Below are 139,489 nucleotides of genomic sequence, written 5' to 3' on the forward strand. Positions count from 1 at the left end.
CATCCTAGCTAATAGCCATTTATGGACTTAGCCACCATGAATTTATCCAGTCCCCTTTTAAACATTGTTATAGTCCTAGCCTTCACAACCTCCTCAGGTAAGGAGTTCCACAAATTGACTGTGCGCTGCATGAAGAAGAACTTCCTTTTATTTGTTTAAAACCTGCTGCCTATTAATTTCATTTGGTGACCCCTAGTTCTTGTATTATGGGAATAAGTAAATAACTTTTCCTTATCCACTTTCTCAACATCACTCATGATTTTATATACCTCTATCATGTCCCCCCTTAGTATTCTCTTTTCCAAGCTGAAGAGTCCTAGCCTCTTTAATCTTTCCTCATATGGGACCCTCTCTAAACCCCTAATCATTTTAGTTGCCCTTTTCTGAACCTTTTTTAGTGCTAGAATATCTTTTTTGAGGTGAGGAGACCACATCTGTACACAGTATTCGAGATGTGGGCATACCATGGATTTATATAAGGGCAATAATATATTCTCAGTCTTATTCTCTATCCCCTTTTTAATGATTCCTAACATCCTGTTTGCTTTTTTGACCGCCTCTGCACACTGTGTGGACATCTTCAGAGAACTATCCACGATGACGCCAAGATCTTTTTCCTGACTCGTTGTAGCTAAATTAGCCCCCATCATGTTGTATGTATAGTTGGGGTTATTTTTTCCAATGTGCATTACTTTACATTTATCCACATTAAATTTCATTTGCCATTTTGTTGCCCAATCACTTAGTTTTGTGAGATCTTTTTGAAGTTCTTCACAATCTGCTTTGGTCTTAACTATCTTGAGCAGTTTAGTATCATCTGCAAACTTTGCCACCTCACTGTTTACCCCTTTCTCCAGATCATTTATGAATAAATTGAATAGGATTGGTCCGAGGACTGACCCTTGGGGAACACCACTAGTTACCCCTCTCCATTCTGAGAATTTACCATTAATTCCTACCCTTTGTTCCCTGTCCATTAACCAGTTCTCAATCCATGAAAGGACCTTCCCTTTTTATCCCATGACAGCTTAATTTACGTAAGAGCCTTTGGTGAGGGACCTTGTCAAAGGCTTTCTGGAAATCTAAGTACACTATGTCCACCGGATCCCCCTTGTCCACATGTTTGTTGACCCCTTCAAAGAACTCTAATAGATTAGTAAGACACGATTTCCCTTTACAGAAACCATGTTGACTATTGCTCAACAGTTTATGTTTTTCTATGTGTCTGACAATTTTATTCTTTACTATTGTTTCAACTAATTTGCCCGGTACCGACGTTAGACTTACTGGTCTGTAATTGCCGGGATCACCCCTAGAGCCCTTTTTAAATATTGGCGTTACATTAGCTAACTTCCAGTCATTGGGTACCGAAGCCGATTTAAAGGACAGGTTACAAACCTTAGTTAATAGTTCCGCAACTTCACATTTGAGTTCTTTCAGAACTCTTGGGTGAATGCCTTCTGGTCCCGGTGACTTGTTAATGTTGAGTTTATCAATTAATTCCAAAACCTCCTCTAGTGACACTTCAATCTGTGACAGTTCCTCAGATTTGTCACCTACAAAAGCCAGCTCAGGTTTGGGAATCTCCCTAACATCCTCAGCCGTGAAGACTGAAGCAAAGAATCCATTTAGTTTCTCCGCAATGACTTTATCGTCTTTAAGCGCTCCTTTTGTATTTTGATCATCAAGGGGCCCCACTGGTTGTTTAGCAGGCTTCCTGCTTCTGATGTACTTAAAAAACATTTTGTTATTACCTTTGGAGCTTTTGGCTAGCTGTTCTTCAAACTCCTCTTTGACTTTTGTTATTACACTCTTGCACTTAAGTTGGCAGTGTTTGTGTTCCTTTCTATTTGCCTCACTAGGATTTGACTTCCACTTTTTAAAGGAAGTCTTTTTATCTCTCACTGCTTCTTTTACATGGTTGTTAAGCCACGGTGGCTCTTTTTTAGTTCTTTTACTGTTTTTCTTAATTTGGGGTATACATTGAAGTTGGGCCTCTATTATGGTGTCTTTAAAAAGGGCCCATGCAACTTGCAGGGATTTCACTTTAGTCACTGTACCTTTTAACTTTTGTCTAACTAACCCCCTCATTTTTGTATAGTTCCCCCTTTTGAAATTTAATGCCACAGTGTTGGGCAGTTGAGGTGTTCTGCCCACCACAGGGATGTTGAATGCTATTGTATTATGGTCACTATTTCCAAGCGGTCCTGCTATAAGTTACCTCTTGGACCAGCTCCTGCGCTCCACTCAGGATTAAATCTAGAGTTGCCTCTCCCCTTGTGGGTTCCCGTACCAGCTGCTCCATGAAGCAGTCATTTAAAGTATCGAGAAATTTTATCTCTGCATTTCGTCCTGAAGTGAAATGTTCTCAGTCAATATGGGGATAATTGAAATCCCCCACTATTATTGGGTTCTTAATTTTGATAGCCTCTCTTATTTCCCTTAGCATTTCATCATCACTATTACTGTCCTGGTCAGGTGGTCGATAATAGATCCCTAATGTTATATTTTTACTAGAGCATGAAATTTCTATCCATAGAGACTCTATGGAACATGTGGATTCGCTTAAGATTTTTACTTCATTTGAATCTACACTTTCTTTCACATATAGTGCCACTCCTCCCCCTGCACGACCTGTTCTGTCCTTCCGATATATTTTGTACCCCGGAATGATTGTGTCCCATTGATTGCTCTCAGTCCACCAGGTTTCTGTGATGCCTATTATATCTATATCCTCCTTTATCACAAGGCACTCTAGTTCACCCATCTTATTATTTAGACTTCTGGCATTTGTGTACAAACACTTTAAAAACGTGTCCCTGTTTATTAGCCTGCCTTTTTCTGATGTGCCAGATTCTTTTTTATGTGACTGTTTATCATCTGATCCGGCCCTTACATTATACTTCTCATTCCTCTGCTCCTGACTATAACCTGGAGATTCTCTATCATCAGACTCTCCCCTAAGAGAAGTCTGTGTCCGATCCACACGCTCCTCTGCAGCAGTCGGCTTTCCCCCATCTCCTAGTTTAAAAACTGCTCTACAACCTTTTTAATGTTTACATTAAAACATAAAAATGTTTACATTAAAATGTTTACATTAAAACATAAATTAAAACATAAAAATGTTTACAACCTTTTTAATGATTACAGCCATGTTTAATGTTTAATGTTTTCATGTACTTTTATTAAAGTGACAGTGACAGTCTGATTACTTAGAGCCACCTTAAGGCCCAGCATTTCTAATCTTGATTCTTTGTGCACCTTGCCCCTGTTGTTGCTCCACAGGGCACTGCCTGTTTCCTTTTTATTTGTACTGCAGCTCTTGGCTGCCCCTTATTACATCCATGACTTTGGTCTTTATTTAAAAACATATTAAACAGAGTGCGCAGCGGCACAGCCCACTAGCTGCAAGGACGTGCCAGCATCCACATGGAACATGCGCGTAGGAAGCCACGTAGGCCCTCTGCGCTGCCGGGTGGCAGCAGGAGCCCCCAGCCTGTTTTAAATCTGCCAGGGGCAGCAGGCGGGGCCGGAGGACAAGCAGGAGGAGTGTGCGGGGGCGGGGGAGCAGGCGGGAAACTTTGCTGGAGCCAGGCCTCTGGGCCACGAATAGTCCTGGTGCCCAGGCACGACAGACCCATAGAACTCTCCGCCCATGTCAGAATACCATACATCCTTCACTCACACATCAAACAGTAAATATGGCAGCGATTACAGCCATAAAACATGTATTCTTCTAAGAACAATCATTAACACAATCAGCAAAGGATACACTCAGAACAATTTCTTCTTACTAATTCAAAGCTAGCAAAGTGGAGTATAAAGGAAAATAAGCAAAATGGAGCACAATTTACTCGAGACAATTTCTCCCCATTTGGTTTTGGCCGAGAACAGGAGCCCACTAACAAGCCGATGCTGGCCTCAGACGCATCCACACTTCCCCTGTCCCTGGGGAGGCCCCATTAGCTGACAGAGGGCAAGTCATGGCATAATTATTAGCTCCTGTTTGCCCAGGGCTCTAGTGATGTGAGGGTGGCAGGGCACTGGGCGACACTGGGGAACTATGCTCAGGGTGACAGTATGTTGGGCTGGTTCCTGGGGCGGGTGATGTGGTTGAAAGGGGAGGGTCTGCACGCTCCTGGGCAGGGGTCTGGGTGAACCACCCTAGCAATGCCAGGGCCCTGGGAAGAACAGACACTTGCCCTCTCCCTCTGAAGGATGGGCCCTTCTTGGAAGAGCAGCTCAGTCCTGGGCCCTGGCTGCTTTGTGCTGCTGGGCTGCCCTGACAAGGTATGTGTGCACCTGTATGTGCACCAACACACACACCTATACACACATGCACACACTCACATCCACATGCACGCACACTCCGATCTGCACACTCGCATACATTCACACCTGCCTGCACACACACCCGCGTGCACACACAGCACACTCACACCTGCCTGCACACACTCACAGCTATATGTACACATCAGCACACTCATGCCTGCTTGCACACACAGCTGCACACACACACTAGCACAGTCATACCTGCATGTGTACGGGGAGACTTTGGCAATCCAGTAAAGTATCTGAAACCACTATTACTTATTGCTAACAGTAGCCATGTCAGCAGGGCGTACTGAACCACTATTGCTTGTTGCTAAAAGAAGCCAAGTCAGAAGGTCATAAATTGGTCATGCAGCAGCCTCAGTATAACCAAGGTAGGAGAGGAGGAGGGGGTTTTGGCTGCCACAGACAGGGCAGCTTCAGTGCACATCCTTCCTGCTAAGAATGTTGAAATATGTATTTTAGAAAAACAGGAAGTCTGTCTATATGTGCCTCTGGGAATGTTTGTCAGGACCCCAAGCATAGGCGCTGACTTCTGCTCCCGCCGGTGGGTGCTCGACCCTCTCTGCCCCCTGCCCCACCCCCACTCCACCCCTTTCATGAGGCCCCGCTCCCTCCCACCCCAACTCCACCCCCTCCCTGCCCCAAATCCCTGCCCCAGCCCCAGGGCCACCCAGAGGATTCAGGGGGCCTGGGGCAAAGCGGGGAAGCTGCTTGTACTCACCCGGCAGCGGTCCGGGTCTTCGGTGACATTTCATCGACCGGGGCGCAGGGGCCCTTCAGTCGCTCCGGGTCTTCGGCAGCACTGAAGGGCCCCCCACTGCTGAAATGCCACCGAAGACCCGGAGCGACTGAAGGGCCCCCCCCCACCGAAATGCCACCGAAGACCCGGACTACCGCCGGGCCAGTGCTCGCAGGGCATTTCGGGGCGGGGGGCCCTTCAGTCGCTCCGGATCTTCGGAAGCACTGAAGGGCCCCCACGGAGTTGGTGCCTATGGCCCCAAGTCATGGATACTCTGAAGAAAAAAAAACATATCTGGTTAAATTGATGATCAGAAGGAAACCTCTTGCTTGACCTTTAAAAACTGCTTGCTTGGCAAGTTTTCTTTAAGGGATATGTCATTGTGTTACTAATGTATAAAAAAGGTGGAAAAGTTTGAGGTGGGGGGACGTCTCAGAAGGGGCTTTTCAGGGACTCTCCCTCTGGACGCATCTTGGGGTCCCCACTGGCAGACGGAAGTTTGGCCAGCAGAAGCCTGTCACGGTGCCACTCAAATAGGGTGACCAGACAGCAAATGTGAAAAATGAGGACAGGGGGTTGGGGGGTAATAGGAGCCTATATAAGAAAAAGCCCCAAATATTAGGACTGTCCCTATAAAATCGGGACATCCGGTCACCCTACACTCGAAGGCCACACTCAGCTTTGGTAATTATCGAGGGTTGGGGCTGTTTTACTAACTTTACTACAAACATGTGTAAGTGCTTGAGACTAAGTAAAGTTTAGCTTTAAGTGAAAGCACTCTTCTGTTGTCCTGTTTGTGCCAGCCATCTATCCATCGGACGGCTGTGTCTCCCCTGATTTATTTCGTGACACCTCCTCACACAGAGTAAAAGTTACCAAAAGCTTTGAGTTAAAAGAACCCCAGGTAACACATGCACACACTCACAGCTGTGCACACACATCAGCACACTCGCACATGCACACTCACCCACAGCTAGCGGTCATGTACTCTGTCTCGCTGACCCAGCCCATCTGAGTGTGCAGTGCTCTTTCTGGGAAAGGTGGCTCTGAGGTTTCATTCCTAGCTGGGAAATCCCAGCAGCGAGTGGCTCTGTGTGGTGGTATGTACCTCAGCCATTTCCTCAGAAACAGCTCCATGGGAGAGCAAGGCTAGTTCCAGTTCTCAGCCCAGCCAGCAGGAAATGCTGGGTTTGCAATGTAGTTACTGGCTGGCTGGAGCCCGATCCAACAGAGAGGAGAGGAAGCACCCTTAGACCAGGAGCTTCATCACCGGGACTGCAAACCCCACAAGCTCTTGAGCTGGGGTTAGAGCAAGGGGGGCAGAGAACAGGTTGTGCCAGGATCCTGCTTCCTGTCCAGGCCTGACCCCGCCTCAGGCTGGTGGGGTTTTTCTGCATTCAGCTCAGAGCCCTGCCTCGGCCACAGGCTTCCATCCAGGCGTCTTGCCCCATTGCTCGCTCAGGGGCCCCTGGCCAGAGCGTCCCAGAGGCCAGGCACTGCCGGGGGAGGGCAGGGTTACATTTCCCTCCAGAATGAGTTTTCAAACAGTGGCGCTGGAACACTTTTACTAGTGGGGGAGCTGAAAGCCAGCCCCCTCACCGCTGTCTGCACCCCACCCCCACCCCCGGAGCGGGGCCGTGTCTACGGGAGGGGGCACCTGGACAAGAGTAAGGGGGCCGAGGCTGGGGGTGGGTGCAGGGCCCTCAGCCAGGATCCCAGGCATGGGGCCGGCAGCCGGGAGCCCAGGCGCAGGGCCAGGAGTGCAGCCCTGGGTATGGGCAGGGCAGGCTCCAGGCACCAGCCCAGCAAGCAGCTGCTTGAGGTGGCCAACGGTGAGGGGCGGCACGTCCAGGTCTTCGGCGGCAATTCAGCAGTGGGTCCCTCACTCCCTCTCGAAGCGAAGGACCAGCCGCTGAATTGCTGCCAAAGACTGAAGCAGCGGTGGTAGAGCTGCAGGTCGCGATCGCAGCTTCTTTTTTTTTTTTTTTTTTTTTGCTGCTTGGGGCGGCCCCTGGAGCCAGCCCTGGGTATGGGGTGGCAGCCAGGACCCCGCATGTGGAGCTGGGAGCAGAGCCCTGGGCTTGGGACTGGCAGCTGGGACACTGCACTGGGGGCCAGAAGCAGAGCCCCAGGTGTGGGGCTGGGAGCCTGCATGTGGGGCCAGGAGCAGAGCCCCACGTAACACCCGGGGGTGCTGGAGAACCCCCCGCACCCTTAGTTCCCACGCCTATGTTTTCAAAGAAACAAAAGATTTTGGGGGGGGGGGGTTCCTTCAAAATGTTGTTGTTTTTCAACAATTGCAATGAACATTTTTGACTCAAACAGAAAATGCAAGTTTGGTTTTTCAGTTTTTGGGGGTCTTTTGTCCCTGTTTTTTTGGGGGTGGGGTGGGGGGAGGGGATATTCGCCATTGAGGAGAAGAATGACTCAAAACCTGGCAAAGAATTGATGATTTGGGCCTTGGTTCATTTCATCAAAAATTCCAGGAAAAAAGCCCAGTAAAACCCGACATTTTTTATATTGTTTCTGCACTTAGGAAGGAAGAATCCCATGCACTGCTACAGGCTGGGGACCAACTGGCTAAGCAGCAATTCTGCAGAAAAGGACCTGGGGATTACAGTGGACGAGACGCTGAATATGAGTCAGCAGTGTGCCCTTGCTGCCAAGAAGGCCAACGGCATATCAGGCTGCATTAGTAGGAGCATTGCCAGCAGATCGAAGGAAGTGATTATTCCCCTCTCTTTGGCACTGGTGAGGCCAGACCTGGACTATTGCGTCCAGTTTTGGTTCCCCCACTACAGAAGGGATGTGGATAAATTGGAGAGAGTCCAGCGGAGAGCAACAAAAATTGTTAAGGGGCTGTGGCACATGACTTCTGAGGGAGCTGGGGTTATTTAGTGTGCAGAAGAGAAGAGTGAAGGGGAATTTGATAGCAGCCTTCGACTACCAGAAGGGGGGTCCTAAAGAGGATGGAGCTTGGCTGTTCTCAGTGGTGGCAGATGACAGAACAAGGAGCAATGGTCTCAAGTTGCAGTGGGGGAGGTCTAGGTTGGATATTAGGAAACACTATTTCACTAGGAGGGTGGTGAAGCACTGGAATGGGTTACCTAGGGAGGTGGTGGAATCTCCATCCTTAGAGGTTTTTAAGGCCCAGCTTGACAAAGCCCTGGCTGGGATGATTTAGTTGGGGTTGGTCCTGCTTTGAGCAGGGGGGTTGGACTAGATGACCTCCTGAGGTCTCTTCCAACCCTAATATTCTATGATTCTATGAATGGTGGCTTGGCTGCCCTGTATCCCAATGCCTAGAGCAATGGTTAAAGCCTGCAGCATCGTTTCTGGCCCGGAGCTGAGGATGCTGCCCCTGAGCAGAGGAATCTGGAAGAGCTGCCCTGGTGAGCTCCCACACAGCATTGGCCAAGCCTAGTCTGATACGGCCCAGCTGGGACCTTCGCCCTAGCACTTAGCACACCGGCTGTTGACAGGGGTCTGTCTGGTGGTGTGTACGCTGCTGCTCAGTGCTCTCCAATCAGCTGCTCAACAGGGAGAGGTTGGGATCTCTGCTCCCTGCTGAACCACTGATTGGTGGCCAGCTGGCAGTAGTCTCCATGCAGCTGTGACACTTCAGCCTGGGTGGCTGGGGATACCTGGGCTCCCTCGGGCCTTGGCCTGAAGGAACGTGCTGGGGGATAACAGAAGAGGGGCATGAATGAGGGGAGGCGGGTTAGGGGCATCGTCCTGCCAACCACAGCTTACAAAAGACAAGCCAAGGTGGTGGGGCATCAGCAGGTGAGAGGGTGCCCGTGCGCTGGGCTGGTGCCCCCGATGCAGGCAGCTGTCCCAGCCCAGCCTTTCAGGACTGCTTTTTGCCTTCTTCGTTTGAAGCCTTGCTGTTCTCGGGGAGGGGGGCAGTCAGTCATCCCACTGAGGACAGGCCAAGAGGAGGCACAGACTGCAAGCAGACCTCGTGGGGAGGCCCAGACTACAGCCAGCTGCGACTGCTGGGCAGGCGGGAGCTGCCTGTGAAAGGTGAGTGCACTGAAAATGTGTGGGACCACACAGAATCACCGGCTGTGTGCCATCTGGGTGCGTTTGTGCCCCACACCCAGCCTGTCTAAACCCTGAAGGGCAGGCTGGCTGCATGTTGGCAACTAGTCTGTGCCAGCCGGGAGGACAATGCGCTCCTGTTCTTTAGGGGTGAGATTGTCCAGGGGAGGAGCTGTTCCTGCTGACATAAGGTGTTGTGTGACTAGCGAGGCAAGGGTGTATCTAGCTGCATGGCTATTGTGCCTTTGTTGTTTGTGCATTGCAGAGCCCGGGCCCATTCTGGGCAGACTGTGACACACACTCTGTGCTCTCCCTTAGATGGACTTGACATTGGTTCTTTCTTGCTCGTTCTCTTGGTCTGAGCTAAAGTCTGGTCCCAGTAAAGGGCTGTGGCTGCTGCTGTGTGTGGAATCACTCCCTGGGGAGCAGGCTGTGGGCTCCAGGTCTGACACGGCCAGGGCACCATGCGTGCCCCAGCTGAGTTCTCTCTAGCCAGTGCTGGGTGAGGGTAATGGCTCTGCCCCCGCCTTGGGCTTCCCACCCTCATCCGGGCGGATTGGGGAGGGCAGGAGGCTGTGAAGGGGCAGATCGGGGCGGGCTGGAGGAGGCAGGAAGCGGCGAAGGGGTGGAGCGGGGCGGGCAGGAGGGGGCAGGAGGTGGTGTAGGGGTGGATCGGGGTGGGCAGGAGGAGGCAGGAGGCGGCGAAGGGGTGGATTGGGGCCAGGGGCGGCTCTAGACATTTCGCCGCCCCAAGCACGGCGGCATGCCGCAGGGGGCGCTCTGCCACTCGCCGGTCCCGTGGCTCCGGTGGACCTCCCGCAGGCGTGCCTACGGAGGGTCCGCTGGTCCCGCAGCTCCACCGAAGCCGCAGAACCAGCGGACCCTCCGCAGGCATGCCGCCGAAGGCTGGCTGCGTGCCGCCTTCCCGGCGACCGGCAGAGCGCCCCCCGCGGCATGCTGCCCCAAGCATGCACTTGGCGTGCTGGGGCCTGGAGCCGCCCCTGATTGGGGCAGGCTGGAGCTGGCAGATCAGGGTGGGCAGGAGGTGGTGAAGGGGCAGATCGAGGTAGGCTGGAGGGGGTGGATCAGGGCAGGCAGGAGGCGGCGAAGGGGTGGATCAGGGTGGAGAAGGGGCGGATCTGGGCGGGCTGGAGGGGGCAGGGGGCAGAGAAGGGGAGGATTGGGGCGGGCAGGAGGCAGTGAAGGGGCAGATCCGGGCGGGCTGGAGGGGGCAGGAGGAGGCAAAGAGGCGGATTGGGGCGGGCAGGAGGGGTCAGGGGGCGGTGAAGGGGCGGATCGGGGCCGGCTGGAGGCAGCGAAGGGGCGGATTGGGGCGGGCTGGAGGAGGCAGGAGGTGGTGAAGGGGCGGATCAGGGCGGGCTGGAGGGGGCGAAGGGACGGATCGGGGCGGGCAGGGGGAGGCAGGGGGCCGTGAAGGGGCGGGTCCGGGCGGCCAGGAGGCGGTGAAGAGGCGGATCGGGGCGGGTCCGGGCGGGCAGGAGGAGGTGGCTCCGGGAGGCGGGGCGGGGCGGGGCGCTGCTGAGCTCAGCGCGCTGCGGGATGGAGGCCGCCGCCGAGGCCCGACCCCGGGTGCTGGTGGTGGGCGCGGGGCTCGCCGGGCTCGGCGCTGCGCAGCGGCTCTCCAGCTCTCGAGCCTTCCCCCACCTGCGCTTGCTGGAGTCCACGGGCCGGGCCGGGGGCCGCGTCTGCTCCCAGCGATTCGGTACCGGCCGGGCCCCGCGGGGAACTAGGCCCCGACCCCGCCGGGCTGGGGCAGTGTCCGGGGCTGTGCCGGGGTGCGGCGTCCCTGGGCCAGGCTGGGTGGGTCTGGGGCAGTGCCCCTGTGGCGTACAGCTGCCTCTTGCCCTGCGTCCCAGCACCTGTCATTGGGTGGTGGATCATGACTAGTGAGAACAACCACCCTGGGCGCTTCTTAACCCTCCCGCGTGAGGGCCCAAGTTGGTGTCCACCTGTTAGAGACCAGAATGAGACCTATTGTGGGGTTGGGGAACTGTGCCAGGCTGGGGATGGCATCCCTGGAGCTGGCGAGCTGTGCCAGGCCGGGTGGGTCTGTGCCAGGCTTGGGGGTGGCATCCCTGGGGCTAGGGAGCTGTGCCAGGCAGGGTAGGAGTGTGCCAGGCTTGGAGGTGGCATCCCTGGGGCTGGTGAGCTGTGCCAGACCGGGTGGGTCTGTGCCAGGCTTGGGGGTGGCATCCCTGAGGCTAGGGAGCTGTGCCAGGCAGGGTAGGTATTTGCCAGGCTTGGGGTGGCATCTCTGGAGCTGGGGAGCTGTGCCAGGCTGGGTGTGTCCATGCCAGGCTCTGGGATGGGGGGTTGGGAAGCTGTGCCAGGCTGGGGGCAGCAGGCTGTGTGTGTGTGTGCCAGGTTGGGGGGCAATAGGCTGGGTGGGTCTGAGGGGTGTGTGTGTGTGTGTGTGTGCGTGCACGCGCCAGGCTCAGGGACAGTGTCCCTGTGGCATACAGCTGCCTCTTGCTCTGCATCCTAGCATCTGTCATTGGGTGGGTGAGGGGATTCACCCTGTGGCTCTTTGACACCCATCTCTGCCTTTGAGTGGTTTGTGGGTGAGTGATTCCTCCCGATCATGACTAGTGAGAACAAACACTCTGGGGGCTTCTTAACCCTCCTACTTGAGGACCCAAGCTGGTGTCTACCTGTTAGAGACCAGGATGAGACCTATTGTGGGGTTGGGGAACTGTGCCAGGCTGGGGGGCAGCAGGCTGGGTGTGTCTGTGCCAGACTGGGGGGGGCAGTGTCCCTGGGGCTGGGGGAGCTGTGCCAGGCTGGGTGTGTCTGTGCCAGGCTCTGGGGCAGGGAGTTAGGGAGTTGTGCCAGGCTGGGGGCAGCAGTGTGTGTGTGCGCGCGCGCCAGGTTGGGGGGCAACAGGCTGTGTGGATCTGTGCCAGGCTCTGAGGTGGCGTCTCTGAGGCAGGAGGGTGGGGAGCTGTGCCAGGCTGGGGGCAGCAGGCTGGGCGAGTCTGTGCCAGTGCTGTGTAATGTTTCCCCTGCCTCCTAGGGAGTGAAGTGGTGGAGATGGGCGCACACTGGATCCATGGACCCTCCAAGGAGAACCCTGTCTTCCAGTTGGCATCTGACTATGGGCTGCTGGACGAGGAAGCCATGTCCGAGGAGAACCAGCAGATCGAGGTGGGGGGCCACCCCCTCCTGCCCGCGGTGTTCTACTCCAGCGCGGGGCGAGTCCTGAGCCCAGAGCTGGTGGAGGGGGTGAGGAACCTGTTCTCCACCCTGCTGGACCAGACGCGTGAGTTCCTGCACATGCCGCAGGTCTCTGTGCCCAGTGTGGGCGAGTATCTGCGGAAGGAGATTGCCCAGCAGGTGAAGGAGTGGACGGATGACGACGAAACCAAGTGGCTGAAGCTGGCCATCCTCAACACGTACTTCAAACTGGAGTGCTGCGTGAGTGGGACCCACAGCATGGATGACGTGGCGCTGGGGCCCTTTGGGGAGTACGCCATGCTCCCCGGCCTGGACTGCACCTTCCCTGGGTGAGTGGGGCAAGCTGGGGCCGGCTGCGCTTTCTCAGCGCTTGCAGGCTTTGAGAGCAACCTGGCGCAGCGTCTGCCCATCCGAAGTAGAGTCCCGCAGAGTGGGAGAGACCAGCTCCCGCTTCCAGGCTCTACAAACAGCCCAGCCTCTGCTTTTAAAAATGGCCCTGCAGAGCAAAGGACTGACTCTTAGCCCTCCGCCCGCAGCGCAGGGAGCATGCTGTCCCAGCTGGGCCCCCGAGCCTGGAGCTGGCGAGGGGAAGGTGGGCTGAGCTTTCTCCCATGGACGGCAGTGGGAAAGGCTCTTGCAGGTGTTGCACTGGGCCCAGTATTACAGGGGCTGCGTCCCTGTTTAGGAGGAGCTGAGAGCTCTTTCCCGAGCCAGAGGGGAACAGGGAATGCAGGCAGGGGAGTGTTTCCATAGGGCTATGTCCACAGACAGCTGGGAGCACGGCCCTGGCTGCTCAAGAAGCAGCGACCTTGTCGCAGTGTTGTTTGTGTCGCTGTCCCAGAGGGCAGCTTGTGCTGTGGCTTGCCGAGCCGAGGGACACGGGCTCAGTGCCGCTCGGCAGGCAGGAGTGGCCTCTGGTGTGTCCAGGGCGGGCTGGTGTTACCCTGCACTGCCAGATGCTTGGCTTGTCCCCTATGTCTGTGCAAAGCGGTAATGCCACTACTGGCTCACTGGGTGGCAGGGTGCGGAGCCCAATGTGTCAGCCTTGGGGCAGGGGCTCTTGTGGTGGTGCCATTTTGGGGAACACTGGCCGTAAAAGGAGGCCCCCCATACCCCTAGAAAGTTGTGGAAATGCTCATGCGTTGTCTCCCGCTGGTGTGCGTGTGCCTGTCTGTGTGTCTGTCTCCCCCACTCCTCTGCTTACCTCTCCGGGTATTTCTCTGGTCTGCCCTGCACAGAGGGAGCCCAGCAGTCATTCAGTTGCCCACGTGCTGGGGCACCCCAGTAGTCCAGGGCAGCTCCAGCAGCAAGGAAGGCTGTGAGGGGGTGTCAGGCTCCCCTAGGGAGCAGAGAGGGGGTGATTTAAAGCCCACTCTGCTGCCCCTCTCTCCTAAACCTGGTCTGAGGCACTGGGGCTGCTCTGGGCCTTTCCCTGTGGGGAGGCAGCTGAACTTGCGTGTGGGTCTGTCTCAGCTTGGGGAGGAGGCCAGTGGCCCCCAGCGAGCCCTGGGCTGATGTGCTGGCGCTGGGCGCTTCCTCTCCCACAGCGGCTATGGAGGCCTGCCAGACTGCATGCTGACCTCGCTGCCCAAGGAGAGCGTGCTGTTCCACAAGCCAGTGACGGCGGTTCGCTGGGGCGGCTCCTACCGGGAGGAGAGCCAAGAGGGGCGGACGTTCCCAGTCCAGGTGGAGTGTGAGGACGGCGAGAGGTTCCTGGCGGATCACGTCATCATCACGGTGCCTCTAGGTGAACCGCTTCGCGCCCCACCTTGCTCCCGAGCGCCTCGCTCCCATCTGTTCCCGCTGTGGCTCCTCTCTGGTGAACCAGATGCTGCCCCATGGGTTGGCTTGGCCGGGCCCTGCCCTGCCTGGGCTCACTGGCTTGTCTTCTGCCCACGGGAAGGGCAGCTCTGCCCTGATGCCCCAGCTGTGGCATTGTCCCTCCTTCCAAACCGAGCCCTGGTGAAACCTCTTCGCGGGGTGTTTCGCCAGGGAGGAAGGAGCTCTGATGATAACCCAGCTTCCCCTCTCCCACCAAGGGGTCTGTGCAAGAGAAACCAAATCGAACTGCATTGTAAAACAAGAACACAAGCTGGCTTCGATCAGTCCGACAGACCCCGTTCCCCTCGCTCAGCTGTCCCCTGGGCTGCGCTTTGCTAGATCTGCTGGCCCCAGAGAGTCTCAGGGCAGAGAAGACCCAAACCTCCAGTGTCAAAACCCAGGAGGAGAAAGCCCCTTGGGTGGTATCTCTGTACTTCCTGAAGAAGTTGAGGGGCCCACGCCCAGCTGAGCAGAGAGCACAGGCTGGGCAGTACCAGAGGGCATTCTGGCACCCACGCCCGGAGGGAGTGGCAGGATAAATGGGGGCAGCCCTTGTGCACACTGAGGGAAAGGCTTTGTAGCCGGTCAGACCTGGAAGGCTTCCCATGGGGAGGGCTGGCCGGGAAGGGCACCCAGATCCCTGCCCTGATGCTGGGCGAACCCGATCAGTAATCCCCTAGCTGGTTCCCGCAGGGGGCGGATGTGGGAACTCCCCCACCCCAGAGACCCAGTGTGCAGGGCCCCTGTGGGCAGAGATGTGGCTGCATGTCTCACCAAGGGCCCTGAAGTCAGCCTCGCTTTTGGAGGCCCCTTGATGAATTGTCCATCTTGGCCCACGGGTTCCTATCATCCAGGCCTGCCCCTTGGCGGATGATTGCAGACACCAGCAGTGGGTGGCAGTGGCCGCAGCAATGTGACAATGAGGTGCCCGTGGACCCAGCGCTTGGGCACATGTTGTGCCTGCTGCTTCAGCACCAGGGTGGATTTGATTTAAATCAAATCACTAGTCAGGAAGATTCGATTTAATCATGGATTTCTACATAAAAGTGCATTCTTCTTGGTTGTTACCAACCTGAAGATCCCGCATGTTCAGACATGTTCCTTTCATCATCTTCACTGCAGCTTCTTCCTGAGAAGGAACACTTCTCATGATGATGTTTCATTCGGGTGACCAGGCCTTGCATTTCTTTGTTGCACTGTTTGCCTTTTGCACACGCCTGTCTTACTCACAGGTAGAGGAACTTCATTAAAATATTCCCAAACTGGGTCTCTTTTATGGCCTGCTGCCATTATAGGTTTTCCCTTCTAGTGAGAGAATGGTATGGTAGATCTCAAATCAATGAAGGCTACACTCAGAAAGACCTCAAGACTTCTGGAATATGCTGCTCAAACAGTTTCACTTTTGTTTCTGCTGCCTGTCTCTCCCTTCTCACATTTATCTCCAGATTTCTTCTCCTTGTCCAGATCTATTCAGCCCCCAACAATCTTCTATTCACTGAACTTTCTGAAACTTTGCACTTTTAGAGAGAGGTAAAGGATTGACTCTGTGTACACAAATTTATATATATAAAACATTTTTGCTCTTAACAAGCATGGTATCTCTGGAGGCACAAATCCACAGTTTGAGAACTGCAAAACTAAGCATCTCTGAGGGTATCTTCTAGACTGAGCACTGAGTCCCATTGGGTAGATAGAAAGATTAACCTAATTAATCGATACAGAAGCCCCTGAAACCCCATAAGATTGGGTCCGTAATCCATGAACTATTGGAACTCATTTACAAAACTTTTCTTAAACATTACATAGATATATTGTCTCATACTATAGAATTAGAATTTATAATCCTTATTCCATGATGAGAGATCTTTGATCAATAATGTATCTTAATTAAAACTAACTTTAGATAGGTTTTTTTCCTCAAAAAGCATTTTATCAAAGAAATCTGATTTAAATTTAAAAAATCAGATTTTTTTGTTTTGTTTTATGTTTTTAAATCATTGATTTTTATCCACCCTGTTCAGCACCCACCAAACATGTGACTCTGGGCTGTGCCAGCCATGCCCGCCCTCGCCAGCTCCGTCCTGCTGTAGCAGGGGCGCTGACAGCCCCACAGGGGCAACTGGGCAGCGCAGGATGGAGTTCTCCCAGCCAACAGCCGACAACCGGAACTGACTCCCAGGAGCAATTGGGTGGGTGTGGAATTTGGCCAGGTCCCTCTGCCCTGACCTGGTCTCCCTGCAGCAACTGCACGCTCAAGCTGTGGATGAGGCTGAGACCTTGGTGCCGGGTGGCATCCATGCCATGATCAGTTATGCAGAGGCCTGGGTGGTTAATGACGAAGGACCGCGGGCTATTGCAGCCATGCATCCAGAGCAAACAATGCTTGTGTCTTTTATAAAGAGCCAAGACTTGGAGGGTGCTGGGATGGCTGGTAAGGCTGCTAGGAGGCGTGTATGGGTCAGTCTGCTCTCTGTAGCAGAGACCAAAGTGAAGGGCTAGCTCCCCTTTTGCAGTATATCTCAGTGTGCCAGTGCCCAGGTGAGGTGGAGCCCATCCAACGGGCTGGGAGGCAGCTCTGCGAAGGGCACCGTGAGGGGCAGGATCGCTTGCTGTGGCTGCTGCAGCAGTGCCAGGGACAGCAGCAGTTTAACTTTCTCTGACCAAGCCCAGGAATCGACCCTGCTGCCACGCTGGGTATAATCTCAGCGGGGACAGATGCTTGTCAGCCAGGATGTGCCACCTTGCCACATACAAGGGGAACAGAAACCCCAGCAGGCTTGGGAAGGTCAGGGGGCGGAGCGCATGCCGCTCAGCAAGGGAGCAGGGCTGCCCAAAGGGGAGGGCAAGTGGGGCAATTTGCCCTGGGCCCTGCGGGGGCTCCCACAAGAATATAGTATTCTATAGTATTGCAACTTTTTTTTTATGGAAGGGGCCCCCGAAATTGCTTTGCCCCAGGCCCCTGAATCCTCTGGGCGGCCCTGCAAGGGAGAGACACAATGAGTTGTCAGCCCTGCTGAGCAGCCCTTGGCAAGGATGCATTAACTTTTTCTACAGAACCTATGGATTTCAGAAGAACTGTTAGTGTAAGGTACATTGAAAAAGATTGAAGTCGCTTCAAGAATCCACTGCATTTTGAGCCAAATTCATCTGAAGAGTGACTAAATTCATCCAGGCAGTTCATCATGGCCTCTAAGTTGTTGAGCAGTGATTTAATGCTGCTGATTCTTAGTGCCCATCTTGTTGGGCACAGTGGTCGTAAAGAAGGCTCCCCTTCACTCTGAAACTCTCTGAATGCTATCATACGCTTTGATGACTCCCTGAGGGCATTGATGAGATCTTTCACCATTGAAAACATATCACAACATTCTGGAATATTATGCAGGGCATCCTGCGTGGCAAGGTTAAGGGAATGTGCAGCACAGTGCATAAATTCCACTCTCGGCTCTCGATCCTTCACTCTGGCTTGGACCCCACTAAATTTACTGGACACATGACTGGCTCATCCATTACAATGGCGTAAAACTTAGAAGCCTTTATCTTTTGCACAATTTGTCTTAGCACCATCATTGCCATTGTTTCGATTATTTTGTTAAAAACCTCATGTGACAGCCACTTGTATTTTGGGCGACTAGGCCACTGTCTCAGTTCCTCTGAATCTGTACTGCATAGCAACAAGGGCTGCATCAAATTTGAATCACTCTCATTATGTCTACGTAATGCTATGCCTTGTTGAGCTAGGTACTGAACACTGTTAAAAATGTTGTATAGTGCATTCCTAGCTGATTGTGGTTCTTCTCTGTAACTGGCTGACATCAGTGCAGAAATATATACCTGCGATTGCAGAGCAGCATACTTCATTACCACTTCCTTGTGACAGGAGGATTTTTTGTGTGATGTAAAACCACAGAATGCGTATGTCCAGTCTTGGAATCCAGATTAAATGTTGATTCGGCCTTCATAGAAAATATAAAGATCTTCTTTTCAGAACAGTTTTTGCAGACTGATCAAAAAGTGCCACAAGATTACAAGGGCCAATTTAGAAGTGGAAAGTCAGAAGCAGCACTTGCCTGCTTCAATACATTATATTTTGTTGTACGCTTATACAACCAATTATATACTTTACTTTAAAGAGTATAAAATAATCGAGTATCGTGCTAAACACGATCATACCCCAAACTGACCACTAAATTGAAGTTGCGTGTTTTTCCCCGCAGGCACTCAAACAGTATACGGATGCCTTTCAAATGAAGCGGGATTAGGGCTATATTTGTAGGAGATGCAGCGGTGCAGAATGGGTGAATTCATGACACTGACTTTCAACCTTCTGCTTAGACGATGATGAAAATGACACGGGTCTCCATCACAGTCCCACGTCATTGTCATCATTGTGTATGCAGACTGTTGGAAGACTGCGCGTCGCAAAAGCACCTTGATAATTTAGCCTGTTTTCACGACACAGGGTTGCGCTACCTTAAGAAATAAGGTTAAGCTTGCCCTTCAAGTTGATGCTCAGTGGACAATTGTGAACAGACCTATTATTCACATCAAAATGTATGTAAAATATAAGCCCAAACATTGGTGGAGCTTGGCCCACATTCCTGAATAGTGGTGGAGCATGGGCACCACAGGCCCATATAACTCGCCGCCTATGTTCGTAGGGTTCCTTAAAGAACATCATGAGACCTTTATCGACCCTCCGCTGCCTCCCCGGAAAGCAGACGCCATTAGACAGCTGGGCTTCGGGACGAACAACAAGATCTTCCTGGAGTTTGAGCAGCCGTTCTGGCCACCGGACTGCCAGCTGATCGAGGTTGTCTGGGAGGACGAGTCTCCTCTGGTTGAGGCTGGGACCGACCTGCAGGCCAGCTGGTTCAGAAAACTTATCGTCTTCTTGGTCCTCCAGCCGCCGGAACGGTATGTGGGGGCCTGAGTTGAGGCGTGGTAACTGGCTTCTGCGGGTGCTCTGGGTTAGAACAGACAGTACAGTTCAGCTCACGAGTGTGCCACCCACCAGTCCCACGCTTCCCTGTCATTCAGGGGACTGGTTCATGGCAGTGTTGTGGCCTTTTCTCACTGGAGCCATCCAGCACACCCTACCCACTCAGCCCCTTGAGAACTGTCGGTACCCAGCTAAGTGGGCAGGATGCCAGGGAATACAGGGCAATGAATGTTACTGACCGGGCCTTGCAGAATTGATTTGTCCACTCCAGTTTATGTAAAACCCTTGGTTCTTGTCCTTGTAGCAGCACAGAAAATTTTCTGAGTGTGGGCCAAGTATAACTGGTTCAGTGTTGCCCTCCTGAGTCTGCCGACAGGCAGCTCCAGTGCTGCTCAGAGCTCTGCCAAGCAGCCGCAGAGTGCAACTGTGACCCTAAGAGCCTCTAACACCTACTGGCATAGGTTACGCTGTCTCCCATCAGACCTTCCAACTCACTCCACCCACCCCTCCATTGTCATGGTATTTATCTAAAGGGTTCTGTCACCCCTGAAAGTGTGAAACCAGATCTCTTGCCACCCTGAGTCTGCCCTGCTCCCAGCAGAGGCCTGGCCCACAGCTATTTCCTACCTGTACCAGTGACTCACTGCACCTGGGAGTTTTGGGTCACAGCACCTGCCAGCTGTGCCTCAGTTTCCCTGCTGGCTGAAGTGCTGGCCTGCAGCTTTCCTAACATTGCCAGATTCCCACCATTCCCAGCAGCCATCTTTGCTTTCAGCGGAGTTGTGGCTCTCAGTTGTTTACCTAGCTGTACCAGGGTCCCCCCGTGCCTAGCAGATCCTTTCTCTGGAATGAAGCTGCTCACCTGTCTTTTCTTAGGTATGGGCACATCCTCTGTGGCTTTATTGCTGGGAAGGAATCTGAGTACATGGAGACCCTCAGTGATGCTGCAGTTCTTACGGCCTTAACTGATGTCATCCGTAGACTGACAGGTAACCCCCCCCTACTGGCCCACATGTGAACTCTTCAGTTCATTGGCCTGAGCTTTCAAAGGGACTGGTGATGTTGGGGCCTCGCTGCCTGGGGCCTCAGCTTGACATCCCTTAAAGGGACCTGCTTTTCAGCAAGTGCTGAGCACCCTCCCTCTGGAAATCAGGCCTCGCCCTGGTGCCTCCAGCTGAGGCCCCCAAAAGCACTATCCCCTTTTGAAAATGGAGGCCATGAACCAGAAGCCAAGGGCTCCACGCCGTCAGAGTCCCACTGTAGGAAGCGAGCCACCCAACACGCAGGGGAGAGCTCGCCTGGGGTGACAGCAGCTGTTGAGATTCCAGCTTTGCTGCGTTAGTTGAAGTGCAAGGGCCCGCATTTGGTTCGCAGAGCTGACTGCAAAGGCAGGCACCTGTAGGATGTGGAACAGTGAGCTGGGCTCTTCGGCCATGTCCTGGTTTGTAAATGATGCGTAAGCAGGTGGCATTATCCCCCTCCTCGTCTGCTAGCACAGCCCCTACATGCTGGGTGGGATCCCAAATTACCCCTTCCTGCCTGGCCCCTTATTGTTCACTTTGAAGCCCTGTTATAATCCTGAACTGGAGCTAATGTGAGTCACCTGGTCTGGTTGCTAGGGTGAGTCGCAGACCAGCTCTGCATGTCTGTGCAGAGTTCTAGCGCCTGACGCCTTATGAATGCTGCTTGTGCTCTGAGATGCAGGCCCCCTTGCCGGGTGTTCAGCTGCTGTGTTTGTGGTTCAGGGAACCCTCACCTCGCCCCGCCGAAGAAGGTGATGCGATCTCAGTGGCACAGCGCTCCCTACACCAGGGGCTCCTACAGTTACGTGGCCGTTGGCAGTTCAGGAGATGACATTGACGCACTGGCTCAACCCCTTCCCGAGGATGCAGCTGACCCCCGGGTAATGGCTTTGCTTTCACACCTGGGTACGGTAGCAAAGGAGTGCAGTGTTCCGTCTGCACGGCCTGTGGGGTGAACAGCTGCAGTTGCCGTGGGGGGCTGGAGATGGGAATTAGCTGCCTTTGTTTGATTGTGACAGTCCTGTCTGATGTCTGTCTTCTCCCCACCATCTCCTGCTCCTCCCTCTGGTCTGACTGTCAGGGCCTAGCTGGGTCATTGTCCCCCTCTGCTGGGGGATGGAGCGTTTCTCCCTGGTTGGCTGGCATAGCACAGGGCATTGGAACAGGCTTTGCCGCCATGGGGAAATCCTCCCCCCCTTGCACTAGTGCAGCCGGAGCTCTGGCAGAGCTAACGAGGGGATGGATGCCACACCAGACGCTGGCATCTGTCAACTCTGAGCAGGGCTAGATGTGCTTATGGCAAAAATGCCCAATCCCTGGCTGCAGCACAGCACCAGAATGACAGCTACAGCATTGGTGTATGTGCCAAGGGAAATGGGGAGGGCAGCTTGGCATTGAAATACCCAGGGAATCCACTGCTTAATAAAGCCCCATTCATCAAGAGCTAAACTAGAAGGATGTGGGATCTGGGCCTCCCCCAGCCATAATGAAACTACAGGGCATGGGTATATCGCAGCAAAGCCCTTATGAATGGCTCAACAAAATGCCCTAGGCACCATGACCCTGGGCAGGTCACTGGGACGTTTGCTGTCCTCAGCATGGGAAGTTCTATGGGAGGTGTGGTATACGTAGTGCAGTGCATGCACAAAGCTGTGGCTGCAGTGGGGATCACCCTGGTAGTCCCCCACTCCGGTTCTGTGTGCGTCACACGTCCTGTGGGAAGCTGGACGATTATCCCTGAACAGGGCATGCAGCTGCCTTTCCGCATGAGTCCAAGAACAGTGTGATTAACCCTGCAAGTGCTGTGCTCACGCCTGCTTCTGCTCTTCCCACTGCAGCCGCTGCAGGTTCTCTTTGCTGGAGAAGCCACGCACCGGACTTTCTACTCCACTACGCATGGGGCCCTTCTGTCGGGCTGGCGGGAAGCCGACCGTCTGCTCAGCCTGTATGACACGTCTGAATCCCACCAGCACAAGCCTCGGCTCTGATGCCACTTGCTCGCTTCTCCTTGCTGCTGGGCTTCTGGTTTCCAGCTCATTACTCAACCTCCGATTCCTTCTGTCCCTTGCCGTTGCCAAGGGAAAGGGGTTAGTTTGTCTCTAGCTGGTGTGCCCACTCTTTGTGGCTTGTCTCTCTGATGTCCCTGCAATCAGACTAAAGGCAGGGTGGCTGTAGGCTTGAACCCAGCACTGGGAGCTGCAGCACCCACACGGACGAGGGGGACTGGGGAATTGAAACGCCACCTAACTATGCAATGGAGTGCTGTCAGTAGTAACAAGTAAATCTCTATCATTAGGGCTTTGCGGTTGCAGCTTGTCTTCTCTGCCTGCTCCTGAGAGGAACATAGTAGCCAGGATGCTCCTGAGACAGGTGGTGTAAATGTGTGACCCAATCCCTGAACACTCCTGAGACAGCCACTGTAAACTTGTGACCCACATGCCAGATCCCAAGCCCTGAACACTCCTGAGAGAGGCGGTGTAAATGTGTGACCCGCAAGCCCCACTGAAAACAATGGGCCAGAATCCCATTCTCTCCAGCGGGATATTCCCATCGCTAGGGTGGGAAGTCGGCCCATGGAAGGGCTGTGTGAAAACTGCTAGCTGAATTTCCCCCGTTGTCCTCTCCAAGGCAAAAAAGTGTGGATCCTTGCCTGGCTGAGGGGGAGTGTCAGTGTCCCAAAGGCCTGGCAGCCCCATATTCAGTATGGCTCTGCACCCAAGGTGTGGGGAGAGTAGAGCTGAATGCTATGCTCCTCAGCCTGCCCCACAGACACCAGCAGCGAGTCCAGGTAATACAGCCCAAGGGAAACCTAGGGGCAGCCACGTCTCCTGAGCCATAGTGCGAGTTCTCTGTTGTCTAGGAGTTCGTCCACCCCGTCCCTTGACTGCAGACAGGAGGGAGAGGAGCTCTTGTTGCTGGTGCTCAAAGGCCTGAAAAGTGCTGCTACTGCTCCTGCTCCTGCTCAAAGCAGAGCAGCTCCTGGGGCCTGAGCATCCCCCTCCCCTTGCCAGCAGGAGACACCAGCACCAATCTTACACATGTCCTGGAGTGTGAAAGCACAGTCTGGCCTCAGCTTGTCTGCTCCCTGGAAAAGATTAGTACCAGGTTGAACTTCCTCTGAACTCAGCTGGCCTGTTATCCACTCAACCTGCCCTGATTTAAGCCACATACAAGCCAGAGGCCATGGAGATGAGCTGCGGGAGCCAAGACAACAGCAGATGAGGCTGTGGGGTACTCAGGCAGTGCTGCAAGGGTGGGAATGGCAGGACTAGTGATGATGCCAAGGTTATGGAGTGAAGGGTGGAGTTAGCAGGGGCAGACATGCAGCGGTGGGTGGAGGCTCTTCTCACCCTGGAGATCTGGTGTCCAGTGGCTTCAGTTTACTTATCAGAAGAGACATGGAAAGGGCAGTTTCTACCTATAGCCATTGGGACCCCCACAGCAATGTGACGGTGTAAGACGGGACTAGAAACACCACCCCCCAGCACTCTGCTGAGCTGGAGGAGTCACCCCAGCCCTGGGAGGAGACAGGTGGATTTGGCACCAAAGCCCAAGTTGTTGACAAGAATCGCAATGTAGGGTGCATGGGGGGGGGGGCAGAACTGAACTACAGGAGCGGGTAGGGGCTCATTTTCTAGAGGGCCAGGCTGCTGGCAGGAAGATCCTCCAGCACTGAGAGATAGCAGGGAAAGGAGGAGATTGTAGGTGTGAGGAGAGGGGAAGCAAATCCATTGGAATAATATAGGACAAAAGGAGGGAGCCAATTCCTTGCCCTTCCAGGAGGGAGGCCTGATCTGGACACTTGGCAAAGGGAAGGAGGGAGGGTCTGAAATTAGCGTGGGGTGATGGTAAGGAAAGAAGCAGCCAGCTTTGATGTGGGATATTCTCCTGTCTAAAATGACACCAGGAACAATTCCATTCCACTGCCATCACCTTGCTCTTGAGCCAGAAACCCCAATGCCCTTCTGGCCCCCTCCCAGGGCACCGCCAGCTGGTCACACTGAACTGCCAGCTGCTGTGCAACCTCCCAAGGAGGACAGACTCATCAGAGCATCTGCTACAAGAAGCTGCCCAAGCAGTAAATCACTGCAGAGGAGTGCCCCATCTACCATGCTATTAGGACCAAGGTTCAGCCTGCTGCGAAGAGAGCCTCTGTGGCCAGCAGCCAAGCTGCTGTGCAGGTAGACTGCACCTCTTGGTGCTGGAACACAGTGGACCTGGAGAGGCTGTCGCCTGTAACTTAGAAATGAGCTCAAGCAATGCCAGACAGGCTCTGGCCATCCACAATGAGGGTGGTCCCACCACTCCTCCCTCCTTTATCTCTGAGAAGGGATGAGGTATCAACAGCACCACTTAGCCTCCTCCCAGTGGCCTTGGAACCACACAGAGTTGCATATTTCGGGCAAGTACTCTGAACCCCAGCCCTAATTCTTAGAAAACTATAATGCATTGCCATTCTGTCAGTTGAATACAGTGCAACCTTCCCCTCCCTCTGCCCAGCAGGAAGATAGAGACTTCTTACACCAGAGGTTCTCAAACTGGGGGTGCAGAATGTATTCTGGGGGCCATGAGACGCTTTAGGGGAAAAAAATTCACTTTACACATTTAGAGCTGGGCAGTTGCAGAGCAGTGACTGCGGGGCAGCACTCAGAGTTGGGGGGGGGGGGTAACTATAGCCACAAAGAAGGGAGGTGTGATCAAGTAAGTTTGAGAACCATTTACACTGCTATTTTCAGACCTATTGCACAAGTTCAGATCTGACATGCACTTAAACCCTCGTAGACCAAGTCTGGTTAGATCTGAACACATGGAGCCCAGTGCTGCTCCCAGCTAAGCCACTGCAAACCCAAAGAAACCCTACTGCAATGAAGTGGTGAGCCATGTTCCAACACTGTGGCAATTCCCCATCATGTGAGAGTCTATGTATTTGTGCTGGCTGGAGGAATCTTACCGCATTCTGCTGTGCATAGGCATGCTTTTCTGCATTCCCTGTGTACATGGCATTGGCAACATTGAAGGAGGTCTGCATGCTGGTTATTTCATTCTTTTCACACTTCTAGCAACAGGACAAATGTTGCCTAAAGGCAATTATTTTACTCGGCACTTTAGGAAGTGAGCAGCAAAAATGATGGTAGAGGCAGCCCCAACTAAGGCTATACAATGGTTCTGCTTTCACACTTTGCAGTCACTCACAGCTCTGCAAACCTCACAGTTTGGGCTCCTGCTATTCACACTTGCTTTCTGGCAAGTATTTTTAAAAAAAATTTAGTTGCCTTTGAGTATTAGAGCGGTGGGAGAGGGAACGTACTCACCATTTTTTAAAAAAACCTGGCCTTATGTGTTGAACAACTCTGTAGCTCAATTGGTGGGGTGGGAGTTGGAAGGTGAATTTTGGGAAGGCAATATCTTTTGCTGGTGTGATAAACTCAGGACAGACAGTTGCAAGGTGGGGGGAGGAGTCAGTCCCAGAGGGTTAAAAGGCCCTCCTCCTTATCAACTGGGAGGCAACTACAGGTCAACCAGGTTCAGCTGAGAAAGGGTTACCAAGGTAGCAAATTAGGATCAGCTGATTCCAACTTGAAGCTGCCTGAGACCTTTTTAAACCCCTTCCTGGGAGGGAGGGGAAAAAGCAGAGAGAGAAGGAGCCTGGCTGCCAGGAGTGTTGAAGCAGCAAGCCTCCCCAGGAGGAGCGGCAGGACGCTCTCCTACAAGGCAGGGTAAAAAATACTTTAACTAAGACTAATGGGAAGACAGGGGACAGACTTCCCCTGAGTTCTAAGGGGGACTGCATTACCCAAGCCGGTCTCACCAGAGCTAAAAACAGCAGAGGCTGGGGAGACTGAGACGGGACTTTGCCACACTGGGGAGAAGCAAAAAGTGGATTTGATTCTGAAAATGGCAAGCTGTGCAGTCAGCAGACTGTGTGTACATGCTCTGTTAGTGTATAAAGCACAAGAAGGCAGGACACGTGTGCATGGGGGAGAGCGGGGATATGGCCCCTGGGGAAGGAAAGTTTCTGTGGGTGAGGGGAGTAAAGCCCCGTGGTTATGACAGGTGTCGCTGTCCATGTGACTTGAGGATATCAGCACGAAGGCTGGTCAAACTGGGAGCCTAGTAGCCAGAGAGAAGAGCAGGACTGGAGCAGCTTTGAACCTAGCTCTTTATTCAAAGCATCAGATGCAGCAGTACGCAGGATGTCATCTTCAAGGGGGGCAGTAACACAGGTGCTCCTGGAGCTACTGGGGATGACAACATGGAGTCCATCTCCGTCACTGGGTGCCTGGCGCAGCGGGGTCTGGGACTTGCCTTCCAGATGCTGTGGAGCTGGACAGCTCTAGTACCAGTTGGTGCAAGCGATTTGGTATCGCACATCATCCAGCGGTAGCATGGGCGTTTCCTCAGCTGGCATGGGGGGCACTATTTCAGATGGAGTGGGGGGAGCTACCCTGGCAGGGGAGCTTTTTCCTGGCACAGGTGCTGATGCCAGGGCAGGGGGCGCCACGGGGGGGGCTGCCCTGGGAGGGGGGCTTGTGCCTGGCCCAGGGGGCGCTGCCCTGGCGGGGGGAGCTGCGGGGGGCGCTGCCCCAGCAGGGGGGGACGTGCCCGACAGGCCAGGGGATGAGTCCGTGCTCCTTGTGCCACAGCCCGGCTGCCCCTCACACCGCGGTTCTGCCATGGCTGCCTGCGGAGAGGGAGAGACGGGCGTGAGTCATGGGCGCAGCGGTCAGTACCCCCCCCCCCCCGGCCCAGCCCCCTCACGCCGCCCCAGGTACCAACCAGCCCGCCGAGCCCCCCCAAGCCCCGGGCACGGAACTGCAGCTCCCGCGCCCCCGTCTCGCCTTAGGCCGCCTCTGGCGCCACACGCGCAGCCACCGCCGCCCCGCCCCGCCCCCAACAAAGCCCCGCCCCAACTCCCTACGTCACAAAGCCCCGCCCCTAATGGAGTCACCCCACAGCGCGGGCCGGCAGGGCCCGGAGTTCGGGCAGGGGCAGCCTTGTTGCCAGGCGATGAGGGACCCTCCCCCCTGTAGAATGGTGGTTGGGACGCTGCTCTGGCCGTGACCTTTTGGCTCCTCCCGTTATTCCCGGCCCGGCCGAGTGGTCTGGGGGCGGGGCCTGTGAGCGGCCGGAACCGGAAGCTGGCCGGGCGGGGAGTGTTGCGGAGGGCGCGCTCCGGGTCGCTCCCCTGGCTGCTGGTGGGTTCCGGCGGCGGGATGCGGCTGGCGGCGGGCGCGCTGCGGGCCTGGCGGCAGCGCTTCGATTTCGGCGGCCGGGATGTGGCCGCCTGGTTCCCCGGGCACATGGCCAAAGGTGGGGCCTGGGCCCCGGCGCTTTGCGCGAGGGTGGCTCCGGCCGGCTCAGAGATTTGCCAGGGGAATAATCTAACCGGCCGGGCTATGGGCCGCGGGGCCGGAGATTCGCGTGTTCTCCCCGCGCCCGGGGGCCGGGCAGTGTCTGTGCCCGCTACGGAGCCGGCCGCGCTCCACCCCCGGCACGTGCACGCGGGAGCCCGTCCCACCCCCGGCACGTGCACGCGCCCCAGCGCGGGAGAGACCCGCTGGGAGCGGCCTGTGTGTGGCGCTCTCCGGACGCCGGGTGATGCTCCCCGGGGCTGGGTGCGCCGCGTCGGGGGGACCAGGTTTGCTGCCCTGTCAGTCCCGACTCCCGCAATATTTGGGGTCCGCTGGGCGTCCCGGCTCCTGCAGGCGCCTTATGGCCAGGCAGCCTCGGGTCCGGCCTGGCGGGTATCTCTGCCCAGGGCCTGGTGCGAGCTGCGGGCGGGGCTGAGCCAGTCCCTTCCCCTGGCGGCCAGGCTTGGTGGGCACAGCTGACCTGGCTCCACTTTGGCAGGCCTGCGGCAGATGAAGGAGTCGCTGCGGAAGGTGGACTGCCTCATCGAGGTGCACGATGCCCGAATATCCTTCAGGGGCCCGAGCAACACAGCAGAGCCCTGCCCCCTTGCACAGCTCCATGTGTAACCCCTGGGCTGCTGCGTCCTTCCAAAGCCAGTACGTGGAGCCCACAGGGCTGTGCGTGGCCCTCTGGTCCCTACTGCTTCCCTCCCTGGCTGGGGTCTTGCTGTGGTGCGGTGTGCTGACGGGGCTGCGGGAACCTGCCTTGTGGGAGGTGAGAGTTTATCTCCGATGGAGCAGGGTTCTGCGGGCTGGACCCTTCCCTGTCACTGCGGGTATCTCAGTTCTTTGGCTTCCTTAACGGTAGCACATTCCATTCTCAGGCCGGAACCCGGCCTTCCAGGAGTCCCTGGGAATCAGACCTCACCTGCTTGTACTGAACAAAATGGACCTGGCTGATCTGACTCACAAAGCAGTAAGAACCCAGTTTAAAGTCTTTCTCTTCCCACTCTTCACAACCATTTTCCTGTTTAATTTGCTGATGCAGCTTCTCCGAGTAATCTAGAGTAAACGTTGGGGCTAAGGCCAGGTCTACATTATAAACGTACAGTGGTATAACTATGTGGCTATGGGATGTGAAAAATCCATACCCCTGAGCAACACAGTCATACCAACCTAATCCCCTGTGTACGCAGCGCTGTGGCGACAGGAAGGCTTTTCCTGTTCTTATAGCCAGTGCGCCTCACAGCAGTGGATTAGTTAACACTGATGGGAGAAGCTCTTCTGTTTGCATAGTAGCGTCTTCACTGAAGCGCTGCAGTTTTTTAAGTATAGACCTGCCCTGATGGTACTAACCACATGGTATCTCCAAGCAGGGCAGCAGGTTTTCTGGAGTGACCATAGGCAATGCCCATCAGTTACAAGGAGCCTTGTGCAGTCGTATTTCCTGTTATCGCAGGAGAATTGGGGTTTCCACTCAGAGCGTGGTCAGGTCTGGCCCCTGGTGGGGGAGGCCCTGGCATCAGCCCCCGGGTCCACAGATCCTCTAGTGGATCCGTTGTATTAATGCAGATGGGATCTGTGGGCCAAATGTGTTAACAGAACCTAGTCACTGTCCCAACATTAAACCGTGTTAAACAAGGTTCAGAGTTTGGTATACAGAGGCCTTAGCCTGCTTAGTGATATGGCAAACACACCATGAAACAGTCTTTTGTTAAAGATCCAGAAGAAAAGAGAAGTAGTTGAAGTGTTTGAAACGGGGAGGTATTTAAGTGAGGCCTTCAGTTCATCAACATCCCTTGTTCCCTCTTCCGTTAGTCCTCCATCTCCAGCGCTAGGGTGCGGATACAGGATGCGGCCAGCAGTCAATCGAGTTGGCACTAAGGAGATCCAACACCCCCGACTGTCAAATAGGCAATGTCTTTACAGGGTCTAAGCCAGCTGCAGCTCTTTTTGAGACTGTCCAGCTAGGGGCCCCCAGCGAAAGGCTCCCCCTGGACAGCTTCACCCAGCTGGCAGTAATCCCCACTGGTGATACCTGGCTGTTTGGTGACCTGTGCAGGGCACCCTTGCTGGTGGCTTGATCTGCCACTAGCTCTGTGTTTGAACCATCCCTTCACACACTGTCTTCTTGTTGGCAGTCTAGCAGTCAGGCTCAGTCCAGAGAGCTGTCCTCTGGGCCAGGATGGAGGCACCACAGGGCTGGGGTCCTTGTGTGGTGGAGGCAGCAGAGCTGCTGCTGCTGTTGTCATATACTACTTGGCTGAACGAGCCTGGATTCAGCCTGCCGTCTCCATTATAGGTAGCATTGCCATGTAACACTCCCTGATCCTCACCACATCCCTGTGAGCTCTGGTGGGTTGGCTGAGTGTTGTCATCCTCGTTCTATAGATAGGGAAAGGGAGGCACAGGAAGGGGGGGGGGGGCTAGACTCTGGGCCTCCCACAGGAGCCTGTCTGCCTTTCTGAGCTGGTCAGCAGTCAGACTTTCCAGACAGATAGTGGGGAGTGGAACAGATATTTGTGTTTTAGCATTGTGCCTTCTCTGTGAAGGGTAACTCAGCTGATGGCTACAGCACACTTCACCCCAGTTCAATCCAGCCTGAGCAACCTTGCCATGGTTTGGACAAGGGGGCACCAGGGGCTGCATTCTCTGACATGGAAATCTCTCATTTCTTGCTAGAAAATTCTGGAGCGCTTGGAGCAGGAAGGGCTCAAAAACATCCTCTTCACAAACTGCGTAAAAGATGAAAATGTCAAGAAGGTAACAGCCCCTGTCTCTTCTAACAGCAATTCCTTACGGCGTGTGTCTGTTCTGCAATGTGACTGCTTGGAGCTGAGGGCAAGCCGTGCTGCACTCGGCTCTTCAGCGCCCTGGGCACCTCGGTGAGATCAGGTCCCATTAGTGACTGCAGTACGTTTTTACTACAGGATTCCACTTTAGCTAATGCCGCCTCGGGATTGTTGACTTCAGATCTAAGAGCCCAGCTTGAACCTCTAAGCCCCGGGGAGCTTGTGGCGCTGGCAGTTAGAAAGAGCATCTCTTTACTCGTACATTGAGTGCACTTTCTCCCGGGCTTGCTGAGAGACCACATGGGAGCACTGCCTGCTGGCATCCGTACAATGTGCCTTTCTGAGCAGTGCCCCAGTGGCAGGCATGGCCGTTGTGGTACACTCAGAAGTAGGATCTGAGCACTCGTGCCAGGGACATCGGGGTCAAGCTTTGATTATTTTAAACATTGTTAAAGTAACCCTAATGCTCATGCAGCCACAAATGTGGCCAAGCGCTTCTCTCAGACCTGCAGGGGAGTCCTCAGCTCCCAGATTCTGCCCTGCAGTGGGAGATCTGTGCATGGAGAATGAGCTCGGTATCAGTTGACATCCACCCTGCAGAGGGCAGAGGAGAGTCTTGCCTTTCATGTGGACCAAAACCACCAGTGTGAACATTCCCAGTCTCCTCTGCTTTGCCTGCATTAAAGCTGTGCATTAGTTGTACTCTGAACACAGCTGGAAGTGAAAGCTGGCTAGGAAGGACTCACGCCACCGTGGCTCTTCATTTGGAAGCAGTTGCCAAACTGTGTTAAAGTACAGGCTAGCGGCAGAGAAGTCCCTGGCTTTCCCACTAGCTGGTGTGTTGCAGCCGGAGGCGTGCCTGTCCCTCCAGTGAGGTCTGCCTGGCTGCTCGTAGCAGCACTGTGCTTGCCAAGGAGTCTAACTACAGGGTACTACCCACTTGGGACAAGCCACCAGTGCTTTCCTTAGCATCTGTCTTTGTATTGCCCTGCAGGTCATCCCTCTCATCACGGATCTGGTCAGCAACAGCCAGCGCTACCAGAGAGTTGAGGTCAGCTAATGGGCCAGAGTGAGAATGGGGCAAGTGTGCGAGTGAGACTCCCACACTGCTGCCCGGTTCCCCACATGAGCAAAGGGCTTGTCCAGCTGGATGCACTGATCGGTGTGTAGATGGTGCCCAAAGAGGTCCTGGTTCTCAGAGTGCTGAGAGCCCTCTGTCCCCACTGGAGCCAGCGGGAGATACAGTGCTCTGGTGGCTGCAGGGCCCCCAGCATGCTCTCAGCTCCTGGGGCTGGGTCTTGCTCCTGGTTACACTAGCATCAGTGCAGAGCAGCTGACTCCAGTGAAGTGAATCTGGTTTTCCACGGTTTGAGTGGGAGAAGAGTCTGGCTTCTCTGTTCAGATGGAAACATTCCACTGGTGGCCTGGACTTCCAGCTGGTCTCTCCCTGACAGTGCTGAAGCCAGAAGTTTAATGAACTGTGCCGGGCTCCATTCCCCGGCAAGTCTGGCTTATGGCTTCCTTGTTTCCATGCAGATCCAAATGAATCTATCTTGACACATCCACACTCCTGTTAGCTCTGCCCTGCCTGGTGTGTGTGTGGGGGGGGGGGGGCAGCTGAGTGGGACAGGGAGCCTGGCACAGTGCCGGCTGGCGGATCTGGGGCCTGGCTGGGTGGGATGGGGAGCCTGGTGCGGTGCTACCTGGCATTGCTGCCAAGGGAGGGAGTGGCTCATCAATCTCCCTTCCTATTGTTCCAGAACATGGAGTACTGCATCATGGTGATCGGAGTGCCCAACGTGGGGAAATCCTCCCTTATCAACTCCATGCGGAGGCTGCACCTCAAAAAGGGTACTGCCTGGTGTGCCTTCCCATTGTGCCCCGTGGCTCGGGGAGAGCACTCCCTGCCTGTGGGTCACAAATCCCTGGAGGGCTGGGGGCTTTGAGGTGGCCTTGGGGCAGGTTCATCAGACCTCTTAGTGGTTCAACTCTCTCCTGCAGGGAACTGGCTCCCCTAGCTGCTGAATTGGCACTGCAGGCTGCGTCTTTTCCCTGGCTGTTCAGTGACCCAAGCTGAGCAGGGCTGGGTTCAGCCAGTGTTTAGCTAGGAGGACCCGGAGGCAGCAGGGGAGTTGGGCCTTTGTTCCCCTCTCTGCAGCTGCTCTGCTGTTGCTGTGATGTTCGGTGAGGGATGCAGAGGGGCTGGCAGAGCTCACTTAGGAGCAGTGAGAGAGAAACTGGGGGGCTCTCTGGGGAACAGGCGCTGGCTGAACGGGGCATCAGTCCCATGAGGCACACCAATCAGAGCGATGGCTGGGAGATCTCTTGGATATGCACAGGGCCCACTCCTGCACCGTGAGGCCAGTGGCAAAGCTCTGTCAGTGCCCTGGGAGCTGGCCAGGCCAGAGTGAGCCTTCCTTCTCCAGCTGACTGGGCCTCTCCTTTTCCTGAAGGGAAAGCGTCCCGTGTGGGTGGCGAGCCAGGGATCACCAAGGCCGTGCTTACCAGAATCCAGGTACTGTCCTCGGGAGCTGTGCCCCTGAGCACGGCCGGCCGGAGTGCTGTGCTGGCCATGGACAGAGCGTGTGTGTGCTTTCATTGTATAGCTAATGTGTGCACAGCGCGAGGGGCTGCGTGAGGCAAGTAGCCGTTCAGTTGAAATGGTGAGAAGGTGGCTGGGTTAAGAGACCCCTGGGACAACACAGCATTGGTAGCTTCCAAAATAACACTAGGGTGCTGCCTGGTTGTGTGCTCCAGGCAAGGCCTCCCCGTGGCTCTATAGGGATAGAATATGGGGCTGGGAGCTGGGCCCCCAGGCCTAGCTTGAGGGGACTGCTTCGCCAGGTCCCCAGGACTGCAGTGAGGTGCATGCCAGGATCTGTAGTCTCTGCAAACTGCACTGCTGGTAAAGGTCACCTGTAAAGGAAGTGACCCTGGATGGCACCAGCCCAGTGTGGTTCTTTGTGGGTGACTCATGTAGGAGGGGGCTGGGCTCTGCCCCACTTTGTGCTTTGCTTTGGCCCTTGGGCTGCTGGCAGGTTGCTCGAGGGACCCTCTGGGGCGGAGCTGGGGTGCCCGGTTGTACTGCGCCGTTTCCAGTGCCAGTGTTCGTGCTCCACATTGTCTCTGCCCTGGGCTGGTGGATCACAGAGTTGTCACACGCCATTCCCAAGTCGGCTGGTGGGGGGAATTGGCTTCGAAGTGCCAGCGTCCCCCCGGTTTGTGCTGGCGCTGCTCAGGGTGCTGCTTTGGGCTCTGCTCTCTGACCCGCACAGCCTCGTAACAAGCCTACCTCTGCCTGTCTAGGTCTCCGAGAGGCCCCTTATGTATCTGCTGGACACGCCTGGAGTGCTGGCTCCGAGAATAGAGAGCGTGGAGGCGGGCATGAAGCTGGCCCTGTGTGGTGAGAAGGGCTTTGGAGCTGCAGCTGCTTCTGGCCAGGGGCTGTCCTCACTTGGCTCTGCTGGGGCTGAGATGGGAAGCCCCGGAGCTCATGATCGTGGGCACAGTGTGGGGGAGGGGGGCACGCTCCACCCAGGCAGCAGGGCTTTGTGGAGGCAGCATGGGCCGTGCCTTGAGACATGTTGTTATTGGGCGCTTGGGGCAGAGCCACTGCCTGTCCCTCTACTCTTAGGAGCCCAGCTCGGGCCAGGCTGCTGCTCCCAGCTGTCTTGGGGGGGGCGGGGGGGCAGGGCATCACTCAGCGCATGTGCTGCAGCCCAGCTGTCTGCCCTGCCCCTCTCCCCGGCCTGGCCACACTGGCTGTGAGCTGCACCTGGTGACCATCCAGGAGATCAGCTGCTGGGGCTCTCGCCCCGGGGTGGGGGTGGCACTGCGGGCTCTAGAGCTCAGTAGGAACAGCCCATCTCCCCACCCCGGGAAGCTCCTTACTAGGCCAGTGGCCATCTCCATACTGTGCCCGGCACTGGGCTGGAGCCTGGCTGTGCCCAGGGTGGCCCCTGGGGAGCAGCGCCTCAGAGGTGCCCTGTGCACACATTCTCAGGCTGGCCAAGCTGGCCCTAGAGCGGGCGGCTGGAGCCCTGTGGGAGGCACAGCTCCCAGGCCAGTGCGGACAGAGCTGTCTCTTGCCCTCTGCCCTGCATGGCTGGCACTCAGGCTATGCTCTGTGTCTCATAGGGGCCATCCGGGACCACCTGGTGGGTGAGGGCATCATGGCCGACTACCTGCTGTACACCCTGAACAAGCAGCAGCAGTTCAGGTGAGCACTTCCTGAGGACCTGGCTGTTGTGAGGTGGGGCTGGCTGGGCTCATACATTGAGACCCCAGGGGCTTCCCTGGTCTTGGGGGCTGGCTCCTGCCCATGTCTCCCCAGTGCCACCCCTCAGCTCTTGCTTGGAGTCTGCTCTTGTGCATGCCGTTGGCAGGGAAGCTCCTGCAGCGGGGACGCTCCTTGCCAGAGCGGAGGGTCTATCCGCTCCTGATGTGAGCCTAGCTGGCGGTGCCCCCACATTGAGCTGCCACAAGGGGCTGTAGGAGGTGGAATGGTGCCCAGCACATGTCGTATGCAGAGTGTTACGTCACGCTGCATGACTTTGAGGGCCAACCTGAGGGCAGACTGTGAAAAGCAGGGTGACACCCCACGCTGGTTGCATTGTCTATAATTAGATTGCAGTAACAAGTGGGCCCCTGAATAACTAGATCAGTCTCACCATGGAGTCACAGACAGTCCCCTTGGGCTCTCCGGTCTGTCTTGCCACCCAGGCAAGCTGGACTTAGTGAGGGCTGGTTGCTCTGCACCAAAGATCACACAAGATTTGGGTTGCTGCTAGTCCCGTTTGTACCTCAGATCTCACACCAAAGACAACACTTGAAGCCAAGCCTATGGTAAACTAACTAATGATGTATTAACTAGGAAAAGAAATGAGAGTGCTCTTATGGTTAAAGCAGGCAACCGTATAGACACACATGATGTGTGTCTATGGTCTTTAAAGGTGATGGAGCTGTAGCAATCTGTCAGCACAGAATGTCTTTTAGGGCTAATCCAGGTTGACCCTGGGGGGTCTCTGCTTCTGTTTTGTGGCTCCAGCCATGGGAGAGTCAAACAAGATGTTAGCTATTTTTATTTCCTTTGTAGCCTCTTCATGGGTGTGAAGGGACAGTTAACACAGTCTTTGTATTGTGATGTTTATGTGTGAAAGTTTATGCCCAAATAAATGTGTTAGTCCAGGGGTCCCCAACCCCCGGTCCGCGGCCCGATACCGGTCCGCGGCCTCTTACAAACCGGGCCGCGAACCGACCCAGTGGACCTCCCGCAGGCGTGCCTGCGGGAGGTCTACCCGAGCCGCGGGACGAGCGCTCCCTCCGCAGTCATGCCTGCGGGAGGTCCGCTGCTCCCGGGGCTCCGGTTGAGCTGCCGCAGGCATGACTGCGGACGGTTCGCTGGTCGCGCGGCTCAGCTGGACCGCCCGCCGGCACGCCTGCGGGAGGTCCACCGGCTCCAGTTGAGCTGCCGCAGGCATGCCTGCGGGCGGTCCAGCTGAGCCGCGCGACCAGCGAACCGTCCGCAGTCATGCCTGCGGCAGCTCAACCAGAGCCGGTGGACCTCCCGCAGGCACGCCTGCGGGCGGTCCAGCTGAGCCGCGGGACGAGCGCTCCCTCCACAGGCATGACCGGTCCCTGGTCCTGAAAAGGTTGGGGACCCCTGTGTTAGTCTGTATCAGCACAAAGAACTAGTGACTAACACGGCTACCCCTCTGAAACCTGTCTCTTTGCTAGTGAAGGCTCCCACCTGGAAAGGGCAGGTATCAGCCCTGCTGCCCCATGCCAGAGCAGCGAGGTGTTCACTGCCTGAGGCCCCCCGTAGCCAGCAGTCCTCGTAGAGTGGCAGCTGGGGACACCACACAGGTAGGGATGTGCAAAAATCCCTGCCGTCCCCAGGAGGTGGCAGTAGAGCTGCTTGGGTGACTGATGGGGCCAAAAGGAGCCAGGAAGGACCTGGGACCTGTCTTCTGTGTGGCGGGCTGGTCAGCTGGGGCGTGGAGGGTGCTGGCCCTACCCCAGAGCAGGCACTGCATGCTGTGTAGCCACGCCATCCCTCTGCACACTCCAGAGCACCCTGAGCACTGAAGTGCTCTGCCCTGTGCCCTAGCCTGGCTGGTGCTTCTGCCCCTGCCCTGTGGTGCTAACCCACTTTCACTGCCCTGGCACAGCTACGTGGAGCGCTATGGGCTGGGCGAGCCCAGCGACGACATCGAGAGCGTGCTCAAGCGGGTGGCACTGAAACTGGGCAAGACACACAAAGTGAAGGTGCTCACAGGGACAGGTGAGTGCCCCTGCGGGCCTGGGACCCCATGGGGGGGGATGGGTGAGAGCTAGCTGGGGGGGTTCATGCCAGGCGGAGAGCCTGTGGGGAGGTGGGTAAGTGCTGTGCCCATGCCACCTGGAGATTCCAAGGCTGGAGGGGAGGACGAGGGAGCTGGGTGGGAGAGAAGGGGAATGCCCCACCCACTGCTTGCTGCAGGTTCTGGGGGAGCACCCCGGCCTAAAGGCGCGCAGGGTAGGGGCGCCCCAGCTACTGCCGACTGCAGACCCTCTGTTCAGCGTGATTGCCTGAAGAGGCATGGCCAGGGCGTGGGGCTGGCACCAGGAAGGGCAGTAGGGGCTGGCAGGTGTTGCCCGTTGGGGCAATGGAGGCTGGTGACTGGTGAGGGGAGGGAGGATCTCTGAGCCCTGGTGTGTTGTGGGGGAGCCTCTTGTGTCGGTTTGCATGGAACCAGGGCCATGCAGTGCCCAGGGACCAGCCGGGGCTAGCTCCTCTCCCCCCTCTCCCAGCCTGCATTTGGGGCTGTGTCTGTGCAGCCATGGACTCTGGAGCCCATCCAGAGGTGCTGGGCTGGGCCATGAGCTCCCCCCTCACCTACAGCCTTTGCCTTCTCTTGCAGGGGACGTGAACGTGATCGCGCCTGACTACCCTGCAGCCGCCTATGAGCTCCTGCGCACCTTCCGCAAGGGGGAGCTGGGCCAGGTGCTGCTGGACTGAGCCCTGCCCAGCCCCCACGCCTGGCTCGAGCTCAGCTGCCACCCTCTTGCCCAGGCTGATCATGGCATGGAGGTGGCTCATGGGCAAAGCAGGATGTGGTGGGCCCAGGCTGTTTCCCTCCTCCTGCCCCATGCACACGCAGCTCTGGGGTCAGTATGGCTGTGGCCAGGAGAGCAGCCCTCATGTGGGTCTGTATTTGGCTTCCCAGCCAGGGCCAGGGCCCCTGTCATCACTTGAGTGGGCTCTGTCTGCCCATCATCCCAAGGGTGACGTGCTGTGAACAGACCCGAGCCCAGGGACTCCCCCATCCTCTGTTGGGGGTTCTTGGAAAGGCAGGGCCCTGAACTGCCCCCCTGCGTAGGTTCATGCTCCTTTGGGCTATTGCCCCGGTGGGCAGAGCCAGCCTCTGTGTCTCCTGGAAGAGCAGAGCAGCCCTGCCAGGGACCCCTTCAACAAGACGTGCTTCCGCTGTCCCACAGCATGGACCAAAGGGCTCCAGCTGTGTGCGGGCAAACCCTCGTCTGCTCTGTCACTGCCACAGCTGTCAGCCCACTGGTCTGTAGTGGCCAGCAAGCCCCAGTGCTGGGCCTGGATCGTGAGGGCAGGTGCAGCGTGTGGTGGCAGCTTCATTTAAAATAAAAACTGGGGCACATGTAGTGAAATCCAAGCCCTATGCTGCTAGGATTTAATGGTCATTAAATTCAGTTCCATCCTGTCACCACGTTGGTATTTATTAACACAGCACTGTGTCGCTGGTGTTCTCGGGGGCTGGCACTGGGGGCAAGCGTGTGAGCTGGATGTTTGTGCTGCAGTGTTCTGTGGGGGGAGCTAAGTGTTGTGATGTCTTTAGGTTTCAGATACAACCCAAGGGGCAGCAGCAACTCCCCTCTCTCAGAGCGAGGCGCTCAGGCTCTGCACACGCAGGCAGCGTCGCCGTGTCGATCACACTCGGCAGCTCCCCCTCAGAGCGAGGCGCTCAGGCTCTGCACACGCAGGCAGCGTCGCCGTGTCGATCACACTCGGCAGCTCCCCCTCAGAGCGAGGCGCTCAGGCTCTGCACATGCAGGCAGCGTCGCCGTGTCGATCACACTCAGGGCAGCTCCCCCTCAGAGCGAGGTGCTCAGGCTCTGCACACACAGGCAGCATCACCATATCAGTCACTCAGGGTAGCCCCCCCGAGCAATGGGCTCAGGCAGTGTCACTGTGTCTCACATTCAGGTCACACTTTCATGGTCCTCTTTGCAGGCCCCAGTGGGAGTGATGGAAGCTGAGACTGTGAACATGATTCTGAGGTAAGGGCTGGATCCCACAGGGGCAGGGTTCATGCCTCCCTGCAGACATAGGACAGCTGTTAGCTCTGGCAGAGAGCAAGTTCCCTGCTGAGCCCCTGATGGCCCTGTTGTAGTGGGCAGTGGTCTGAGTGTAGTGACATTTGCCCCTGCACTTGGGTGGGTAGAGCAAGGACAGAGGGGAGTGCAGCACTGCTCATGCTGCCCCACAGGAGCTGGCTGCTTCTCCTGCCCAGCTGCCACTAGGCCCCTTAGGGAGTGAAGTAGCTGGGCCCAGCTGAGCCTCCTCCATATGGGGCTGAGTCTGCTGGGGCAGGGTACCACACAGGAGTCCTCGCAGACCAGACCCTGCTTGATCACCGCATCTGTCAACCTCCCCGAGGTGGGAATCTGTAGTAGGAGAGAGCTCCTAAATCCAGATCTACACTAGTTCCAAGGCTACACTAGTTCCAAGGGCTGGAGGCAGTGACTGGGCAAACTGGCTGGAAGTAAGGGATACACTTTTAACAGTGAGGCCGCGTAATGCACGGAATAGCTGACCAGGCACTTGGGGGATTCTCTGCCACATTGAGTCTTAACTCAAGATGGGATAGGGGCCGGTGGCAGCAATCATGGGGTGGGCTCTCTGCCTGTGCTCTGCAGGAGATCAGATTGAATGATCCCATCTGGCCTTAACCTCTCTGATCTGACCTCCCAGTGAGAATGCAGGGCTGAACTGCTGCCTGCTCCCAGAGCGCTGGGGGAGCAGTGGGGGAAGGTGCTGCAGGCCATACATGACCAATGAGCAGGAGTGGGAGAACCCATGGCCGGGGTGTGTCCCTGAGGCCTGCCCGTGGACAGTGAGCAATAGGCTGGAGGCAGCCATCCAAGCTTCCCTTGGTGCTGGCTGGGGCAGCCGTGCCTGGGTGGGGGGATAGTGTGTGCTCCATGGGATATGGACTGTGCTTCCCCCTGCACTCACAGCTCCCACTCTGCTTCAGCAAGGCAGCCTGGCTGAGCAGCCTCCCCATCCCCCTGGACACACAGCGATTGCACCCAGAGTGTAGGCATAAGCCCAGAGCCTCCCCAAGCGTTATTCCTGCAAAGCCATGGCAGTGGTGGAGAGTGATGGGATGAGAAGCCTCCAGCACTTCAGGGAAAGGTCCCATGCCAAGTGCAGGGGGGGCAGCCCTTGTACCCCAGGGCTGGAAGAGAGGGTGTCTGCAAGATGCCCCTGCCCTCTCTCTGATGCCAGGAGCAGGCACCACTCTGGCATGTCCCTCCCCAGCTCCCAGTAAGTCAGACTCTCCTCTAGACTTTATTTCCACGTCACCGTGAACACATGTATAAAACCATTACAAACAAGGAACATTAAAAACAGGTGAGTGCAAGAACGTGCAGCCCCCTGCTTGCTGGGTGGGCTGGCATCGGGCCTGACAAAGAGGCTGGGGCAGGGCTCTGCATGGGGAGGAGGTGTAACTACACTGTTTGCATGCACATACAGCGAGCTGGCCGCTCGCAGGGGCTGTCTAGACACAGTGCCCGAAGCCCAGCCTGCCATGCAGGGCGTGGGGGGATCCCCACCAGTCCTTGGGCACTGAGGAGCAGCTCAGTGCCAATCTACCTCCTGCACCCTGCCTCTGGCTGCTGGAGGGTTAAGTGGGGGTGGGGGGGAATTTGGTCCAAAATGTAGAGGGCATTTAAAAAAAAAAAAAAGCCCAGAACCCCTGTTCCCCAAGTGCAGTGATTCCATGAACAGCCCCTCAGGGGCCAGAGCTTGTGCCTCTGCCAATGCCAGGCAGCACACCCCGTGGCGTGGGGGGAAGCCAAGCTCTTTGATGGACGGCTGAGGGTGAGCCTGATGGGTGGGAAACATGGAGCCCCCTCCCCTGGCCTGTGCAGAGCAGGGGGATCTGCCCCCCTGCAGGCTGGAGCCTCCCAGATGTTGGGGCAAGCACTCTCCCCCCACCCCCTGTGGAAAAGCTGCAAGGACTGAGACTGTATTAACTCTCCTGGCTGTGCTGGGAAAGGCCCCCAGGCTGCTAGGTGGAGCTGGAGCCAGAGCAGGGCCTGTAACTCGAGCTGGCCTCCAACCAATCTGGATCCCTCCGTGGATCTACCTGTTTCCTGCCCTCTTTACCCCCCCAGTGGAACTGAGGGCAGTTTCCCCATCATCTCCTCCGTCACCTGAGCCCAGTTTCTTCTCCCTCAGCCAGTGGCCAGAGCTCCCTGGCAAACACGCTGGCTGGTACCAGAGGAGTTTCCAGCTACAGCAGCTTCCCAAACCTACTAGGCACAGCAGGGAGCACAGCCACTGGCCAAGGCCCATAAGCCTCACCCCTGACCTGCCACCATGGGACACGTGACTGCATTGGTGATACCTGCAGCATGTTGCATGGGGCTCTGCCATTTACAGCACAGAACAGGCTGGGAACCATCGTTGCTGCAGCAGCCAGCAGGGTTGAGCTCTGGCCTGTTGGGAGACCTAGCACTCACCTCTGCCGGCCCAGTGCCACGGCTTTCCTATGGGGACTGGCCACTCGATGGGGAAGGGATGTACACTTGACCATTTGCTAGATGGCCTGGGAATACGGGACACAGGACTCCTGGATCCTGTCCCTGCCCTTGGAGGGGAGTCATCTCAGGGTGAGGGATAGGGTAGCCAAAGCACCTATATTTGGCACATTCACTCTGCCAGACAGTGTGGCTGAGTTTGGGTCGGTCATGCCAGAGGCTGGGGTGTTAGCCCCAGTTTGCTTGAAGTGACCCTGTGCAATCAGTTACCATAGTGAGAGGAGGTAGGGTTAATACTTGACTTCCTCCTGGGGTTGGAGTGCAAGGTGGGGGCGGGGTGGGGGGATAGGATCTGGGGAGTGCATGGCAATATGACTGCACGCAGGAGAAAGGACCACTGAGCTCATGGGCTCCTGCCTCTCAGCTCAGTGCACCTTCCCCAAGGCTACAGGGTGGGGGGGCCCTGGCAGCCTGGTAGCGCACCGTGAGGCCTGCTGAGTGTGTGGCTGCAAAGGAAGCAGGTGTCTGCCCTGTGTCCCAGAGGGCCGGGTGAAGGCCAGCATCCCTGTGCATTGCCCACGTTTGGCTTTAAATCTTTGCGTTTTCTTCAGCTGAGGCTGGGTCCAGCACTAACCCAGCCTGAACAGGGGGCATTCCCCTGAACCCCCTCCCCTGCTCCAGAGGATACAGGGTCTTCGCTTCCCCAGAGCCCCAGAGCCCCAAGGGCAGCCCCCTCTGCAGGTGCACCAGCTTTGTCCCCACCCCTCTCAGCTCTCCTGCACCATGGCCTCCCCCCATGAATCAGGACGCTACACCACGGCACCTCTGGCTAACCGGGACAAGACAAATCAAGCATTGTGACCCAACCCTCTAATCCCCTTTTGTAAATTAACAAACGAAGGCCGAGCGCAAAGACCACCCCCCACCCCCTGCCTGATCACTCTGCCACCCGCCTTCTGGACTTCCTACACTGTGTTGTTCTCAAGCTAGAGGGGCCCACAAAATCAGGGCATTCGGAGTGGGAACTTGTTCTGGGGCCAGTTTCTGATCGATCAGCAGCTGGAACGCCAACGGACCGATTTTCCTGGAATGCCTCTGACGTGCCAGTGCTGTGCTGTGACTAGGTGCAGAGGATTTGGGGCTGAGGCACCGTGGTCTTCATGCAAAACCAAGAGACTAACCTTCTGCTGTATGTGCAAACCTGAGCCCACCCTTCCCCATGGGGGCACTGCGCTGTAATGGGCCTAGCCAAAGCAGCCGGAGTATTTGCTGGGACGTGGCTCAGCTGGGCCAGGAACACAGTACAGCTCTGCATGGCTGTGCAGCTCAGTCAGGGTGTAAGTCAGGGCATCCTGCAGCTGAGCGGCTCCCAAGGCAGGGCCATGGCTGGTAGTGCTGTTCAGGCCTTCTCCCCAAGCAGCCTGGCTCGACGGGCCTCATTTGGGCAGTGAGTTCGCAGAAGCCAGTCCATCCTGGTGGGCGTTGCTGAGATCAGTGGGGCTCAGACGAGGCTCAGACCCCCTCTGGGGGGATGGTGGGGGGGTGTCCTGGGAGTGCTGAGGAGGTGGCAGCTGGGCAAGGAGGGCCCTTGGGCGTGAAGGAGCCAGAGGACTCGTCTCTGGTTTGGGAGTGGCTGGCTCTAATCGTTGCCTCCATCTGTGGAATCAATCGGCACCATCCTCACCAGCCTGAGTCAGTGCCAGAGGCTGGGGTTCAAGCCAGGAGGAGGTTGACTCCTGCTTCACACTCAGCTTTGGCCCTCAATGTGCTCGGACAGGCTGGCCCAGAGTCCCAGATCCCCACACCCCCTCATTCCCCTCCCCCAGGAGATCCTGCTCCGCATTGGCACTGACATCAGGGTGGAGCTGCTTCCCTCACCACGCAGCTTCACCCCAGCCGGCCGTCACGACAGCCCCCGCGGGACACACAGGGCCGCTCCGGCCTCCCTTCCATGTTACCCCAGCTTGGCAGGAGAGCGGGGCCCCAAGGCAGGGGGCTGGCACACATGGTCATACCCAGACTGCGGACCTTGGCCCCACCCCACCCTGTGGGCCCAGGTTCTGCCCCTCATGGCACAGGCTGGCAGAGCTGGTGGTTTGGGAGTTGTTCATGTCAATCAGCATGAGTGAGGACGTCACAAGCTGCAGTGATGGCAGTGCCCGGCAACCTCACGCCACCCACAGCAGCTGCTCTAGGTCCCCCTGCTGGGGGCCTCAGGGGCTGGACCACCTGCCCTCACCACAGCCATGGGCAAAGCCCCAGGGGGATCAGGCCCAGGGGCACTGCCCCAGCTGCCTCGCTGGCAGCTGCTCCGGCTCCAGTCCGCTGGGCAGTGCAGGCTGCTCCGGCCCCGCGGCAGGCAGGAGAGCCGCTCGGCCTGCAGGGGGCTGGGGCAGACACAGCTGGATAGGGCTGGTGCTGCCCGGGCCTAGCAGGTGCCGCTCTGCAGGCTCCGACGCAGGGACGGTGGGCCAGGCGCCGCCGGCCCCTACAGGGGAAGGAGCTGGAAGAAGCCAGTCACCAGGCAGAAGGAGATAGCAAGGTGCGCCGTGTCCTGGGCCTGGGCAGCCGAGGTCCACGAGCGGTAGCTGTACACGCTGCTGCCCGTCCTGTTGCCTTCCTGGAACTCAGAGCTGTCGTCTGGACCAAGCTCCCCAGAGATCCTCATCCTCCTGTGGGCTGCTCCCGCTGCCACGCCTGCCGCCGCACCCGCCGCCGCCGCTGCCGCCACCCGCAGCCCCGCTCCCGAGGAACCGTAGCGAGGGGCAGCCTTGGCCCGGCTGCGGGCCATGCCCCGGCCACGGGCCGCCCCCCTCGCCCCTCCCCGGCCACCCTTGCAGGTGACGCTGTCGCAGAAGAAGGCGGCCAGCAAGAGGAGCGTCCAGCAGGTGGCGGTGCGTCTCTTCATCCCGGCGCTACCCCCCGCACCTGGAACAAGAGGGACCAAGAGGCATGTCAGCTCCAGGCTCCGGAAAGGGGTGTCGGCGCGAGCGCAGGGCCGGCGCTTCCATTAGGCGACCCTAGGCGGTCGCCTAGGGCGCCAGGATTCTGGGGGGCAGCATTTTGTGCGCTCCCCACGGGGCGCACGGGAGCTTCCAGTTCCACTCCCATTGCGCCGCCGAAGAAGGACCTTCTGCCGACGTGCCGCGGAAAACAGCGTCAGGCAATTAAGAAGCTCAATGACTGCCGCTGTCGCTTGTGGCATTTCGGCGGAGGGTCCTTCTTCGGCGGCGTGATGGGAGCAGAACCGGAAGCTCCCGTGCGCCCCGTGGGGAGCGCACAAATTGCCGCCCCCCAAATTCAACCTAGGATGCCAGAAACTCTGGCGCCGCTCCTGCACGAGCTGTGCTGTGCCCTAGGGCTGGGAGGGCCAGGCACGGTGCCGGCGTTCAGGCTGGGCTGCAGGGGACCCACACCCCTGCCTCGGCCCCTGACTGGAGCTGGGTGCCAGGGCCACCGAGAGCGGGTTCAGGCCCCAGTGAAAAATTTTTTTCGGGCCCCCCAGCAAGGGCGGACCGGCTAAACAGGGCCAATGAAGCCGGGGAAACCGGGCCCCAGGCCCACTTCCGGACCGCCGGGCCCTGGTAATTTGTACCGGCTTCCACCCGCCCCCCTCGTCGGCCCTGCTGGGTGCTAATGGCAGAGCTCCACCTCTGCTGGCATGGCCAGGCCAAATCTGAGCGGAGCTACGCCCCTGTGCGCCAGGTCTCAATGCCACTCAAATGTGGAGTGGCCGGGTGGGTAACCCAGGGCCCTGCCTTAGCAACAGTTTGGCTGTGCCTGGCCTGCTGCCCTGAGCGTTACCCTCCCAGCAGGGATCGGCTACTGGGCTCTGCCTGGGGCTGGCTGACGTGGGAGGTCCACGGGGACTGGATCCTGGGCAAGCACAGGAACGGCTGCCTCTGAAGGCCAGCCCGGTCAGCCCCGAACTGAACTCTGATTCTGAAATCCCACCCCCTCCCCCGCTGTGCCTCCTGGCCATGATCTACTGCCTCCACCACCAAGGGGGTGCAGGGGTGTGTGGGCAGGCTCAGGAGGTTGTGGGGGGGTACAGGGGCTGGAGTGAGGTTGGGGGGCTCTGGGGAATGTGGGTGTGCAGGGGCTGGAAGGCAGTTGAGGAGCTTAGGGAATGTGTGGTGCAGGGGGCTGGAGTGGGGTTGGGGGGCTCAGGGAATGTGGGGGTTCAGGGGGCTGGAGTGGGGTTGGGGGGCTCTGGGGAATGTGGAGGGGTTGGAGAGTCAGGGAATGTGTGGGTGTGGGGGGGATGGAGTGTAGTTGGGGAGCTCAGGCAATGTGGGGGTTCAGGGGGCTGGAATGGGGTTGGGGGCTCTGGGGAATGTGGGTTTTTGGGGCACTGGGCTTGGGAGGCTCTGGGAACATGGAGGGGTTGGAGGGCCAGGGAATGGGGGGGAATGGGGGGCTGGAATGGAGTTCGGGGGCTCAGGGAACATGCGGGGCTGAGGGCTCCAGGGGTTTGGAGGGCAAGAGATAAGAGTAGTCATCACCCACTGTTTCACTCTGCCCGGCCAGTCCATCTCCCTGTGCCATAGAGCCCATTTCCCACGTTCCCCTCCAGACACAACGCCCACAGGGGTTGGGTTGGGGGGGTGCAGCAGCAGGGCCTTGCCTTTGGCTTTGCGGGAGCTTAGGTTTGCCATGTGCGGCTGGGCTACGCGCTCTGCTGGCATTGCCGGACATGGCGAGGCCCTGACTGGGATCCAGTGCGGAAGGGGCCAGGTCCTGGCCGGGAAGCCAGCAGTAGGCACATGGTGCCCGATCCACAGGCTGGCAGCAGGGAACCCTGACGGCAGCGATTTGTCAGACTCTCCACGGCCGAAGGAGCCGATCCAGAGAGGTGGGCGCCACCTTCTGCCCTGAGGGCCTATGGCCCAGTTCTGCCAGGCACAGGGCTCCCTCTGTAGAAAGTAATGGGTACATTCCTGGTAGCAAGTGTATGGGGCCCCACTCTGTGTCCTGGCCACCCATGCTCCCACCTGGACCTTCACATGGGCACTCAGAGCTGCTGGCCCTGCCAGCAGGTTGGCCCCAGGACTCCAGGCACAAATCAGTGGTTGTACAAGGCCAGGAATGAAAGGAAGATGCCATCAGCTCTGGGCACCCCAAACCCCTGGGAGCCACACTGCTGAGGAATATGAGGCAGCAGGGCTTGGGCGCCATGGCGGCCCCTGGGTACAGCTGGGCTGGGAGCTGCAGGACAGGGAATGGATGCCCAGGCCTGTAGCCCCGCACACGTGAGCCAAGCTGCACCTGGGCCCTTCACAGAGCCCCCCCCACAGAGGCAGAGAGCGGGGTGCCAAGGGGAAGCCCCTTGAGGATGAGGGGTAAGTGCTGCCTGACGGGAAGGGGGTGTCGGGTGCAGAAGGGAAGGCTTGTGCCTGCCTCCTGGAGGGGGTGAGGGATGGAATAGCAGCATCTAGGGTGACCAGACAGCAAATGTGAAAAATCGGGACAGGGGATGGGGGGTAATAGGAGCCTATAAAAGAAAAAGACCCAAAAACTGGGACTGTCCCTATAAAATTGGGACATCTGGTCACCCTAGCATCATCCCCCACCGCCAGGCTGAGTTAGCAATGCCCCGCAGCTGCTGCTCCCCCCTCCCCTGTATCCGTGCCATGCAGCAGAGCTGTGCCCACGCTGATCCCAGCCGCGCCCTCTGCTGAGAGCCAGGCTGCACACGGCACAGGCATTAGCACGCTCGTTTCTAAGCGACGAGAAGTAGATTCAGCTCCAGCAGAGCAGCAAACCCCTTCCCCGTAGCCAAGGCCTCGGCTTCCCTTGGCACTGGCCCCCCTGGGCCGGGCAGGTGAGAGGCCAGGATGCCCACCCAGGCTTCCCAAGGGCTGCAAAACTCCCAGCCCATCAGCCAGAGACTCCAGTGCCTCTGTGCAGCTGCTCCGAGGGGGAAATCTGCTCTCCAGCCCTGAGCACCTCGACTCCTGCCTTGTCCCTGCTGGTTCCAGGAGGCCGGCCTGCACTGCTCGCGTGGGGCCAGGACTCTGCCAGACAGTCCCGTTCTCGCTGCACGCGCCAGGCTAGCCTTGGCACTACGGTGCCACCTTCCCTGCTGGTCCCCCCAGGCCAGGAAGCTGTGGGTGTCTCTGTACACTCTGTGGCCGGGGCAGAGTCGTCTGCTGGGGCGGGACTGTTGCTGCATCCACCTGCAGCATGCCCCATGCTGGACCCAGCAGCACCTGGCTGGGGCGGGTTGTTCCTCTTGGTTTGGTTTTGCCCTGATGAGAAGTCAGTCCCAGTAAATGGTTACAGCAGCATCCTAGCCCGAACCATGCAGGGCTGGTGTGCTCCCACCGGGCATGCACGAGCCCCCTACACCAAGGGGATCCCATCAGCAGCGAGTGCAGTAATGGCTCAGGTTGACCCCCTCTCCCCAGGACAGGCCAGTGTCTTGCTGGTGACCCCACAGTTCACCCAGCTGCCTCCAAAGGTGCCAAGCTGCCACTGTTTATAGCCCCCACCACAGGCAGGGAGCCGGGAATAGGAGTGGGGAGGGGGTCGAATGAGGAGCTGGGAGCAAGGGCGGGTTCATGGGGAGGGGGCTGGGGGACAGTGAGAGGAGCTGGGGGCTGGGAGCAGGGAGGGGACAGGGGCAGGGTTGTGAGGGGGAGGAGATGGATGCAGGGAGGGGCTGGGAGACAGGGGCGGGAACTTGTGGGGTGGGGTGGATGGGCCAGGACACCCCGCCGCCCGCAGTGGGTCGGATCACCCTGGAGCCACCCAAGCAGAGTCAGGCTGTGCTCGCTGCCCGCTCCTCCGACACAGGCAGCGCTGGGCATGGCCCCACCGCACCCGCAGCCACCAGCATCCCGGCAGGGCCAGCCCCACTCCCCAACCACATGCCCAAGAGGGACAAGGACCCTGCCATCCTCTGCACACACACACCCCGCCATCCTGAGCACACACACACACACACCACCATCCTCTGCACAAACACCCCGCCATCCTCTGCACACACACACACACATCCCTCCATCTTCTGCACACACACACACACACCACCATTCTCTGCACAAACACCCCCACACCCTGCCATCCTCTGCACACACACACACACACACCTCTCCATCTTCTGCACACACACACCACCATTCTCTGCACAAACACCCCCCACACCCTGCCATCCTCTGCACACACACACACACCTCTCCATCTTCTGCACACACACACCACCATCCTCTGCAAACCCCCCACACACTCCACATACACCCCTCCATCTTCTGCACACACACACACCGCCATCCTCTGCATGCACACACACACAATCACTGTCCTCTGCACATACACACACACCACCCTGCCATCTTCTCACACACACGCCATCTGCACACACACGCACTGACATCCTCTCTCTCTCTCCCACACACACACACACACACACCCTCTGCACACACACATACACAGAACTCACCATCCTCTGCACACACACACCACACACCCCGCCATCCTCTGCACACCCCCACCTTCCTCTGCGCGCGCACACGTACCCTGCCATCCTCTTCACACACACACACACACACACACACACACACACACACACACACACCATCATCTGCGCACAAACATACAAACACACACACATACACCTGTCATCCTCTGCGCGCGAGCGCACACACACAAAGACAGACACAGGCTACAGCTATTCTCCCACGCTGCCTACCGGGCAGGGAGGGGCCAGCCCCGCGGACGAGGCTCCAGCTCCACCTCGGCTCCGCGCTGCCGATGGACGCTGCGGGCACGAGGGACCCCCAGTCCCGGGCTCGGCTCCTGGGTCCCCGGTGCAGAGACGGCGGCGCTGGCAGCCCCGGCCTCTCCTGCTCCGCCCAGGACTCCTCCCCGCCCAGCACTGCGAGCGGAGCTGGGGGGAGGGAGAGCCGGGTGGTTGGCTAGGGGCGGGGGCTGTGGTGTTCAACGGTGCTGTGTGTGTGTGTGTGTGTGTGTGTGGTGTGGCCCGGGTTCTCTGCGTGGGGGTTGTGGTGTGGCACGTGTGCTGTGTGGGGAGAGAAGGGGGGGTTGCGGTGTGGCACAGGTGCTCTGTGTGTTGGGTTGTGGTGTGTGGCCTGGGTGCTCTGTGTCAGGGTTGTGGTGTGGCACGGGTGCTTAGTGTGTATGTGGGAGTTTTGGTGTGGGTGCTCTGTGTGGGGGGCTGCAATGTGGCACAGGTGCTCTGTGTGAGGGGCTGCTGTGTGGCCTGGGTGCTCTGTGTGTTGGGTTGCAGTGTGGCACGGGTGCTCTGTTTAGGGGGTGTGGAGTGGGTGCTCTTTCTGTCAGGGGGTTGCACTGTGGCACAGGTGCTCTGTGTATAGGGATGCTGTGTGGCATGAGTGCTCTATGTGGGAGGGGTTGTGGTGTGGCATAGGTGCGTGTTTGGGGGAGTTGCAGTGTGACATAGGTGCTCTGTACGGAGGGTTTGCGATGTGGTGTGGGGCTTGTGCTCTGTGTTTGGAGGGTCAGGGTGTGGCAGAGGTGCTCTGTGTGGGGAGAATGCGGTGTGGAATGGGTGCTCTGTGTGAGAGTTGTGGTGTGGCACAGGTGCTCTGTATTGGGGAGATGCAGTGTGGCATGAGTGGTGTGTTGGGAGTTGCAGTGTGTCATGGGTGCTCTGGGGGAGAAGGTTGCAGTGTGGCACAAGTGCTCTATGGGGGGGTTGTGATGTAATAAAGGTAATAATTGGAGATATACCCATCTCCTAGAACTGGAAGGGACCTTGAAAGGTCATTGAGTCCAGCCCTGTGCCTTCACTAGCAGGACCAATTTTTGCCTGCCCTAGATCCTTAAGTGGCCCCCTCAAGGATTGAGCTCATAACTCTGGGTTTAGCAGGCCAACGCTCAAACCACTGAGCTATCCCTTCCCCCCCTAGGTGCTCTGTGCAGAGGGGATTGTGGTGTGGCACAAGTGCTCTGTGTATGGCGCTGCAGTGCAACACGGGTGCTCTGTGTGTCGTGGGGTTGCAGTGTGGCACAGGTGGTCTGTGTGGGGCGGTTGCTCTTTGGGGGAGGTTGTGTGGCACAGGTGTTCTATGTGGAGTGGGTGCAGTGTGACCTGGGTGCTCTGTGTTGGGGGAGATACAGTGTGGCATGGGTGCTGTGTGTGTGTGTTGGTGCGGTGGGCTCTTATTTTTAGTGACACCTCCATCATTCCCACAGGATCCTTTTGCCAAGTCCCCACCCATCCCTCCCTCTCCCTCTCAGTGCTGCAGACGATGATGAAGCTTGACATCTATATCTGGGGCACGGCTGGATTATACTGCACTATGTGATGGCGGGACTCACTGTATTTTCAGGAGAATGTATGTGAAGCAGTTGGGATTAGAGGAGGCAGTGAGCTGGGGAGCCCTCTAGGGGGAGGAGTGGATGGGGAGAGGTGTGGGGGTGAGTGGGGATAGGGCCAAGGAGGGGACATGCGGGCAGGTTGGCAGGGGATTGGGGGGAGACAGGGCATGCTTCCTTATCTTCCTCCTGCTACTGCTGGGAGTCCTCCCCCCCCCCACTATGGTGATGGAGGGCTGGAGGGGGACTCAAGAATGGTGCAAAGGGGGTTGCAGCTGGGGCCTGGCATGTCCTGTTTGCCCAGGCTGAGCTCTTGTGCCTGCTCTGAGACTGGGGCTTGCAGCAGCACAGCTATCTTAAAGGGACAGCCAGCACACCATACTAGGCACAGAGAAACCCAGAGCATGATCACTTGGGCCTATGGGGAGGAATTTGCTCTTTATTCTTGTGTGCCTGGGTGCTTGTGTGTGCAGGTGCACACATGTGTGTGACCAAATGTGTGTGGGTGCTTGCAAGCAGGGGTGGCTGGGTACACCTATGTGTGTGTGCAGATGGGAGTGGGTACACGTGTGGGAGGGTACATGTATGTAGGTGGGGAGGTGCATGCATGCACACATATGCATGCCTGTGTTTGGGGACGTGTGTGCTGGGCTGTACATGTGTCTGCACAGAGCGGGTGGAGATGTTATTTATAGAATCACAGAAGAGATGGAACATTCCTCCACCCAGCCGCAGGGGTTAGCACAGATTGTTCCAGTGACTGGATGCATTCTCCAGTGCTTTGTCCACTCCTGAGCAATGGGCTTCCACTACTCCTGTTGTCTCTCATCAGCTCACTCCTAGGAATCATCTCTGGCTGTTTGTGGAGGGCTTGGTTATGTGGCTGTCTTGCCTTTGTTTTCTAGGTACTGCACGGTTACACCTGTAAAGACTCTACTGCCTGTAACGCTGCTGGCAGTGGCTCAGGAGCATGAGTACCAACCTCATGGCAGACTGTTAAGAAGCAGGGCACACTCCCAAACTGGCTGTGAGTTCTATACTTCGATTTCACCAACCAGCTATCAAACGTAAATTCCTCAGGCACTATAACAGCCTAACCATGGAGTCACAGACAGTCTCTCACTGCTCCGATTTGTCTTGCCAATCAGGTGAGTCTGCCTTTGATAGATGGTCCCTTACACCAAGAATCAGAGCAATATTCAGGTTCCTTCCAGAACCAAAGGACCAGCCACTTACCCCAGGTCAATTGCACCTTAGATCTCATACCAAAGGCAACGGATTGTAGCCAATCCCATGATCACGCCTGTGCTAGGTTCCAGCCAATCCACAAGCCAGGAACTGGCCATTTGATTCCTGGAGCAGGTATATAAGCCCTACAGGAGAAACAGCAGCTTAGTCTGCTCAGTGTGACTTCAGGGCTTGGAACTCTCTCCTGCCTGATGGTGGCAAAACTCCCCAGGCCTTAGCCTGCCCCTGCCTTGCTCCCACTCCCCCAGCCTTGCTTTGGCCACTCTGGACTCCTAATTCTGGCTCTGACCACCAGGCCTGGCCATCTCCATCCTAATTTCCAACACACATCTCTGTACAAGGCAGACTGCTGACCTAACATTTGCAGGCTCGTGGGTATCTGATCTTTGCTCATGAGCATTTGATTAGCTGAAGGATTAATTCAGGAGCGCATGGTATTTCACACATGTAACTCTAGCACACTCGTGGCCAAAATGGAGTCTGCTCTGCCAGCAGTTCCGGCCAAGAAAAGGTGCCCATGGGAATGCAGCAGGGAAACTCCCTTCCACCCCACTTGGGGCACCAGTTCCAAGCCCCCTGGAGTAAACACACACCCTGGAATAGTACAATGAATATAGGAAAGGGAAATATTTACAGAGGAATGAACGGATAAAAATGGGGGAAAGATAGGGGGAGCAGTAAAACAGGGTTACATCCAACACGAGGACCCTCCAGTCCAGTGGTAGCACAATATGGAGCGGCAGTCACTGAGCAGTGCATCTACACTCAGACTCCAGGAATCCTGGGCAGAGTTCCAGTTTGGCAGAGTCTTGGGTTCTCCTGGTTGTCTTTGGTGCCAGTAAACTTTCCCCAGCAAACCCCTCTAGTGCCCTCTTCTGCTGCTCTCTGCAAACCCACACACAGCAACAACCTTTATGTTTAACTAGCTACAGCCTCCCTCCTTATTGCAACACAAAGTCACAAGCCCCAGTACTCACGGCCCCATGCAGCTCTGGGCAACAATGATATTGGGTCCAGCTTTGGAGCTGTGCTGCTGTAGTGCTTCAGTGTAGACTCCACCTATGCCAATGGGAGGGGTTCTCCAATGTCTGTAATTAATCCACCTTACCAAGAACCCGCAGCTAGGTTGACAGAAGAATTCTTCCATGGACCTAACACTGTCTGCACCTGGGGTTAGGTAGACTTAATTACACCACTCAGGGGGTGTAGCTGGGTCAACCTATCTTTGTAGTATCAGAGGGGGTAGCCATGTTAGTCTGTATCCACAAAAACAATGAGGAGTCTGATGGTACCTTAAAGCAGATTTATGTGGACATAAGCTTTCGTGGGTAAAAAGTCCACTTCTGCAGATGCATCTGAAGAAGGGGGGTATTTTACCCATGAAAGCTTATGCCCAAATAAATCTGTTAGTCTTTAAGGTGCCACCGGACTCCTCATTATCTTTTTAGTGTAGATCTAAGAAATGGCAAAACACCAGGAATAAGATATGGGATGTTCATCAAATTCTTCAGGTGCTTGTTCCACAGACAAGATCTGCATGTGGAATAGCTTCCCATGTTTCTGGATGGCTCCAGGGAACCCCAGAGGTTGACAAACAAAGAGTAGCATCTTGCTTTCAGCTGTAGAGTGGACAATTGACCAATTGTGGGGAACTCTAAGTCAAATAAACTGGTTAAGAAATGGGAGGTAATGTTTAAGGAATAGCTTGCTGTGACACCCAGAAACCTTCCAGAGGTCACACTTCCTAATACCTCAGCAAATCCAAACCAAATAGCTTTAACTCCAAATCTATGTCTGTACATTGGTCCACTGTAGGGATCAGCTAGACCCCCCTCTCTATATGTGATTAACCTGTCTTGTTCCTTCAGCAGAATGTCTCTTGTTCCGCTGCAAGCACTGAAAGATGGGCAATTAATGGTACTATATAATCAAAGAATATACAGGCTATGTCCATTTAACTTAGAGGCAATATGAAGGAGGTCTCCTTTTCACATCTGTTGTATTATAGAAGTGATACGAATTGCTATGGCACCAGAAGGAGAAAGAATATTGAAAGAGATAAGCATTTAATCAGTGTGTAACCCTGGAATATTAAAATAAATGGGTAAGTAGAGAGAAATTCCATTTAATAGTAGGGGTTAATAGATTATCCTTAAAATGAAAAAAACCAAAAAACCTTGCTAAGAAAAGATGAGAGAAATGCTATCCAACAGTGCCATCTACTGGGTACTGATGGAAGCAGCAGAGAAACTGAGCTGAAATCTAAGAGCTCTGATGGCAAGAGTCCAATAGAAATAAGAGGGTCACCACTCAACCCTGTAAAGGGGGTATAAAAACTGAAGTCACGGGGTGGGAGCTCCCAGGTGACCCAACCCACAAATAAGCTGCAGAATCTAAAAGTGGTACCGGACACTTGGCTCAGTAGGGAGGGACCACCAGTGCTACAATTGGGTTAAGACAAAGTGCATCTGATCCTTTCCTCCCTGGAAACATGAGAACCTTTTAAGATACTACATTCCTGGCGAGCTAATAAACAAGTAAGTGTTGTGGTGGGTGCATCAAGACTTCTCTGGCCCCTGCTGGAGTCGTTGCAGAGAGCTGACACACCAACCCGAAAGAAGAGCATTGCCTGGGATAGAGGGGGTGGGAGCCTAGACCTCCCAGCACTGCCTAACATCACAGGGTCCTCCAGCAGTTAGAAGGGCCAGGAGGGGACAGAACCCAATCAGGACCCATCAGGTGAGATAGGAAGGCCTGCCTCCTCCTCTCAAAGGGAGTGCTGGGTAGCGCTGCCTGGTGCTTCCCCAGAGGGGTCAAGGCCTCACAGTCTGGCTGCCTCCACCCAGAGGGTTCCGGGGAGCGGGGGAACAGCTGTTTATTGGCTGGGCAGTTCTGGGCCCAGACGGCTGAGCTGAATTTCAATGTTCTGTCCCAGGACGCAACTAGGACGCCCTGCTCCCGGCACGGGCTGAGAAATGCTGACCAAGGGCACAACAGAGCTGGGAAGGGCCCAGCGTTGCATCAGTAACTAGTGTTCTGGCTCAGCCAGGGCTTTGCTAGTACAGGTGGGAGGGATCGCACCCGGCCAAGCTAGGGGGAAGGCTGCAGCAGGGCCGCCCAGAGGGGGTGCAAAGGGGGCAATTTGCCCCGGGCCCCGGGCTCCGCAGGGGCCCCCAAGAGAACAGCTGAGGCTCCCGCCTCCGCCCCTCTCCTGGAGCCTCAGCGCATCAAGCGCCGAGTCTCTGCCGGGGCCCCTGAGCCCCGCCCCGCTCAGAGCCGCGTGGTCAGGGGGCGGGGCTGGGAGCTCCGGGCTGAGCTCGGCTGCCTCCGCTCGGCGTGGAGCTCCCAGCCCCGCCCCCTCACCACGCAGCTCTGAGCGGGACGGAGCTCAGGCCCCGCCGGCCACACGCTGCAGCTGTTCCGGCGAGGCGCTGAGACTCCGGGTGAGGAGGGAGCCGGGGGTAAGAGGCTGGGGCCGGGGCGGGGGGGAAGCGGGACCCGCCGCCGAAGCGCAGCCCGGTCTTCGGTGGCGGGGGGCCCCTTCCGTTCCGGGACCCGCCGCCGAAGTGCCCCGAAGACCCGCGGCGGGGCCCCCCCCCCCCCGCCGAATTACCGCCGAAGCGCAGCCCGGTCTTCGGCGGTGGGTCCCGCTTCGGCGGTAATTCGGCGGCGGGGGGCTCCCGCCGCGGGTCTTCGGGGCACTTCGGCGGCAGGTCCCGGAACGGAAGGGCCACCCGCCGCCGAAGACCCCGGGCCCCCGGAATCCTCTGGGCGGCCCTGGGCTGCAGCATCTACCGGCACCTCAGCAACACCACGAAATTGGCCACATTGACCATGGCTCTCCGATCTTCCCCTCCCGTGAACCCACCCACTGCCCCGCAATATTCCCCATAACCAATCCACGCCCCCCCCCCCCCGATCCTCCCCACTCTCCCCAACGCATCCATGATGGCCCCCTGACTCTCCCCCTCCCCTGAACCCACCCACGAGCAGGGGGCGGGGCTATGCCGATCGCGTGCTGGGGGCGGGACAGGGGCGGGGCTATGCCGATCGGGTGCTGGGCGGGGGCGGGGCTATGCTGATCGGGTGCCGGGGGCGGGGCTATGCTGATCAGGTGCTGGGGGCGGGGCTATGCTGATCGGGGCTGGGGCGGGGCTATGCCGAGCGGGTGCTGGGGGCGGGGTTCCGGGTCTCGTGGCTCAGTTCCGTCATGGCTGTCGCGCTCCGTGCGCTGCTTCGTCCGGCCCGGGCCCCAGCTCCAGCCCGCCTGCTGCTGCGAGCCCCGGCTCGGCTCAGCTCGGCGGGTGAGCGGCGGCTGCTGGGCCGGGGGCGGGTGTGCAGGTGCTGGGGGACAGTGCGGGGGCTGGTTGTGGGACCGGGGTGTCCCGGGGAATAGTGGGGGCTGGGGGGTCAGTGGGGAGATTTAGTTCCCTGCAGGGTGCTCGGCACACTAGCTCCACGCTCTGGAGCCTGCTGCCCCTCCCCGGCTGGCTCATCGGGCGATGGCTCTGCTCTCTGGCTAGCATTGCCAGTTGTGTGCCGGGTGGTGTGGGGAGTCCCTCTGGGCCCTGGTGTGCTCTCTCTGTGTGTGCTCCCCCACCTCCCCGGGAGAGGGGCCTGCCCCACAGAACTGGCTCCCTGCACTGCCCCATCCCACTCTGTCAGCCTGCAGCCTGGGGATTCCTGCAGGTCGGGGAGAGGGGCGGCGGGGGCAGTGCCATGCTTTGAGATTGCTGTCTGGAAGTTCATGCAGGGGCCTCAGGCCCAGCCAGTGTGGCCAGCTCCGGAGTTGTTGCCCAAAAGCAGAGGGCAAAGTTCTTTTGAGTTGAGCTCTGCTCTGGCCAATCTTATCTCTTCCACCAGCAGCTCCTGTCTCACTCCCTTGCTTGCTGCCCACCCCTGGAGGTGCCACCCAGGAGCTCAGGGCTCCATTGCACTGTGGGCAGAAGTGATGCCAGAGCTGTGCCTGCTGCCCTGTCTCCCCTCTGAGCTGGTGTCAGTCCTGTTGACTTCTGAGGCACTCTTTGCACCCACCGTGCTTTGTGGGCCTGGGGCCTTGTGCACTCAAGACAGCACCTCACAGCTGTCAGTGCCTCAGTCTGGTTCCAGGGGCTTGCCTGAGGACTGGCTTGGGGCCACCTGGTCATACCCTCTTCCCTTGCCCTGGTCAGACAGCTCCAGCGGCTGATGTGGATGTGTCAAAGGGCATGCCAGCAGGGCTCAGGGTGACCGGAGCCCATATGCGAGGCCTCCACATTCACTTCTTTCTCAGTTAATTCAGGGCTCGTGGAAGGGATCGGATGTGCTGCCCTGGAGAAGGAAAACCTGTATCTAAGGTCAGGTTTAGAATGGGTAGTAGGTCAAGCCTTCCCCGTGCTGCCCCACAGTGTGCCTCAGGCCTGCTGAGAGGCAAGGTCAGTCTCCAGGCATGCTGGTAAGGGGACATTGTGATGCTGCTGGTGCTAGGAGCTGGGCTGCCACTCGTGTGGGAAACTGAATGGCTGTTGGGAGCTACACCCAGGTGGGTTCCTACTGGCTATTATTTTGTACCGGATTCTTTTTTGACACCAGCCTCATAAAATTTACCAGCGGCCTAGGCCCAAATCTCCTCACCCACGATTGCTATGGTTAGGATGATGGAAAAATAAGGGTCTATTTTAATTGCCGACCAAAAGACTGACCTCTCACAGGCTGGGTTCTGCCACGCTGCCCTGGCGTAGTCGCGGGAATGTTAATTTCAGTTTTGCAGCACTAACTTTAGCTCAGTAAGTTCAGAGCCTTTTGCAGATTCCTTCTGCTTGGTACTGTTGGTTCTCTGGGCATTTGTTGAATACTCTGGAGAATAGTTTGTGTTGCTCTGTGAAGCGCAGACAACGTACCCGTCATAGTACAAGGCACACGTGACAACAGCCCCAAATAAAATACAACGTAAACAAGGCAGACACAGACTAGGCTGAACATAACTTAGGCCGTGTCTGCACTATACAGCTTTTAGCGACATGGCTGTGTCGTGCCACTAAAAGGCACTCAGTGTAGCCACTGTTTGTTGGCAGGAGAGAGCTCCCCTGCTGACAAAAAACTTCCACCCCCAAGGAGTGGTGTTAGCATTGTCGGCAGGAGAGCGCTGCTGTCACTAAGCGCTGTTCACATCCGCACTTGTCGTCAACAAAACTTTTGTCTTTCGAGGGTGTGTGTGTTTTTTTAACACCTCTGACCGACAAAAGTTTGTCTTTCACTTGCCAGTGGAGACAAAGCCTTTGTGTCATGTGAAATTATTCACTCTTCAGGAGGAGAAGTGAGGCTTCAGGAGAGATTTACACACAGCGCAGGTAGTGACTTGGCAGATTGAAATAAGGGGAGGGAATGAGAAATGGAACTAAAATAGTAATGGGAGGAAAAGACAGTGCATCCAAGTTGGCATTACTGACTGGGGGAGAGGGATGATGCAATAGGAGTTGATCTGCAGGGCCTTGCATAAAAATATTGCTCACATCTTCTCAATGAACTTTTTTCTTTTTAATGTTGAGAAAAGAAATTACAGCCAAATTCATTTGATTGCAGGTCTGCTGAGGAGTGTTAGTGAGTGGGTTAGAGCAAAGAGACTTGTTATATTTAGTCTGTGTATATGTATCTGGCTATTCTAAATATTGTAGCTGCTGGATAATCTATTCACAAAGCCTCTGTAATATGCCTGGGTTGCTTTTCCTCATACGTGTGTGGAAAGTCCTATGGATTGGTTGTTACAAGGAGGAGGGAGAAAAATTGTTGTTCTTAAGCTTTGAGGACAGGACAAGAAGCAATGGAGGTTTAGGCTGGATATTAGGAAAAACTTCCTAATTGTCAGGGTGGTTAAGCACTGGAATAAATTGCCTAGGGAGGTTGTGGAATCTCCATCATTGAGGATTTTTAAGAGCAGGTTAGACAAACACTGTCAGGGATGGTCTAGAGATAATACTTAGTCCTGCCATGAGTGCAGGGGACTGGACTAAAAGACCTCTTAAGGTCCCTTCCAGTTCTGTGATTCTATGGATGGGTGTCTGAAGTGTGGGTGCATGTATGATTGGCTCCCATACCTTTTGGACAGGAAATGATTAACGTGATTTTTTTTTAGGGCAACATTCTTTCAAATCCGACCAATGAAGCAGGATTCAGGCATTGTGCTCTCTCAGTGGAAGGTTCGTGCTGAGCAGCATATTGGAGTTGATGTTCCTGGTGTATTTGAGGGGAGCTGTAGTCTGAGCTGGGTTGGAAGCTGGATCTGGTTATGCTTTCCTTTAAACTTGATTTCTCCATGTATTCTTCTCCCTTTTTTTGGTTACTCAAGGTAGATGCTAGCCATCATAATGCTTTTGGGCAATAAAACTTATTTAGCCTAACTAAACCTTCTGCGGGACCTGGTGTGTAAACTGGATGTATGTTCCTTTAAGCATCTGCCTGCAAATGTCCTCACTTAAGGTCCTACTGGCTTCTGTGGAGGTGACTGTGACCTCACCAATGGAGTGTTATGATGTCAGTTGTGGAGTAAGTGACCAGAACAATTGCAGCCCCCGCGCAGAAAAGCACATGGGCAATCATTTCCCCTCCTGTTTGCCATCTGTAAAGTGGCGTGATGATCCTGACTTTCCTTTGAAAAATGCTTTGAGAGCTATGAAAGCTGTGTATGAATTACACTTGGCACCGGTTAGGTGCAACACAGCAATATTGAGAGATGTGTATGTAGAATGCTTTGATTTCGTTTACACAAGATGAGATCTGCTGCTCTTTTATGAGACTTTCATACTAATGATGCATATATCGATCAGTTTACTCGATCAGTCCACTTCCATGCAGTTAATTCAGGAATTTGACTTGAAAGGGCACCAACTTCAAGGTCAACTTGAAAATCAACCTTACTGTTGTGCCAACTGTTGTTAAAATTGTACGTAAGGCCCCTGTCCTCCAATATGATGCAGGACTCCTGAACAGAGCCCCTTGTGCGGCACAACATTCCCACAACTGAAGGATTGATCGGGAAAACATATTTTCCTCTCTTTTCAGTTGTGCATTATGCATTTGACAGCACCTTGCAGAGTCAGTTTCACTGGTCTCCTGGCTAGTCAGAGAGGGGAAGACAGCTAATTGGAAAAAGATCCTTATAAAACTCAGGACTAAGAGGCTCTAGGAGAGGGTACAGTAAGGGAGAGAGTCCTGCAGCAGTCGGGTGGAGAGACACAGAATGCTTCTCTGTTCTAGCAGGTAGGGAGGGCTTTAAAGAGCTGTCAGCCAGAGTCTGAAATGAAATGTGGAGCCACCTAAGGTACAGGGTAGGAGTTCCAGCAGTCTGGGTGTGGGATAGTTGAGCTGCGCACTGGGCATTGCCCTGAAGGGGAGGCGCCTACAGCCTACACAGCTCCAACAGCCACTGGTCAGGCTGTGCAGTCCCCAGCTAGCAGGGGCAACCCCTGTGCATTGTAAAAACGCCGGGGAAAGCAGCAGGCCGGTGTTGACTTTGTGCTCGTAACCACAGGAAACCAGCCCTGTCCTGAGTTGCTCTCAGAGCAGGACATTAGCTAGCAGAGCAGACTTGTGAAGCCCAGAGTCAGCAAGCAACAGAACTGCTCCACACACGTGGAGGTCCTGGTGCAGGGGCGTGGTCACCGGGGGCCCTGGCAGAAGTGCATTGTGAGGTGGCTTTGGCAGAGGAGGGGAGGGTGCTTGCCTTTGCAGGATAGGAGGGAGATCCCAGCCCGCCAGAAAGCAGGTCCATCCCATGCAGTCCTGCCCACTGCTGTAATGATGTGCCGGTGTCCCTTCCCCCGGCAGGCACTCAGTTCCAGTATCTCGTGGTGGAGAAGAAAGGGGCGAAGCAGAATGTAGGAGTGATCCAGCTGAACCGCCCCAAGGCCTTGAATGCCCTCTGCGATGGCCTGGTGAATGAGATGAACCAGGCCCTGGACTTCTTCGAGAAGGACCCAGACGTGGGAGCCATCGTCATCACCGGCAGCGAGAAAGCCTTCGCAGGTAGGCAGAGAGGGCACCCCAGGACTCTCTGGGGAGGCTTGCTCAGCACGTCCCATAACGGGGTGGGTGGGCTGGAAGCTGCTTTGCCTTAGCCACCCACTTGCCATTGGTAGGTGGGGGTTCACAGGGGCTGCAAAGGCCTCAAGGTGACTGCTGCTGCTTTTAAATGCTTTTTCTCCTGGTGAAGAGGATGTGTGAGAACTACGGGAAAACTCTGAGCCCAACTGGGAGCTGCCCTCTGGATGCCCTCCCTTGTGGATGGCAGTGCTAGGGAACTCTGCTGTTCCTAGCGGGAGCACTTGCAGATGAAAATGGGGCTTGAGTTTGGGAAGGGGAATCGGTGACTTGTGTTGTGGGTCTGGTTTCGGATGGAGGAGCCTCATTCCCACGCCTCTTGGAAAGGGGAGAACCCAGCTGTGTGTGAGAGATGCAAGGCATGAAGCCACTGATAATTCTGGGGATCTCCAGTGGTTGCCTGCTCCCCCCAGAACATTCAGAGACTCGTGAGCATTAGAGATGGGAAAGGCCCCTCTTGTATCAAGGGCTAGTGAAGGATGCTTCCCAGGGCTGGCCTGCAATACAGAGCTAGGTGGGCTTAACTTCGTTGCTCAGGGCTGTGAAAAATGTCATCCCCGTGCGATGTAATGAAGCTGACCTTCATCCCAGTGTAGATACGGCCAGGTCGATGGGAGAATTCTTTAGTCGACCCAGCTGCTGCTTCGCAGAGGTGGATTTACTACAGCGATGGAAGAACCCCTTCTGTCACTGCAGGAAGTGTCTACACCTCAGCGTTGCAGAGGCGCAGTCACAGCATTTCTAGTGTAGACGTACCCTCAGTGTTTGTCCAGTTGGATTTTAAATGTCCAAACACTAGAGCTTCCAGCCCTTCCCCTGGGCAAAAAAACAATTCACACCTGAATCATGGCTAGGGTCTGGCTTTGCCACTGAGAACCCAGTGTGAAGCCCCAATGATAGGGGATTATTTTTAAGGCCAGATGCTATAACCATGTCTTTCAAGCATGCAATGTGACAGGTGCTCTTGTTAAAGAGAAGCTCAACTTAAGCATCACACCTTTGTCTGAGCATGTTATCTACTGCTCTTCCTACAAGTAACCCCTAAGATCACTGTGTGGAAAGAGAGTAGAGAAAATATTTCTCTATTTCAGTGAGGGAGCTCTGAGCTCTGAACCCAGAGTCAGTTTTCTGGGTTCCCCAGTGCAGTCTAAGGGTATGTCTACACTACGAAATTAGGTCGATTTTATAGAAGTCGATTTTTAGAAACTGATTTTATACAGTCGATTGTGTATGTCCGCACTAAGTGCATTTAGTCAGCGGAGTGCGTCCTCACTACCATGGCTAGCATCGACTTACAGAGCAATGCACTGTTGGTAGCTATCCCACAGTTCCTGCAGTCTCTGCTGCCCATTGGACTTCTGAGTTAAGCTCCCAATGCCTGATCAGGCACAAACATTGTTGCGGATGGTTTTGGGTACATGTCGTCATGCCCCCTTCCCTCCCTCCATGAAAGCAACGGCAGACAATCGTTTTCATGCCTTTTTTCCTGGGTTACCCGTGCAGACGCCATACCACGGCAAGCTTGGAGCCCGCTCAGCTCACCGTCACCGTCACCGTACGTCTCCTGGGTACTGCTGGCAGACGCGGTACTTCATTGCTACACAGCAGCAGCTCCTTGCCTTCGCGGCAGATGGTGCAGTAGGACTGATAGCCATCATACGTCTCCTGGGTGCTCCTGGCAGTCCTCGGTGAGGTCAATCAGGGGTGCTTGGACAGACATGGCTATCCTCCTCTTAGAGCATCGGATGGGAGCCAGAGACTCCAGGTCATTCTCTTCTTTAAGTTTTGTCTCATGGAGATTCAGTCCTGCCTGGAATATCATGCCAGCTGGAGGCTTCTGCCTCAGGCTGCTCTCCCACCCAGTAGCACCGCGCGGTTGCACCTACCCCAGCCTATCCCTTGCTCCCATGGCTCATGAAGCCTGCATAGTAGTAAGGAGCAGTTCAACTATAGGCTGAGCAAGTGCAGAATGGTGGTAGAATGTGCCTTTGGACATTTAAAAGCTCGCTGGTGCTGTTTGCTGACTAGGTCAGACCTCAGAGCAACCAACATTCCTATTGTTATTGCTGCTTGCTGTGTGCTTCGCTATATCTGTGAGAGTAAGGGAGAGACGTTTATGGCGGGGTGGGAGGTTGAGGCAAATCGCCTAGTGTCCGATTTTAAGCAGCCAGACACCAGGGCAATTAGAAGAGCACAGCAAGGTGCGCTGCGCTTCAGAGAGGCTTTGAAAATCAGTTTCATGACTGGCCAGGCTTTGGTGTGACAGTTGTGTGTGTTTCTCCTTGATGCAAACCCGCCCTCGTTGTTGATTTTATTTCCCTGTAAGCCAACCACCCTTCCCCCTTTGAAATAAAGTCACTGTTGTTTTGAAACCATTCATTCTTTCTTTATTAATTAAAAAAAAAAAAGAGATAACGGACAAGGTAGCCCAGGTGGGGTCGGGGAGGAGGGAAGGACAAGGCCACATTGCTTATTGTAGCCACACTAAAAATCATACTGTTTGAATGACAGCCTTCTGATGCCTGGGCCATCCTCTGGAGTGGAGTGTCTGGGTGCCCGGAGCCTCCACCCCGCTTTCTTGGGCGTCTGGGTGAGGAGGCTATGGAACATGGGAAGGAGGGGAGGCAGTTATACAGTGGATGCAGCGGGGGTCTGTGCTCTTGTTGGCTTTCCTGCAGCTCCAGCAGACGCTTCATCATGTCCGTTTGCTCCCCCCAACAGATGCTTTATCATGTCCGTTTGCTCCCCCATTAGCCTCAGCATCGCGTCCTGCCTCCGCTGTTTGCACTTACTTAATTCTTTCCTGGCCTCTTCCCCTGAATGCCTCCATGCATTAAGCTGTGCCCTATCAGTGCGGTTGGATTGCATGAGCTAGGAAAACATGTCATCGTGAGTGCAGTTTTTTTCACCTTCTAATCTGCGATAACCTCAGGGATGGAGATGATGGGGAGTGTAGAAACATTCTACGCTCTACAATTCTGGAGGAACTGCATGGTCACCTGTGCTGCTGAGTCCTGCCGAGTTTGCCACGCTGACCAAACAGGAAATGAAATTCAAAAGTTCCCGGGGTTTTTCCTGTGTACCTGGCTAGTGCGTCGGAGTTCAAAGCGCTGTCCAGAGCGGTCACAATGGAACAAACTGGGATAGCTCCCGGAGGCCAATACCGTTGATTTGCATCCGCACTACCCCAAATTTGATCCATCAAGGTTGATTTTAGCGCTACTCCCCTCGCCGGGGAGGAGTTCAGAAATCGATTTTAGGAGCCCTTTAAATCGACGGAATGGGGTTGGTTGTGTGGACGCATTCATTTTTAAATTGACCTAACGTGGCTAAATTCGACCTAACCCCGTAGTGTAGACCAGGCTAAGAGTTCTTTTCCCCATGTATCAGTTTTTCACATAGTAACAGGAGGAAGGAAAACTTTTACAAAATAGGATTATTTCTGTGATTTATTTATTTTCAAATCACAAATCTTATCAGGGCAACTTGGAGGTAGGGGTTGGACTTGAAACTATTTCAAGAGGCCCCTGTAAGTTTTAGACAAACCAATCTAGTGCTGACCACTTACTGATCAAAGGATGTTAGTGAGACAAGGTGGGGAAGGAGGTAATATCGTGTATTGGACCAGCCTCTGGTGGTGGGAGAGACAAGCTTTCGAGCTTACACAGAGCTCTTTCTCTGTTCTACTGAATAACAGCTAATATCCTGGGACCATCAGGGCTACAACAACACGGCCCAAGGATGGTCGTTTCCCAGTTCATCCTGTCTACACAATATTCTCTCTTTCAGCTGGAGCAGATATAAAGGAGATGCAGAACAGAACCTTCCAGGAATGTTACGGGGGCAATTTCCTTGCACATTGGAACAGAGTCTCTCTGGTCCGGAAGCCGGTCATAGCGGCTGTGAATGGATATGCTGTGAGTTTGGGTTTTCCGTTCCTTAATCCACCCTCGCAGCCTAGAATGTTTCTTGGTAAATATTGTACCGTGGCTAACGTCTATGTCCTTGTCTCAGCCAGCTCCAGGCAGACCCAAATGCTAGTCTTAACTGGGAATTGTGGTAGTCTTAATATACTTTTTATGTAGAGGGCTAATGGAAAATTTTTCTGAGTCAAAGCAGCAGGATAAACAGCATCCAAACACCCGCTCCTTCCCTGCAGCTCTGGCTGTGGAGTTTTTTGCTCCTGCTTTGCCCAGGAAGCAGCTCTGCCTTCCTCCCTTGACCCCTTGGGGAATGTCCCATCCCTCACCCCCTAGTTGCTCCTGGAAGAGAGGAGTGGGCCTTGAAATGCTTTGTACTAAGCTGTTTCTCTTTGAGCTCCTTGAGTGAGTTCTATAGCTCTGTGCTGGTTAGGACATCAATGGGAACTTGGAAGAAGGGGGTTCAAGCCCTGGCTCAGCCATATGCTCCTTGGGTGACTGTGGGCAAGTGACTTTAGTTCCCCCTCCCCTGCTGTGGATGAATACAGCACAGACTGAGGGGCCTCTGATCCCATGGGGCCTAGCTCGACTGCAAGAAACCCTCATGTGCCGGGTGGCGCTGTGCCAGTTCTAACCCATGCCCCTCTCTCCCCCGAAGCTGGGCGGTGGCTGTGAGCTGGCCATGATGTGCGATATCATCTATGCTGGCGAGAAGGCGCAGTTTGGGCAACCCGAAATCTTGCTGGGAACCATTCCAGGTAACCCATGTGGAGTACACTCCTGCCTGTGAGCGTCTAGGGTGGCCAAGCCCCTTCCCAGCCTTTGCACTGGCTAGTGGCGTTAGGAAAATGAACGCTTTTAAAAAGACACATTGAAAGTTACTGTGAGAGTCCCAGTGACACGTGGTAGATGGAGCATGGAAACTGACCCATTCTGGTAACTCAGATAAAGACATGAGTGTGATCAGTTCAGACCAAGGCATCTCTTATGGGCTTGGTTAGTTCGGAATCCCTAACTACCAGGCTTTCGAATGCTGACAGCCCTCTTGTGGTGTGCAGAGACAAATCTCACTGTCTGACAACTTCCTACTTCACAGTGAAAGCCCGCTCTGATCTCTGGCATGCGTCTTCCTCCCTTTTTTAAAATGACCACACCAATTTCTGGTCTCATTCCTCCTTCGCTGTTCCTGCTGCCTTTTAATGCTCCGGGCTTGGCTGGTATCGGTTTTTTCATGTATGTATCTAACACAGGGGTCAGCAACCTATGGCACGCGTGCCAAAGATGGCAAGCGGGGGCAGGTGGCAGAAGCTTGGTCCTGCCGGCTCCCCTGCCTCTTCCTGCAGTGTGCTGGGTTCCTGCCCCTCCTTCTCTCTGTCCCTCCCTCCCTGCTGGCTGATCAGCTGATGGCCCTTGCGAGGGAGGGGGTTGGGGAGGAGTGGAGTCAGTGTGCTCGCTGCTTCCAGCGGAGGCAGAGAAGAAGCAGGACAGGGCCTTGGGGAAGGGGGAGTGGTGGTGGAATCGGGGCATATCCCCTCCACCCCCTGCTGTGAGCACCAACCCACACCCCCAGCCCTCTGCCCTGACCCCCCCTCAAACACCCCCCCAGCCCTCTGCCCTGACCCCCTCCCCCACACACACACCCAGTCCTCTGCCCTGAGCCCTGCAGCCCCGCACACCTCCCAGGCCCCTGCCCTGAGCCCTGTATCCTCCTCTCACACACCAGCCCTCTGCTCAACTCCTTCACCCCTCCCCCACACCCCAGCCCTGACTCTGGCACCCCCACACATACCCAGGCCCCCCATACCCTGACACCTGCACCCCCTCACATGCCCCCAGCCCTCTGCCCCGACTCTTGCACTCCCCCACATACCCAGGCCACCCCCACCCTTAGCACCAAATGGGAGCTCCTGTACCCCACCACACACATTCCTACCTGCACCCCTCGCACCAAATGGGAGCTGCCCAGGTAAACGCTCCACACCCAAACCTCCTGCCTCAACCCTGAGCCCCTTCCCTCATTCTAGCTCCTGGCCAGACCCAACCCCCCAACCCCCAGCCTGCTCTTTCACCCCCAGCCCTGTGCTCAGTGCACTCCCACCCTCAGCTCAGTGCAGAGAGAGAGAGAATGAGTCAGAACCAGGGAGAAGGTAGGTACCCCCTGTATGTGAGCAGGGCCAGTACCCCAGACCAGCAGCGGTTTGGGCAGCTCTGGAGCCGGCGGATGGAACCCCTGAGCGGCAGTGGGCTGAGATGCTCATTCCACTGCCAGTCTGGTGTCCCGGTCGCTGGCCCTGCACAACCCGCTGCTGGTCTGGGGTTCTGGCCCCTGGCCCTTTGCCAGCTGGGGTCCTGGCCGCAGGCCCCACTCAGCCCGCTGCCGGCCTAGGTGAACAGAACCCCAGCCCAGCAGCGGCCTGAGTGGGCCGGCGGCGTAAGATCAACATTTTAATTTAATTTTAAATAAAGCTTCTTAAACATTTTGAAAACCTTGTTTATTTTACAATACAACACTAGTTTAGTTATATAATATATAGACTTGTAGAGAGATCTTCTAAAAACCATTAAAATGTATTAGTGGCACGTGAAACCTTAAATTAAAGTGAATAAATGAAGAGTCGGCACAGCACTTCTGAAAGGTTGCCGACCTCTGATCTAACACCAGGAATCTGTAGGTCTTGCACCTGCTAGATGTGTTGTCAGGTTACTTTCTTGCCCATTAAACACTTCCCCATCTCCTCCAAGGTCAGGTGGTGCTATTGTTGGGTCATCTGGAGCCTTGCGTTCAGTAATTAGCCTGATTTACCCTCTGATTTTTGACTGGTAGCTATCGATAGACCTGCATGCATGTGTCCGAGCACAGGGCAGCTGTCAATCACGTGGTCACTTTAAAGACCCATAAAAGGAAAGGGATTCCTGAGCTTGCCCTGTGTTAAAATAACAGCAGCAGGTAGAAATACGCTCATCTCTTACTGTCTGTTACATAAGGATCCAACAGCTTGTCTCCCTGCCCACCTCTTCCTCTTCTCCTTGCTGTGCTGCCACCCCTGTGTGCGCAGACCTGACCCGTTGCATGTGTGTGTGATCAAGGTGTGTTTATTTAGGAAATTCCTCCTGACTGAGCCTTGCAAGCTAATTGCGGCCTTCCTAATTAACCACAGGAGCTGGTGGGACTCAGAGACTCACAAGAGCAGTGGGCAAGTCTCTGGCAATGGAAATGGTCCTAACCGGAGACAGGATTTCTGCTCAGGAAGCCAAAGAAGCAGGTATGGGCACAAGTGTGTACGCCTTCCCACCAGGCCCCTCCTGCGGCACTGGGTGGGAAGGGAGGGGAGGTTTCCTGTACCCATGCTCTGGGTGAGAGGACAATCCGTGAGTGCTGCTCAGGCATCATTTCTGGTCTGGATGAGGGTGGGTCTTGGGACTTGCCAGCTGCCTGAAGCTGTCACTTCATGCCCTTCTCCGGAACGCCTGGCTCCTGGGGAGGGCTCCCCATCTGTGGATCCATGGATGACTGAGACCCTCCTGGCTCTGTGCCTTGGGCATGTGTCAGTTAACTAAACGAGTCGAGGAGAAAGTGCATCCTCTGTTGCCAGGCACAACGGGGCCTCACAGCCCTGCAGAGTGCAAATCCATCACTGTTCCTTAAAGCCAACTGTTCCCTGCTCCATGTGTGGCCCAGCCATCCCCGTAGCGCGGAGCAGGAGGTGGCTTCCCCAGGCTGCAGACTGGCCAGCACGCGAAGGTGTCCCCTACGAACATACTTGGCTGGAGGCTGCTAGGGGCACATGGCTCTTCTCTCTTATGACTGATTCTTCCACGCTGATCCCATCTCTGTCGGGCATTTGCCCAGCCGCTCTCCCTGGTGCTCCTAGTGCAGAGGGTTCACTGCCTGGCGTTGTTTCTCTTTGCCGTGTCCTGGGATAAACCATTCAGAGAGAAGGGACATTACTGGGAAGGATTTCCTCCCCCAGGCATTCTCCCTTCACTGTTACTCCCCAGATCCTGTGGGGAAGCTGATAGTGATAAATCAGCTCAGGAGCTCTTCAGCCCAACCCAGCAGGCGAGGGGTCCAGCAGGAAGCCAGCTCTTTGCACACCATGGCCCTATGCAGGGTGGCCAGATCCCCATCGGGAAGGGATGCACTCAGCAGTTGATGATGCTAGGTGGAGGGGACCGCATTGCTCTTGACTGAAACATAGTACTGCGTAGACAGCAGCCCTCTGTCCCGTAGCTAGAATAGAATAGAAAGGGTAAAGACCCTACCCCGTTCCATCTCCCGGGTGGAGTTTGGCCTTTGTCCCTGTAACTGGGCACACGCTTATTGTCGGCTCCGGATCCGGCAATTTCATTTGGACTCACTGCCAGGAGGTAAAGGGGTGATAGGGAGCGAGGTGCCTGCTGCTGCTCAGTCTGAAGCACAGAGGGAGCTCGGCATGGGGTGGCCTTTCGATGGTGGTCTCCCATGGCCTCCGCACGCTTCATTCGGGCATTTCTCTGCTGCAGGGGGAAGCTCCAAAGTGGGGTGACAGTGGGAGCTTTCTGTGGGTGCTGCAATGGCATCCCATGGCTCCATGCCAGTGTCTCCCTCAGCTGTGCTCGGTTTAGAAGGAAGAGGGGTTTGGGGAAGGAAAACGCAGCCTGGGTTCCAAGTCCAGCCAGACCCTTTCTGGCTCAGGCCTCATCAGCAATAAAGATCCCACAGCTGGAGCTGACCTGGGGCCAAGACTCCAGCTGCCTTTTGCACAGCCCTGCAAAGCCCACACACCTGAGGGCGAGAGGGCTGCGTGGCCAGGCTGGAGCTGCTGGGTTCGAATGCTGCTCCCTGCTCTGCTTCCAGCCCTTCCGCACTGTGGTGCTGGGCACTAGGAACTCAAGTGGTGGCAGCCGTGGCTCTGAATACACGTGGGAGTGGGTGTGCAGGGATGGAAGGGGATGCTCATGCACAGTCGCCTCTTAGGCCATGCCCATGCTTTACTCCAGTGAGGATTTGCGCCATGTACAGGGCCCGCTAACTGACCCGAGGTTCATGCGCTGGATCTGCTGGCTAGCAGTTGCTCTGCGTTACTGGTGTCGGACATTGGACCCTGGGCAAGACTGTCCGACAAGCACCATTGTTCAGCTCTGTGGCTGGTCAGAGGCTGGGAGTTGTGAACATGTTCTCAGATGGTGGTGTCTGGGGAGGACACAGGAATGCTGAGTGCCAAGTGCTGACGGTCCAGTAACTTGCCCCCTCCTCTCTAGGCCTGGTCAGCAAAATCTACCCCGTGGAGAAGCTACTGGAAGAAGCCATCAGCTGTGGGGAGAAGATTGCAGGGAATTCTAAACTCGTAACAACAATGGCCAAGGAAGCTGTCAATGCAGGTACAGGCAGTGCTGAGTGATGGCTGAACGTGGGGGTGGGTGCACTGGGCTGACATGGCCCCACCAGGGCTCAGTGGGAGGTTGAGGTGCTCTGGGTCCGTAGCCGTAGAGGGCAGCCTTGCTGAGGAATGGTGTCCCGGAATAGGCACTTGTATGAAAAAAATAGTACAATAACTCCTCACTTAATGCTGTAGTTATGTTCCTGAAAAATGCTACTTTAAGTGAAATTGTTAAGTGAATCCCATAAGAATTAATGTAAATGGGGGGAGTTAGGTTCCAGGGAATTTTTTTTCGCCAGACAAAAGACTATATATATATATACACACACACACACACACACACACAGAGTATAAGTTTTAAACAAACAATTTAATACTGTACACAGCGATGATGATTGTGAAGCTTGGTTGAGGTGATGAAGTCAGGGGGTGGGATATTTCCCAGGGAATGCCTTATTGCTGAATGATGAACTAGCACTCGATTGAGCCCTCAAGGGTTAACACAGCACGAATGGAGGGAGGGGAGACAGCATTGCAGAAAGAGATAGAGACACACACCCTGTGTGAGACAGAGAGATGCGCATGACCCCACTCTAAGTACATTGCCTTTTTAAATAGATCAGCAAGTTGAGACAGCAACTGCTGCCAGCAAGCTCCCTCCCTCCTGAACCCTGTCGTGTCCCCCACTGCTCTATGGAGATGGGGTAACCGAGGGGCGGGGGCAGGGGGACACCCTGACATTAGCCCCTCTCTTCCCCCCCCCCCCTCACAGCAAGCAGGAGGCTCCTGGGAGCAGCTCCAAGGCAGAGGGCAGGAGCAGCACTCGGCAGTGGGGGAGGGGGACAGTTGATAGCCTGCTGGGCAGCTGCCTCACAGGGAACTTAGGGGTGTGGGGAGCTGATAAGGAGGCTGCTGGTCCACACTGGTTCCAAGCCCCCACCAGCTAGCTCCAATGAGCTGCTCTTTCTGCAAGCAGTGGACAAAGCAGGCAGCTGCCAAACAACGTTATAAGGGAGCATTGTGCAACTTTAAATGAGCATGTTCCCTAATTGATCAGCAACGTAACAACGTTAACCAGGACGACATTAAGTGAGGAGTTACTGTATCGTGGTTTCAAGGGCACCTGCACCTTTAACCCCCCTCCATGGCCCACTCCAGGAACGCCCCTCAGGTCGGAGGTCTCTAGCTGTCACCTGTCCCTCGTCTCTCCTGTTCCTTGCCCGTGGCACATGGCAGTCTAGCCTCCTATGGGCTATAATACTTTGGTCTCGTTTTGGTTGCTGGGTTAGTGTGCGGGGGCTGGGTGGGGTTGGTGGCCTGTGATAGACAGGAGGCCAGACTAGGTGATCTGGGGGGCCCTTCTAGCCTTCAGCTTTGTGACCCCTGCTCTGCAGGCTCATGTCTGGCCAATTGCAGTATAATGGTCTGTGAAGATAAGCCTGGGTTCATCAGATCTGCCAGTTGTGCCTAAAACCTTGCAAATGTGGCACGAGTGCAGCTGCTGCAGTGACGTGCGCGCGGGCAGCCTGGCATGCTAGCCCAGATAGGGTGACGGTCTGGGGTTAATGGGGACTACGGGCAGGCCAACGTTTACCCCTTCACTGCCAATGCTTTTCGTGCAAACATCCAGCGGGCATGCTCATCCTGCCGTCCCAGCTGGCCTGCACACCTGCCAAAGCCCCAGCCTGCCCCCGGAGATCTCAGACAGCGCAGCCCTGGGTTCATACAAACAGGTGGGGATGGCGGGGAATCAAATGTGCTGTGGCTCCACGTGAGTGAGGGGCTCTTTGAAACCTCCCCGGTTTAATGTCAGCCGGCTTCAGGTGCAGACTGGGGAGACCCCCTGCCCTGCCATCCAGGAGCTGGTAAAGAAACGTGGAAGGAGGGGAGCAGAGGTCTGGAAAGTGCATGATTCTGGCCTTCCCCTGGTGAGGCTGCGGTGGGGCAGTACAAACCCTTTAGATCTCCTTGGGGGACTCTTCTCTTAGGGAGCAGGCTAGATGTGATCGTCAAACACCCAGCCATCCCCTCCGCTTTCACTCGCGTCTGCCACTGGCTCCTCTTTTTCAGCCTTCGAGATGACGCTGACTGAGGGAAATAAAATGGAGAAGAGGCTCTTCCATGCCACCTTTGCTACAGTGAGTATAGGTGCTGCCCCGCAGGCTGCTTGTCTGGAGAGTGACTGTTGTATGGACCGTGCCCCTGAGCTCCTCTGTCTCTCTCAGGATGACCGGAAGGAGGGGATGGCAGCCTTTGTGGAGAAGAGAAAGGCAAACTTCACAGACCACTGAATGCCAGCGTGCCTTGTCCTCTCGGAGCTGCTGAGACGGAGCCTCTGCCTTGATGGGACTGACAAATAACCATCGCAGCAGGTTGCGCCCGGCAGTAACCAGTACGGGTGCCGAATCCTGTGCCACCGCCCTGGGAGGAAAGGCCCTTTGATTCACAAACGCTACATTACATGGGGTGTTGGGGAAGGACCTGCCGTAGGTTAGCCTAATGGTTTGGGCCCTTCCACGTAATCAGGTGATGGGGGCGTAGGGAACATGTCTGATCTGAATCTCAGATGACCTGACGCTTTTGTTCACGATAAGAAAATCGGAAATGGAGATTGTCGTGTGATCTTTATTAAAGGGCTCCCCTGCCTGTGTTGGTGGCACTGACCTCGCCACGGGAGGGCTGGTTCGGACTGCATGTGTCAAACACTTTGGTGCGCTGGCTCCGAGAGCTGGAGACAAAGGAGGGCTCAGGGGTTTGGGTTGGTCACTAAGCAAAACCCCACTGCCCTGGCTATGCTGCTGTCCTCTCCCCAGGGTGGGGACTCGGGGCTCCAGCCTCGGAAGTGCCCTTGGTAAAATGAGTGTAACAGACAATAGGAAACCTCCAACGCAAGAGACATTCTCCATCCTCAGACTCCTTCCAGCTCTGACTTGGCCCAGCTGAGCAGGAAACTGGCTCCCTCCTCTCCCCTGGCTGGGCTGCGGGTCTCTGGCAGGGGGCTCTGGAGCCAGATCAGCCCCTCTACCTGTGACCTTCTTGTTGCAGTGCTCTCCTACGGGCTAGGGGGCAGTGGCCCCTGTGCTGAAGTGGGTCTGATTCCTAGTGCTGAGTGACCACGAGCTGGTGCCTGGCTTCCAGCTGCCGGCCCCTGGCTCACAGATGGGATGGAAGAGCCGGTGGCCTGGCTCACAGACACACGCGAAGGCGTTCTTACACAGGACGTAGGAGTGGGCAGGTTGGATCAGAGCAGGGGACCGTCTCATCCCAGGGCCTGTCACCAACTGGAGGAGGTGTCAAGCAAAGAGACCCGCTAGTGGGAATAACCCTAAGGGTGTGGCTTCCTGACCTATCTGTTACTGGTTGGCTCATGTCCTGGAGCACAGGCCTAATCACCAGGATGGCTGCACCGAACGTGCCAACGATATGTCTACACAGCAGCTGGGGTGTGTGAGCCACTCACCCCACCCACTGCCTGTGCTGCCATGGCCACACTGCTGTTTGTAGTGCACCAGCTGGAGGAGAGCTAGCACGTCTGCCTGCCTGTGCTGGCATTGATGCCTCCCTCTACTGTGCAGGCATATCCTTAGTGGCAGTGTGGGAGGCTCCACCCCTGCTCAGATCATGAGTTCAGCCAATGGAGGGTAAACGGAGAGGGGAAACCACCTGTCCATTGAGTATCTCCATTTATCCGCCAGTGACTAAACTCATTACTGGGGGATGATTGAGCTAGTTGTGAACTAAGGGGTGACGAGGGGCAGAGTTAAGGATATTTGAGTGAGCTTAATGTAGAATTCCTTGGCTCTTTGGTTTCTAAAGCTCCAGTGCTATGTTATCACCTAGCCCTTTCAGTTACTCTCTCTGCCTCAACAGTTTAACCAAGTTTTTTCCCAGTGGGCATTTCCTTGGTTTTTGTTATACAGTGGAGGACAAATCGTGGTGCCGTTGCTGCAGGGAAGTATTGATCCTCTCCCAGGTGGGTACATCACAGCTTATTGGTGTACCTCTGTCTCCAGCTCACTCTAACTGCCCCATCAGCTGCCTTATGGGCGTTCAGCCCACCCCTTTGACAGTGGCCTGTTAGGAGTCTGTCACCCCAGCAAACTCTACTAGGGACTCCACCACATCCCTGGGGATTGTGGGGTGATGAGGCGCCATCCATATCCTGACCCCCACGAGTGCAATGCCTTCTAAGCCCCACCTGACTCCTGCTGTGGCTTTCCGATCATGGCTGCCGTAGCAGGTCTCCTGCCCTTGTTACCAGCGGGTAGCGCTGCACAGGCTGGCTTGGACAGGTGTGAGTGTTTTACCACTGTGCGCGCTAACATGGTGTTGCGCAAACTGGAGGGTGTGCCCTCCTGAGGGCATGGGGGGGGGAGGGTGAAAAGAAACTGGGATCTCGCAGGACCCACTGCCATAATAGCAGAAGCGGGATAAAAATAGAGTGAGCATTGCAGAGCGGGATTAAAAAAAATAGTCCTCCCACACCACAACCACCATGAATGCCCTGGCCAGCAGCCGTCACTCTCCAGCCACCCAGCTCTGAAGGCAGTACCGCTGCCAGCAGCAGCACAGAAGTAAGGGATTACTTCAGATTACAAATAATGGTGGGGGTCATGACACATTCCATGGATGCCACTAGAAAAGTTTGCGCACCACTCCTCTAACACCAGAGTTAGATGCCCTCGTGGGAAGAATAGTGGAGCCCTGTGCATACTGCAGCCTTTGGCAGCAGTGCTACAGTGGTGCCAGTGTAGACACAGTCAGTGGTGCCAGATGAGCTGTGATTATTTGACAAGGGTTTTCTGACTGCCGGCCCAGGAGGACCAACCTGGGATCTGAGAGGAATTGTTGCCTTCCATCTTCTGTGATTTCATGCTGCTTTATCCCCTGTCTGAAGGAGGCCTGGGAGGGCTTGTAAAGGGATTTTCTGGTTGTGTTTTGCTGCAGACATTCATGTCTTGTTGACCATAGAAGACTCTATGGATAATTGCAGACCTGGTAGGTTTCTGACATCCGAGACACCTGTGCAATATTTTAGTGGGAGTTAATATGCTATTCCAGGTCTGCTACCACCCTCGTTACCATAGTGCCTTCCAGAAGTGCATTAAGCAACACGACTACTGGCATTTGTTACCTGTGACTTTCTCCCTATGGGGAAAATTACATGAGATTTTAAGGACTCTGTATTGAAGGTGGGTCAAAAAAAACATGCCGAGGATTGTCAGGGCAGTGCTGTAGGCTGCCACTAGGTGGGGCACAGAGCTCTCTATTGGGATTCCATTGGTCCTGGCCCCTTATAACGGCAAGAAACAATTGAGGCTTCTAGCTTTGTGTTAACTAAAGTAAATGAGCAAAATCATAAAATTGAAGACGTGCAACCAAATCAGAGTAACGAAGCAGGTGAGTCTCAAGTAATCCGTCTAATCTAATTATCAAATGGGTGAAACTGTATACAATAAACCATCCATCCTTCATAAGCACCATGTAATGGGCTGTCTCCCTCCACTACTAAAACGGGGGAAAAGAGAACAAACCCCAAAGACTTCGGTAGGGAGGCTGTTGTAACTGCATGTTAAAGCAGCAGAGAGTCCTATGGCACCTTATAGACTAACAGACATATTGGAGCATGTTGTGGGACTCCAGTGGTGAGACGGCAGGGTGCGGGGAGCAAGGCCTCTTTATCAGGCTGGAGACCAGTGTAGCCAGAAGCAAGTGATGGCTGGAGGCCATCAGCCAGAAAGCGGTGGCTGTTGCTTTCCCTTTGGGTTGCGGGGATGGCGGCCTGGCCCTCGAAACTCCTCGGGAACGGTTTGTTGCCTTAGAGTGCCATGGCCTAACGTGGGTTGATTAGGTCACCTTAATGCAAACAATGAATCTTCCCCCTTGAAGTAATTTTGGGCTCAGAAAATCCCTGCATCTGCTGCTGATCCCCACGGGGTTTGAGGCATTTGAGATCCAGGGTCAGTTCGCAGACATGGTCACAACCACCCTCCAACAGTCCCATCTCAAAGTGCAGAGCTAACAGAGTTGAAATCAGAGAAAAATCCCTGGCCCCTGCTTAGCACTGCACATATCACTGGTACAGACAGCAGCGGGGAGAACACTAGTTCTCCAGGCCCTGGCAGAGCTGGCCGGTGAGCAGTACAAAAACAAACATTTGGGGGAACAGACCTCCGCAGGCAGCTGGGAACCAGCTGAGCACAGTGTGAGGGGAAAGTGCTTTGTTTCCTCTCAACGCCTGCAGGCTGGGGTCTGAGCCATAGTCTCCCCACACCTCTGCACTTTTAGTATCCCAGGAGCACCAGCTGGGACCAGGGTCACCTGTGTGAGGCACTGTTCAGGCAGCCGTGAAACAGCATCCTGGTCCCAAAGAGCTTGCAGGCTCCTAGGCAAGGCAGATGCAGGGACTGCTGCTGGCCCCCATGCACAGCTGGGAACTGAGAGGCAGGGACTTGCCAAGGTTACCTGGAGAGGTGGTGGCAGAGTGGGGGCCTAGAGTTCAGCTCTCTCATGGGCCAGGCCACCGCTCTGCTCCCCAACCCACCATCTCCTATGTGTGCTGGCTTCCCCCCCATGCTTCAGCATCCGACACATGCACTGGAGCCATCAGAGCGGCTCCAAAGCTGTCTTCTGGTGCACTGCCACTGGTCCTGTCTATTCCACAGGCCAGAGATTCCTGGCAGCTCAGGCTGCTCCAGGGAACACGGGTGAAATCCTGCCCTGCTGCTGTCCTCAAAGGTCCCCTCAGGCAGGAGCTGGCATCTCCTGCGTCCAGGCGGTGCTCGCTGGGGCTACACTCAGCCTGCTCCTGCCTGGCCTGTGGCTGTTGGTGCTTTCCCCTTTGTGCCCAGCTCTCCTATCGGAGAACCCGCGCCCCCTTTCAGCAGCACAGATTGCCTCTGCCGCCTTGCATGTCACCTCCTGCAGTTACTGGAGTGTGAATTGGATCTAGGAAGGGCCAAACTCCACTGACTCAGTGGGGTTTTGCGGGAGAGGAATTGGGCCACTTGGGTTGATATGACGTTCTCCGCAGTGTTGCCAGCTCTTGTGATTTCACGGCAAGTCTCGTGCTTGTTGATGTTTTTTCTCAAGCTCCCAGATGCTTGTGATGAGCTGGTACTCTTAGTGGGCGTTGAAAACACAGTGCTGCTAGTGGCAGAGAAAAGCTTGAAACTGATTTGTGTGTGAGAGCTGCAGGTCCCCAAGCTGGCCGCCAAATACTGTATTTTTACAGAACCTCCTGCTTTTTGAGCCAGCCTCATGAGTTTTTGAGGCCTGGCTGATGAATTTTGAACACCAGCATTTGATGCTGGCTTCAGTGTAGGAAGCAAGCTGGCTGGGGGGGACAGACTTCCCTGTTTCCCTCTTGCTAATTAGCATTAAGTCTAATTAGCTAAAACCACTTGGGCATTAACACCACTCCTGTCCCAGCCACCTGTCCTGCCTTCCCTGCTGATGGATGCGGAGCGTGTTGGGTTTCGCTGCTTGGTGGGTGCCTTTCAGCGGCTGCAATCTGCAGCTCGTGTTACCCTCTGCCAAGGGGTTTGACATACTAACCCAGGGGGGCCCATTGTTCCCCGTCAATGGCCGACAGGAGGCGAGCCCACTTCTCCGTTGCTTTTCATTAGCTGAAATTGCTGCCCGGGAGTGCTGGCAGGCGCTGTGCTCAGGCAGAGCAGGATCTCCTTTCAAGCTGGGGGAGGGGGGGCACACAGGATCAGCGGGGGGAGGCAGCGGACTTTGGGGACAGCGGTGCTGCTTAGCCTCCATAGAGCGTGGAGCCCAGCGCTGTGACTAGAGGGGCCTGAGGGCTCCAGTGCACCCTGGTTGATCCATCCCTGGTCAATTCCCCCTTGTGGGCAGGGACCTCATTTCAGCAGAATTGGTGGCCAGGAGGCAGTCGTCCCAGTGACTGCAGTGGCCCCATGGGGGCAGAGGTAGCCAGGTGCTGGTGTGGGCAACCCTCAGGCTGCTCTGACCCCTGCCAGGGCTTGAAACATCCCTGGCCAGCCCAGGTGCAGGAGGCACAAGGGTGGCAGGCAGCCCTGGCACAGGATGAAATGGCCCCAGGGAGCAGCTGTTCTGGCCGCCCTGCCCTGAGACCCATGAAAGGGGTAGCTGCAGCAATACCTCAGAGCTGGGTGTGGCAATGGTGGGGCGAGCCCAGGGCTGGGACTAGGGACTCCTGGGTTCTGCTCCTGTCTCTGGCCTACTGGGTGACTGTGGGCAAGTCACGGTTCCACTCTGTGCCTCAGTTTCCCCTGGGTGTAAAGCAGGGAGAACAGCCTTTCCCTCCTCCACAGGGCTGGGCCTGAGCCTCAGGGAATGGTTTCATCCTAATGTTCTCTGTCATGGCTGTGGGGAAGGGAAGTTGGTTCCCGTCCCTCCCCAGGGTGGGCAGCCTCTCCTTGCCAGCTGGGCCCTGACAGGCCTTCCAAGCCCACTGAGCTTCACCAGGCTTTCGCTCACCCGCAGGAGCCCCACAGTGCTGCAGGGAATGCAGCTGGTGTTTGCCATGCGGGTCTGGCTGAGTCCAGCCTCCCGGCAGCAGTTAGTGTGACGTACTGGGGGGGAGGTTTGGAGCCAGGGACCAGGCCCCAATGGGTTAGGTACTGCCCAATCTCCAGGCAAGGAGGCAGTCCCTGCAGGACTCCCATGCCCTGGGCAGGCTGCACTAGGCAAAGCAGAGATGGATGCCTGTCCAAGGCCCTGAGTCCACTCCCAGCCGGGCCCTGGGCATTCACCAGTGCTAGCTGGAAGTGGGGCTCGCACTGCCTGTTTGGGGTGCCAGCTGAGGCCTGGCTGAACTGCTGCCCTTTCCAATGCCTTGGGTCTGGTTAATAGAGTTGCAAAAGCAAATGTGTCACAGTGGCACTGGGCCAGCCGTGCTGCCTCTGGCCCTGAGAGCTCACTCCCCACTCTGGGGCTGCCCCATGCCGCAGTGGGCTCAGTCTGTTTCTCACCGGTGCACTGCTAGGTAGCCAGGTTCCCTGGTTTGTGTCCTGGGCATGGTTTGGGGGGCAGCAGGAAGGGGGTGCGGTGCATTTAACAATGCTCTAGGACAGGCCCTTGCCAGCAGCCCTCCTGAGCCCCAGCAGGTGAGGATGCCGGCTGTTTGGTGGTCCTGGTGGAGCCCGCGCTGCCATGCGGTGTCTCTGTGTGGTGCAGCGGGAGCCCTGCATGCGGTGTTCCCGCAACAGCAACCCCAGCCCCAGCAGGAAGGCCACAGCAGCACTGATGGTATGAAGTCCAACTGCGGCAGCCGGTGCTGGAGCAGCTGCAGCTCCTGCGCTCAGGTCGGCACAGCGGACAGCCACTGGGGCTTCCCCTCTAAGCCAGCCCAGGTAGAGCACAGCCCCCCAGCGCCTGCCACTCCAGGTGGGGAGGGAGAGGCGGGGAGAGAGAGAGGGAGTGTGTCCCCCCAACTCTGACCCTGTTGGTCTGGCTGGCGCTGCCCCCCAAATCTCACAAACCAAGCCTATGGTTTGAGTCCCGCCCTGTTCTTTTGCCCGGGCCGCTATGGGCTCATGTGGAATGTTCCTGCACCTTTGTTTGTACAGCCAGCCCCTGGCCTCTCAGCTGCGTCCCCAGGGCTTTTACCCTGATTGTTTCTGTGGAGCAGGAGCCAGCTCCTCAGAGTGAACTCTGGCCCACCTGCCTGGCTGCTCAGGGAGAGGGCCTCTGCCTGGCTGCACTTTTGGCAAACCCAGCCCCAGAACCAGGGCTGGAGCCCCCTCTGGGATGCCCGCCTGGACTTGGGGAACCCACTGGCACCAGGAGGGCTAGATGTGCAGGGGCAGCAGGATCCTGGAGCCAGGTCCCTCTGGGGCATTTACTGGAAAGCTTTGCCCTGCCCGAGTGGTGCCTGCAGAATGTTATAAAGCCCAGAGGCCAGCCCCTATAGCGCAGGACAGGACCATCGCTACCTTTTAATGATGGGGAAACTAAGGCACAGGGCGGAGGCTGGTGATGCAGCCAGGAACAGAACCCAGCTCTTCTGGACCTCAGGCCTGTGCTGCCCCCTAAACTGTTCCCCTCCTGCCTCCAGAATGCCCTGCACCTGTGCGTGGAGCTGGGCGTTGGTGGGACACAGCAGGGGCCGGAGGTCAGCTCAGTGGGTCTGGTACTCTCTAACTGGGGCCAGCCGCTCTCAGTGCTGGAGCCGCTGCCTGGGATGTATCGACCACCTACAACCTGGCCCCAGACTGGGCCCTCGGGCTAACAAAGCTTGGAAAGGCCCCCCTGTGCTTCTGAGCAGGCACTGAGTGACCCAATCTCCCCTGCACATGCCATGCCTGGGGTCACGCACATGCAGCTGCTCTGGCTTAATAGACTTTAAGGTCAGAAGGAACCATTATGAGCATCTAGTCTGACCTCCTGCACAATGCAGGCCACAGAATCTCACCCACCCACTTCTGTATCAAACCTGTGTCTGAGCCATTGAAGTCCTCAAATCATGGTTTAAAGACTTCAAGGTGCAGAGAATCTTCCAGCAAGTGACCCATGCCCCATGCTGCAGAGGAAGGCGAACCCCGCAAGGCTTCTGCCAATCTGCCATGGAGGAAAATTCCTTCCCGACCCCAAATATGGTGATCAGCTAAACCCTGAGCACATGGGCAAGACTCACCAGCCCGCACCCAGGAAAGAATTCTCTGTAGTAACTCATCCCAGCCCATCTAACATCCACTCACAAGCCATTGGGCATATTTACCGCTAGTAGTCAAAGACGAATTAATTGCCAAAATTAGGCTCTCCCGTTATACCATCCCCTCCATAAACTTATAAAGCTTAGTCTTGAAGCCAGATATGTCTTTTGCCCCCACTACTCCCCTTGGAAGACTGTTCTAGAACTACACTCCTCTGATGGTTAGAAACCTTCGTCTAATTTCAAGTCTAAATTTCGTGATAGCCAATTTATATTCATTTGTTCTTGTGTCCACATTGGTACTGAGCTTAAATAATTCCTCTCTCTCCCTGGTATTTATTCCTCTGATATATTTATAAAGAGCAATCATATCTCCCCTCAGTCTTCTTTTGGTTAGGCTAAACAAGCCAAGCTCTTTGAGTCTCCTTTCATAAGACAGGTTTTCCATTCTTCGGATCATCTTAGTAGCTCTTCTCTGAACCTGTTCCAATTTGAATTCATCCTTCTTAAACATGGGAGACCAGAACTGCACACAGTATTCCAGATGAGGTCTCACCAGTGCCTTGTATAATGGTACTAACACCTTATCTCTAGTGGAAATACCTCGCCTAATGCATCCCAAGACTGCATTAGCTTTTTTCACGGCCATATCACATTGGCGGCTCATAGTCATCCTGTGATCAACCAATACTCAGAGGTCCTTCTCCTCCTCTGTTACTTCCAACTGATGCCTCCCCAGCTTATAACAATAGTTCTTGTTATTAATCCCTAAATGCAAGACCTTGCACTTTTCACTATTACATTTCATCCTATTACTATTACTACAGTTTACAAGGTCATTCAGATCTTCCTGTATGATATCCCGGTCCTTCTCTGTATTGGCAATACCTCCTGGCTTTGTGTCATCCACAAATGTTATTAGCGCATTCCCACTTTTTGTGCCAAGGTCAGTAATAAAAAGATTAAATAAGATTGGTCCCAAAACTGATCCCTGAGGAACTCCACTAGTAACCTCCCGCCAGTCTGACAATTCACCTTTCAGTATGACCCGTTGTAGTCTCCTCTTTAATCAGTTCCTTATACACCTTTCAATTTTCATATTGATCCCCATCTTTTCCAATTTAGCTAATAATTCCCTGTGTGGAACTGTATCAAATGCCTTACTGAAATCAAGGTAAATTAGATACACTGCATTTCCTTTGTCTAAAAAATCTGTTACCTTCTCAAAGAAGGAGATCAGGCTGGTTTGGCATGATCTACCTTTTGTAAAACCATGTTTTATTTTGTCCCAATTACCATTGACCTCAATGTCCTTGACTACTTTTTCCTTCAATTTTTTTTCCAAGACCTTGCATACTACAGATGTCAAACTGACAGGCCTGTAGTTGCCCGGATCACTTTTTTCCCCCTTTCTTAAAGATAGGAACTATGTTAGCAATTTTCCAGTCATATTGTACAACCCCTGAGTTTACAGATTCATTAAAAATTCTTGCTAATGGGCTTGAAATTTCATGTGCCAGTTCCTTTAATATTCTTGGATGAAGATTATCTGGGCCCCCTGATTTCTTCCCATTGAGCTGTTCAAGTTTGGCTTCTATCTCGGATGTGGTAATATCTGCCTCCATATCCTCATGCCCATTTGTCATCCTACCATTATCCCTAAGCTCCTCATTAGCCTCATTAAAGACTGAGGCAAAGTATTTGTTTAGATATTGGGCCATGCCTAGATTATCCTTAACCTCCACTCCATCCTCAGCGATCCCACTTCTTCTTTCTTTGTTTTCTTCTTATTTATATGGCTATAGAACCTTTTACTATTGGTTTTAATTCCTTTTGCAAGGTCCAACTCTGCATGGCTTTTTGCCTTTCTAACTTTATCCCTAAATTATCTGACCTCAATTGGGTAGCTTTCCTTGCTGATCACTCCCATCTTCCATTCCTTGAGGCTTTCTGCTTTTTCTTAATCACCTCTCTGAGATGCTTGCTCATCCAGCTTGGTCTACAACTCCTGCCTATGAATTTTTTCCCCTTTCTTGGGCTGCAGGCTTCTGATAGTTTCTGCAACTTTGACTTGAAGTAATTCCAGGCTTCCTCCACCTTTAGATTCCCAAGTTCTTCAGTCCAATCCACTTCTCTAACTAATTTCCTTAATTGTTTAAAGTTAGCCCTTTTGAAATAAAAAAACCCTAGTCACAGATCTATTTTTGTTTATCCTTCCATTTAGTTTAAATTGAATTAGCTCATGATCACTCGAACCAAGGTTGTCCTCTACAACCATTTCTTCTATGAAGTCCTCACTACTCACCAAAACCAAATCTAAAATGGCATCCACTCTTGTTGGTTCAGCAACTACTTGGTGAAGGAATCCATCAGCTATCACATCCAGGAAAATCTGAGCCCTATTATTATTACTAGCACTTGTCCTCCAGTCTATATCTGGGAAGTTAAAGTCTCCCATGATCACACAATTCTCATTAGTGTTTACTTCATTAAAAACATTAAAGAGGTCTCTATCCATATCCAAATCAGATCCCGGTGGTCTATAGCACACCCCAAGTACTATCCCAGGGGAGGCTCTAGTAGCTTTCTTCCCCAATGTGATTTTTGCCCAGACAGACTCTGTTTTATCCATTCCATCCCTTCTTATTTCTTTACAGTCTACCTCATCATTGATATACAGTGCTACTCCATACACCTTTGCCTTTATTTCTGTCTTTCCTAAACAGCACATACCCTTCAATACCTGTACTCCAGTCATGACTACTATTCCACCATGTTTCTGTTATCCCTATAATATCCGATTTCACTTCCTGCACCAGTAACTCTAGTTCCTCCATTTTGTTACCTAGGCTCCTCACATCGGTGTACAAACATCTTAATTCTTGCTGTTTGGCTTCACTCACATTCTTTACCCGATTAGGCCCAGACATTCTACCACCAGTATCACCTATTAGAATTGTATCTACAGTATCCTTCCTCCGTATGTCCATTCTCCTACCCACGGCAGTATCCTTTCTTGCTTTGTTTTCTTCCCTCTCAATGTTAAAATCTGGTGTGACGATTATCTGGACATCTCCCAACCATCTCCCCCCAATTCCTAGTTTAAAGCTCTCTTAATCAGTTGTGCCAGCCTCCATCCTAGAAGTCCATTTCCCTCCCTACTCAGGTGAAGTCCATCCCGAGAGAACAGTCCTCTGTCCATGAATGCCTCCCAGTGGCCATACATCCCAAAGCCCTCCTTATAGCACCACTACCTGAGCTATCTGTTGATCGCCATAATCTTGTCACACCTTTATTGCCCTTCTCTAGGAACAGGCAAAATCCCACTGAAGATCACCTGAGCCTCGATTTCCTTAAGTGTCTTCCCCAGCCTGGCATAGTCTCCCTTGATATGTTCCAGTGAGAATCTAGCCATATCATTTGTTCCCACATGAAGGACAATCAGCAGATTCTTTCCCCCTCCCATTAGGATCCTCTTCAGCCTCAGGTCCACATCCCATATCTTAATACCCGGAAGACAGCACACTCTTCTGTTCTCCGGATCAGCTCTAGTTACAGGCCTGTCTATTCTTCTCAGTAAGGAGTCCCCAATCACGTAGACCTGCCTTTTCCTGGTGATGGTGTGATTCTCCGGTCTATCCCCTGTTCCCTCTGGCTGCAAGTCCTCTCGATTCCTATTCACCCTTGCAATCCTCTGCAACCCATCCTGTATCCTCCTGGAGTTCATGTTTGGTGTCATCTCCATTGACTCTTTCCCTCTCCTTATAGGGCTAGCTGCTCTTCTCTTCTTCCTTGCCCTCTCACCTTCAGCAACTACCTGCTGTGCCCCTTCTTCATTTTCCAACTCTGCAAACCTGTTTCTGAGCTCTATTGCTCCTTCACTAGCCCATCTTTTCCTCTGCCTGGTTTGCTTAGTTACATACTTCCACCATCCACTTTCCTCACCAAGCAGTCTCCACTGAGAGTTCTTTGGTCCTGCTTCCATCTGCAAGTCTGAGCTTTTCCCTTCAGCCTCATCATGTCTTTGCTCCATCATCCACTCAAATCCCCTTCTAACCTCAGCCAGAGTTTCCACCTGCATCTCCAATCCTCGGATCTTTTCTTCCATCATCACTATTAGGTGCCACTTCATTGAGACGAAACTCTTTTCAGGTACCCCCTCCAGGAACATGTACATGCCGCAGCTTCCACATCCAGTCATCTTCATTGTGTCTTCCACTGCTTGGTTACTACAACTGCTGCCTCTGTATCTGTCATAGGCTTCCCACCTAAATCCTGTAAATCTGGGAAACACAAACCAACCCAAAACACCACCACCCACAGCAAAACAAACCCCCAACAAGCACCAAGACACTGCTCGAACACTGCACACTCCCTCCAATAGCCTGTCTGTTCCTCTGCCTGCCTCTCTTAGTCTTCCCCCAAACTCTCCCTGTAAACTCCCACCCAAACTCCCCTGTTTACAGCTCTGTTTGCTGGCTCCTGTGCCGCTGCAGCTGTCTTGGCACTGGGAAGGTTGGTTTGGAGGCAGCTCCAGCCCAGTGCAGGATTCATTGGGACCATTCCTCCTGGGCTGAGCCCACTCACATGGGGGCCTAGCCTTCCTCAGCATGAGCACCCAAGCCAGCCCTCTGCCCCTAAGCCAGATCAGGGGGGCAGAGAATCACTGGCCACAGCTTGTGGGGTGGCCTCGATTCATTTCTGGACAGGGATTGGGCGAGGCAGACAGCCCAGTTGTACAGCCCCAAGCACTCAGTGGAGCTGAGATTGCCCCACGGCTCATTAAACATGGGCCCTGTAAGGAGCCGCTGTCAAGGGAGGGTGCCACCAGGTGGCACAAGCTGCAGGAGGCACAGAAGCCAGGCACATAGCTCACGTGCTGCCTGGTTCTGGCAGGAGCACGCAATGACCCAGCCGCAGCATGACAGGAGAGAGTCATTCCCACTGGGGGCCACGGCACAGGCCAGCTGCCTCCGAGCAGAACATTCAGTGGCTGTGGAGCGGCCAGTGCTGGGCTCCTGTACACAGGGCATCATGTCAGGGCTAGCATGCGAGGTCGGGAGTGCTGGGGGTGTTCAGAGAGGCCAGCAAGACCTGAGCCTGAATTGCCCTGACGACCAAGAGACTGATGTGGGGTCTGCAGGTAAAGAGCCCCTGGTGATTCCTGAGCACCCCTTCAGGCCAGGCACTGAATGGGCCCAGGAGGGCCCGACAGAGAGAAGGGTCATTGCCTGCATTTTACAGATGGGGCAGCAAGGCCAAGGCCTGGAATTGAATCCATCTTAACTGGAGTCCCAGCTCAGCACCTTAGCCCCAGAGCCACCCTCCTCCTCTTTGTGAGGGCAGAGCAGCCCCTGCAAGCCACAGGAAGTGGCCCAGCCCCAGGACAGGAGATTTGCCTTCTCAGGCAGACCCAGGGAAGATGGTTCATTTTGTTGCTGCTGCCCTGTGTGCTAGGCCCCCTTCCAGCGGTGCTCTCCTGCACCAGGGCCCCTAGGCCTTGGAGCCACTGGCAGGGGATGCACCCCTGGGGATCCCCATGTCCAGCCCCCAAGCCCCAGCCTGTAGGGTTCTCTCCCACCCCCCAACTTGCATCTCTCTAAGCTGGGTCCTGCTCCCTCTGCATGTGCACAGGGCTGTCACTAGGTGGCACCCAAGGCTCAGACGTGGTGGTGTGTGGCTGTTTGGGCTTGGCAGCCTGAGTCCAAACAGGCTGCTGCCCCATGCTGGGCTAGTGCCCCCTGCTCCAGTCACTAGCCCCATGCGGGCCCAGCGCCCCCTGCCCCAGTCCCCAGCCCCCGTAACCCACCCTCTGCTCCCAGCCCTCTCTGCCCCCATTACTAGCCCTTTGCTCCCAGCCATGGCCCCCAGCCACCTGCCCCAGTGACCAGCCCCTGCCCCAGCTACCTGCCCTGACCCCTGTGACCAGCCCTCTACCCACAGCTACCAGCCCTTTCCCCCAGTGACCATCCCCTGCCCTGTCTCCAGCAGCCTGCCCCAGTGACCAGTCCCTGTGTGATGGGTTGCTCACCCCATGGTAGACTAGAAGGAGTTAAGGAGGCTGAGACAGGACCAATTAACCAGTTAGGCAACAGCTGAGGGGAATTAGGTGGTGATAGGTGATGGAGCCCACCTGAGAAGAACCAGGCTGGGCTAATACAAAGCCAGGAACGTTGAAGTGAGGGACCTATGACCATGTTCAGGATGCTAGAGAGGAGAGGAGGAGAAAACCGGACCGGACCAGACTGGATCACCTGGTTGACTGTGTGGGCCTCAGCCCTGCAGGCAGGGTTTATCCAGGCAGGTGGTGGAGCTAAAGCCTGAGAGACAGAGTAGGAAAAGGCTTAGGGGGACATTGCAGACCATGGCTGCTGATTGAAGGGTCCCTGAGCTGGAACCTGGAGTAGAGAGTAGCCCTGGGTTCCCCTGCCAGCTGCTGGGGAAGTGGCACCACCAGGGCAGTAAAGGAGAAGACTTATTGTGGCTAGAGGGACTTTGATAACCCCTGGCAGGGGGGAACACATGGTGACCTGGCTGGAGAGACAAGCCATGAAGGGTGAGTTCTGAGTTGCAGGAGAGGAGTTAGACCTGGAAGGAGCTAATAGCTAGGAGGAGGCACCCTAGTGGTGGGTGTATTCCATGACTCCCAGAGACCAGCCCTGGCTGTTTTCCTCCCAGCTGCTTCTCCAGTGCCTAGCCTGTTTCCCAGCTACAATGTTACACTCTCTACATGGGTTTCTATGACATTCTGGGGTGCAATCCAGACCAGTAGGGGGATGTCACCCCTCTCTTGCAAACTCGGGTGCCTCACAATCCTTTTCTGCTGTAGCTCCCACCTAGGCTGCTCACAGACAGCATGTAGGTCACACCCTGAGTGTCTGCGTAACTGTAGCCTCCGCCACACTCTGTCTTCTGCCAGCCTCGGTTAGCACACTCCCAGTCCTGGACTGCCCCAAAATGTGTGTTGTGTATGGTCCAGCCTCTTCTGGGCTGGCCAGATATATTGGGTTTGTTGTCCCTCTGAGGGGATCAATATACAACTATTTGCTACCCTAAACTGAGTTACCCACGCAGTTCATGACAGCGGATTAGTTTTGATTAAGCTTGTTTGCTTCTTTATTTAACTACAAGGAGACAGGTTTTAAGTGAGTACAAACATAAGGTATTAAAGTCAGAAATGGTTACAAGAGAAACAAAGATAAAACGCTTCCTAGGACTAACACTTAACTAACTAGAGTTGGTTCAAAGGGAAGTGGTTCCAAGCTGTTGTTTGCTAAGATGCAGATCAGTTTGTTCCTGCCCTCCTTCCTTAATTAGGTGATGCCCCACCAACTTTTATGACACCTGGCTAGAAACATTATCCTGTTCTTTGTCTTTGAGAAACAGGTTTATCCCCTCCCCAGACTTGTGTGGTAAACACACTTCAGTTGCAATTTCAGCTTGTGTTTGTAACTTTACATGTAAGGTTGCTACACACCTTTCCCCATGAGGTCATTGACCAGCAAGTTGTTAGTTTTCAAATGATACCTTACAAGGCATATTTTGTAGCGAGGAGGTTATGGGGCGCCAGCTGTGAACACAGGGTGCATTCAATCACAGCTTCTGGCTCGGTGTCCTGCGAAGGGCACTCTGGCTGGTGAGACTCTCCTTCAGAGCAACAGACAACCAAATAAGCCCAGCCCCCTCCACCGGCCTCCCTTGTGTGCTATGCTGGGCCTTCCGCAGGGTGGCACCCTTCAGATACCCCTGGGTTCACAGAATGGATTAGGATGGCCTTGGGGGGGAGATGGCACTGGCCCCATCAAAGTTGCCTGTGGTCCTATGGTTGCTCCCGTCCCGCTATCTGCATCTGGAAAGCAATGGGGCTGAAGATGGGGGTGGGGCAGAGGGATTTATTCGGAGTCCCCAGGGGTTAAACACTGGGAATAGTGGGCTCAGGAGGGAAGGACTGCGCTCCCCAGCTTTGACCAGGGCTTGGGGCATTTTCTTGCCTGCCCAGGAGGTGAGGTAAGGCTGGAGCCTGAGGTTGGGTGCATGGAATGTGCCCAGACTGTAGCTGGGAGGGGACAGCGGGGCTATAACAGCAATAACCAATGCCCAGCTCCTCTCCAGCCATTTCCACCCCAGCTCTTCCCATGCTTCAGCCAGGAGGGCCAGGTCATTGTTCCCTGGCACAGGCAGGGAAGGGACTTGCCCAGGGTCCCCCAGCTGGGCAAGGGATAGAAGGGGAGTGGCAGAGCAGTGATCCCCTTGTGTGCTGGGGAGCTCTGGGGCCCTTTGCCCTTCCCAACGGAGGCATGCGTCTGGCACTGCTTGGGATTCTCTGTGCATCCCCCTTGCAGTTTCCCTTCCCTCCTCAGCACAGGCTGAGGGTATAACTACCCTGAGCATGTGCAGTCCATGGGACCGTAGATTAGCCTCCATGCAAACACCCCTTGGCACACGTCTCGGCTTTGTGGCAGAGTCCAGGTTGCCGCCCTGAACCCTGATCTGCATGGCGATCACTGGGCAAGTGCTGTAGGCGGTGGGTATGTTGCTATAGCAGGAAAGACGTAGCCCCAGGGCCCTAACCAAGGCACCCCGCAAAGCATTGCCTACACTGTGAACCAGGATCTGTCTTCCCAGTCCCTCTCCCCTGCGAGGGGTACCCCAGGTCACAGGCTCCCTCCCGGAGGATGACAGGGACGCAGCCTCGGGGGCACTTGTGCAGATAAGTGCAAGGAAATGGAGCCAACTGGGGCCGTGCTTGCCCAGTGTTCCCCAGCTCCAGCCCTTGCATTGCTGACTGCAAATCTTACCACTGTAAAAGTGACACGTGGGCTGGGGTAGGGGCCCCCTAGTGAGGGGGGAGGGGACTCTGCTCCCAGCTCCTCTGCAGGGGGTGCCTAGCCAGAGCCCAGGGTTCCTATTAAAACATTTCTAGTCCATTCAGCGCGACTAAGGGCTGGGCCCCAGCTCACCATTATCCCCCATGGCAGAGCCATTAGGGGGCATTGGCTGGCATGGGCCTGGCACTTCCCCTGTGGTGCAGGGATGGAATGGCTGCCAGGGAGTGCCACTAGCTGCTGTGCAGTGAGTTTTGCGGTGAGTCAGTCCAGTCCCTGGGGGAAGCTGCCCACAGCTCAGCAGAACCCTCCTCTGTCCGGGCTGCCTTGCTGGAGAACTGGGCAGAGTCCTGCGGGGGGGAGGGGGAGGATGGGTAGGGCAGGGCTGAGGCATCCACTGGTGTTGGGCATGCTTGGTAGCAGGCTGGCCTGTCCTATGGGTAAACTCTCCCAAGGGGTCTGTCTGGGCCCTCTGCTGCCCCCATGGCCCTGTGCTGGGTGCCGTGGGAGCAAAGGGTGCTCAGTGTTGGCATGGGGATGGGACTTTTGCCTGTTCCTGTAGCCCTGGGCATGGGAAGCCAGTGTGCCCATCAAGCAAGAGCTGACGGGGGGGAGTGCAGCCCTGCTCCATTCCGCCTCTCCTGTGGAAGAGCCTGCAACAGCTCTTCCTTTGAACCCCCCGCCACCCCGGCATAGTTGGCCCCATGTGGTGCCCATTAACCCCCCCGGGCTGTGAGCCAGTGCTCTTGTAATCGCCTTTGTCCTCTCTGTATTCACAGCCTAATAGATCATGTGAGGCTGAATTCACGTCCTGGTGCAGCTATTGAAATACGTGTCAGATGGGGCCGGCTGCCTGGGCTAGCCGGACCAACCTCCATCCAGCCGGAGCCTGTGGTTACATCCCCCCCCACCCTGAGCCGGGGCTGGCATTCCTCTCTGCTGCCCCCGACTGCTCCCAAGTCAGGTTTGCACCATGGCATCCCAGCCTGCTCCCTGCCAGCACAGCCACGGGGCCAAACCTGGGGTAAGGGTCCTGGTTTAGAGGGGTGTAAGGGAGAGGCCCAGAGGGGCGGCCTGGCTGCCTGTGCCCAGCAGCATGGGCATCGCTTACTCCAATGAGAGCTAGATGAGCCCAGAGCAGAGTACTCCACTCTACACCTGCTTTGCAGCTGCGGGCATGGCCACCCTTGGGGATTACCCCCTATGGCAGCCCTTGGAGCTGGTGGCGTGGGGAGCTGCCCAAGTGCTAACCCCACAGGCAATTGGTGGAGCCAAACCTTGCAGCTTCCCTTGTCTGCAGTGTAGCAGCTGCTTCCACGCCAGAAACCAGGTGCCGTGCCCGATGTGTGGAGATGGGGCACCGCAACAGGCCAGGCGCCGTCTCCACACCTAACGGAACTGGAGCCTCTAGCCCTCTCTGGGCTGGGACAGCTTTGTCTGCAGGGTCAGGCTCCAAATGATTAAAGGCAGAGACAGGGATTTGAAAATGACCCGCCTGTTCTGACTTTCCTGATTAACACCCACTGGCTCAGAGAGAAACCGGCCAGCTTTTCCAGCCACAGAGGAGGGAGGTGGCGGGAGGAAGCTTGCACAAAAATTGGCCTGATGTAATGACACCAGTGTAATCATACTGGTACAGTCCCCCGTGTGGGCATGGTTATACTGGGGCTCTCTACTCCCATATGGGAAGGGGAATAAGCTCTGTTGTATAAGGCACCTTTCTATCGGGGTCACTGTGCCCATGCTAGGGGGTGCTGGTGGAATTCTAGAAGTACCCTCCCAGCCCCCCTAGTTACGCCATACAAACGCAGCCGGTAGGCCAAGGATTGTCTCAGCCTGGAGAGTGCGGGGGGGGGCTGGGTTTTGCTTTGTGCACAGTGGCGATGCCAGTTGCCTTGGAGTGAAGTGGGCAAAGGGCTGGGAACAGGCTGGTTCCCAGCAGTCCATGGGGCAGAATCACACATTTTTCTGCCTGTCCAGGAGCAGCAAATGAAAATCCATTGCGAGGGGAGGCTGCCAGCCATTACATGAGTAGGGCCTGGCAGACAGTGACCTGGACTGGCACGCAAGAGCCCAGGGTTCTGTTCCCGCCTCTACCTTGGGCATGTCACTGCCCCTCTGTGCCTCAGTTTCCCCATCTGTAAAATGGGGTTGATGCTGCTGACCTGCTGGGAGAGGCCTGAATGAAAAGCCGGGGATGACAGTGAGGGTGCAAATCATGCTGCTGTGTGTCAGGCACGAGGGCCTCAGTCCTGCAAACACTCGAGCCTGACTTTAGTTCTGCCACCTTCCCCCACATGTTGTGCCCATCAGGATCACAGTTCTCCTGGCCTGAGAGCCCGGGCATGGGGAGCGCTCAGGGTAATGGCTCGGGGGCTGCCCTTTGAAGTCTGCCTGTGCCATGTGTTTCCAACATCCGCCCAGCGCCGGCTGCAGAGTGGAGAACCTTCAGCTTGTTCAGCAAGAGGAAGGGGAGATGTTTTCAAAGGCACATCAGCCAAAAAAAGAGAAAAGGGCTTCTCAGGCAAGGATTGCTGTGTGCCCTTGTGTGGGGGGGAAGGGAAAGTGGGGAGGGGGCTTCCTAAAAAAGAATGCTGGCAAGAGAGCGGAGAGGCGTTGGTGTCTGGCACTCGGGCTGAATATTAACTGGCTGGGAAGTAGCAGGGAAAGGGGATGCATTGTCCTTGCAAAATCCAAGACAAAAATATCCAGGGCTGGAGGCAGCCTTCTGGGCAATGCAGACCCAGTTATCTCTGGCCACCCCAAACCTGCCTCCAGGACCCTCCTCAGCCCTGAGGGGCCAGCCCAGCCCCCAGCACATGCTCTTTCTCTTCGTAAAAGCACTTGGTTGCAATATTGAGTGCCTGTGATCAGAAATGGCAGCAGCTGGTGCAGGGAAATCAGCTGCCAGTGTCCGAAATTCAACTAGAGAGAAAATCAGGAGCCATGGCAAGGAAGGAAGCAGGTGGGGGAGAGACCAGGACAGGTTTTGGCAGCAAGAAACTGCCAAGCCCTGGCTCACCCTCTTACCCTGGCCATGACTTGCTAGAGGCAGAGGAATGAAGTCCTTCTGCTGGCACCCTGTGAGGACCCACCAGAGGCCGTGCCAGTGAGGGAGGCAGTGGGATTACGATTGTTACTGATTATGGTTCATTACTAATAATTATTAACCACTACTGATTCCTGAGTATTAACCCTTTTTTGTGTTGTTAATCACTAATATCCTCTGCCCCCCATGTCCTGCTCCTGGATGCTCTGTGGGTGGGGGCTCAGCCTGGGTTGTTCTCTCTGCCTGCAGTGAGGTGGTGGCAGGTGTCTGGGTTCACCTCACAGCTCAGGCCAGGTGGGTGAAGCCATTGCCATGGGCGTGAGGCTCTCAAAGCAGCCCAATCCAAGCTCCATTAGCAGGAACTCAGATAGAGGTAACAAAGGAGTGAGGGGGCAGCCTCGAGCCCATGTGCCAGACTGGCTTGCAGCCCAGGATCACAGCTGGGGTAGCGGGACCCACAGCAACCAGAGCCTGGGGCCCAAGCCCCGGGCACTGCAGGGAACCCAGCTGGGATAGGTCTTGGACTAGCAGGTGCCCTGTGCATTTGGTAGGCTGGGCCAGCTGGCAGGGCCAATGCCCCCTCGTTCCCTGACTTACTGCCCCTCCCCCATCTACGCGATCCCCGCACTGGGGGTGACAGTCACCCCAGCCCCATTGACGTCAGAGCCTGGGGACCACACTTCTCCCTCCAGTGAGTCCTGGCTGAGCTGCCCTGTCTGCCGCACAGCGAGCGGCTGGCATGGAAGGATTGTCAGGGCAGCCCCTGGCTATGTCTCCCCGAAACACCCCGGGGAAAAGGGCACCCGGTGCCCTGCTGCCACCTGGCGGGCCAGGCAAGCTGCGTCCATTGCCAGCTCTGCCCATGCCAGGCCCGCCCGCCCCGCTCTGCACAGCGCCGGCACCATGGCGGATCTGATTAGCGCGCAGCCCTGTTCTCACCCCCCTCCCCGCCTCCGCTGGCCCGGAGACGAATCGATTTGTATTGGCATTCAGGGCCGCCCCTGAGGGAGCTCTCTTCTCAGCGCTTGGGACAAAAGGCCCACGAAGGGGGGCGGGGCGCTCCCGGCACAAAGCCCCTCACAAGAGAGCCAGAGCCCTGGCGGCTCCGCTTTGATGGCTCCCCTCCCCAGCTAAAGGTCAAACTAATAAATGTAGGGCCCTTGGCAGCGCTCGGGGCACACAAAGGAGGGGGAGCGTTGCAGCGGGGCCGGGCGGCCCCTCGGAGCGTGATAAACGCCTCTGGCAAAGGGCAAGCAGCATGGGGCCTGCGCCAAGAAAGGGCCTTTGAGCAGCGCAGTGCAGACAGCCCCTCCGCTCCCTGGCCTCTCCCAGCCCAGCAGCTGCTTCCCAGGCGGGGAACGCAAGCGGGAGCCCTTCCCTTCCAGCCCTGGGGCTGCCAGCTGAGGTGCCCGCTGCATGGGCAACAGCTGCACGCTGGGCCTGGCTGGCTGGGTGGCACGTTGGCATGAGAGCCTTTGGTCTCACATTGGACTGGCACACTGCCCCCAGGAAACCTGCTGCTCTCCCAGCATTGCCCGTGCCCCCCTCCCCTCCCTGTGTGCCCTGTACACCCCCTGGACTAGGGTTCCTGAGTTTGGCACCCAGGTGGCCATCCTGCCCCACTGCAGTCAGAGGCCACCTCCCCTTGACTCCACAGAGCCAGGACTTCACTGCAGTCACAGGGCTGCCGCTGCTGTGAAGCAGTTAGTTATAGCATATGATGCTACCCCATTGCCCTCAGTCCCACTGCTCCCCAGCCCCACGGTTACACACACTGCTCCCAGCCTGGCCCCCCAGCCCCTCACCACCTTTACACACTGCCCCCCCATTACACACTGCCCCCAACCCCACCCCCACTGCTCCAGCTTCACCCCACTGCTCCCCAGCCCCACTGGTACACACTGCTCCCAGCCTGGCCCCCAGCCCCTCACCACCTTTACACACTGCCCCACCCCACCCCTTTTCACAGACACTGCCCCCCTGCCCCACCCCCATTCACATGCACAGCCTCCCAGCCTCACCCCACTATTACATACTGCCCCCTGCCTGACCCACAGCCCCTCACCACCTTTACACACTGCCCCCCACTGTTACACACTGCCCCCAACCCCACCCCACTGCTCCAGCTTCACCCCACTGCTCCCCAGCCCCACTGGTACACACTGCTCCCAGCCTGGCCCCCAGCCCCTCACCACCTTTACACACTGCCCCACCCCACCCCTTTTCACAGACACTGCCCCCCTGCCCCACCCCCATTCAAATACACAGTCTCACAGCCCCACCCCCCGGTACACAGTGCCCCCAGCCCCACCCCTATTTGAAGACACTGTTGCTGCCCCAGGGCACAGGTCCCTTCTCCACCCCAGAGCAGGGTTCCGTGGGGTTGTGCTATGGGAAAGGTCTCTCTTGCGGTGGCTTGGTGGGGCAGTTTGGGCGGCTGGAGCAGGGACAGTGCCAACCCTGCCCCCTTGATTAATGGCCAAACATGGGCGTGTTGATCTGGCCCATCCCCCGTGGTGCAGCACAGGGGCCTTTCACACAACAAATGAGGCGAATAATTGCCGAGCTGTTCCCAGCGGAGATATGAGGGGCATGTCCCCTTGGAGAGCCGGCCTGGGCTCGGGCCCCGGCAGCTGCAGGCCAGGCACTGGCTCACATGCTACTGGGATCCTCAGCGGGACTCAGAGTTTGGTCCCAGAGCCAGGGGACAGGGCTGGCAGGATCTTACCCTAACCCATCCCCCTTGTGCAGGGTGATTGTCCCGGGGTGGGAGAGGCAGGAGGTCCTGAGGAGCAGGGCTGAGATTGTTGCTTCACTGTGGGGATGAATGCTGAGATTCAGGGCTTGTCTACACTAACAGCGCTGCAGCAGGGTCTATGCTGAGAGGAGAGCTTCTCCCGCTGGCATAGATACACCCCCTCCCCGAGAGGCAGTGGCTATGTCAACGGGAGAAGCACTGTCTGCCCTGGGGGCTAGGTCGGTATAACTGCGTCACTCGTGGGTGTGTGTGTGTGGATTGTCTACACCCCTGAGTGGTGTAGCCCTACCGCCGTAAGTTCCTAGTGCAGACCAAGCCTAAGTGAAAGGAAAGAGAGGGACTTTAGCTAGAAACTCCCAAGCCAGGCCAAGACCGTAGCCAGCCTCCCCGCAGAGCACAGCACAGCTGCCTGGCAGGGCCCGCAAGGACTGGCTTTGGGGAAAAGGGGGATGAGCAAAGCAAAGCAAATCTGCAGCTGCAATGGTGCGTTTGTGTAGATTGAGGAGACGGTAGCAGTGACATCAGGGCAGACACGAGGCTAGGGTCAGGCGCTCCTGGATCTGTGGCAAGCATCCTGCAGGCTGGACAGGCTGTCAAGCAGCAGCAGCGCTCCCTGGTGAGGAAGCAAGGGGGCACTGTTGTCTTTTGAGAACTTCAGAGAGCAGCCCGGTGCATGTTTCAACCGCAGCCCAGAGCAAGCCCTTACAAGGCCGCTTCCCTTGATCTAGGCTGGCCTGCCTGACAGCAGGTTATCTATGCAGGAGAGATTTAGACGACCCACCGCCTGAGCAGCAGAGGGCTTTCCTCAGCCCCGCATCTGAGTCCTGGAACAATTCTTGCTTGCTTGCTTTCCCCCTCCAGATGCTCTGTCCTCCTAGGCGGTGAAGCTGCAAGAGAACAATTCAAGTTCTTCTGCACGCTGGCTGCAGCAGTGGGCCACACTGGGATGTCACAAATTGATTGGTTTCATTTGGGTGAGGGGGGAAATGTCCTTTGCTCTTGTTTCCTCTAGTCTGGCTTGAACTTGCTTCTAGATTGGCCAGGCCAGATGCTCTTGAATGTAAAGCAGCCCAGGTGAAAGCAGCCTTGACTATCCTCATCTGGGACAGAAAGTCACTCAACTAAAAAAGGTAGAACTAATTTGTTGTTCCAAGACATGTACGAAAGAGGAGCCGATATTTCTATGCTGTAACTATCTCTCTAGCTAAAGTTTTTTCCACGGCCGCCATGTGTCAAAGTAAATTAATGCTGTAGTGAAAACTCAACTCTGGCAGCCCTAACGCGCTGAGCCCCAGGGGGCTGCAATCTGAGTTTCGCTGGCCAGGGGAGGTGGCTGGGCTCTGATCCTCGGATCTCCTTGGGGCAGCCCTGAGGGGTGGCTCTGTGCCACCTGTACGCTTCCATGGGGCAATGTGGAGCAAGCTCAAGGTTGCTCTAACTTATGCCCGCCGCATTGGCCCCGGTATGCATGCCCCATCCGCTATACATGCCTGTGACCTGCCCCTTGCTCGGGGGCAGGGGGACAGACCTTAGAGCTGTCCCAGCTGGGGCTTTTCTCCTAGTGCTGCTCTGGTAGTGTCATGGGGCCAGAGCGTGGGCCAGCATCGGGCACCCAGTCTGTGGAGACAGAGAGCAGCAGGGGGAAGGGCACTTGGCAGCACTGGAGGGAGGGGAGCTGGCACCTGCTTCTCCCTGCCTGGAGTGTGATCTCCTCATCTGCAGTCTAATCTGCTCAAGTTTCTCTGGGCTCTCCTGGAGCCACCTCAGGCCTTGGCTAGCCAAAGGCTCCAGCCTTACCTCCCAGGCTGGCTTCCTTTCCCAGCTCCTGTTCTGTGCAGAGGCCTACGCACGTGGGCTGGGCTTGCGCGTCTGGGGGCTGTGTGTGCTCGACGCTGGTGTCTCTGCATGTGAGTCTGTGTGCCTGGCCAGCTATCACCGCAAAGCCTTCGGGGGCGGAGGTGCAGCTGGCTCCCAGGAGCTGTGGCTGTTCGACAGGTGAGGAGCTGCCCAGGTGGTTCAAGGCAGGGGCCATGTCTAGGGTGGGGTCCGTGAAGTACAGTGGGGAGAGAGGAGCCTGCTTGGAGTGGGGTGCTCTAGGAGACAATGCTCAAGGCCAGCTTGGGCGATGGCTCTGAACATCAGGCAGCGACTGGCCCTTTGAGAGGCCTGTTCCAGGTCAGAGTCTCCGTAACTGGCAGAGCATGTCCTGGGTCACCGTGGAGCCTAGGATCTAAGGTTCAGCTGAAACAATGTTCATAGTGTGAGATGAGGCAGCGTGTGAATGGGAGGTGGAAAGCTCCTATGTCAACTCAAGAGCCCTGCAGCATTCCCCCCCATCCCCGTTGCCCCCCAGCCAGGTTGCAGAGGCCACATAGCACCACAAAGGCACTTTTCAATACCATGTTTCCCTCTGGAAACCCCTCCTGGCACCTCCTAGTGCCCCACCACCCCCTTCAGCCTGTGGCATTGCTGGGCCCCTTCGGGATGTCCTTAGTACACCAAGAGGTGCCAGGGGAGCACCCAGGCAAGGGGAGAATTTTAGAGAGGGAAATTGCAACTGATTTCTGGGCAGAAAACTACCCCCATCACAGAGAGCAGGGCATTCAGCAGCCAGGAGGTCTGGGATCAACTGTGTGTGAGACCTTTGGATACATCACTTTCACTCCCAGTGCCTCCAATCCCCACCTGTGTGAGGCGAGAATAGCCCCTTTCTCCTCCTCCCTGTCTAGTTCATCTGGGAGCTCTCTGGGGTAGGGACTGGCTCCAACTACTTGCAGGGACAGCACCTGGCGCGCTGGAGTCCACATCCCTTTGGGGTTCTGGCATAGACCAGACTCTGAACAAAACGGCGGTCCCTGCCCCAAAGTGCTGACAATATTTATTAGACTCTATTAATTATTATTATTATAGAATTGGCTGGGGCATGTTGTGGCAGCTGCTCATTTACAATTGCCATTCTACAGGCCCCTTCCCTAGCTCCAGAATTTGTAGATGGGGAATTCTCCCAACCTGATGTAAAATTGTCAGATGTGCGAAAGGGCCAGATTTTCAAAGGCCCCTAAAAATGCAGCAAGGTGGCTGGTGAGATTTTCAAATGGGAGTTAGACACCTAGACGCATTTGAGAACCCCACCAGGCACCTATAAGCATCGTTAGGCACCTACATTTAAAATTCTGGAACACGGGAGCCCAAGTCTCATTGAAGGTCAATTGAACTGAGACTTCTAAGTGCCTAATTCACATCTAAAGATGGCCCCTAGGCCCTTTTGAAAGTGGTACTCCAGGTTGTTGCTCAAAGGTGAATTTTTCTGCCAAGTTTTGCAAAAATAATGCAAAAAGTGACCAGGGGAAATAAAACATATGCCTTTGCCCTTCAGAAATAACCACTGGCTTTGTGCATCCATCCATCTCCCATGGCGGCCCCTGATCATTGCCCTGACAAACCCAGCACACAGGGCTGGAAGTCCAGTCCTCTGCTGTCTCAGTCAGCCCCTCATTTCATCCTGTTCACAAACTTATCTGGCTCCATCTTCAAACAAGTTTGGTTTCTTGCCCCCACTGCTCCTGTTGACAGGCCGTTCCAGAACTTCACCCTCTGACGGTTAGAAACCTTCTTCTCATTTCCAGCTGCAATTTGTTCACGGCCAGTTTATCCCTATTGGTTCTTGTGCCCACACTGTCCTTTAGCTTCAATAGCTCATCCCCCTCCCTGGTGTTTACCCTGGATGGATTTGTAGAGAGCAGTCAGAGCCCTTCTCAGCCTGCATTTTGCTAGGCTCAACAAGCCAAGCTCTTGTAATCTCTCATAAAACAGGCCCTTTGTTCCCCTGATCATCCTAGTAGCTCTTCTCTGCACCTGTTCCAGTGTGGATTCGCCTGTCTCGAACATGGCTGTACACAGGATTCAAGATGAGAGCTCGCCAGTGCCTTGTACAGTGGCACTAATTCTTCCCTCTCTCTGCTAGAAGTGCCTTCCCTGATACATCCTGGGACTGCATTTGCCTTTTTCACAGATCCTTATAGTCATCCTATGATCGACCCCCACACCCAGGTCTATCTCCTCCTGTGTCCACCCCAAACCTTTCAGCCCTGGCCCAACCCGAGAGCCCACACCTCCCACACAACCCAACCTTCTGCCCCAGTCCTGAGCCCCCTCCTTCATCCGAAACCCCTCATCCCCAGCTCCACCCCAGAGCCCATCCCCCGCATCCAGAGCTCACACCCCCTTCCATACTCTGAAACCCTCGGCCCCAGCCCGGAGCCCCCTCCTGCACTCCAAACCCCTCATCCCTGGGGTGGTGCATGAAACCCGCTCCCCAGAAAAGGGCCTGGGTCAAGCCTCCTCCTTGGCTGTCAGGGGAGCCCTCGCCACTGTGGGATGAGGCACTGGACTCTGCTCTCCCTGCTGTTAGCCATGGGGAGGGTCCCTGAAGGGCTTTCCTTGCAGCAGGTGTGTAGCAGAATGGGATCCCTGCACCCTCCTCCTGAGCGTCTCTGCAGTGCCCATCCAGATGGGTGCTGCATGGAGCCCTATGCAGGACTCCATGGCAGAGCTTTTCCCCATGCACACCCCGCACACCTGTTTTAGTCCCATCCAAACTGACCTGGAGCCCTCCCCACACGGGGAGTGATTTCCTCCCAGCAGACTGGGCGGAGCCATGCTTAATGGGCTTAGATCTGGCACCCGTTGCAGCTGGGGCATCTACTCACTGCTGGAGAAGGCTGGGTGTCTCCTGCCCACTGGACCATTCCCGCCTCTTGCCCTCATCCATCCTCAGCTCCCGCAGCTGCCTCCTCTGATTCAGGGAGCAGCCAAGTCGGGATCCCTTCTCCTTGCTTCTACCTCAGACAAGCCTTATGGAAATTTGGGCATTTGTCCTGGAACCCAGCTGTGTAGGCCAGTCCTCAAAGTCATCCCCCTTGGGGCCCTGCCCTTCCTGCCTCTGAGATTCAAGACCCAAGCTACATTATCCGTTTCCCAGGTGACCTGAGACCGTGGCGTCTTTTCCGTTGAGCAGTGGCTGGTTTCAGATTTCTCCTTGCACATTTCTGGGTGGGTCAGTTTCAGACTGAAGAGATTCCACCAGGGCCAGCTGATTCCAAGCTCGCTTGTTCCTCCTTGGGAGCTCAGACAAGAGGGTGGCAGGAGCATCAGGACAATGTGGCTGAAGGAATTGTGCGACAATGGTGTCTCAGGGTGGGCCCACGGAGGAGAATATTGTGACTGCAAGAGGGGGGAACATCAACAGGCAGGAGGATGGGAGAGAAACAAGTACGTCTGGTGGCTTGGAAGAGTGTATGTGTGCAATGTTTTTGTGTGTGTGCGTGTGTCGAGAGGGTGTTTTTGGATGTGGGTGCGTGTGTTTACATGGGAGTGTGTCTGTGTTAGGATGACATGGTGGGGGAGGCAATATTTTTTGTTGGCCCAACTTCTTTTGGTGAGAGACGAGCTTTCGAATGTTCTGTGTTAGTGTGTTTATCTTCTGTCTGTGTCTGTTTGTCTGTGCGTGGTTGTGTCTGTCTAAGGGTGTGGGATGCGAGTGTCTATGTGTGCATGTGCCTGTATGAGTGTGTGTATTTAGCTGCGTGCAGAGTTTTTGAACGTGCGTGTGTGTCTGGGTGTGTTGGTCTGGGTGTGTGCTGCAAGTGTGCGGTGTGTTTGTCTATGTGTGTGTTTATCAGTGTGCGTCTGTGTGCGGAGTTTTTGAATGTGCTTATGTGCAGTGTGGGTGTGTGCTGTGAGTGTGTGGTGTGTTGTCTATGTGCGGAGAGACAGATCTATTTATTACATCCGGTTACAAACTACAGCCGGCTCAAAGGCCCCCAAACTGGGCTCCCAGGCAGGTTCCTTGCTGTCCCTGCACAGCTGACGCTGGCTGGCTGTTTCATAGGATACGATTCATCTGCAAATCTCTTCAGTAGCGCCCCATATGCTGATTCCATGCTGCTCATTCCTGCCCTTACCACAGCCCCCGGTAATTAGCCTTGTTACTAAGGCATCATTCCCTGTAATCCCCACATGCGGCAGGACTGTCTCCAGTCCATGGCGCCAGGCTGAGGCCCTGAACTCACACAGAAGCTGCTTGGTTTGACTGCAGTGGTTTCCCCATACAGCGGGGCCTGGCCTAGCCTTTCCTGCTGACACACCCTGTTACTGCCAGTGCACCAGCGTCTCTGGGGAGTTCCCTGATGTGCCCAGGGCATACTGGGCCCCTGGGAATGGGGGACATGGAGGGAGGTCTGAAATGGACATGGACAGAGGGGCAGGAGGGCTGGGGTTTCAAGAAGGGGATATGCTGGCTATTGCTGCTGAGAGGCACTTGCACTCCAACCATGCAGACACAGAGCAAAGTGAAGGTGCTGAGCACTGCACTGGGCACCACGACTCAGCAGCAGCAGGAAGCATGTCAGCGGCAGGAGGCATTGTTACTCCCTTGTGAGGAGAGAGGGTGTTTACGTCTGGCCCCCTGGAATGAGGATCTGTCATACAGGGCACTGGCAAGGAACAGCACTGGATCACCTGACTCCAGTCTCATGAACTGGGTTGGGCCTGTACTTCTTCCCCATGGCAGGGCAGTGTCCCCTGGCTGCAGGACTGCCAGCAGGCGAGCCGCCCACCAAGGCTCTGCTCTGATGTTCTGCAGTTTATTTTGGAGGACTTCATCTTTGGTGTTCTCCCCCGGGACCTCGAGTGTGTCTCAAACTGAGCACACACTCATGGAAGCGCCCCCAATTAGCAGCCACTTTTGATAGTGCAGAAAAGTGAGGCTCCTGCTCCCCATCTGTGCCATGGGGAGCCGAGGGTGTGTGTTCAGTGCTAGAGCTGAGTGTCAAGCTGTCTGGAATGTCTCACGACCATGAGTGCCAGCCTCAGGGCAGACTGTTAGGAAGCAGGACACACACCCAGACTGGCTGTGAGTTCTGTACGTAGAGTTCACCAACCAAGAATCAAATGTGAACTCCTGAGGCACTATTCCAGCCTTAACATGCAGTCACAGACGGTCCCCTTGGATACTCTGGTCTGTCTCACCACCCAGGTGAGCCTATCTTTGTGATAGATGGTTCCTTACACCAAGGATCACAGCAATATTCAGTAAAAGCAACAAAGAGTCCTGTGGCACCTTATAGACTAACAGACATATTGGAGCATGAGCTTTCGTGGGTGAATACCCACTTTGTCGACGACGGGGCTCTTTGCTGCTTTTACAGATCCAGACTAACACGGCTACCCCTCTGATACTTGGCAATATTCAGGTTACTCCTAGTCCCAAAGGGCCACACATTTACCCCAGGTCAAGTGCACCCTACATCTTTCACCAGAGACAACACTTGTAGCCAATCTTATAATAAACTAGCTAAAGGTTTATTAACTAGGAAAAGGAAATTCGAGTTATGTGCAAGGTGAAAGCAGGTAAACATACGCACACAAATGAGTTATAGTCAGGTTTCAAAAAGTAATGGAAGCTGCTGTAATGTGCAAACTCTATGTCTCCTTTAGGGCTAACCCAAGCTGAACAGCTGGGGATCTCTTGCTTATGCTTAGACTGCTTCTCTCCTGGCTGTGTACAGTTTTAGAGCAAACACGTTTATATTACCTTATAACACGAGTTACAACGACCCACTAGCATTTCATAAAGTCCAAACACTAAACATAGCTCTGTAAATCTAATACCTATTTTAACACTACTAACACACCGGGGAGTCAGACTGGTTTCCAGCTCTGCATTTGTCAGCAGTCAGTGAGGCCTAGGGGCCTTGGCATGAGCTGGCACATGGTCTGCCAGCGTCACACTGGACAAACATCTTCTGTCTAAACCATTTTTCGATGGAAAATTGGGTGGTTTCAGCTCAGTGACCTGATTCCTGACAGGTGCTCACTTTCTGGGCAAAATTTTGTTTTTCATCAAAACCCCAAATGCCTGAAAATGAAAAAAAATAGCAGTTTGGCTATCCTGTGTGCCTCTGTCCCCACAACCCAGCCTCCATGAAGGAGCCACCATCTTTCCTGAGGGCAGCCTGGCTTCAGGACCACTGAGAAACAACAAGAGCTGTGACCATCTTTACTGGGGGCAGCCTCACCTTCCCCTGCAAAGGCTGTCGGGTAAGGACCTCCATGTTGGCAGAGGGCAGCCTGTGGTTCCAGTCCCATTGACGGTTGTGGTGGGTGATGGCAGCCGTTCTGGCCTGGGCGGCAAACCTTTGAGTTTGAAGACAGAAATCGGGAGAGGATGAAGAGGCTGAAATAAGCACCTGCCATGAAGGGACTCATGTTGAACCTGGGAGAGGTGGCCCGGCAACAGCAGCGTAACTAGCAGGAGAAGAAGCTGGCTCCATCCGCCAAGTATTGCCTCGTCAAACTGTGCCCCTATCCCCGTGATAGCTGAGCACTCCCGCTCTGTGAGACGTTTGCCCACTGGGAGCCAGGGATGGGGGATGTGGCAATGAGAGACTAAGGCCCAGGGCCTGAAAAGATTGCAGGCACCTAACTCCACAGCAATCCTAAATACCTTTGAGGATCCAGGGCTAAGGGACTTGCCCCAGGGGGACCTATGAACCTAGGCTCCCCAGTCCCAGGGCAGCACCTGAATCATCCTCCCTCCCTAATCTCCCCAAATTAATGGATCAGCTGTGGCTGGCAAAAGCTGAGCCTTGTCTGCATAAGGGATTCAACTAGCGGGCCGGGACTGCATGCTCCACCTCCTGCCCCTCTCAGCTCAGGGTAACCTCCACTGCCTGCTCTTGCAGGTCGGCTGGGCAGTACAGAGAGAAAGGCAAAATGCTCATATCCTGCTCTCCCCAAAGCATCTGGCCCTCCCCCTGCAACGTGATGGCTCGCTCGTGACACATCATGTTTTATAAAGATGCGTTTGAGCAGCCTATTAGTAACCAAACTCTCTGTGGCGGTGCAGAGCCCCAGTGCAGGGGGGCCACAAACCGCAAAGCCAGACTGAAGACTTGTCAATTAAAGAGGAGTCGGCATCAAAGGCCGGGAGTCGTCTCTGGGAAAATGTGCCAAAACATGGTTTGAATCACTCCGAACTAGCCAGGGTAGCTCTGCTCCCAGCCAGCCCACGGGAAGCAGCAGCATTTATTTCATATTCAGCTTATCTCTTTGCACTGGAGATTAAGATGACTTTAATGGACTGGCATTTCAGAATGGATTTATTGTGCACATTTTGACAGAAACCAGAGGTCTGTGTACTCGGGAATGAGTTACTCGGGAATGGCCTGGGGCTGCTGGAGGACTGGGTGATGGGAAAGGTTTTGTCAGTCTCTGTCTTTCCACGGGCTTACCAAAGACTACCAAATTACCAAAGACTGCCCGTGCTGCATGTTGGCTGTGGTTCAGGCCACGTGCCTTGGGAAGGCGTGTCACGTGCCCAGCTCATCCAGGCCTCACTCTGACAGCCCACCATGTCCCATGCCTGGAGACCAGGGTGAGAGGGGAGCAGCTGGGGAGTCAGCTCTCTGAGGGAAGTGCTGGCAGTGGATGCTGCCTGGGCTAGAGCTGTGGGAATGTTCAATGCAGGTGCTGGGACCTGCAGCTGGCAGACTGGGGGAGCCTGGATGCCAGCTGGAATTGAGATCCCTTTTCTGACCTCAGTTACCCACAAGCCACCTCTCCAAAGCCTTTGGGCCCAGCCCTCACCAGGTCAAACATCAGAGGTGCCAGAACAGGGGGAGTCAGTGGGCCATGGCCCCCGCATCTTTTACTGGCTGTAAGGGTGAGTGACAGGAGAGGAGGCAGAGAGGAGTGAGTGGGGGGCAAGGTCTTGGGGGGAAGAGGCGATGTGGGAAGGGGTCTTGGGGGAATAGGCAGCGTGGAGGCGGGGCCTTGGGGGGCAGCATGGCATAGGGGGTGGGGCCACAATTTGGGTTCCTCTGGCTCCCCCCACATTTAGGGCACTTCCGCTGCTCCTGCCAGTGACTCCTGGCAGCTCATTTCACCCGGGGGGAGGGGGGGATGTAAATTGGTGTAGGCTCAGCCCGGTGCCGAATGCGAGGACAGGGTGGGAGGAGCTGGTTTGGGGGAGAAGGGGGGCTAAGGGGTCTGGTGGGTTATGGAGTCACCATGGCTGTGGGAGCAGGATTTTATAATTGTACTATGAGAATTAATGTCTGATTTGATTTCATCCTGCCAGCCTCCCTTTTTGAATAGCAGAAAGGAATGACAGACCAGAACAATCCTTATGACTGATTATGGTCACCCTTTTGTTTTAGAATAAGTTATAATGTCTACTATGGATTCCTATATGTATTGCAAATTAGGCACTCTAGTTAAATATACATTTCTTTGTTTTAAGGTTTAGAAAGTAAGAGACAGGATCTTGTACTGTGTCTACGTTAAGGAGATTAGAGGAATGTTGAAGGCCTGGGCCCCAATGTGAATTGTTTTGATTATAAGATTTAGAAAGGCTTAATTTACAGTGCCTTTTCTTGCTCGACATAAAAACTGCTGTATACCTTTGAAGGTCTCTGTAAAAGACTGTTTGTGTGGGTGAGGAATGCATGCATCAGGAAAAGATAAGGTGTGAAGGCCATTATTATAGCCAGATGATCAAGGAAGAAGGAGTGAAGAGACTTAAGGACACCAGAGAACCATCAATGTGCATCCATAATGAAGGAAGGGCAGACCCTGAGGTAAGGCTGACACCCCTAAGGACAAAACAAATTAATTGAATTGAAACCAGGACAGGATGACCCTCTCAGAGGTGTATTGGAATGTTTACATCAGAAGATAACAGAGACTGACACAGCAAAATCCATAGACTTCAACAGAGAAAAAAGACTATAAGAACAGGGTGCTTTGCCATGGGACTTTGGGTTCGTTTTGCCACACTCCAGGAGCATCGGATCGCGACTGACAGAGCCTGGCTCCCCTCTGCGACCAATCTGGCTGGCCACTAGATTGATCCAGACTCTGGACTGGTAACCATAAAAATCAACTGGCAGGAGTCTGTGTATGTAATAATTGGAGATATACCAATCTCCTAGAATTGGAAGGGACCTTGAAAGGTCATTGAGTCCAGCCCCCTGCCTTCACTAGCAGGACCAATTTTTGCCCCAGATCCCTAAGTGGCCTCTTCAAGGATTGAACTCATAACCCTGTGTTTAGCAGGCCAATGCTCAAACCACTGAGCTATCCCTCCCCTCAAGCCACTGAGTTATCCATCCCCCCTCATGTGTATGTGTGTGACTGAAAAGCATATGCTAACTGCTGTATTCTCAATAAATGCGGCATTTTTGCCTTCTCCTCTATAAAAGATCACGTGTGCTTGTATAGCATAACATGGCAACAAGCCACAAGGGAGGCAGATCCTAATGGACTATTGGGATTGGTTCTGACTGGGTGGCTTGGAGACACCAAGTAGACCCCAGCCCCCTCTGGGACACTGCTGTTCTGAGCAGCACTCCCCATGCCAGCCATCAGCAGTGCCACTGTGGCACTGCCCCAGGGGGATCCACTGAGCAACTGCTGGGCATCGCTGTCCCCTGGTTGTGTCCTGGCCAGCTCCTCTGGAGGGAGCTGGGGGGTTGCATCAACCAGGCGTGCAGCAACTTCTTTATTGTCTTTACATTCCAGCAACACACACGTATCTTGGCAATAGCTCCACAGACCCACACGTTCACAGCTCCAACAACACACACCACATCCCTGGACCAGCCACCCATTTCCTTGTTTAACTAGCTGCCTACTCCTCCTAGTGCCTGGGGCATTAGATACATGATAAAAGAGGGTCATTTTTAACGATTTACTACACAACTTACAAAACCAACCATAATAATAAGTAATGCACTTGAAATTGAAATACACCTCTACCCCGATATAATGCCACCCGATATAACATGAATTTGGATATAACGCGGTAAAGCAGCACTCCGGGGAGGGCGGGACTGTGCACTCCAGCAGATCAAATCAAGTTCGATATAACCCGGTTTCACCTATAATGCGGTAAGATTTTTTGGCTCCCAAGGACAGCATTATATCGGAGTAGAGGTGTAATAATAATGCTAAATAAACAGGCATTCCATCACTGTTATGCTGTATCATCTTTTAAACAGGTAAATGAACGTTTCTCCAGTGCAGAATGCCTCAGGTCAACCTTGGCGAAAGAGAATTCCCACCCTCAATGCTGCATTTTCAGGAACAACGTTTGGTTCAAACCTGTCTGTCTGCAAGGAGGTCACATGACCAGTCAATCCAGGAGGTCTATCTGTAACAGCTGATATTGTGTCCAATGGATGCCGTTCTAGACTTCCAGAAACCAGTGCTGAACCCAACTGGGCACCCTCAGACGGCAGTTCCATTGCAGCAGCACTAGCATCTCCATAGTTTACCACACCCTTTTACTCAGTGTCGGCGCTCAGCCCTGCCGTCCCCCAGCATGACTGTGCAGGACACTGGTCCTGTGCTATCTTGAATGATAGCTGGCACCCATTGCTACCCAGGCCGAAGTTTTTAGTATAAACAGCTTCCAGTAAAACTACGTTCTTTAGCATATTTGTCATGTTGCTGCTTTTGGCTTCTGTTATTTTTGCTGTATTTTCCCATTAAGTATGGATGGATAAGGGCTAACTTTGACCTTCATTTCCTTCCATTAACATCTCTGCTGGGGACAGACCGTGGTTGACTGCAGTTTTATCTTACAATTAAACAGGTAATGAGACACTTTCATATCTATAGTACCTCCAGCTATTCTTTAAATACCTTCTTTAAGTGACTGAATTGCTTATTCAGCTAACCCATTTGATGATGGATGATAAGGTGCCATTGTAATGTGTTGAATGCTGTTTTGCTTCATACATTTTTGGAATTTCCATACTAGTAAATTAACTTCCATTATCTGATACAAGCTTTTTATGTAAACTACGGATACCAAAAGTGGTCCTTAGTTTTTCTGTGGTGGCTTCACTAGTGCATTATTTATGGGTTAGATGTCTACCCATTTGGAATGTGCATCCACTAGTACGAAAAATATTTTTCCTAGGAATGGTCCGGCATAATCCCTATGTACTCTCCTCCACGGCTTCTCTGGCCACTGCCAAAGATGATATGGAGCCACAGTAGAAGCCTTGTGACTCTCTTGACAGACAGAACAGTATGTACCTCACTCTCAATATCAATATCCACCTTTGGTCAGCACATGTAACTCTGGACTAATGCTTTCATTTTAGTAATACCTGGGTGTACCTGATGTAGTTCATCCTTTATTTCGACACGTCCTTGCTTTGGAACCTGTGCGCCTCATAATACACACCCGTCTTGCACACTAAGTTCACTGTGTCACTTATAATCAGGTGTGAGCTCCTGAAGCACTTTGGTCTGGGACCATCCCCTTAGCACCACTTTTGTGAATACTGGATCTACACCAGTCCATGATTTTACCTGTAACACTGTCAGGTGTATTGAGACAGTCCATTAGTAATGCTGTCTCTTCACTTTTGTCTTTTTCGTATGTCTCCACTAAAGACAAATGGCATAAAGCAGCTGCATTTCCCAGCCTCTTTCCAGCTTTGTAGGCAATGGCATATTCATAGGCTCTTAATGTCACTGCCCATCTTTGGATTGTGGGTGATGTCATTTGTGGCACAGCCTTCATCTCAGGAATCAATGAGATCAGGGGTTTGGGGTCAATGCAAATTGTTAACCTACGCCCATACATATATTTGTGAAACTTCTGCACCCCAAAATAACAGCTGATCCTTCTCTCGCTAACTGTGAATAAGTATGTTCAGCAGAAGACCGAGTCTGGGATACAAAACCACCTGGTTTCTCTGGCAAATCTTCCATCCCGTGAGCTAAAATCACTCCAGGAGATGCATCACAAGTCAAAATCAGTTCTTTGTCAGATTGATAGTGGATCAGGACTTATGAGAACTACAGCAATAGTTAGAATCCTGAAACATTTGTTCCTGAGCTGATTTCCAATACCATTTAACCCCATTTTTAAGTAACATATACACAGGTGTGATGGGATGGACTAGGCCCAGAGGCCCCCTGCTGGAGGCCTCAGGGTCCCACCACACTTGTCCCAGGAAAGGAGCAGTGGAAGAGTCCTCCAAGCAGCCTAGAGTAGCTCCAGGGAGCAGCCAATCAGGGCCCAGGAGGGCCATATGAAAAGGAGCTGCAGAGCCAGAGACAGTCAGTTCTTTTCTGGAGCCAGAGGAGTGCAGCTGGTGCTCCTGGCTGGCCAAAAGGAACTGCAACACCATGGACAGCTCAGTGTGGGCAGGGACTTGGGGAATGAGGAAGAGCTCCTGGCTGACTACTGGGCCTGAACATAGAAGAGCCCTGAGGTCAGAGTGAAGCCTTGGCGAAGACTGGGGCTGCGGGGAGATGGCCCAGAGAACTGAAAGCAGTTTAGTTAAAGAGATACAGTGGCATGTGACTGCTATTCTTAGCGTCACTGGGCTGGGATCTGGAGTAGTGGGTGGGCCTGGGTCTCCCCCCATAATTGCTGGGGAAGTAGCCTACAATTGGACAGTGATAAGCCTCCAGAAGGGGTTCAGAACTACTTAGTGGCTGAGCTGGGGCCAGAAAAGACCAGAGAGGGTGAAACCATTGCCTCCCAGGAGGAATCCCTTGGGGTACAGCTTGATACCAGGGCTGGAACTGGTTTAAAGACTGCAGACACACATGACCAGAAGGCTTGCCTGTGAGAGGTGGGTGCCAGGCTGTTACAGAAAGCATTAGAAGTTTTGATAAGTTTGGCAAAAACTTCCTGTAGTTCAATAAGCCTTCAGCTCTGAAATATTCATAGGTGCTGGGGCATCCCAAATTGCTTTGACTTTATCTCTGACTGGGTGTAGCCCCTGGGCATCCACTTTATAACCCACGAATATCACTTCATGTGCCTTGAGGGAACACTGCACCCCTTTTTAGGTGCACACCTGCATCCTTTAGCCTGTTGAGCACATCTGCTAAACGTTGTAAATGTTCTGTGTCTGTGGTAGCTGTGATTAGTGTATCGTCCAGATATCCTGCCATACGTGGAACTCCCTGGTCAATCTATCCATGGTTCTTTGGAAAACAGCAGGGGCTGAGGACAGATCAAAAGGTAACCAATTATATTTCAACAGTCCTCTGTGAGGATTTACACAGATGTACTGCTTGGACTCTTCTTCCAGGATGATCTGTTGGTAGGCATGGCTCATCTATAATTTTGTGAACAATCGTCTTCCTGCTCAAACTGCAAACAGATCCTCAGTTTTTGGAACTGGTTATTGTTCTAACTGTGAGACTCTAAGTACAGTTAACTTAGGGTATGTCTACACTACAAGACTATTTCGAATCAACTTAATTCGAATTTGTGGAATCGACCTTATGAAGTCGAAGTTGTGTATCCACACTAAATACACTAGTTCGACTGTGTGAGTCCACAGTAACGGGGCCAGAGTCGACTTTGGAAGCGGTGCTACAGTTCCCACAGTTCCCGCACTCCCCGCTGCCCATTGGAATTCTGGGATTTCCCCCAATGCATGCTGGGGGGAAAAATGTGTCGAGGGTGGTTTTGGGTAACTGTCATCATTGAACCGTCAATCACGCCCTCCCTCCCTCCCTCCCTGAAAGCGCCTGCGGGCAATCTGTTCGTGCACTTTTCTGCTCAGTGATAGCGCGGGCGCCACAGCACTTTGAGCACGGATCCCGCTGCAGTTATGGCCGTTGTTAACTCCTCGCACCTTATCGTCCACCTCTTCCACAGTCAGCTGCTGAGAAATATGGCTACTTTTCAATGGTGCTGCGAGCACTGGTGGACCATGGGGGACGTTTTACCAACATCAACGTCGGGTGGCCAGGCAAAGTTCATGACGTGCGTGTTTTCAGGAACTGTGGTCTGTTTAGACGCCTGCAGGAAGGTAGTTTCTTCCCGGACCACAAAATAAGTCTTGGGGATGTGCAGATGCCTATAGTGATCGTCGGGGACCCAGCCTACCCGCTAATGCCCTGGCTCGTGAAGCTCTGTGCAGGCGCCTTGCACAGCGACAAGGAACTCTTCAAGTACCAGCGAGCAGTGAGCAGCGTGACCTGTGACTGTTCAGTTTCTTTACAGAGAGACCTCCTTTTCACATACTTCAGATTCCTGTTATATTAAGAATAAAAGTTTCCATGGTTAAAGCACTTACCGACTGCTCCTTCCCCTGATTCAGGATCCGGGTTAATGGCCGGGGACGGTTGGTAGGGGATCTCCGTGACGGTGATGAAGAGATCCTGGCTGTCGGGGAAACCAGCGTTGTAAGCGCTGTCGCCTGCCTCGTCCTCCACAAACCCTTCCTCATCTTCCCCGTCCGCGAACATCGCCGAGGAACTGGCCGTCGACACTGTCCCATCGTCAGAGTCCATGGTCACTGGTGGGGCAGTGGTGGCAGGCTCCGTAGCGTCCGTTTGCCGCTTTGATTTTTTGGTAGCCTTGTCTGGGGTCCTTGATTTTCACGTGGCGCTGCGTTGCATCCCGGCTGTATCCTCTGTCTCTCATCGCTTTGGAGACCTTCTCGTAGGTCTTTGCATTCCGTTTTTTGGAGCGCAGCTCCGAAAGCACAGCCTCCTCGCCCCACACACCGATCAGATCCAAGAGTTCCCGGTCAGTCTATGCTGGGTCCCTCTTTCTATTCAGAGATTACATGAACTCCTCTGCTGGAGAGCTCTGCATCGCTGCTGGTGCTGCTGAGCTCGCCCCGATGTCCAACCACGAAATGAGATTCTAACTGTCCAGACAGGAAAAGGAATTCAAATTTTCCCGGGTCATTTCCTGTGTGGCTGGTCAGAGCATCCAAGCTCGGACTGCTGTCCAGAGCGTCAACAGAGTGGTGCAGTGTGGGATAGCTCCCGGAGCTAGTAAGTTCAATTTGCATCCACACCTAGCCTAATTCGACATAGCCATGTCGAATTTAGCGCTACTCCCCTCGTCGGGGTGGAGTACCGAATTCGAACTAAAGAGCCCTCTAGGTCGAATTAAATGGCTTCCTGGTGTGGACGGGTGCACGGTTAATTCGAATTAACGCTGCTAAATTCGAATTAAATTCCTAGTGTAGATCAGGCCTTATAGTCACTACATAGGCATATGGAGCCATCTGGCTTCAACACTGATACTATTGGCACAGCCCGTTCAAAGAACTGCACAGGTTCAATAATACCAGTTACCTGTAATCTTTTTAACTTAACTTCAACTTTTTGTTTCATGGCAACAGGGCCGCCCAGAGCGGGGGCAAGTGGGGCAATTTGCCCCAGGCCCCCACGAGAGTTTTTTGGGGCCCCTGGAGCAGGGTCCTTCACTCGCTCCGGGGGCCCTGGAAAACTTCGGGTCTGATAGCTGTTTGGATCTGTTTCCCAAGCTGCCTTGCAATTCTGTATGTAGTACCATGTGTTTCCTGCATGCTATTTCCATCTTCCCCAGCTCTTGTTGCTTGGGTTTGTAAATCCTCTACATTTTTATTTGCAGTCTCCATAGACTGGGCCAATTTCAGAGCTGTTTCAAATGCTAATTATGGTTCAGACTGCAATCTCCTTTGCATTTCATCATTAATGCTGCAAATTAATTTGTCTCTTGCCATTTGTGTCAGAGTCACACCATAATTACAACCTTGAGTGCTTCCTTGGTTCTGCCACAAATTCTCCTACTGCCTCCCCGGATTTCCTCCACCGATATTTAAACTAAAATTGTTCTACTAAATCGCCGGAGGTTGGGCTGAAGCAGATTTATGAGCTCATCAAAAGTTTTAGCTTCAGGCTTTTCAGAGGCTAACAGATTTCTCATTAAATTGTAAGTCTTGGCCCCTACGCTGCCAGATATAATAGCTCTCGTCTTACCTGTAATATCATTAGCAGTGAAAAAACAAAATAATATGTTGCAGTTTTCGTCCAAGTCCGGTGTTGTGAATTAAATAGTGAAATAGGGAAACCAGCCACAACTTTTGGGACTGTGTTTGTAAGGGAGTGTAGGCCTTCCTTACAGATAACTTCCCAGGCCTTTCCCTTTTTCTGCTCTTGTGTGGTTGATTCCACTTCGTTGCCCTATGCTGTAGTGTAAAACAGCTGTACTCTGTCTTGGAGCACTAACATTCTTTTTATTCAGGCAACATGCATGTATCTTGGCAATAGCTCCATACTTTCACAGATCCAACAACGCACAACACAGCCCTGAAACAGCCCCATATTTCCTTGTTTAAATATCTGCCTCCTCCCCCTAGAGGCTGGTTTAATAGACACATTGAAACATCCAGCCTGTTAGTTCTATCCCGGCCTTGGATCAGTTGCCACCCGTCCCCCACCCCACTGCTCTCATCCCTGTCTTGCTCTCCTTTGGCCTGGACAGCCCTAAGCACCCAGCACCCTGCTGTAAGCAGCCTGGCAAGATGGATGCAGCTTCTACGTGCCCCACAGACTGGCCAGAGCAACCCGTGGAGAGCAACCCAGCTGAGCGATTCCAGGGCCAGGGAGCATAGCCAAGGGCCAGCAAAGACTAAAAATGGGATGGGGGCCCGTCGTCTTCTCCCCTGCCCCATGGGCACGCTTGCCTTCCACAGAAACAGGGTCAGGTTTTAGGCCAGTAGAATGGGAGAATTGGGGACAGCCAACTCCAAAGGTGCACTTGGAGAGACCTCTGTGCAAAGGCTTCCCCATGAAAACAGCACAGAGATAGCAAGAGAGGTTTGGGGAGGTGGGCTGGTCAAACCTGTGTTAGCTTGGGGAGTGCACCGTGTCTCACTAAATCACACACACACACACACACACACACACACACACACACACACACACACACACACACACACACACACACACACACACACACACACACACACACACACACCCCCTCTCCCTACCTTTACTGTAATAAATCATTGCCAGACTTTCTTGTGAAGCAAGTGACTGGTTCAGCCAGCTGACTTTGGGACCCTCATCCTTTGTATAGCCATGGCAGCCAGAACAGCTGTGAATAGGTTAATGCAAAGCCCTGTCCCAACTCCCCTCTGCATTGCATGGGGCGTTCGGGTGAGAAATGGCCCTGACTAGTTAAGGGTTGTCTGTCGACAATATTGACCCAGCCCTGGATCTGTTGCTCAGCCATGGTGTCAGAGGCTCTTGTAGGGTATTTGTTCAGATGGAGCTAGGCAGAGCAATTGTAAACCCAGACGGACCGAACGGGGTGTGTGTGTGTGTGTGTGTGTGTTCGTTCTTTCTCTCCATTAACACCTGCAGTGGGTTAAGAAGCACAGGGTCCCAGGGAGTCAAAGACCACGGCCTAGAAGAGACCCAAAGGTGCTAACCCAACCCTCATGCCCCTGCACAAAGGCTTGTAGAAAAGCTCAGAGGCCCCAACCTGCTATCAGCCCAGCAGCAGCCCATTATGGGGCCTGGCCCCCTCACTTGGGGGTGAGTGAGCAGGAGAGCAGGCCCAGAGAGCAAAGGAAGAGACTTTCCCCCAAAGCGTCAGTTGGACCGGGCCCATTCTGCTCGGCCTCAGCCCTGAGGAGCCCTGGGGTGAAGGGGATCTGCTCATCCCATCCCCACCCTGCCAAGCCCTATGGTGCCAGCAGGACCCACAGGCCGTAACCCAGCACGACAGGGCTATTGGGCCAGTAAGAGCCAGCACTGAAAAGTGCCCCATTGGTTCTTGATGGCCCTTTGGCTCATGGGGTGTCATGTGACTTGACTAGAGGCCCTGGTGCCCTGAGGAGAGGACTAGAGGGTGTGGGAGAGTTAGAAAAATAGAATATCAGGGTTGGAAGGGACCTCAGGAGGTCATCTAGTCCAACCCCCTGCTCAAAGCAGGACCAACCCCAATTAAATCATCCCAGCCAGGGCTTTGTCAAGTTGGGCCTTAAAAACCCTGTAAGGATGGAGATTCTACCACCTTCCCAGGTAACCCACAGCAAGGGGGAGGGTGAATGTGAGGGGTGCAATGTGTGTAGGGGCACACTGTGGGGGAAGGGGGTGGATGTAGGGCACACAGAGTGGAGGGAAGGAGTCTGTGTGGGGTGCACAGTGCGGGGGGGGGTAGAGGTGGGTGGGAAGCACAGGGGTGGGGGTGGGGTGCAATATGTGGGGGAAGGTCCCTGGGGTTTGCAGGGCAATGATTCTTTCAGGGACACATGGGGTGTGTCCACACTGCAGCAGGGGGAACCTCCTGGCCTGGGCAGACAGACTTTTGCTGGCTGGGCCTGAGCCAGTGCTCCAAAAATAGCCATGTGGCCCTTGGCTCTGGTGCAGACCTGGGCTAGCTACCTGAGCTCAGACCCAGGGCACAAGCGGGGCTTCAGAGCCCAAGCAGCTGCCTGAGCTGCCTGAGCCACAAAGTCCAAGCTGCTATTTTTAGCTGCTAGCTCGAGCCGAGCTAGCACAAGCCTCTGTAACTGGGCTCACTCCCCCTGCAGTGTAGACATGGCCACGGTGCCCTGTGCCTGCCTCCCTTCCTGGATTCCCCTCTGGCTGAAGCGTGTGAAGCTGGGAGCAGGCCTGACTCTAGCAGCTGTCCCTGCATTCTCACGAATGCCCTTCCTTTTCCCACCACTGCCTGCCCTGTGAGTGGGTGCACCTAAGGGTGATGAGGTCCCATGCTGGGGAGACAGTGGCCCCCTCTGCAGCCTCCTCCAGCGGGGGATGGGTATTTATTAAGCCTTCCAGCTGAGGTTGGTGACACTAAGGGGATGTCTATGCTGCAATTAGACCTGCGTGGCTGCTGTGTGCCAGCTGACTCAGGCTGGGGGCTGTTTCATTTCAGTGTAGCTGTTTGGGCTCAGGCTGCAGCCTGGGTTCTGGGACCCTTCCACCTCACAGGGTCCCAGCAGCCCTTGAGCCTGAGTCAGCTGGTATGGGCCAGCCACGGGTGTCTAGTTGCAGTGTAGACATGTCCCAGAATCCCCAAGTTGGGGGGGAGGGGCATTCTGTACACAGGGGCTGCCAGCTCGCTGTGGGTGCAAACTGATTCCAGGACTGCTGCAGTTCCAAGCTTTCAGCTGCCCCGAATCAGCATGTAGATACCATTCAGCACGAACGAATAACAGCAGTAAGCCGCTCTCCAGAAGCAGCTCCCTGCCTAGGGCAGTGCTACAGCAAACGCCTCTCCTAACCCCACGCTGGGGTCACAGCTGGGTCACTGGGGGTGCCTGACACGCAGGGCTGGCTTTAGGCCAATTCCACCAATTCCCCTGAATTGGGCCCCGCGCCTAAGAGGGCCCCGCGGCCTGTGAGAATCTCTTCCCTGGCTAGAGGCACCTTTTAATTTTTACTCACCCTGGTGGTGCTCTGGATCTCCGGCGGCACTTCGGCGGCGGGTCCTTCAGTGCCGCTGAAGACCTGAAGCGAGTGAAGGACCCACCCCTGAAGTGCCGCTGAAGACTCGGAGCACTGCCCGGTGAGTACAAGCCCCACCTGGTTTTTTACGTGGTTTTTTTTTTTTTTTGGTCATCCCTGCCCGGGCCCCGTCGAAACTGTTCAAATTGGGCCCCGCACTCCTTAAAGCCGGCCCTGCTGACACGTCACAGCCATGACACTCAGGGAAGGGCAGATTTCATAATGATGCTTGTCCTGCCAATAGACCTCAGCCAGCTGACCATCTTCCCACACCACCTGCCGGTCCCAGCAACTGCCATCTGAGTGATAGCTCAGAGTAGAGCCTGACACAGCCTGAAGCCAGAGTAGAGCCCTCTTATTAGCCAAGACTCAGGGTCTGATAGGACAGGCAGGAGGAGGGGGGCTGGTACACCCCCCATCCTGGGAAGGAAAGGCCAAAGGAACATACAGCCAAGGAGAGGGGGTAGAGGGGACACAGCACAATCCCCTCTTCCTTTATTACAGGTGAATAGACAGGATCAACTCTCCTCCCCTAGCCATGGTAGAGATGGTCTCTGTCTTCTTCTGGGCCACTGAGAGCTTCAGCATACAGTGCCACTATCTGCACAGGGCCTTCCTCTTTCAGAGCAGCATCTGGGGGGTGGTAGATGTGGTCTCGGTCTTCCTCCGGCACCGCTGCAGACTTGGCACCCAGCGGGGCTGGCGGGTCTCTAGCACTCCTGGGCGCTGCAAATGGAGGAGGCAGGGGGAGCGTTAGCTTTCTGGGTATGCTGAGGATGCCAGCAGGAGAAAGAGTTTCATCCCTCAGCTTGCTTACCTCTTCCGCCTTGTGCGCCATCACTAGCCAACAGCCCCATTCCAGGATCAATATCTGCTGTTTGTTCTTCATCCTTGGGTGGCTCAATAGCTATTATGCCCAGAATACTGGAAAAAAATATTAATAATAATAATAGTTAGCTCTTACATAGCTCTTTCCAGCTCTGCTTTACAAAGGAGGTTAGCCTCATTGTACAGCTGGGGAAACTGAGGCACAGAGAAGGGAAGTGAGTTGCCCAAGGTCACCCAATGGGTCAGTGGCAGAGCTCACAATAGAAGCCAAGTCTCCTGACTCAGAGTTTTGTAACCCACCCTTCCCCTCCCCAGTTTCAGCCAGGAAATCCCAAAACACATACGTGGAGTAATTAGCCTCATTAGCATTTCAAACATCTTCTTGCAGGAACATTTCACCAAAGATCCCCTTAGAAGAGGCCTAGTTCCTTCCCAAGACCTCTACACACTGAGTCCCCACACACATGACCAGAACAGTGCTGCCCGGTTAGGAACATGTCCCAGCTCCTACTGCCCATGTGACATTCCCTCACTCTGACTGGACAGGAGTAAAGCTGGGTGCATTATTCATTGTGAACAATATTAGATGCACCAGAATTCACTCTGTTTTGTTTGCATAGTCACAGATTATAGCACTAATAATTATTTGGCCTAATATGCTATTTGCTGCATCACTTGGTAATTTTCACACAATTCATTCAATGCTATATTTTTATTTGCAATATGTGATAGGCTACCTAAGTCACATGGCATTGTTCCTGCTCCTTGACTGGCTACTGAAATCTATTAAACAGGAGAATAGAGAGTAGCCAGTAAGGAGTGTTAGGCCAAATAACTGTCAGTGCTACAATTGGTGAGTATGTCAGGATTCAGAAACATTTCCATGGAAACCCAGTGGTCATCTGAATTCTTGCAACTACAGAACAAATAAACATGAATAATGTTTGTGAGTAGCAGAGACTTGGGATTTGGATTCATAAATTCATGAACTAGGATTTTCATGACTCATCCAGCTTAATTATAACCAGGAGAGAATTCAAAAGACAAAATGATGACCAGAGGATTAATTTGGGGCCAGTACCAGATACACCAGCTTGTTCAGTCAAGCTGATTGTTCCTGTGATGCTTGTGAAGAACAAAAATGCCACAGAGAAAAATAAAAAACTCATTTTTCCACATAATAAAATAACAAGTGTTAGCCACCTGTGAGGATGCAAACATCTGTGACTGTTTGATCTGGAGGCAAATAATGAGATGAAATTCACTAGACTATCATAAATCTTAACAATGACTGATATGGAACCAATGGCTCAGTGGACAAAGGGACTGTGTCTGTTTAGGCCTGTGGTGAATTTGGCCCAATAGCTCTGTTGTTACATACATTCTGATTTCTGAAGGACACCCCTTTAAAGAGGCCTCTACTCCTCCTCTAATTTTGTGTTTGCATCAGATTGCAAGTGCAAGTAACAGGATTTAGACCTTTTCCTACCTGCTTGGCAAATACAGAGAGGGAGTGAAACCTACAGATACATATTTATTTTGGCACAGAAGCCAATTAGGAGACATATGCAAATTAGTTAATATTGTCCCAGGACGCTGCTGTGCTCCTTTGAAGGGGTAAATAGTTGTGATTTATTGAGATCACGTGACTGTTTTCAGCCAATCACAACCAAGGGTTTTCTGCTCTTACAGTGATCACTATTAAAAAGTATGCCAAATTTTGGAAAACAAGCCTCAAACAACCCCCCAAAATCAATATAATTCCTTTAAAATTTCCTGCAAATTTTATTGTGATTTTTCTTGGAAAACTCTTTACTGAAAAATATGTTAGTAAAAAATGTTACTGAAAAATATTTGGGAAAATAATGGGAAATTTGATTGAAAGTGAAATTTTTGCCATGACATTTTCATTTTTGACAAAAGCCATTTTTTGGCAACATTACTTTTCAATGAAAAAGCTTTGTCACGCTCTAACTAACCCCAGATCTTCCATGGGACAGTTAATGAACAGGCGGGATACGGCCAAACAGAAAGCATTCATTAACCTCCCATGGCAAGCCTGGCCTCACTCATTTTTGCCTGACTAAGGAAAATCTGGGATTACCTGAGAATTCCTTCCACTACAAGAATCACTGGGTGAGAGTCTGTGATCTCTGTAATGTAGGAGGTCAGGCTAGATAATCATATGATCTCTGAATCCATGAAGAATGTGTCAAATAGATAGTAATTCAAAGAGAAAATGCAGAATTTCTTATGCATTGTAGCAGGGCATGGTCCCTCCTGACTGGGCTTTTTCCAGGCTGCACAGTTCCCAGGCCTCCACAGCTCCTTCTGCTGGGCCCTGAGCGCCTTCCTGCCTGCCTGGGTTCTAGGCATTTCTGCATCTTGCAGAGTCATCCGTCCCTTCTCTGGGTGCAGCTTCCAAAGGCTGGGTTTTTGCATCAGCAGAGGTGGGGAATTGCATTCACTTCCTCAGGCAATCCATGCAACACTGTCTACCCCAAAAGTCCATTCACGTCTGGCCCTTTGTTCAGTACAGTCCTCTGCAGTTCATAACATTTCCCAGTGGTCACATCCCATCACCCCCTACAAAGAGGGGTTACATTAAATCCCAACCCACAGTAAAATGTAACTTTTGCATTTAATACAATGGACCCCAAAGATGCTTAAAGGTAATTAGGTAAGGTTTTTCAAGGCTATTGCAAGAAATTGCCATACTGGTCACAGTGACAGTGATGATAATATTAACAATAACCATCTTACATTTGCTTCTTAATGTCCTGTTCCAAGGAACTCTCAATTTCTTTGCCTTCTTTCAGAACCTGAAACCAAAAAACAAGTAACAGCAGAGGACTTTCCCTCTTCACTGGACAGCTAACGGCCTCCAGTGGGCACAGAGACAAGCCAAGTGAACCCCTCCCGCCTCCCCTGCCCTAGCCAGCAGCTTTGGGCTTTGCTGTGAAATAATCCAGTCCTAGGCGGGTCAGCAGCTAGACCCTCACCGCCCCCATTGCACTGCGGGGGGACTGATGCAGCTGTGGGACCCGTTCAAGGTTGCACATTCAGCCCACAACAGATCCCGAATGAACGGAATGCACATTTCCTCACCTCCCAGCCTGGTGTTCAGCCCGTGCACCCAGACCTGCCCTGGCATTACAGCAGTGTAGCACCAGGGCTCTCTGCCAGAGGTAGTTCAGGTGGTAGAGACAGCTGTATTCCCAGTGGGAAGCTACCCAGAGGGGCCTTGTGTGGCGGAGGGGAACTGCCGGATCTTGTTGTGGGCCAGCAAGGTGGGGGGCCAGGAGACCATGGAATAACTGTGACATTGGGTATGTTGGGTTATTTTATGTTAGGGAGTCAAGGCAGTGGAATAAGCACCAGATGGGGGTGGGGATATCCCAGTGCACCAGCACAGCAGAGGTAACTGGCATGCCTTCCCTCCCCATCTCTGCCAGTGGCCAGCGAGTGATGCCCTGTCGCAGACCAGCAGCATGGTCCCCTCATGCCAGTGGCCCCAGGACTCGCAGCAGAGAAACGCTGTCTTCTCACAGCTCAGCTAGTACCCGCTCTGCCTCTTGGAGTGGGGAGCCAGGACTCCTTCAGCTCCGATCTGGAAGGAGCTGCCATTGCTGCATGCAGGCCAGGGTGATGCAGCCTGCAGTGACAGTCATTTCATACTTGTGCAGGACTTTCATCCGGTCAGAGCAAGGCCTTGGCCAGCTACCTGCCAACACCACAGTCGCTAGCAAGGCTCAGGCCAGTCCCTGCAGCCGCTGTCACACACTCCTGCCACGGGGCAGAAGGGGGCACTCTCCAGCTGGCCTCGGTGCTGGCCCGACGCACCAGGACATTCATCTCGGTAGCAAAGCAAATCTGATGAACCAAGCCAGCATCCTATGCTTGTCTATGGGAACAGACCCCAGGTACTTTGCCTCAAGGGCACCAGCCGTGCTGTATGAGCGAGGGGGCCAGGCACCAGCCACGTCTGTCCACGCTGAGGGGAATGATGAGCTGTATAAGGCAGAAGTGACGCTAGTGTTCAGACGAGCACGTGCTGGGGCAGAGCCAGGCCTCACGAGGCCCTGTGAGCAGCCTGTGACAACCGCTGGTTTGGTATTAAGTAGAGGGATGTCAGGAGACTGGCACATTCCCATACTCTCAGCCTGGCGCAGAGCCTACAGTCGCTCCACAGTGGTGGTGAATGGCCCTGCTCCCACCACCTGCTGCTGGGGTGAGTTGAGGTGAGGAGCTAGCGCATCCCCTGCATCCTCCCTGGACTGCGGCACATGAAATGAGAGGGTCCTAATGCATTGGCTGCACCCACCTTCTCTCTGTGCCCCTCCCCCAGACTCCCGTCCCTTGTCCTCATGACTCACTATCCCAACGAGCTCTCTGAAACCCCATGACCCCTTAGAACTCCCTTGCTCCCTTCTCTCTGCGCCCTCCAATGGGCAGCCACCCTATCCTGCACCCCCCCACACACACATCCTTTCATGGAGCATGGCAGCTTCGCAGGCCCCTGACTGCTCCTGCTCCAAGCACATACTGAGCTGCAGCCCCAAAACTCCTCCCCTTTAACTCACCAGCTAGCAGGGCCTACAGAATGCTTGCTGTTGGAAACTGGGACCAGCAGTTAGTCTGCGGCACAGGGAATGGGGTGGGGGTGATTACTAAAGGGCCCAGAGCAGGGAGGTTCAGGTGGCACTGGGCATCACAGACCTTTGGACAAATATCTGAGCCAAACCTCTAGCTGTACAGTAGTTAGCCCTCATCCTGCCTCCCATTCTCCTGGGATGGGCACTCATTTTGGAGGGGAGGAACCTGCTTTTGAAGCACTTGCTGCTGAGAGCCAAAATAGCTGGCCATTTGCAAGTCTGATTACAAACTCAATCCCGTGAGGAATCCCCTCCCGATGGACAGTCTCTTCTAGAGCAGAAGTCATTGGGAAGAGTTTTCTTTCTCCTCCTTTTGATAAGGAAGTAAAGTAGCTGGGGTACAATTTCCAAACATACCTAAGTGCACACATATGACTTGCTGTGACACTCCGGCTCCAAACTGCCTTTTGAAAAATGGGACTTGCTGTTCCTAAGTCAGTTAGGTGCTTTTGAAAATGTTCCCCTTGATCTCATCCGCAGAGGATCCTCTCGTGCTTGGCGTCAGGGATCTGTGTCCCTTCCAGAGATTTGTATTATTTGGGGTGTCGTTATTTCCACTGGGCAATGAGATGACTTTCTGGTCTCTGAGCTCATTGGCAGCTGGGCTTTTGTGGGAAAAAGAAATGATGCACAAGTAAAGATCAAGGCCCTGATCCAGCAAAGGAATGACTCCACTGTTGTTCTAACATGAACTCCAACCGTGTTGATGTCTTCGCCCAGCACTGCCACCTCGGGCCAGAGTTCAGTAGGTCCCAAGAGGGACATTTCTGGGCAGGGACTGCAAGGACTGGCCAACCCACATGGGATCTCATTTGGAGTACTGTGTCCAGTTTTGGGCCCCACACTACAAGAAGGATGTGGATAAATTGGAGAGAGTCCAGCGGAGGGCAACAAAAATGATTAGAGGACTGGAGCATATGACTTACGAGGAGAGGCTGAGGGAACTGAGATTGTTTAGCCTGCAGAAGAGAAGAATGAGGGGGGATTTGATAGCTGCTTTCAACTACCTGAAAGGGGGTTCCAAAGAGGATGGATCTAGACTGTTCTCAGTGGTAGAAGATGACAGAACAAGGAGTAATGGTCTCAAGTTGCAGAGGGGGAGGTTTAGGTTGGACATTAGGAAAAACTTTTTCACTAGTAGGTTGGTGAAGCACTGGAATGGGTTACCTAGGGAGGTGGTGGAATCTCCTTCCTTAGAGGTTTTTAAGGTCAGGCTTGACAAAGCACTGGCTGGGATGATTTAGTTGGGTTTGATCCTGCTTTGAGCAAGGGGTTGGACTAGATGACCTCCTGAGGTCCCTTCCAACCCTGAGATTCCTATAATTGGACAGCAATAAACCTCTAGAAGGGGATCTGAACTAATCAGTGGACCAGCTGAAGAGCTGGGGCCAGAAGGGCCCAGAGAGGGCAAAACCATTGCGTCCAGCGAGGAAGCCCTGGGGGTAAGGCCTGATACCAGGGCTGGGAGTGGGACTGTTTAAAGACTGCAGACACACCCAACCAGAAGGGGCACTTGCCGTTACACAGGCTCCCAGGCTGGTGTCTCTCTGGGCCAAGTACACTGATGGTTCAAGTAACACATGGGGCATGATTCTCATTTGTACTGTGGCCCCTTACTGCTCTGGCTGTATAATGGGGCCTTTCAGTGGGTGTATGTTACCTTTACATGCACTGTAAGGCCCAGTAAAGGGGCTTCAGTGTAAATGAGAATCTGGCCCACTGGATGTTAGTGGGGGGAGTAGGGAAGGTGTGTTGCTCGTACATTCAGTGGGTGAACAAGGGGCAAGGGCCAGGAAAAACAGCTACCAGTGGGCTGTTATCCAGCAGCCATGCCGCCCACCTTCCCTGGTTTGGAGAACTCCCCTCCAATTTCAGCTTCCCAGACTCTGGCATGGGCAGGATGCTGCTGCCCCTTCACACAGACAAATGTGGACCCGGGATCACATTTTTTCTGCATGCAGTGCCCCTGGCTCCCCACTCACTGCAGGACCCTCTGCAAAACTGCCTCTAGTTTCTCACTCCTCTTCCTCTGCGGTGGTCCTTTGGTTAGGAAATTCTAACCGTGCAGAAGCTGCCTTTGTTTGCAGTATGGTGTCAGAGGGGCTTTGTCTCACAGGACAGCGAGTGCCAACTGGCTGGCAAAGAACGCTGGGCCCAAACCAAAGCACTGTTGCTAAAAATGCTAGGGTGGATTGAAAGCTGAACCCAGATCACAACTTCACGTGTGGCTCCTACCGCTCCAGTGGGTGGAACCAAGCACTTGGACCTGAACCTTGGGGCCATTTCATTCTGGGTTCAAACTTTGCAGCTTGCCTTCATCTAGGGTGACCAGCCATCTCTAATTGCGCAGGACAGTCTCAAATATACATTTCAGTCCCAGTCCCGGGCTGAATGACTCCAGGACAGCATTTGTCCTGGATTCCCTGTGGTGCTGCTCTGCATCTGCCCAAGGTGGTGCCAGCCTCTTCCTGGTGGGAGACTGAGGAGGGCCTTAGCCCCCCTCACATGAGGCCCCACCCCGTGCTCCTTCTCTTCCCCCCAAGGCCCTGCCTCTGGCCAGGCCAGAAGTCACAGCCAAGCAATAGTAATTGCCACCCAGGGAGCCTGGGCCTTTATGGGGAGCTGTGGATCCTCCACCTGTCCTGGGCAGCAAGCCCCGGGGGGCAGGGAGGGGAGTGAGGCTCATAGCTGCTCTGACAGGCTGGAGCATAGGTGGTAATATTACAAGTGAATTCAGCAAAGGGGGGTCTTGCCCACATGCTCAGGGTCTAACCGATCACCATATTTGGCACCAGGAAGGAATTTCCCCCAGGTCTGACTGCTAGAGATCCTGCGGGGTTTTCACCTTCCTCTGCAGCATGGGTCACTTGCGGGTTTGCACTAGAGTAAATGATGGATTCTCTGTAACTTGAAATCTTTAAATCAAGACTTCATTAACTCAGCCTACTACAGGAGTGGGTGGGCAAGGTTCTGTGGCCTGTGATACGCAGGAGGTCAGACAAGATGATCATGATAGTCTCTTCTGGCCTGACAGTCTATGAGAGCAAGAGCTAAGGTCATTCTGCTTCTCACAGCTGCCTTGAGCCCTGCTCTGCAAGGCAGTGCAGGCAGGGGCCCTGTGACTCTCAGCACTCTCACACACGCTTGGTAATTCAGAGTGACAGAGGTGTTAAGGAGAGCATCAAGCATTCAGTGGGGCGCTGCTTGCACAACGTGCTTCAGCAGAAATATTTGAGCTGAGCTACAAATGCACCATGGATATCAGCATTGGCTGTGGGGCAGTCAAGGCTGGAAAGGGGTGACCAATGTTGCCTTCCCACGTGAACCAGGGGATGTATCAGTGCAGGATCCTATTAGGGTTTGGCACAGAGGATGTTGTTATAGCCACTACATCACCTTGAGCCAGCTAGATGGAGAAGGAATTGCAGACCCTCCTGAGCTATTGTGTGGACTTGAAGGGAAGTTCCTGCAAAGCGGTGCCCATGCCTATTGCAAGCACATGGAAGGGCTGTGATCATGGAGCGCAACAGACAGAACTGAGAGGAGTTTGGTGCAGACCTACCTGGGATGTGCTGTCGACTCGCAGAAGAACAGCCAAGCCGATGCCAATGAGGAGCCTGGAAGGAGAAGGTTAATTTTGACAAAACAAATCCATTGGTGCTGCACCTGCCGTATGACTGTGTCTGTCTGTGTGCTCCATTGGCTTCCATTAAACAGGTTCAGAAGTTCTAGGGCTATTGCTATTTCGAGCAGAGTTCCCCAGGATGGCTGGCACCAGTAATATATAACTCTCCACGTGTGTCTGGGGAGACTGCCTGTCACTGAGAGAGGTTTGCTATATGCGCAACTCCAAAGTGAAGGTTGTGTTGAGTTTCCATTTTAAATCAGGGCTGACCCTCTGTGTGTATAGTCTGGGAGGGAAGATGGACTCTAAATAACTTTGCTGTAACTCTAGTAAGTGGTGAGTTGCTATTCCTCTGAAATGGGGCCTTTGGGAAAACTGTCCTGGTGCGTCAGCCCACTTTTGTGTCACGCTAGCTAAAAAAGCATAGCCATATCCCCTCTTCCCCATAGTGTGCGAGCTGCTCAGACACAGGGCCACCACCCTGAGGGAGCAGTTTAGGGTGAACACTCAGGGGAGCAGTTTGTGGAGAGCACCATGGGGGACAACCCAGGGGACAGAGGCAGGAGCTTAGCAGTGGCAACTGAAGGTACAACAGTGTAAAATTGCTGCTGCTGCCCCAAGGGAGGTGGGTTCAGAGGGGTGGGGTGGAGGCTGGCTGCCCTATGCAATACCACTAATCACATGGCTGGCAAGAGATCACATTGCTGCTGCTGCTAAAGGCTCTGGGCCACCCAACAGCTTGGCAGAGGGAGTCCGGAGGCTGAGGGAGACTCTGGCCATGAGCTCCATGCCGTGGGAGGTGGCAGTTTCTAATGAGAGCTTTCTGTCTGAAAGAGGGGAGGGGAAGCCTTTGCCATGGGCATGGCTGTGTGTGTGCTCACACCTGCCCTTTGTAACTGCAGACGCAATGGGACACCAGTCACCCGATCAAAGCGCTAAAGCAGCTGGCTGGGTAAGGGTGGAGGCACGCCCACAGCTCAGGTACGCAGCTCCTGTCTCTGCTGTAGGAATGGCTGCAGGGCCTGCCAATGGCTGTGTCAAGGTTCCTCCCCCACTCTGAACTTTAGGGTACAGATGTGGGGACCTGCACGGACACTTCTAAGCTTAATTACTAGCTTAGCTCTGGTAACACTGCCACCATCCAGAAATTTCAGTGTCTGGATCACTTTCTGTTCCCCCAAAACCTTCCCCTCCCTGGGCAGCCTTGAGAGGCTTTTTCACCAAGTTCCTGGTGAACACGGATCCAACCCCTTGGATCTTAACACAAGGAGAATTTAATCATCCCCCCTCCGTTCCCCCACCAATTCCTGGTGAGTCCAGATCCAATCCCCTTGGATCTTAACACAAGATAAAAAATCAATCAGGTTCTTAAAAAGAATTTTTACCTTTCTTTCTTTAATTAAAAGCTTTATCTCTGTAAAATCAGGATGGAAAATACTTTACAGGGTAATCAGATTTATATAGCCCAGAGGAACCCCCTCTAGCCTCAGGTTCAAAGTTACAGCAAACAGAGGTAAAATCCTCTCAGCATAAAGGAACATTTACAAGTTGAGAAAACAAAAATAAGACTAACACGCCTTGCCTGGCTAGTTACTTACAAGTTTGAAACATGAGAGACTGATTCAGAAAGATTTGGAGAGCCTGGATTGATGTCTGGTCCCTCTTAGACCCAAGAGCGAACAACCCCCAAACAAAGAGCACAAACAAAAGACTTCCCTCCACCAAGATTTGAAAGTATCTTGTCCCCTTATTGGTCCTCTGGTCAGGTGTCAGCCAGGTTTACTGAGCTTCTTAACCCTTTACAGGTAAAAGAGACATTAACGCTTAACTATCTGTTTATGACAGGCTGCATAGCCTGGCTGCCAGACAGGGACGTTGGATGGCAAAAGCGCTTGCCAGGACCTCGCCACTGGTTGCCTTGCAGATTCAGGGGGACACACATCTGGCCAGGTGCTAATGACCCTCACCACTGTTAGGGAGATGGGCCCGAGCAGCAAAGTACCCCCAGTTCAGGGCCTCTCTCCAATTACCATCAGGGCACCTGCCTGTCCATGCGCCATCAGGGCAGGCAGGCTATGCTGTCCCCTGCTGGGGCTGGGTGTGGGGGGGTGGGCAGAAAAGCACATTCCCCTGAGCCTAGCCCCAAATGCTGCATGGGACTGAGCCCCCGGGGGAGGGATGGTGACACAGCAATCGAGGCTGTGAGTCTCCAGGACACCAGGCACCAGCAGCTCCGGAAATCGGCAGGTAACTAAGTGCTGCTCAGCTGTCAGTATCAGCTCATCTCATCTCCCCTCCACAGACTGAGACACCGCCCCCCTCCCGGGGGGGCAGGTCTGGGGCATGGCAACATGGGGGCACGGAGTCTGGTGTGAGTGGTCTTGGCTCCCTAGGCTGAGCCCCCTCCCCTCACAGGAGAGCCAAGCCCCCTGAGGGAGCAACTTCCCTGTCCCAGAATGGGTCCGGCGTCACAGACCCAGAGAGGTTAGGACCAGAAGGGCCCATTCTGATCATCCTGTGTGAGCTCCTGCAAGATAGGGCTGGCTGCAGGGGTCACGGGGTCAGCTCGTGGGAGGACTGCTGTCGCCCAGGCACACGGTACCACCCTGTTGTGGAACCCAGCTCTAAGCAGGGCTACAGGCAAGGCAGGTGTGGGGCTGGGAGGCCCTGGATTAACTCTAGTGGGGCTGGGGGGAAGGCACTGAATTAAGGTGGGGCTGGGAGTGCGGCTGGGCAGGCGTGGGCACAGCTGGACTCAGGGACACCCTGACACCATTCACAGGGCTGTACCCCACTGGGTGACAGTCGATCTCAGGTGAGGGGCCGAGATCGCATCCTCCGCTGCACAGGGGGAACTGGCGATGTTGTGACCATCACTCACACTGGGGTGGAGGGCAGGGGGTCAACAAGCAGGAGACTCCAACTCTCCTGATTTCATCATTAACAAATAAATCTCCTGATTTTGGAGTCTGGCTTGTAATTTCTGAGTACTTGGGGGGGGGGCTGCTGTGGCCATGGGGGAATTATGGCTCATGGGGCCAAGGCCCCCCCAGATCCGGATGCCACCCAGTAAGGAAGGGAAGGGTCTTACCAGGCCATGTCTGTTTTCCCTACAGCAGCACGGGCAGAGAACTCCGGTGGCTGGGGCTGATGTGCGATGGCCACTTCCTGCCTTTTGTGGCGCTGAGGCCTGTGCAGACCGTCCAGAGTCCAGGAGCTGATTACAGGCTCTGATCTGTGCGTGCTGAGCTCCCTTTGCTCCCAGGAAGGGCATGGGGGCTGGAGGTGCAGAAGCCTCTTCGCAGGCACATAGCACCGTGCAGGATCCGGCCTGCTACCTTTGCCCCTTAGGCTGGGCTCTGCATAGGGGCCCAATCTGATCCCCATGGATATTCTCCCTGCCCAGTCTTCCTGTCACCCTGAGCAGCTGCTCGCCCCTTCGCTCACAGCCACTCCTTTGCAGAGTCAGCAATGCAGCACAAAGCAGTCCAAGGCAAATCTCCCAGCTGGGGAGGGCAGTGGCTGGCTCCCAAGGAGGCAGCTGTCTCTGCAGAGAGCCCCAGCTGAAATGGAAGGGCCCACTCTGACTGTCAGACCAGCCTGGGCACAGGGAGCTCCTGCCCATGCACAGCTCCCACTCAGAACAGGACGCTGGCCTGGGGATCTGCTGCCTGGCTCTAAGAGCAGAGCTGGGCCTAGGCACCTGGCTGTGTACGTGAAGATGGGAGGGAGATGCGGTTTTGCTCCCATTAATTATTCCACAATTAATTTGCATCTGTTCTTGAAGAGCAATTTCTCATCTTACAAGAAGTGAGGTGTAGATTTTTCTGGCTGTCCAATTAGCATTGCACACACTGTAGGGCAAGATGGAGCACTGGTTTGAAAGGGGCCAACGGTCACATTGTCATGGAATAATCTGATCCAGGGGCAGGATCTGGGGATCGGGATGGGGGGGATAGAAGATGTGTGGGAGAGGAAAGGGGGCAGAAGCAGAGCAGAAGGGGAGGGGCAGGCACCTGGGGGAGGGTATAGCAGCAGGAGTGGGGATGGGGCAGGTGCTGGGGAGATAGGAGCAGAAGGGAGCTGAGGCAAAAGGGAAGGAATAGCATGTGATCATATAATTGCTGACTGTCTCATAATGCATCTGCACAGGGGGGCAGAGTTAAGGTTGCAGCGCTGGGCAGGACTGGGTGGTTGCTAATGGGGCATGGCTGTTCCAGGTGCTAGCATGGACTGGGACTGCGGAGTTGGGATTCGATGACCGGTCAGGGCCGCTCTTTGTTTCCTCTACTCATTTCTCCCCTCGCCCCCGCCATGTGAGCGTGGCTTTGCTGATTGACATGGGCAGTCTTTGGGGGGATGATCTAACATTCTTGGGGGGGGCCTCTCATCACCATGGGACCGTGCATTCAGATGGACATTAGAATCCAACAAGCCACAGAGCTGGAGATGGTAAGGCCAGAGGGGACAGTTCTGCCCATCCAATCCGAGCTCCTGCCTAGCACAGGCCAGAGAGCTCCCTGACTCTAGTTGGGATTTAGTTGGGTTTGGTCCTGCTTTGAGCAGGGGGTTGGACTAGATGACCTCCAGAGGTCCCTTCCAACCCTGAGATTCTATGATTCTATGATGACTCTGCATGGGCCGGGATACACCACGTTTGGCCCGTACATGATGCTGCTCAGCTACAGCTCTCCAAGGCGGGGAGCTTTTCAGCAGTGGCCAATAGGGGGGTGTTTCCTGTCTCTGGGCCTGTAGCCCAGTATCTCGGCCCAGGCACAAAGTGGATGCTACTGAGAACTTTGGCCTCAGTGACTTGTTCAAGGTCACACAGTGAGTCGGCAGGACTGAAGACTAGGGCAAGGAAACCTGGTGTCCCGGCTCTCACGCTGATGTGCTCCCTGCACCCTGCTGTGAGCACTGCAATCAGCTGTCCTGTGATATTTCTGCCTGCTGGGACAAATCATGTGCAAAAGCTCATGACATCCGGCACCACTGAACCCTGGCACCCACTCTTGTGCTGACACCAAGTCGAACCATCACATTTAACCCTAATATGGCTACAGAGCCCTCTCCCCCTTGCCCTCCCATCTCACCTTGTCATTCCAACACCTCAGGGTTAATTCTTGGGCACAAGTGCCCCTTGCAGGGGAGCTCCTGCAGGGTGGGGATAGCTGGCATTTGAGGAAGGAGAACATTTCCTTATACGCAGATGAACTCACCCCGGCCTTCTCTCCTAACAAGCTGCTTTTGAGATTTTCAGCCAGAGCTGGGTCAGGGATTAGAGGGTTTGGATCCAGAATGGTGGTTCTCCCCCTTTTGGAGACACTGTTAGATCCATTCCAAATGTTGCCACTAACTTCACCTGAGCCATTAGCTGCAGGCAGCATTTGCAAAGAGGTGGACTCCGGGGTGAGTTACCATGTTCAGGTTCATGTACCACTGGGGAGCCCCAGGCATGGAGAGGTCAGGTGATAAGCTCAAGGTCATGTGGCGAGTCAGTGTCAGAGATGGGAACTGAACACAGAGCCCCCGGTGCCCAGCTAGCCCTGTGCTGGGGCTGGAATTTCCATCCTGTGGAAAATTTCACACTTCCACATTTAGCAACAAAACATTGGCAATATGAAATTTTCCATGGAAGAGGAATTTTCGAAGAAGGCAGGTGTTTTGGTCAAGCGCAGTACGGTGCGGTGGGGTGTGACAGAGCATAGCAGTGTGTAACTAGTGCGATGGAGTGCAGTGGCCTGATATCGTGTATGGTATCCGAGAGTGGGAGAGAGCGCAATAGGGTGTGATGGGGTGCACAGATTCTTGATTATTCCAACAACAGGAAACTGCGGATCCTGACAGTGTTGGAGGTTTGGCCCAGCCAGCTCTTTGTTATGGATTGCTTTCTTGCTGAAAAGCCCTGGTTATCCAGCCCAGGAGCAGAGACAAGGCAACCAATTAGACATCAAGAGAGGGAATGATGGACAATCACAGCAAGTGACTAGCCAGCTATTCCTGAGTGGCTGTTTGTCTGATAATCGTCCATCTGAGCTGAATGAATGGACTGCCAGCAAATAGGCCTGGCTAGCACATGATCTGGGACCCCCAGGCCAGACAGAATCCTTCAGGTAGTTTGCTCATTTGCCAGCTCCTCTCGAGGGGCACAGGCAGAACCAACGCTGGCAGTTTTAGCTGGTTGTTAGCCATGCTGAGCAGGGACTGCTCAGCACCAGGAATGAACCCTAGTTTGGGATCTGAGGCTGAGATGAACAACGTCTCTGCTTTTGTGGCCTGCTTTGCCGCGTGTCACACATGTCGCGTTGGGCGTTCAATGACCGCGCCGTTTGATTGCTCTGCACTGGCTTCCTACATAGAGAGCAACACTGATTGTCAATAACATTCCCCAGCCAGGATTCCATCTTTCTAGTTACAAGATGCCCCTATGAATACTTTATGAGCTGCGCTAACCAAAGGGGAAAGAGGCATTAACTTGAAAGCTTGAGAACTTGATCAAAGAATATCATATGCTTGTGACCGTACTTCAAACATGGCCTAACCCCAGGGTAGCTGTGCATAAATATGTGCACAGAAATCCCAGTTCCTGTTTACTGCACATTTCAATATTTATATTTAGCTGCTAACAGCCGTAACGTTTGAGGATTTAAAAATACTTTGTATTCTAGAGAGATGAATGACTGTAATAGAGTTGCAGTTATGAAATGCTATTGGTATTTTTATCTATTCTAGAGGCATCATAAGTGGCTCCATAGTTAAGGTTGAATTGAGATTTGCACTTGAAGCAGGAGATAACTGTCTTTATTTTGTGCAACAAATACAGTGTATTTCCCCCAAATTCACAGCACATAATCGGAGAGTAAAGACTACATTTTCTAAGGCTACTCAAGTGAATCTGTTAATTAGTTTCTGAGTAAAAATTAAATAAAAAGGGCCCTTTAAGACTTATTTTTGTAATTTTTTTTAACAGTCCCTAAAGAGGCAAAAATTCACCATCTGTCATGAACAGCCAGGCCAGGATTCTACAAAGATCTATGAACGCGGTTAATTTTACACTCTGTGATAGTCCCATTGATTTCAATAGGACAGCTCCTGGGGTGAAGTCCTGCCCCACTGAAGTCGGTGACGAAACTCCCATGGTTTGTGGTGTGTAAAGTTACGCACATCCATAAGTCTTTGCAGGCGCAGCTACACAGTCATTGCTGGCACAAGCCATAAGTTTCCTTTGAAGAAAATAGGCTGTGATTAAAACTGGTTGGGAAAACAATATTTGTAATGAAAAATGTTGAAATTTCACATTTATATCCATTCCACTAGGTAGGAAATAGAGCTGGCTTTTGTTTTTTCAAAAATTGTAGTGAATTTTTTTAAATAAAAATATTTATTGAAATAACAAAAACAACGAGGAGTCCAGTGGCAGCTTAAAGACTAACAGATTTATTTGGGCATAAGCTTTCGTGGGAAAAAACCCCACTTCTTCAGATGCATGGAGTGAAAATTACAGATACAGGCATAAATATTTGATAATTATGATATTTTATGATAATTTATGCTAATATGATATTTATGCTAGTATCTGTAATTTTCACTCCATGAATCTAAAAAGTTGGTTTTTTACCCACAAAAGCTTATGCCCAAATAAATCGGTTAGTCTTTAAGGTGTCACCGGACTCCTCATTGTTTTTGTGGATACAGACTAACATGGCTACCCCTCTGATTTGAAATAACGTTATTTACTGGAAAAATGTGGCTTTCAATAAACAAGACATGTAAATAACCACGTAGAGAATGTTTTTATACAAATATTTCAATAAAAATATAATGAAAAATTATTTTTTAAAAAAAAAGGTCATTTGTGGGTAAGCAATTCCCAATAGTCTGTTGTAACCAAGCCAATCTATTAATGATTCTTGTACGCAGTTGTTGTGATTATAATCAGGGCCAGGTCAATAGTTCAGGTCATTCTTAAGCAGTGTCATTGCTTGTGACATCAGAAGTCGCTCAGCCAAACCTTGCAGTTCTTCTCTAGTTAATTTACATGCTCCCCCCTTCACTCACTTGTATGCTGCAGGGGAGTGTGGGAAGGAGAGGCCCCATGACAAACCAAAGGACCCAAAGTTCCAAACTCATCTAGGAGCTACTGAACTCACAGGCACAGGACAACAGCCCTCTCTGCAATCGCTTTAACGTCAGCTACACTTTCACAGCATTGCGATCAATGTAATGATGATTTCACAGTGCAAACGGAACCAGACATCATGGGTTCAACATTCATATGCCCAGTGACATAATGTGTAAAATGTGGAGCAACAAAAATGTGAAAAAAATCCGGCCTTTACGATTCTGCAGATCACTCCTCTCTTCCCATGTGTAGAGCCAGGGGCCAGCTGCAAACCAGCCACAGCAACCACCAGCTTTATCTGGCCCAAAGTCACAGCAGAGCGCTATGTGTTTCAGCACACGCTCCACTGTCTCGCCTTGGCCGGTAACATTTCCAGTGTTCCTTTCACAATTCCTTAGTCCCTCTAAGCCCACACCTATTTTTTCCTCCTATTTAACAAATTAGCCCTCTCTGTGTCTCAGCCACTGTATGCAGTATACGCGCTTATTGTTCCTACAGACTGGGAGCATCTGAATCTGACTCTGTTTGGATAAGGACAAAAAAATGGATGGAACAGAATGGAATGCTCACATTTCAATATCAAAGGCTGGCTAGCAACCCCTGTCCTTAGCTAACCAAGGCCTGTCAGGTAGTTTACTCATGGCACATCTTTGGTTTAGAGTGTGAATTTGTTTGTCTATATCATCAGCTTTACCCAGCATCCTTCCAATTAGAACATTTAGAACATTAACCCTTGAGCATGTGGGAGGTGTATGACAGAATGAATACCAGGCTGCTGTTTCAACTCCAGCATTAATTATTTCATTTTAGAAATGATCAATTTTCAAATGAAACATCTGAAATAACATCAAGCTTCCATGCAACAAACTCTCCAGTGCCTGACCTCTTGCATCACAACGTTCACTGCCCCGTGTGATTAATGGGAGGTTGGTGTCCTGCTGGGCTGTGGTCTCACCAGTCAGCTTCCAGTGCACCGTCGCATCCAACCTGCCCCCCCCCGCCCATTCCAGCCTGTTGCCTAGACATGAAGCCCCAGCCTACACATGGTGCTGATCCAGACCCGGGTATTTGTCCTTTTGTTGCTTTCTCATCATATCGCCCAGGATGTTACTTTCCATTCTGGTTTCTAGTTCTGTTGCTTACGGCATGACTGGAAGGTGCTCCAATATTACAGCACTGAGGAGAATGGAGACTAGACTAGTCTGTGATAAACGGAGCATGTAGTTTTGCGAATAAACATACTGAATTTAGTTCAGATCCGGAAAGTTCCCCAAATTTGTACCAAAAGTTCATTTTTTGTTGTTGTTGCTCTTCTCCTGTTTCAAACAGAATTGAGGAAGCAGATGCAGTATCACATGAGCTGGGTAACCGATTGTACGACAGCAATCTAAACGAGGGATACTCAGTGTGACCCGTTTACAAACAGTTACTGTCTGGTGAAAGTGACTGGATGAAACTTCCTGGGGAATCCTCACAAATGATGAAGCTGGTTGCAGAAACCAGGGCCGTCTCCTGAACCATTTGGAGCCCAAGAAAGGGACTCCTGTCAGGCGGGTTATTTTTTGAAACGTGTATTGGGATCAGCTCCATTTTTGTGCTTCCTTTGCCTGTGGTTTGTCCATGTGTTGTGCTGTGATTGTGGGGTTCACCAACCCTGTCTAGAGCTTTTGGGGGCCATTCTGTGGTAGAGGAAAGCTGGGGTGTCCAAAGAAATTCAGTAGGCGTTGAGTACCTACTTACTCCCTGACCTCCCAACAGTTCCAGATGTCGCAGGACCATCCTGCTTAGACCCCCACAGCTCCTCTGTCCCAGCTGAAGTAGAACATTTCCTGCACTCTGGCCTGGATTAACCAATCCACACTCAGTGCACTTGCACAGGGCCCATGTATCAGGGGGCCTGCGACCACCAGATTTGGGTGGGAGGTGGTATGATGGCCAATCCTGAGTGGTGCTGCGACCCCATATGCCAGGTCACAATGCCACTCACTCAGATTTGGTCTGGCTGCCCCTCCATGTGGGGCAGGTGATGGGAGCAAGTGGAGCTGCTGAGTTGGACATAGAAGAAAATTATCTTGAATGTATATGTATCAGAGTTATCAGTGTCTCAGAAACAGGTAATACCATTTTTGACATGGAGTGCCCCTCCCCCTCACTTTTTGCCCACTTGATCCTTCCTAAATAGGTTATAACCATTGATTTTAACATTCCAGTGGTGTAAATCATCCCATCCAGCTTTCAGTAATAGCAACTAGAGTGAACTGAAGCACATGAATGAGCAATTCCAATTCCTCTGGTTTGCTACGCAGGCTCCAAGCATCGGTCTATAGGCAAGTCAATATTCTGACTCAGTTTGCTCTGACTGTCTTTGTTTATGGTGTGACAGTTCTCAGGGTGCCCAGGACTGCGAGTAGTTTAACTGGGCATCGGTTCCCTGACAACATCAGCATGTGTGCCACCCAAACACTCTCCTCTGGGCAATACCAGTCCTTACTATGCCTTGCGGGTTAACAATCAATGCACCACTTTAAACATTCCCCAGTAGTGTCCAGTCTCTACTCCACTGAATACTCAGAGAAATACCGGGCCAGCTGTTCCCCAGGGACTAGTGTGCATCCCAGCTTGTATGAGTCACTCAGGATCAGCTCTTTGTATAACATCGCAGCGCTGAGATAGATTTATAGTGAAAACAGCCCTAAGTTTATTATGAAACATTTGAGATTCAAGAGATAGTGAGTAAGGATAGTGGAAACACCCACATATCCTCTGCAGTGTTTCAACCACGGTTGTGATCCTGTTTTCATGAGTGTCATTGCCCCACCCGATTACTTCTGAGGTGCAGGATGGAGGGCTGCCTTTCCCCATATCCCCCAATGGTCATTGTCTGTTTCCTGAGTCAGGATAATCCTCTGTAGCTTATTTTCCAGTGTGCTGCCTCCATGGTGATTTCACATCACCGCCATTGATGCTGTATGCAAAGGGACCTCCATGGTGCCAACTTACAATGCTTAGTTTACATGGCTGACTGAAAGACAGGTGAATATACACCTTTTGTCTGGCAGAAACCTGTTTGTTCTGTATCTGGAGATAACTTGTTACATAGTATTTGTACATACCTGTCACAACATTAATGGCCAGCATGACCCCAGCTTTCATTTGAGACCTCAACCACATTCTGTGGTGAGCCAGCATGTACAGACAGAGATCAGGGCATTCCTGTAACCCCCTTTCCAGCAAGCATTGGGGGCTTCTCAGGGTCACATACAGGGACAGGTCTGAGCCAGACACACAGCCCCGAACAGCCCCAATGTTGTGTGTGTGAGAGTGGGCGCAGGCATATGTGCCTGTGTATATAAGCAGGTATTTGCATATATGTGTGTGCGCTCGTGTGTGTGTGTGTGTGTGTGTGTGTAGGTGTGTATCTACTCCATCAGGTCCCAGCCCAGGGCCCTGACAGTGGCAGATGGTTCCACCACTGAGTCAGCGGGGATCCCACCAAAACACACTGACTCGTTTTCTGGCAGCACAACCAGACTGAAGCCTGGTTTCCCTGGGCTACTTCCATCTGGGAGCAGGGCTCCTTAGTCTAAGGGTCTGCCATCTCTTTAGGGTACACTGCTGGTGGCAGTCCTGGCAACTCCTCTCCATGGACGGTCTCCTCCAGGGGCAGAGTGTTGCACAGCGCAATTTTGTCTCCAGAGTTCTGCAGCAGGCTAGAGACATCTACTTTCTTCTCAGGCTCCAACTCGACTGAGCTGCAGGGCCTGCCTTTTATATTTCTTGCCATGCCCCTCTGCTTTCGCATGGGGGGCAGGGCTGGTTTGGCTCCACCCACCAGGGGAAGTGGCATGGTCCCGCCCTGTCAGGCTCAGATGGAGGCCACTCTGCCTCACTACAAGAGGTCTTGGTTTTAAAAAAATAGTATTTATTTTAAAGTTGAAAGTTTATTGATTAAACATAAGAAATTAAAAGAGGTTTTTATACTGAAATAGAATAAAAATCATTAATAGGTTTTAATGAAATTTGTTTTGCATAATCACTTTGTTTTATTGTTGGAGGCAAAATATTAAAGGTTTTTGTTATTAACAACTTTTTGTGATGAACAGGAAAGAGTTAATTTTCCTGCCAGTCCTGATGTTTCCTGTTTCTAACACCCAGACTGACACAAGGTAGATACAGGATAGAGAAGAGATACAGGATAGAGAAATGGGGGCAGCAGGGCTTTGGGGGATGTTGTTGGAGTGCTGGGCTGTTACACATGGACACTCTGGCTGGTGGGTGAACTATGACACCTACTGCTTGGACCCTGGTTCGTGTTCCAACCAGGGATGTTCTTGGGTTGGTTTTCTGGGTTTTTTTAAGACAGGGCAGGACTGTGGTCCTCTCAGCTGGCTGTGCTGATGCAGTGCAGTTGACTTCAGGAGATGCTGAAAAGGCGAGAGAGTGAGAGAGAGGCTGGGAGGAAGGAAGGTCGGGGGCAGAAAGTAACCCAAGGGAAGGGAGGCAGAACAGGCTCTCGGTGTCTCTGCAGTGCTGGCACTTAGGGTCCCCCAGTGGGTGCGAACTGGATGCCATGATCATATGATGACTCTTACAGCTCACAGGTGAAAAACCAAGTTCCTTGAAGAAGAGCAAGGCCTGTGGGCATTCTTCTCTGGAAGAAAGTCCTCTGGCCTATTGCTCCTTCTGTCCAGAGTCAGGGAAGATGAAGCGGGAGAAGATGAGCTGGGATGCACTGGGAAGATGAGAAAAGATGTTTTTTCACAGTCTCCTTGTTAAGAACCCCCAAAAGGGACCAACCACATAGTTCATCCCCTGGCTACTTTGTCCAGTTGGAAAATGGGTATTGTTTAGCAGAACATTTTGACAAAAATGAGAAAAACCACCTGTTTGTCAAAATTGCTCATGGAAAATATTTCTCTCTCATATGGTGGGACCAACATAGCTACATCAATCCTGCAAACAACATGGGAAATGTTAGCTTTTCAGCAAAAAAAATGAATGCCCATGTTTTTATTTGCAAATACCACTGCAGAGCCTCATGGGAGTTGTAGTTCCTGCATTCTCCTCTGTGGGCTAGGCTCCCCAGCCAGACTACATCTCCCATATGGCACAGTGATCTCTGCTCATGGTTTGTCACCGGGGTGCATCATGGGAGTGCGGCAGCCATGGTGCATAGTGCCATGTTCTTGTACTTCTCACTGCTCAGGTGTGCTCTGTGGCTCATGCTCAGCATTTCTGAGCTTGTGCTGTGTGGTATTACGACACACTTTCCATTGTACAGAATCCCAGCACACAAAACAGCCTCCTAGTGTGCTATGCCTAGAGGTGCCTTGCTGTGTCTTGCACCATCCATCCAGAATGACTCCCTAAGAGAGGGTCATTTTGGGGTTCATGGTTGAGCTGGTTTCATTCTGTTTCAGAGATGGGCAGCACTTGGGTCAGATCAAATCAGACAGGGTTAAGGAATCGGAATTAAAAACATTTATAACTGGATACTCACAGTGCATGTTTTGGGGGGTGTTAGTGTGGGGGTGACAGGTCAGAGGTGGGGAGATGAAGGTGGAGAGAAAGTACTAAGGTGGAGAGAAAATGGTCTAGTGCATGATGCGTAAAGGAGAGATTCATAGACGCTAAGGCCAGAAGGATCCATTCTGATCACTCAGGGTACGTCTACACTGCAATTACACATCCATGGCTGGCCCGTGATAGCTGACTCGGGCTTGCAGGGCTCAGGGTAAGGGGCTGTGTAGCTGTGATGCAGATGTTC

At 54.1% G+C, this 139,489-nt stretch overlaps 5 protein-coding genes across 12 annotated transcripts; 3 read left to right on the forward strand and 2 right to left on the reverse strand.

Moving 5' to 3' along the window:
• Positions 1 to 10,587: 10,587 nt before the first annotated feature.
• PAOX (polyamine oxidase) lies at positions 10,588 to 22,392 on the forward strand. Of its 2 annotated transcripts, none has more exons than XM_045023299.1 (7): positions 10,588 to 10,623; positions 12,153 to 12,642; positions 13,861 to 14,060; positions 18,793 to 19,048; positions 19,950 to 20,062; positions 20,819 to 20,976; positions 21,934 to 22,392. In XM_045023299.1, the coding sequence occupies exons 2-7, from the start codon at positions 12,170 to 12,172 to the stop codon at positions 22,081 to 22,083; spliced, it is 1,350 nt and encodes a 449-aa protein (XP_044879234.1). In that variant the 5' UTR covers positions 10,588 to 10,623; positions 12,153 to 12,169; the 3' UTR covers positions 22,084 to 22,392. The 2 variants fall into 2 exon arrangements, with proteins under 2 accessions (XP_044879234.1, XP_044879233.1); XM_045023298.1 differs by lacking the exon at positions 10,588 to 10,623 and adding an exon at positions 10,650 to 10,841.
• A 4,682-nt stretch (positions 22,393 to 27,074) lies between these two features.
• MTG1 (mitochondrial ribosome associated GTPase 1) lies at positions 27,075 to 37,957 on the forward strand. 7 transcript variants are annotated; one of them, XM_045023304.1, is made up of 12 exons: positions 27,075 to 27,213; positions 27,947 to 28,011; positions 28,319 to 28,423; positions 30,130 to 30,210; positions 31,234 to 31,290; positions 32,000 to 32,090; positions 32,693 to 32,754; positions 33,546 to 33,642; positions 34,377 to 34,458; positions 35,981 to 36,104; positions 36,410 to 36,522; positions 37,142 to 37,957. In XM_045023304.1, exons 2-12 carry the CDS (start codon positions 27,958 to 27,960, stop codon positions 37,164 to 37,166), a joined length of 891 nt encoding a protein of 296 aa, XP_044879239.1. In that variant the 5' UTR covers positions 27,075 to 27,213; positions 27,947 to 27,957; the 3' UTR covers positions 37,167 to 37,957. The 7 variants fall into 7 exon arrangements, 6 of the variants coding, with proteins under 6 accessions (XP_044879239.1, XP_044879238.1, XP_044879235.1 ...); XM_045023303.1 differs by having other exon boundaries at positions 27,085 to 27,291; XM_045023300.1 differs by lacking the exon at positions 27,075 to 27,213 and adding an exon at positions 27,277 to 27,406.
• Positions 37,958 to 42,549: 4,592 nt separating this feature from the next.
• Positions 42,550 to 48,896, reverse strand: SPRN (shadow of prion protein). Its single transcript, XM_045022933.1, has 2 exons — positions 48,715 to 48,896; positions 42,550 to 43,949 (listed from the first exon to the last, which is right to left on the reverse strand). Exon 2 carries the CDS (start codon positions 43,927 to 43,929, stop codon positions 43,510 to 43,512), a length of 420 nt encoding a protein of 139 aa, XP_044878868.1. The 5' UTR covers positions 43,930 to 43,949; positions 48,715 to 48,896; the 3' UTR covers positions 42,550 to 43,509.
• Positions 48,897 to 55,713: 6,817 nt separating this feature from the next.
• Positions 55,714 to 72,536, forward strand: ECHS1 (enoyl-CoA hydratase, short chain 1; the record flags this gene model as incomplete). Its single annotated transcript, XM_045023674.1, has 8 exons — positions 55,714 to 55,876; positions 60,375 to 60,572; positions 64,437 to 64,564; positions 65,226 to 65,325; positions 67,726 to 67,830; positions 69,809 to 69,928; positions 71,998 to 72,065; positions 72,153 to 72,536. Coding segments are annotated over 8 exons (948 nt in total), but the record flags the coding sequence as incomplete, so codon positions are not given.
• Positions 72,537 to 116,985: 44,449 nt separating this feature from the next.
• On the reverse strand, positions 116,986 to 129,050 carry PRAP1 (proline rich acidic protein 1). Its single transcript, XM_045025910.1, has 5 exons — positions 128,692 to 129,050; positions 125,538 to 125,592; positions 120,084 to 120,142; positions 117,310 to 117,416; positions 116,986 to 117,218 (listed from the first exon to the last, which is right to left on the reverse strand). Exons 1-5 carry the CDS (start codon positions 128,985 to 128,987, stop codon positions 117,025 to 117,027), a joined length of 711 nt encoding a protein of 236 aa, XP_044881845.1. The 5' UTR covers positions 128,988 to 129,050; the 3' UTR covers positions 116,986 to 117,024.
• Positions 129,051 to 139,489: the final 10,439 nt, after the last annotated feature.

The sequence above is a fragment of the Mauremys mutica genome, chromosome 7, assembly GCF_020497125.1.
Source record: "Mauremys mutica isolate MM-2020 ecotype Southern chromosome 7, ASM2049712v1, whole genome shotgun sequence".
Taxonomy (NCBI): Eukaryota; Metazoa; Chordata; order Testudines; family Geoemydidae; genus Mauremys; species Mauremys mutica.

What these genes read in the sequence shown, in the direction of transcription:
- PAOX (XM_045023298.1), top strand. Translation starts at nt 10,679, where the DNA reads ATGGAGGCCGCCGCCGAGGCCCGACCCCGGGTGCTGGTGGTGGGCGCG. An exon ending in CGTCTGCTCCCAGCGATTCG is followed by an intron (nt 10,842 to 12,152) that starts GTACCGGCCGGG and finishes CCTGCCTCCTAG; the next exon opens with GGAGTGAAGTGGTGGAGATG. An exon ending in CATCATCACGGTGCCTCTAG is followed by an intron (nt 14,061 to 18,792) that starts GTGAACCGCTTC and finishes CTATGTTCGTAG; the next exon opens with GGTTCCTTAAAGAACATCAT.
- MTG1 (XM_045023300.1), top strand. Translation starts at nt 27,310, where the DNA reads ATGCGGCTGGCGGCGGGCGCGCTGCGGGCCTGGCGGCAGCGCTTCGAT. An exon ending in AAGATGAAAATGTCAAGAAG is followed by an intron (nt 30,211 to 31,233) that starts GTAACAGCCCCT and finishes ATTGCCCTGCAG; the next exon opens with GTCATCCCTCTCATCACGGA. An exon ending in GAAGGTGCTCACAGGGACAG is followed by an intron (nt 36,523 to 37,141) that starts GTGAGTGCCCCT and finishes CTTCTCTTGCAG; the next exon opens with GGGACGTGAACGTGATCGCG.
- SPRN (XM_045022933.1), bottom strand. Translation starts at nt 43,929, where the DNA reads ATGAAGAGACGCACCGCCACCTGCTGGACGCTCCTCTTGCTGGCCGCC.
- PRAP1 (XM_045025910.1), bottom strand. Translation starts at nt 128,987, where the DNA reads ATGGGGATCAGATTGGGCCCCTATGCAGAGCCCAGCCTAAGGGGCAAA. An exon ending in GAGTCGACAGCACATCCCAG is followed by an intron (nt 120,143 to 125,537) that starts GTAGGTCTGCAC and finishes TTTTGGTTTCAG; the next exon opens with GTTCTGAAAGAAGGCAAAGA. An exon ending in TGGCGCACAAGGCGGAAGAG is followed by an intron (nt 117,219 to 117,309) that starts GTAAGCAAGCTG and finishes CTCCATTTGCAG; the next exon opens with CGCCCAGGAGTGCTAGAGAC.